At 32.9% G+C, this 144,179-nt stretch overlaps 5 protein-coding genes across 7 annotated transcripts in view; 1 reads left to right on the top strand and 4 right to left on the bottom strand.

The window, feature by feature from the left end:
• Positions 1–22,094, bottom strand: part of LOC140447720 (lipid droplet localized protein-like) — a 33,517-nt gene extending 11,423 nt beyond the window's left edge. The window contains exons 1-4 of the mRNA XM_072540538.1: positions 21,939–22,094; positions 11,992–12,165; positions 5,157–5,393; positions 3,979–4,246 (exon numbers count right to left, since the gene is read on the bottom strand). Coding sequence (XP_072396639.1) covers positions 3,979–4,246; positions 5,157–5,393; positions 11,992–12,163 — 677 coding nt within the window. The 5' untranslated portion in view covers positions 12,164–12,165; positions 21,939–22,094. The remainder of the gene's footprint in view (positions 1–3,978; positions 4,247–5,156; positions 5,394–11,991; positions 12,166–21,938) is intronic.
• Positions 22,095–28,516: 6,422 nt separating this feature from the next.
• LOC140438519 (saccharopine dehydrogenase-like oxidoreductase) lies at positions 28,517–49,214 on the bottom strand. 2 transcript variants are annotated; one of them, XM_072528183.1, is made up of 7 exons: positions 48,963–49,214; positions 43,358–43,543; positions 40,295–40,531; positions 37,307–37,577; positions 31,350–31,587; positions 29,206–29,471; positions 28,517–28,658 (listed from the first exon to the last, which is right to left on the bottom strand). In XM_072528183.1, the coding sequence occupies exons 2-7, from the start codon at positions 43,536–43,538 to the stop codon at positions 28,550–28,552; spliced, it is 1,302 nt and encodes a 433-aa protein (XP_072384284.1). In that variant the 5' UTR covers positions 43,539–43,543; positions 48,963–49,214; the 3' UTR covers positions 28,517–28,549. The 2 variants fall into 2 exon arrangements, with proteins under 2 accessions (XP_072384284.1, XP_072384291.1); XM_072528190.1 differs by having other exon boundaries at positions 49,039–49,214.
• Positions 49,215–58,207: 8,993 nt separating this feature from the next.
• Positions 58,208–97,568, bottom strand: LOC140447695 (saccharopine dehydrogenase-like oxidoreductase). The gene is made up of 7 exons (XM_072540495.1): positions 97,341–97,568; positions 84,497–84,681; positions 76,439–76,675; positions 67,861–68,131; positions 61,768–62,005; positions 59,621–59,886; positions 58,208–59,036 (listed from the first exon to the last, which is right to left on the bottom strand). The coding sequence occupies exons 2-7, from the start codon at positions 84,672–84,674 to the stop codon at positions 58,931–58,933; spliced, it is 1,296 nt and encodes a 431-aa protein (XP_072396596.1). The 5' UTR covers positions 84,675–84,681; positions 97,341–97,568; the 3' UTR covers positions 58,208–58,930.
• A 7,796-nt stretch (positions 97,569–105,364) lies between these two features.
• Positions 105,365–125,164, bottom strand: LOC140447728 (G kinase-anchoring protein 1-like). 2 transcript variants are annotated; one of them, XM_072540556.1, is made up of 6 exons: positions 124,830–125,164; positions 124,034–124,322; positions 123,756–123,907; positions 114,216–114,342; positions 113,991–114,154; positions 105,365–105,465 (listed from the first exon to the last, which is right to left on the bottom strand). In XM_072540556.1, the coding sequence occupies exons 1-6, from the start codon at positions 124,989–124,991 to the stop codon at positions 105,454–105,456; spliced, it is 906 nt and encodes a 301-aa protein (XP_072396657.1). In that variant the 5' UTR covers positions 124,992–125,164; the 3' UTR covers positions 105,365–105,453. The 2 variants fall into 2 exon arrangements, with proteins under 2 accessions (XP_072396657.1, XP_072396649.1); XM_072540548.1 differs by having other exon boundaries at positions 105,365–105,619; positions 124,830–125,162.
• A 1,115-nt stretch (positions 125,165–126,279) lies between these two features.
• Positions 126,280–143,974, top strand: LOC140447687 (E3 ubiquitin-protein ligase UHRF1-like). The gene is made up of 5 exons (XM_072540485.1): positions 126,280–126,438; positions 131,178–131,382; positions 135,596–135,822; positions 139,151–139,427; positions 143,772–143,974. The coding sequence occupies exons 2-5, from the start codon at positions 131,275–131,277 to the stop codon at positions 143,811–143,813; spliced, it is 654 nt and encodes a 217-aa protein (XP_072396586.1). The 5' UTR covers positions 126,280–126,438; positions 131,178–131,274; the 3' UTR covers positions 143,814–143,974.
• The last annotated feature ends 205 nt before the right edge of the window (positions 143,975–144,179 follow it).

Raw genomic sequence — 144,179 nt, 5'->3', positions numbered from 1 at the left:
GTTACGTGAAACATGCGTTACAAGCGAAACAAGATTAGCTATAATGGTCAATAGAAAGTGCCTAAAGTTTGGAGTATTAGTGATTTGGAGGAAAGCAAGAAGCCATCATGATGGATTTTATTTTTGTATTATAAATATTAAACGCACTAATCGAAACAATAAAAAATGGACATATCCTTACCTAGATTCAGAAAAGAGACCAGTACAGCCTTCTGAAGAAATACCTTTTCCAACATTCAGTCGTCTACCTACACTCTAAAAAAATGACAAAGAAACATCCTCGTCTGATGACTATTTCTGAACAAGAACTGAATAAATAACTGTTAGCGACCGAAACTTATCCGAGCAAGCTTCGGAATTACTTGCCATCAGATTAAAAGAAAAGATTGGTACATCCAGGTACTAATATTACACATTTTTCGCTCAAGAAAATAACCTGGTCTAATATAACGACATAAGAAGTTGACTGCTTATAGTGCCTTATTAGACTTTTATAGTGACTTTTATAGTGCTTATAGTGACTAAGTGCCTTATTATCTACAGTTCAAATGTATTTTAAATGTGTCGTTTTATAGCATCCGCCTCCAAGCATCAAGCCTTTTCCAAGCCTTTTTCTCCGTCGTTCTTCTTCAACTATCCACTTTGAATATTTCTCCAGCATCGGTTTCCACTTCATATATCCACCTTGGTCTTCCTACTGGTCGACGTCTTGCCATAGTTCCACGTTCTACCAGATATTATGTTATTATTAATACTTATAAAGTCCCTGTCTAGTGCAATCTTTATCCATTTACCATTGCCGCAAATGGATTGTCGTTTTTTCTACAATGATCCCTGATTTCGAACCATATGTGGCTATTTGTCGTATAATGGATTTATATATTTTGAATTTTACTTCCCTATAAATTTCTTTGGATCGCAATACCTACGACAGGGAGAAGTATGCTCTGTTAGCAAGTATTATCATTCTCTGTGTTTCCTCCTCCTCTCTGCCGAACTTAGTTATCTGTAAACCCAGGTATTATACGTGAGCTGTCTTACAACTTTAATTTTTGTGTCGTTTACTGTTTAATTTTGCAAGAGTTGTTGGTTCTTTGTTTGTATTTGGGCTAAGTTTTATCTACGTTGATGGCTAAGACTATTTCTGTAGCATTTTTACTTAATGTTCTGTGATGTCTTTTATTCGGGATCAGCAGATCAGGTTTACATCGTCTACATCTACATAAGACACCCTTGTATTTTTTCTCTTTGGGCAATTTTTGACAAAAATGAAGCGTACGTCAATGATAAGGAACATATTTCGTTGTTTTTTTAAATAGATTTCATAGCTTATTGTAATTTTTACCTTTCAACAGTTCAGTATTCTAATTTGTAAATTTAATAGGAATGTGGTGGGAGCAGTGTACCACGATTTGATAGTTGTAATTCTGCACATTTCAACAAATGTACAACTGTAGCGCACAGTTAGAATCGTTAGTTATTAATGATTTTATTTATGTAATTAGCTGCATATAAACGTAAATAAATAATTAGTTCGTTCTTGTCCAATTATAGAAAACGAAACAAAGTTAATGTATTTTACTTATTTATTCCCTAAATTATAAAGAAAGTAAATCGTGTAAAATATACTTGGATATAATGGTTTTTAAAAGCACGGGCGTAGATAGGGGTAAAGGGGTTACAGAGCCCCCTCGGACCCCCGAAAAGTTAAAGTATTAACATTTATAGAACTAAAATAAGGATAGGCATGTGGCATATCACATCCATAATCATCATCATCACGGTGCTGCAGCTCTTAAAGGTTCGCGACCTTTCTGAGCCCTTCTGCTGTGTCCCTTGCTTGAATTTTCCAGTTAGAAACACTGATACACTGATCTTCTTAGCATCATATGTTTCCTTATCTATAAGTCTTTTCATGCTTTTTTAGTCAAGGAGCAGTTTTCTTCTGAAAGAAAGAGACAGCAACAGGAAATCCGAATGAAACTAATCCCTATCGTAAAATGAATAATGTTTTGCGGCAACCAGGATACTCTAAGAGGTAAAACTACTTTGGGACGGACCCACATTAGACCAGAGTCTTCATTACAACCACTTCAGAGTGATGGTAATTTTAGAGCACTCCTGCGGTACGCAACCAAATCTAGGGATAAAGATCTTTCTGAAAATTTGGTCACTTCTTAGAAAAATGCCCTTGATACGAGCCCACAAATCCAAAATAAAATAATTGACACTCGTGGAGAAACTATTCAACATAAAATCGTCGGTGAAGTAAAGGATGCTAAATTTTTTTTATTCTCGCTGACAAGACCACTGACATGAATTTTTTTATTAAACAATTCAGTAAGCTGTCATCGATGCAATGGAAATACGCAAATTCTCCGCCACCAAAGAAGTTTATAGTTCAACTTTCTGCAGGCAAGATCATGTTATTTTTTTTTGTTATGAAGGATCCTTGCTCAAAGAGTTTATATGACCTAGAGTGCATATCAATAAATACCATTATAATGAAACTTTGAATCGGCTCCATTAAGAAATAAGACGAAAACGCACAGGGAGCTCTTACCTGTGTTATTCTTCTGCACAACAATGCTTGACATCATATTGCTAAAGTAATAAGAGAATCTCTACAACGAAACATATGGAGGGCATTAAGGGATCCACTTTTTATTCCTGATTTATCGCCTTGTCATTTTCACATCCTTGGGCCACTGAAAAAGGCGAAAAGGCGTTACGTCTTCAGTCGGACGAAGAAGTACAAAATGCCATAATGTCGTACGGCCGTAGCGTCCTCCTGGTTTTCAGGGGTTTCTGGACGATCTACGACCGCCGCTCTTGAAGAGGATCTCAGGTTTCGAGAGTCCATCTTCGTTTCAAGGAGTTAAATTGAGATACCGGCCTCTACGGGCGAGAAGTTCCGCCGAGCCTTTATGGTAGGTGAGGGGCCACCGGCAATCAGAATTCTCTAATAGTTCGAGCTTTCTTACAGATAATATTTTTTACAATGACTTGATTTGTGTTAGAATTCTGATGCGTAGTGTATACCTCAAATTTCACAGAAATGTCGGCCTTCTCACTTCATGTAGCCGCGTTCCCTCTCCTCGAGAGAGGCACAAGAATGCCGGCAATGTCAACTCTTCCTGTTGCCAGTCGCTTCGTATTGCTACCTTTCGCCAGTTACTATTTGCATAAGGTTTCTGGAGACGAAGTGTTATTGCAACTCAACCTGATCTGAAAAGCAATTACAAGTCCCCGTCGGGGCTTTTATTCGCTCTTTACCGTGACAGGCCCAAATAACGCTGTGGTCAGTTCGACACAATTTGAAATAGTTCTAAGACCAATGTCTTTTCTATCTCAGAAAGTCGTGTTCTACTGCCAGGAAGCGTTTTGTAGTCGACACGCCGGGTCTTGCACACTTGATGATTTAACTTTAAATTGGATAGCTATTCTTGGATAATTATTCTTGAATTTCGACGTCTTCGACGATAGCAGAATATTGGTTAAATAATAAAACTCAAAGGTAGCGTGGTAGCACACCGAGCCAACAAGGTCTAACGGGGCTAGTAGTGTAAGACGACTGGATCCCGATCGGAAAATGTGCTGCTCTTTTATACACATCGTGAGCATTTGCAGCACATTTCCGCCGAGAGGCCAATGACGGCGCAGTTAATAACATGCGCTGTGGCCGGCCAAAGTAACAATCTTTGTCGTGATTGGTTACCTTGGCGACAATAAAAGAATTCTTCGAGCAGCAGCCACAAGAATTCTTTAAGAAGGATATACATTGGTTGGCAAAATAATGAGATATGTGCCTTAATTGTAGTGGTAATTATTTATAGATATATTTGCCAATAAATTTTTTCTGAACCAAAGTTGGGTTTTAATTTAACAAGCGTCATAATTTGAGAATATAAAACAATTTTCAGGGTTACATTAAAAAAAATTAGATATTCTGTTTAATAATTTTAATAAGAAACTTACTTTCTCGACGGTACCGGTTTAAACGCAGTATGGGTGGGTGGAAACAGCTTTCTCTTCAGTTCACTTATTGAACCCATTTTATGACATCCATGAATAAGACCTTGCCAAGTCCCATAGCCGCAGACAGATCCTTTATTTTTCCCTGTAGTCCATATTTCCACGTGACCAACCACTGAATTCAATACACCATTAAACTTTTGCTGCAGATAAGTCGAACCCAAATCTGTGGTTAGACAGTCAACACCACAGGCACTTACGATATAAATTCCTAAAAACTTTTTTGTGTTTTTATCTTTACTCAAGAGACTTATACACTTAAGTTATAGACTTATAAACTTATAGACAATAATAATAGTTGGAACAAACCATATTTAAATATTAAAAGAAAATGGTTTAAAATTTTTATTCAACACCTGAAGGGGTCTTGTCTACTTGTACATAGCCACATTTGCAGATGATACTGCTATTCTAGCAGTAGGTGACGAAAAGAAAGAAGATATCCGTTACAAAAAAATTTATTAGCTGCTGGGAAGAAACTCAGCATTATCCATACATAACAAACAACTGCTATGCAAATAAATACTGAGACCAGTATGAACGTATGGTTGCCAACTCTGGGGCTGTGCCAAGTCAAGTTCTATCCAGATCATCCAGAGATTCCAGAATACAGTGTTAAGGAACATCGTTGATACTCCTTGGTATAACAGTAATGTCAACCTCCACGAGGACCTTGAGATGGAATCTGTAGATAAAGTTATCAAGAAGATAGCAGATAGTCTCGATCAACGAATCCATAGTCATGTAAACATCGGGGCCATCCAGCTCTTCGGTAATACTGGCTTAGAAAAAAATCTCAAATGAAGAAAACCATTTGAGTTAGTATAAAGTGTAGTGTTTTCACGTTCAGAGCATCTGTAAATAGTCGCTCCGAAGATTCCTTTACTGTCTTTCCTTTTAAAATCTTGTTGTCGGTAACGAGGATTCAACTCGCGCATTCTGGCTTGATATGCCAGTATCTAAGACGCTAAGCTACGGCCGCCACCATTTAAAACAGTGTAGAAAACAAAATCTTCGTTGTGTTTTAATATACTACTAGTCTTCTGTAAATATTAGATATTTAATTTTGATAAATACGAGTACGAAAAAGTACTCAAAATACTTAAAAGTGATGAAAATACCTTTTTCTTTAGCAGCAGCATCGTATTTTTCTGGAAGTGAATCTATAAAGCTGGGTTCTCCACTTACATCTAAGTGATGAGTCCCAGCTTTAATACACGCTTCTACTACCTGAAAGCCCATCAATCTGTATGGTCCACAGCAATTTAGGATGACTTTTGCTTTTTGTGCCATTTCATTTAAAGATATCTGATCTCTCATATCGGCCAGTATGATTGGGGTTTTGGATAAATCTTCACCTAAAAAGTATAAAAAATTACAGTTTATAACTACAATCACAAATACTGAATCTATTTTCTATACTTTGTACACATTAGATATCTCATGCTCAAATCTAAAGGATTAAGCAATTTTAATAAATAGAACAATTGCCCAAGCGAGGGTACTAATAAAACCATCTTAAAGACTTACACTTTCAAATTTCATTGCGACTCTTCTATATGATATTTTTATACGAGAATTGGATAAACTAGAATTAAAATTAATTTCTCCCATCGCATTCCTCAGAAGTGGCTCAACAGACCCCGAAAAAAGTCACATTCTAAGCTTTAGACAACAAGTTTATTAATTGGTAATACAAAAACATTCTTCTAATAATTTAATTTTGTGTGGCTCATTCATCATGACAATTCAGATATTTATTTCTTTCTTTACTGAAAAATGTCCCAACATACAAAGCAATATTCCCAACTCCAATTGACAAAGCATCATTTACCTCACTATTCCTTTGTCCTAACTTAGTCCCTACTTTATCCAAACCAATATCACCACTAGCATGTCCTAATCCTAATAGCAATGAAATCCATATGCAATCACTGAAAACACAGTCATGCAGTCAACACCAACAACCATACACTTATGAAAACTTATATCACTGTTTCAGAAAAGACATCAGCTTTAAAACGAAAGATATCGCAAATCACAGCTCCAAAGAATACACCAAATCATAATAAAAGATATACAGGAGAAAGTAAATTACACAACCAAAGGTGCGAATCGAGTAAACTTAACTTCAACATAATACAAAACTCAAATTAATAGCCACCATTGCCTGGAAGTCTTCAGCATCTGTTATATAGAAACTATACAACAGGTATCCCATCCTTATCAAATTTGCTATAAAACGTGTACAAATAATCATTAATGATATAAAGAAACAATTTGCTTATATCTCACTCGGAGCATATGTTCACACTCATCTAAAAAAACTTCTGCAGTTGGTTTATCCATTGTGTAACATCCTCTAAATATAACCTAGAAAGCTTAAAAGAAGATTCAACGACATTTCTCTACAAATTACGACTGGCCACAAAATACAAAATGTGGATCGAGAAAATATATGAGCGGAAGGATTATACCAGCAACTTGAAAAATGCATTCATGAGGCTGCAAGTGAAGCTTTGGGGTATAAAGACAAACATGAAACAAAAAATCAAGAATGGTAGTCGGAGAATATGCAAACGTTAATAAACAAAAAGAAAACTGCTTATCAGAAACAGATGTCAACGAGAAAGGAGGAAGATTACAAGATATATAAAAAATTAAATCGAGATGTAAAAAGAGAAGTAGTGAAAAGTAAAAATGAGATCTGGGATCGAAGATAAGCAGAGGTGGATAGGTATATGGGTTCAATAAGAGTTGGGCAAGCGTGGAAGGTGATAAAGTCTCTCCGGAGGGGAGGAAAGGAAAAATCTTACTTACAGTTAATAAATCTAAAACAGTGGAAACACCATTATGAGTTCTTATTGACAGAGGATAGATGTAAATTCCAAGAGATCGAAATGGAAGAAATATTCGAACATATACAAATAATTGTGATAACAACCGGAGAGTTAAGCGATGCCCTCAAAAGATTGAAAAACGATACTTTTACTTTAATTTTCCGTGTCTGGATCCGACTACAGTTTTTCTGCCCAATATGGGGCTACGTCTACACCCTTGGTATTTGCGAGCCATAAATCATCGAGGGTGCACTGTGATGGGCAAAGTCTGCATACTCTTAGGTGCTCCACGTTCTGTATTTCCCTACATTCACAAAGTGCGTCTCTGTCTGTCTTGATGCCCCATTTAATGAGGTTCTGTTTTACAGGGGCAACACCTGTGCGTATGCGATTCAGTGTCCGCCAGGTTCTCCAGTCCAGGTTCATTCCATTAGGTCGTTCTGGATGTAGGGGGGAACAGTTCGGGTGGTTCGACGCTGACATTTCTCATAAACCTTTTCCTTGATTTAAGTCGGCTGATTCCTGGCGATTCGTCAAACCCGTATAATTGGTGCCTTTCATTGAAAGTTTGCCTGAACTTCTCCACATATTATGAGGCGCATCTACGGTCATCTGGTGATGAGAATCCAGCTACCCGGTACAGTAGGGGTAGGGGGTAGGCTTCATACAACCGGTAATTATTCTGCATGTTTCATTTAACGCCGTGGTGACTTGTTGGGCGTGTCTAGATCTATCCCAGACGGGTCAAGCATATTCCCCTGTTGAGAAACATAAGGCCTCAGCTGTTGTCTTCAAGACCCTGGGGGTTTGCACCCCACTTGCTCCTTACAAGTTTCCGGAGAAGGTTGTTTCTCGTAGAAACCTTTTGTCTTGTGCTCTGACAGTGGAATTTATACGTTAGTGACCGGTCTAGTACTACTTCAAGATATTTGGGCCTATCAGTATGTTTCAAGCGTTATCCCTCCCAAGAAACATTCAGCTTTACATGCGCCAGTTGGTTGTTGAGATGGAATGCACATACTTGGGTTTTAGTAGGGTTTGGCTTTAATGAGTTTTGTTTGTAGTAAGTTGACATCATGTTTAAAGCCTCTTCCATTGTCGACTCTACTTGTGTGAGTGTTTTCCCCTTTACGGCTATACCAAGGTCATCAGCGTAGACAAAACTCTCAGTCTGAGGGTGCATTGGTTGGTCGTTGGTGTAGATGTTAAACAAGGACGACGCCAGAACGCTTCCTTGTGGTAGGCCACTTTTTTGGGTTCTCCATCTGCTCTTCTTTCCATTTAGCAAAACGTAGAAACGTCTATTACACAGCAGTGATGTAATGATATTTACCAGGTCGTAGTCAAGCACAGTGTTATAGATCTTAGTTAGCAGGGTTCTGTGGTTTATCGTATCATAGGCCGCTGTGAGGTCTATCAAGGCTACTCCCACTATCTCTCTCTGCTCAAATCCCTCCTCTATGTATTCTGTTAGGTTCAGCACTTGGCCTGTGCATGATTTACCTGGTCTGAAGCCCGCTTGTTTTGGGATTAGTTTTGCATCTAATTTTTCCTGGATGCGGTTTAAAATGATACGTTCATACAATTTATACAAATGGCATAGCAGGGATATCGGACGGTAGCTACTCGGTAGTTCAGGGTCTTTCCCAGGTTTCAGAAGGGCTACTACTTTTGATTTACGCCACGGTTTTGGAATCTGGTAGGTAGAGCGACAGATGTTAAATAGATCGAGCACCCATTGTCTCGCTTTTTGCCCGAGGTGTTTTATCTGCTCTGTTAGGATTTCGTCCACTCCAGGTGATTTTCCATTTTTCATACAGTCAATACTATTTTTGAGCTCTTCGATGGTGAATGGGTTTCGCAAGAGAGTTGTTTCCTGGTCTTGAGTTCTTATAATCTTTGGCGTTTTGCAACGATTGTTTGTTTTGCCATTCAGAAGCAGTTGGTGGGCTATCTGATTTGGCGTTATTGCACATAGCTCTTTCATCTCTGTGGGATCACCATTAAGTTTTGAAACGGTAAAACGGGTTTTGAAAAACGGTAAAGCAGCAGGACCTGGAGACATCCGAATTGAGTTGGTAAAGTATGGACCAAAAATATTACATGAGATGTTGGTTCAACTATTTAACAAATGTTTAATAGGATAAAATAATATCCTTGATGATTGGAATGTTGGATACATCAGCTCAATATTCAAGAAAGGGCATAAACGCAAATGATCTAATTATAGGGGAATAACTGTTATCAGCTCAGTGGGGAGGTTGTACGGTCAAATAATAAAAGAAAGAATAGAACCAGAATACGAAGTCATAGAAGAACAAAATGGATTTTGTGCAGGAAGATCGTGCACTGATGGTATATTCGTTCTGCAGAAGGTAATCGAAAAACGAAAAGCAAGGAATCTATCTACCCACCTATTGTTTGTAGATTTAGAGAAAGCATACGATACGGTACCTTTGAATAAACTGTTTCAAACATTGACGAAAGTAGGTCTCAGTAGAGAGTATGTGAATGCTATCGGAAATATATACAAAAATGCAAGAAGTGTCGTTAAAGAAGGAGACTTTATATCTGAATAATTTCCAATAACAAAGGGGCTTAAACAAGGATGTTGTCTATCTTCGACCTTATTTAAAAAATATATTTAATCATCGCTAGAGTAGTGGAGAAAACAAGTATCCGTAACGGGAATAGACATAGGCGGTGGTAAATGTCTAACAACTTTATTTTTCGCAGATGATCAGGTAGTCGTAGCGAATGATGAGCAAGACATGGACTACATGTTTAGAAAACTAAAGAAAGAATATGAAAAGTGGGGCCTTCATATGAATATGTCAAATACAGAGTATCTTAAAATAGGAGATGATGAAAAAGATCCAGAGTTAGAAATTAGAAACACAAAAACATGTAATGAATATAAATATCTCGGATTTATAATATCTAAAGAAGGCACTACCAAAAAAAACATCGAAAACAGAACGCAGCAGGGGAAAAAAGCGGTAAACATTCTAAACTTCTACTATGGCCTAAAGATAAAGACAAAGATAAAGACAAGAAACGAAATTGACAATCTATCAAACCTTGGTAGAGCCTATTAAAACTTGGTAGACTTATGGGGCAGAAGTTTGGCAGATCACGAAAAAAGATAGAAAAAGAATAGAAGTAGATTTAGTAGAAATGGATTTTCTAAGAAGAGCGTGTGGTGTATCCAAAAAAAATCATATCAGGAATGAAGATATTAGAAGGAGGACAAATACTGTATATTCCAGTGTAAACAGAATTGAAACGAGACAACTAGTGTGGTATGGTCACGTAAAGCGAATGAATGACGGTAGATGGGCAAAGAAAGCTTTAAATTACATACCAAAAAAAAAAAAGAAGAAGGGGTAGGCCTTCAGTTGCCTGGGAAGAAAATGTAAAGCACATAATGAGAGATAGAGCCATCAAAGAAGACGAATGGATGGGCAGAAAACGATGGCGGTCGAAATGCGAGAAGTGGCAGAGGCTGTAGGAACCTCGCTTATATATATATATATATATATATATATATATATATATATATATATATATATATATATATAATTATATAACGACATACAGGTCTAGCCTGAGCATGTTATCAGAAAACGGATTATTTCTAGCTTTTAGCAATATATCTAGCTATTAGTCTCTGATGCGAAAGTTGGTGCTTTTTGTGTGGTATAATAAGGTGCACTGTCCATTACAACAGCACTGTTGGGAAGTAGTGTATTTAACAATTTTTCTTTCTAATCACTTTTTGGAAATGTAATTCATATCATTATGGTAATCACCCGATTTTGTTTGGAACTTCCATATCACATAAGATTCACCGAAAAAACCTGCTTCGTTCGTTATAGCCACACTGAACAAAAGTGAGTGCTTGGAGACGGATTTGTTGTGCCGATTGTTCATTCTTTATCAGTCCAACTTTTACTGCACTATGGCTTGAAAGTATGTACTTTTCATCAGTAAACAGAATAAATCTATTTTTAAATCTAAATCTGTTTTAAGTAGTGCAATCGTAGGTGTCTTATATCATGTTCTTCCTTTCAATTTTGCGGCCCTCCTTGGCAATATTTTTTATGCTACATACAGAAACTCATGAAAATCCTACCCAAAAAATCTTAGATCATTGGTTATTCTTCTTATAAGATTATTTATCAATTTATCCGTCATGCTAGCCACAAGCTCTTGCACTTCCATAAGTATTGTTACAATAAATTCCGACCCAAAACAGTAAACATGTTTATTACTAATATGCTTATTCATTCGAGTATTTTCTAGGTAATGCCTACCTGACACACGATGTTATAAAAACAACAATTCGAACCTTCTGGACGAGCCGATGTGAAAATACCAGTTTACCGCTAGTCGAGAGGGCTGTCGATGTTTCTAGCTTAACGGTACTGGCGTATAAAACAGGACATTTTATTTGGAAGGGACAGTTAATTCTGAAGATTTGCGTGTAAAATGTTACGTTCGTCAAATAAATTGTATTATTAGTTAAATAAATTGATATAAATTATCGTGCTTTTTAATAAATTAAAATAAGAACAATATAATAAATTAGTAAAGAATTAATAAATAAAATATAAATAATTATAAATAAATAAAAGATATTACAGTATTATAAGTCAATAATAGGTTTATCAGCAGCTGCTTCTCGTTGAGCGAATTTTAACACGAGTGTAGTATTTCACGAACTCGAGGATACAAAATGTTTAGCTTCCCTTGATACTTTTAGATTAAAATAAGATTTAAAATCACCATTATTAAAATTTAAGTTCTTGCTAACGTAAAGTAGCCTATTGTTTCTACAGTAAAACTATGTAACTGAACAGCTAAATGGTTCCCGATCAATTGACCGCTCTGTACCATAATTTGAAATTTACTAGTGCCCAGAGTATTTTCACTTCTGGGCACTAGTAAGATTACTGTATAGTATATAAATTATATTTTGTCTTTATAATATTATATCACTGTAGTATATTATTCCATAGCTAATAACGTTCATGGCTAATGCATTTACTTAAATAAACAAAAAATATACATAATTACTTATTTTAGCAAACACTATTTAAAAAAGATACCTTACCTATCTGTAGACCTACATTTTTTAAGACTGCTTTAAGTTTTGTCTCTGAGCGTCCAGAAATACCCCAGGTTAAATTTTGCTCCTTCGCAAATTTGTGAAGATATCGAATAGCATGTAGACCTGTGGTCCCTGTTGCTCCAAATAGGAGAAGATCTAGACGTTTATCAGCCATACCTTGAATAAAAAACTTTTATCATCTGTTACTCCAAAGTATTCACTTTTTTAGATGCGTGTTATAATGAGCAAACATATACAATATAGGTAACGTAATTAATTGTGCAAAATAATATCAAAAGTATCCTGTTTACGGTTCATAACAAGGATATTTCCTAAATAAAACACTGAAAATTACCGACTGTACTATTATTCATATTTTAACAAAATTTTCACAAAATGACTGTATACCCACTATATCCAGATTTGTATTGAAAATAAATATTTTGTTAGGTTAAAAAATGCAGCGTATACTAAGGTTTTAACCCCTAAGTATTAAAACGCAAAAGACTTATAAGATAACATAAACAATTTTGGTTTGTATATATTTAATATAAAATCTATTCACTTCAAGTATAAACTTAAACTCACAAGTTGAATAAACATTTCAGTCATCCAGCCTCTTAAGTACACTGATAAACATAGGCCTCTTCCTAGTGTTTCCAACCCCGTCTATTTCGCGCCACTCTCATCCAGTTTTTACCTTTTCTCTTTAAATCGTCAGCCCATCGTGTAGGTGGTCGATCGACTCGTCTCTTGTCTTCCCTTGGTCTCCATTCCAATAACCTCTTTGTTCATCGCCCATCCGTCATTCTAGCTATGTGTCCTGCCCATCTCCATTTTAGTCTGGATATTCTTTCGATGGCGCCAGTCACCTTGGTTCTTCTCCTAAACTCTTCGTTTTTTATTTTGTCTCACAGAGTTACTCCTAACATGCATCGCTCCATTCTTCTCTCTGTTCTTAGTTTGGTAGCCGGGGCTTTTGTTAGAGTAAGTGTTGCTGCAGGCATATTTGCAGCTTACATTTAAAAGTTTGTCTCAGTTTTCCATATGCTGCCCACCCAATACCGATTCTTTTCTTTAGTTCATGGGCCTGATTATCCCTGTCAATCATAATTTTAGTAACCTCAGGAAATCACAACTAGATACGTGGTATTGTAGTACGTGGATATTGTAGTACTATTGTTGTTATGGATATTAGAATAGCATTTCGTAAAGTTAGCGTATGTCGTTAGTTAATAGTTAGAGTTTATAATTACCGGACGATAATGTAAACAAAGCAATAACCTATTCGTACAGAAATAAATATAGTGTTAAAATGATAGTAGTGCCAAATATTTAATAAACCATCTAACATCCCTTGAATACCACATGTCGGTATTTTTATAATAAATGGTGATCCTTAAGTAAATTAGGTGAATCTTCTAATCCGATGCAAAAAAATGATACTCATCACAAGCTGGAAATGAAGGCGAAAAATTGACGAATTGGACATTTGGACGAATCCCGGACAACTCAATCGTCACCGAATGGACCTACCAAGTACCAGACCCACGAAGATGGAGAATACAAAGACAGTGCTAGTATGTAGGTAAGAATTTAATTTATTTTTATGAAAACCTTTTGAATTGTTGTTATTATTGAATATTTTATTATTTTTTTTTTATTATCGATATTATTATCAAAGTTTATTATACACACAACGCAAAAGTCTAGGGATATTTTTATAAATAGACGTATTTTGTTTATCTCTAATCAATTTAAAAAAAGTAATACAAAATTTGTAGTTTAAATTGTTGTTTAATATGTCAAAAACCATAAATTGCAAAAAAAAAACAGAAAATTGGAGCAAAAAAAATATATTGCAAATCACCCATGTTTCACATACCACCATAAAATGTCAAAAATACGACATAATTAAACTTAAAATAAAGTATGGCCACCACGTTCGTTTATCACAGTTCTACATCTACTGTTCATGCTCCGAATCACATTGTTAATGTCTGCTTGAGGTAATTGTGTCCATTTTTCTCTCAGAAGCTCTTTTCATTGAAACTCATTGTAGATATTGCCCATATGTGGAGTAATTTTGCGTTGGAGCATGTCTCATACATGCTCAATGGGATTCAAGTCCGGTGATTGTGCTGGCCACGGCAATACATCAATACCCTCGTTATCCAACCAGTTTGTTACAATATGCGCAACATGTGGTCGAGCGTTATCATACATAAAGTAAAAATTTTCTCCAACAGCAGCAGCAAACGGGCGCACAACAGGTTCAAGAATAGTCTCCAAATATTGCTGACTTGAGATGTCACGTGAGAAAGCCACGTGGAAAAATGAGGTCAGTTCTTCCGTCAATCATGATTCCGCCCCATAACATTAATGTACCACCTCTGTATGTATACACTTCTTGAAAATGTCGTAATCGTTTTCCATTTCCGGGTCGTCTCCAAACTCTTGTCCGACGGGAATCTGAATGAAATCAATATCTAGACTAGTCTCTAAGCAAAACTGTGGCCCAGTCATTGTCAGTCCAATTCTAAAACTCTTGACACCAGATTACTCTTGCAGCGCGATTGCCTTTAGATAGAGGTGGACATCTCAGTGGTCGCCGACTACGAAGATTGGCTTCATAGAGACGATTCCTAACAGTACTGCTGCTAATTGTTACATTATGTGCAAGCTGTAATTCATTAACCAGCTCGGGTGCTGTGATTGTTGGCTGCCTTCTGGCATTTAAAATTAAATATCGGTCTTGAGCGACGGTTGTAGAGCGACCACGTCCTGGATGTTGCTCGGCTGGACTCACAATGTCTCTAAACTGACGCCACAAACGACTTGCGACGCTTTGGGAGACACCCAGCTGGTCAGCAACTTGAGTTTGTCGCATACCAGCTTAAAGAAGGCCCACGGCTCTATTCATCTCGTCCAACGTTAAATGTTGCCGTTGCATGGCAAAAAGACAATATCTTTAACTCACCTATTAAGCAAGAATGGTATAAAGTGACTAAAATTAAAAATAAACAAAACATAAAAATGTCGATTTTTTTGTCCCTTATAAAAAACATTCTAAAATACGTATTGCTATCAGTTTTACAATTTTTTTTTGATAAGAAGTGACTATCTGTATCAACAATTATAGTACAAGCAAATTTATATGGCCATGAAATTTCTGTCATTGGTATTGTCAAATTATTAAAATATCCTTAGACTTTTGCGTTGTGTGTATATTACTATCAATTTTTATGTCAAATTGTTATATATGGACCTGAATATTACTATTTTTTGGAGAAATGAGATCTAAATGAATTTTTTTAATAATAATATAACGATTAATTATCACATTAAGAGCATTAAGTCAAACATTGCAATAAGCAAATTTACTGGATAATAAATTTTAAGAAGAAAGAATTATATAAATTAAGCTAAATTATAAGACAAACTAGGACAATGAAACATAGTCAGAAACTCACTGCTCTTGTCAAAAGAAGAAAGGTACAAAAAGAAGTTATAAAAGATTAGAAGCTTAGATTGCCCATTCTGGTTTTTGAAGGTTACAGTAGCTGGTTTATGTTCTATCTGTCGTTCTGATCTTTTGAGCTAACCATATCATGCTAACGTCTCTGCATATGGATCGAAACAGAAAAAAGGATTAAGATGTGCGGAAAATGAAATAAATAAAGATATATAATTGATAGATGAATATGATTATACTGAAGTTATATGTATGATATACGAAATATGAATATTATAAATGAATATTGTAAATGATGGTGAAGATATATGAATATAAATTATGCTCAAAAGTACACTGTAGAAGAAAGTACACAAGAAAATGAAGAAATATATATATTTGTGAAGTACCTAAGATAATAACAGACGAGGAAAAGCTAGAAGCAAATTTCGATGAAAGAATGTGAAAAAATGTAAGAAAATACATTAAAATTGTCATGAATGTCAAGTAAAAGAAGCACTCACGAGAATTATGAAAGTAATCATTAAAATAAACGTAAGAATCAGTTGAAATCTTTGAAATAACCGAATTTTATAAATTATAATTTGTAAATATGATCTAATGTAACTTGTAAATTTTAAACGTCATTTGAGATCTCTTGGGAGAAAGTAAATAACTAATCTAAGTATAATTCATAATATATTTATACAAGATAAACTGTAACAAGTAAAAGTGTAGTGATCGACAGAATAAAAAAAAGAGAACAAACACAGTGCATAGAATTTAGTTTTTGTAAAGTTAGTTTTAGGAAAATATTTGTATATATTTACGAAAAGAGAGTTAAGATTAATTTTTTTCTCCGTAAACGGGGAAGGGGTTTCTCTTAACCTCTTAATTATATTTTATTCTCTAAATGGGAAAAGTGTGCTAAGGTTTTAACCCCTAAGTGCTAAAACACAAAATAATTATAAGATAACATAAACAATTATGGTTTGTATACTTAATATACAATCTATTCACCCCAACTATGAACTTGAACTCACAAGTAGAATAAACATTTCAGTAACCTCAGGAAAACACGACTAGTTGACTATACATACTGTAGCCCAGTCTGGTTAAAAAAAAGGTGGAAAAATGTTTCGCAGATATCTGAAGCTTTTAAGACATAGGTGGGGGATACTAGATTATGAATAGATGAAAAGATACTGCTAGTTTTACCTTACGTTTTTTTAAGCAATAATTTATGGTCACAAATTGATTTTTTGTCTATAAATTGTTTCCCTTATATTTTAAATAAACAATATTTATGTCATTTTTTTTATGTCAAGAATATCTTTATTTTCCCGTTTTTTTAATTAAAATTGATAAATAATTTACAGAGATTTTTGCAAAAAAACAGTTTTTTTGCACTAATTTATAAATTTTATTAATTTTTTTATTAACAAAATAAAATGATATCAATACATTTAAACATCAAGGAATTACCATCTTTTAGATTTGTGCGAAATTTCCCCCCGATCAGTCAAATATTTTATAAGTTATTTAATTTGTTTATCAATGAGGCTAATTATTTAAACTATTGAGCTTGCTCTATGCATGATGCTAGACACATTCAGTAAATTCCATAGGATTCTTTAAGACTTAGACTATCTCAGAACTAAATGCATATTGAGTTTGCATCGAAATTATTTACAAAATAAATGTTTGAAAAAGGGGTATGTTTTTTACTTATAAACAATTGTAATAACTTCTATATTTTTCAAGTTACAGACTTGTATGTACAACATTGGATAGCTGGTAAAAAAGCTCACATTAAAAAATAAAAAACCTTCTATGACCAATAGGAACAAAGTTAGTGACTATTTTTAAAAAAAATCATATCTCCATTGTTTATAAACATTAAGAAGTAAAATTTGCACAAATTTTGAATGAAAATCCAAACTTTATATTAAAACTTATAGCTATAAAATTTATCTAATTTTTCGAAACGACGGTACTTTCAAAAGATCGACATAGGAAAATGGAGAGAATATCTGTTTCAGCTCCGTTTTTTTTTCGGCATCGGAACTTCAAATTGCAACACGTAGGAAAAATTTACATTATCTCTGCTTCCTTTGCAGCTGCAAGCCTCTTTTTTTATTCTGGGGTAGCTCGTCGAAATATGAATAACTACGTAGTTTTCACTTGCCGGAAAATATGGGAAAACTCGGAAAAATTGAGTCCATTTGAAATTCACCCTAAATACTTACTTTTTTTAATTTGCTCGAATAGTCTGTCGCAGTATTAATAATGATGACATAATTTTCACCCCCCATAAATCTCGGAAAATCCCGGAAAATCAACATATGTTTTTTCATTTTATATCAATGATGTAATAATACTTATATATTTTATAAATTAAATTTCAGGTAATTTTTTACACATTATATTATTATATTCCTTATATTAATTATAATTGTTTGTATTTTTATAATTAACAATATTGATTTTTATTCTATTTTTCTTACAAATATGATATACAATATTAATCTAATCTGCCTTACTGCTTTGATAAAATAAGTCGATTTTTTCATCACTTGCCTTACTAAATTTTGCAATGTTTATTGAACTATACTTTTTTTATTTTCTTTACATACATTGGTTTAAAAGTTAAAATTTGGTTCATTTATTCGAATTCACTGTCAGGTCTGAACCTTTTTGTTGCAGGTTGTATGTCTTCACTTATTAAGTCATTCTTTCCATACATTAACATATTAATGGGCGATCTTAATGCCAAGGTGGGTCAAGGTAAGGTAGGAGAACAAGTAGGAAAATATGGGCTTGGAAACAGAAATGACAGAGGAGATCGATTGATTCAATTTTGCCAAAGTGAAAACTTCGTAATAAAAAATACCTTTTTCAAATTACGTCCTCGACGGTTATATACATGGACATCATCACAACATACCAAAGAAAAAATAGTGAGAAATCAAATAGACTACATTATGATAGCAAGGAGGTATCATAATGCTGTTAAATGTACTAAGACGTACCCAGGAGCTGATATAGGCTCAGATCATAACCCGGTAGTTACTGTGATAGAGGCGAGACCAAAAAATATTAGAAGACCACACAGAAAGGCACTAGATTTAAATAAACTTAGAAACAAAAATATACGACAAGAAACAGGAGAAGAAATAAATGAAAACCTCCGTTCAGTGCAGCAACAAATTAACGATACAAACAACGTTAACCAAAAATTAAAGTACATAAATACAGTTATACAAACAGCAGGAAAGAAACATCTTACAAAAACAACAACAAAGAATAAGGAGTGGATGACACAAGATATACTAGACTTGATGGAACAAAGAAGAAATATGAAGAATTACCCAGACAAATACAAAGAAATAAATAAACACATAAAAAAGAGAATAAAAGAAGCCAAAGAGGAGTGGATTAAAGAACAATGTGAAGAAATGGAAACCTATGAGAAAAAGTACGATGCGTTCAATATGCACAAAAAAGTAAAAGAGATAACAAGAAGCATAAAGAAATGCCAAATAGGTTAACTTAAAGACAAAGATGAAAATCTTATTGTAGATCTAGAGAATAAAATAAAGAGATGGACAGAATACCTGAATGAATTATTTGAAGACGATAGAAACAACTTAACTCAGATAATCAATGCAACTGGGCCAGACATATTGAAAGAAGAAGTATAATACGCAATAAGAAACGCTAAAAATGGAAAAGCAAATGAACCTGATGAAATTCCTACAGAACTGTTGAAGCTTTTGAATGATAAATCCGTAACCATAATATTAAATTTTGCAGCGAGGAGCTAAAACAGTTTCCCCTCCACTTTCATATATGTCGATCTTTCGAAAGTAACTTCGTTTCGAAAGGTTTTAAGTTTCGAAAAATTGGATGAATTTTATAGTTATAAAATTCAATATAAAGTTTAGATTTTCATTCAAAATTTGTGCAAATTTTACTTCTTAATGTTTATAAACAATGGAGATATAATTAACAAAAAAATTGTCGCTAACTTCGTTACTATTGATCATAGAAGGTTTATTTTTTTTGTTAAATGTGAGTTTTTTTACCAGCTATCTAATGGTTGTACGTACAAGTCTGTAGCTTAAAAAATATAGAAGTTATTACAATTGTTTATAAGTAAAAAACATACCCCTTTTTCAAACGTTTATTTTGTAAATAATTTCAATGAAAACTCAATATTAATTTAACCTCCGAGATAGTATAAGTCTTAAAGAATCCTATAAAATTTGTTAAATGTGTCTAGCATCATTCATAGGGCAAGTTCAATGGTTTAAATAATTAGTCCCAGGGATAAACAAATTGAATAACTTTTAAACTATTTGACCGATCGGGGGGAAATTTCGCACAAATTTAAAGGACGGTTATTTCTCAATGTTGAAATGTATTAATAACAGTTTATTTTGTTAATAAAAAAATTAATAAAATTTATAAATTAGTGCATAAAAACTGCTTTTTTGCAAATATCTCCGTAAATTATCTATCAATTTTAATTGAAAAAAAACGGGAAAATAAAGATATTCTTGATATAAAAAAATGGTATAAATATTGTTTATTTAAATTATAAGGGAAAAAACTTATAGAAAAAAAAATCAAATTCTGACCATAAATTATTGTTTAAAAAAAACGCAAGGTAAAAATAGGAGTATCTTTTTATCTATTCGTCATCTAGTAACCCCCACCTATGTCTTAAAAGCTTCAGATATCTGCGAAACATTTTGCCGTGAAATCGATGATTTTTGTATAACCAGACTGGACTACTGGTACTTATTGATGTTAGTACAGTTATATTACATATAACAGAACGCATGAACAACATCTTTCCAAACTCTTCTAAAAACAAAATCAACGTAAGCTAACTAAATACTATTAAACATATTATTATCTAACTAAATCCATTACTCAAGTCCATTGGATTGAGCCGTTTTAAGCGACGCACTCACCTGTGGTTTCGTATAGCTCACGCACTAGCACATTTACCATGAGAACTGGCTTTATGTTTGTGTTAATCACTGTAACGTATTATTTCTGTAATTATGGGTAACATTTTCAAGTCTACAAGGAAACTAAGTTCCTGTGTTTGGCTGTATACCATATATTAAAAATTTTGAATAAAATCCTTTATAAAAAGGTATATAAAAAACCCAGTTGGGCTATGTTAAATTGGCAAAACGTTTTCGGAATAAGTATTCCATCATCAGTACCAAGTTCATACATGGATGTAGCCACTAAATATGGGGTTACAAACCCTTTAAAAATTGCTAATTGAAATTTAGTTTACATAATGTCTGTTTTACAATTTAGATGGTAAAGTTACCGTTGGATTGGTAACATGGTGACATATGACTCTGCAATAAGTTGCAAGTCCTGAGACGGTATGTCTACGAGGACTTAAATAAAGCAACTGACCCCATATTTAGTGGCTACATCCATGTATTAACTTGGTACTGATGATGGAATACTTATTCCGAAAACGTTTTGCCAATTTAACATAGCCCAACTGGGTTTTTTATATACCTTTTTATAAAGGATTTTATTCAAAATTTTCAAGTCTCTCTCGATTAGACGATTGGGCACGTACCACGGGGCAACTGTTTGTAAGTAACAGTGTACAGGTTTGTGTGTAAGATAACATAAACAATTATGGTTTGTATATTTAACATAGAATCTATACACCTCAAGTATGAACTTGAAGTCACAAGTAAAATAAACATTTAAGTAACCTTACTAGGCTATGGTCGCTACCTACATCTGCTGAGTTGAGGCATCTTCCGTCGATTATTTTCGATGGATGTATATCTTTGTTGGTTATAACATAATCTATCATAGATCTTTGTCCACAAGTGTTATTAAATGTATATTTGTGTTGGTCTTTGTGGCCAAAAAATGTGTTGTTTATTCTTGGTTCGTTATTCGTGCAGATGAGTATCTATGAGTATCTGGGATGAGTTAATTTTGAGTTGGGAGATAATGATAGGCACATGACTTAAATACAAATAAAGTATAATGACCAATAAGGAGAAAATGCACAACTTTTCTAGACAACATTATATCTTATTTCTTATTACAGTTATTAGTACATTAATAGAATCACATGCAGTTCTAATGAATTTGACCCAAAAAAATGTTGTGTACAATAATTTTAATAAAAACAATTATCTTCATAACAAAAGATTTGTATAACAATTATTATAACCTTTCGAAAAAATAAAAATTTTCATTGACAGTATGATACATCATATATGTATAAGGTTTAAACTCCCGTACGATCTGTTTTCATTCAAAATGTAAAAAATATTAATCAAAATGTTTTTGTTTATTTTAAATCCATTTACAAATGGATTTATATCCAGTTAGAAATTCCAAAACTTATTAAAACCTTAACCATAAAACCTTCAACGAAAATCGCATATTTGTAATATTTTAATAGTAATAAATAATAAGAATTACTACTTACCTTAAGAATTATTTACAAAACTATTACGTGAAGATTAAAGAGTTCTTACTCGCTACTCACTGTCATTGGTCTGATCAGTGGCCATTGATGGCCCCATCGAATATTGAATATTTGCTTGGGCAAGGTTAACTAATGTCGGCCACGATTAAAATTTTTATGACCGAAAACGGGTTTTTAAAAAAGAATTACAATAAATCAATTTGGTAGGAATGTTTATTTCAAGTACGGTAAGAAAAATATCTCAATATAATCTGGTAAACAAAAGTACCTATTTATAGTTTCTTAAAATATTGGCTTCTACTTAAGTTTAGAAAGATTTATATTTGCAAGTAAATTCGACTTTATATATTTCTTATATATTTCTTATATATTTCTTTACTGTTAAATTTTTTTACCACATAATTTCTACCCTTTTATTTATAAACCACCCCTTGCGAAGAAATTCGAACAGTTGTAGTAGTATTTGTTTTTTCATTGAAACTATAAATACAATCATTTTTAATCAAAATGCTATGAATTTATTTTATTTCAACTTAAAAAACAACCCGTGTTAGTTTGTAAGGATAGGTGAAAGTACGTCTGTGCTTTAATTCCCCATATACGCGTTCTGATATCTCCTAAAATGTGTGATTGGTTTTTTACTCATCGCTCGGTTGGGTTTTAAGATATTAAGTACTTAAAAAACCGTTTTGTAGATTTTTAAGGGCAATAAGATCATTTAATTTATTTTTTTAAACACTTATTTTTAATGTGTATGCAAACTTTGAACAGCAATATCTTAATCAATTTTTGTCTTACAGAAAAACAAAAACCCAAAATGTTCAGAAAAGCAAAACCTACATTTTTTTACTCTTCAAGACTTTTCGTATTATCAATAGTTTTTAAGGTATTTAAAACAAAAAGCATTTTTTCTTTTCTTTTACTTTAAAACCATTTTATTAATAATCGCTTTGAAACAGTTAAACTTACAGATCATGTAAACAATACATAAATAAAGTAAATTGTAAAGCGGTAACGATTAATTTTATTTGGTGTGCTAATTAGGGGTTGATTTTTATTAAATTTTTACCAAAACAATAGGGGTCAACTTTATTTTGAGCGTAACTCGCTTAGTTTTGATTCTAGAAACTTAAAAAAAACAAAAATAAAGCTTTTTTAAACACTTTGAAAGATTCCTAATGAGTTTTACCTGAAAACTGCTTCATTTGTTGGTTATTTCACGTTGAAATATTCGATTTGGAATTTAACAAATAAGACTCTAGTTTTCATGAGTTACAATATGTAGTACTAACATTGATAACTGATAACAAGAAAATTTTGACTATGAATCTGCAATCAATAATAATTAAAATTCATTCGATTTTAACAATAAACACAAACAAGTCTGGCTAATTGGCTCTGCCAAAGCCATTTTTCAGAAAAAAAAAAGTCTTTATAAGCACACCTTGTTTTTGATTTTTTTATAAGCTACATTTTTGCTAAGAATATTGTTTTCGACATATAATTACTTTTTAAATTATTTGTGAAAAACCGTCAGAAAACGTGGTTTTTATTTTGAAAAATGAACATTTTCACTCGCAATTAATTCAAAAAGGATTGACTTAAAAACTCTATGGAATAAAAGTTGCTTAGAATTAGTCAATTTATCCATTTCCTGACCTCCACCTTTTTTATTCTGACAGTTTAATATTAGTGTGATATTAGTCTGCCAATTATATATGTATATTATTTAAAAAACACAAATTATGTACCTCGATATGATATTGACTTACTAATAGTGGTATTTCCTTTTATTATCTTCCTCTTTTAATATGTGTAACTATAGAAAATGTCACACTGAGAGTGCAGTACGGGTAAGATACCGCAATGCTTTTCTTTTGGAGAATAAACGCGCAGGGTTGTCGGTTTTCTCCAGCTGTTGATTGCTCATTGTCTCACAGGACCGGCTTGGATAAAATTCATCTGCCGGCAGTACGAGTAAAATATTTTATATCATGTATACGTATACAGTAGAATAAAAAGACATTGATGAGTTATTGACAACGAAAACTATGAATTTTGCATATAAAACGTCAACATGAGATATACAATTAAATCATATTCATAAGAGTAACATTTGAACACCTCTTTACAAGAACAACATACAATAACTGTAGTTTTAATGTTTTACATAAATTAGAAAAAACCTACATAATTTCTAGGAAAGAATTTGGAAACTTGGAAATGATATTATTTATAGATATTATATATAATATTCAAATTTCCAATTCTTTCATAGAAATTAGATTTTTTCTATTGTATGTAAAATATTAAAAATACAGTTATGTTGTTTCTATAAATAGGTCTTCATTTCTTTTGTAAAACTTCTGCTATAAATTACCATCATTAATATATTCACCTAAATATGACCATAAACTTGTTTGTCATAATTAGTATTTGATAAACTCCAAGTTTTCCCTATTTAACCCCCTACCCATCCTTGGGGTGAAAGTGCTTTTGGAAAACGAAACTACACTTCAAAATTTAGTCCGAGTTTCAACAGAGAGCATGGAGTCCCATAAGTTTAAATCCGGTGAATTATTTAACGGTTGCGCTAAACTCGTAGTGTTAAATCTGTTGTGTTTTTTACAAAATACGGAACAACTTAATGTAAGTGCTGCTGTAAGACGTACTTCGTTAATGACTGGTGTTAGCGAAAGAAGCATTTACAATTTCAAAAAAGAAAAAGAACAGAGTGGAACGTTGAAATCGCCAAAAAAAACGTAAAAACGAGTGTGTCAATCAAATTCTAGAATATTCACATATGACGAGGGTGTAAGAAGTATTCTACGGAGAATTGTTCATTGTAAATTTTTCATAAAAAATTTGCCGCCATTATTAAAGCATATACATAACTTCATACAAGGTAATGAGAATATACAGCCGTTGTCTCTTTCTACTTTATACAGACTTCTGAAAGTTATTGGACTTGTTTATAAGAAACGTGGCCGAAGAAGCATCATGGTAGAGCGAGAGGATATTATTCATTGGCGCCATAATTATTTGAGAACTATACGACGTTTGCGAAAAGACCATTGCAATATCATATATTTGGAGACGAATCGTGGGTTAATGTTGGCCAATCTATAAATTACGAATGGTGCGATACTACGATACAAAACAGTCGTGATGCTTTTCTCAAAGGTTTAAGTACTGGCTTAAAAGCACCTACTAAACGAGGTCCACAAAATGTTTTATTGCATGCATGTTTTTCAGGAGGTTTCCTTCCTGGCACACAGCGTGTTTTTCTGGCAAAGAAAAATGATGGCGACTATCATGATGAAATGGATGCCGCATATTTTGAGTCGTGGTTTAAGGAGACATTAATATCAAATTTACCAAATAATGGTCGCAGGAATGTCATTCTAATGGACAATGCATCTTACCACTCCCGTAAAGAGAGATTCCCTAACAATTCCTGGAATAAAGCTGCAATCAAGGAATGGCTAGTGGAAAAAGACATTTTTTTCGAGGAGTTTTATTTGAAATCCGAGCTATTAGAAGCAGCGCGTGCTTTTAAAGATCAATACGATAAGTATCATCTTGATGAGTATGCTTCACAACATAATGTTTATATTTTAAGGCTTCCTCCATATCACTGCGAATTGAACTCTATAGAAATGGTGTGGAACCAAGTTAAGCGATATGTAGGTACCCATAATACCACTTTTAAAAACGACGAGGTACGCCAGTTGATCAACGACGGTTTCGCATGCGTCACAGAGCAAAATTGGCGCAATTATGTCACTCATGTTGTTGAGAAAACGGAAACTGAGATGTGGACTGCGGACAACCTGCAAGATGGCGTAGACTAATTGATAATACACGCGAACACAGGGGAGAGTAGCGAAAGCGAATCCAACATCTCGGATGTAGAGGACGACTTTAGTATAATTAACTGAATATCTGTGAGTAACCTCGATTATTTTACACTGTATAACCAATAAAATGCATTTACCAGTCCAATCAGAGTATGGGCTTTTCGGATATTGGGCTGGGTGCACGGAAATCGAGTTCCCGGAGGTTCCACCCTGTATATTTATAGCTATCAAGAAATGTAATTTAAAATATATTTGTTAGTTTAATAAAGTATAAATATAATATAATGTTAAATAACTTACACTATAAACCTTATACCTGCTCATCTGGTCAAGTGTGGGCAAGGAAAACCATTATCCCATATAACACAAGGTTTCGCTAAAAACTACCAGGTTGCTATGCCAAGGAACTAGGTAAACTTATGTTGTGTGTAAAAAATGCGAGACTGCATTATGTTTTAACAAGGACAAAAACTGCAGTTCAGATTTCCACAAAAAAAAATTTCATAGTAGGTGTTAAAATTTTGCAGTGATTCAAGTGCGCAACTTGTTTTTTTAATAACATCGCCGGGATTAAAAAATATGCAAAGCTTTTTCGATATTCCCGTTCCTGATAATTTTTCACATATTTACAAAAGAAAAAGTTTTTCTTGGATATTGGGCTGGGTGCACGGAAATCGAGTTACCGTAGGTTCCACCCGGTATATTTATAGCTATCAAGAAATGTAATTTAAAATACATTTGTTAGTTTAATAAAGTATACAGTTTTATAATAAAATTCTCGCTAAAAACGTAAGGTCTTTTTATTCAAATTCATGCCTCTTATTTGGCTACTTGAAGGCAATTATTTTATCAATATATTATTTTATAATAAATAACAGAGCCCGGCGTAGAGATCTGGGTACGGTTCTGTGACTACCACTTGGACCTGTTTGTATCGCCAAGCACAAAGCGTGAAATCCGGCAATTGTGCATTCCTATATTAGCCGTACTGCACTCTCGGTGTGACATTTTCTATAGATCATACTGCATTCCGCCGAGGAATTTGCGACACAATTGGTCTCATTTAGCATAATTAGAGCCCCTTCTTTGATTGTTCTATTTTTACCATCTGATTCTTTTAGGACTATACTTGAACCCTATGTCCATTTTCCTATGCATTTACATATTTGAGATCTATCAAATTCTTTATTTTCAATATAAGATTATTGTTCACTTATTCTAACATTTAATGGCCTTGATGTTTCTCCTAAATAAAACTGATCGCATTCACAAGGTATTTTATAAATACAATTCTTTGTTCTTTATTGTTCCGTGTTAGGTTTAGTTTTAGATAAAACATATCTCAATATGTTTGTTATTTTGAATGTTGTTGAAATGTTGAATTTATATTGTTCTGAAGTTATTTTCTTGTGGCATTTTAAAGTATCACTATTTAAATGAAAATAAGCCACAATTAAATGTTAAAGTAAGCTTATTGACGTTTCAATTTCCACTTCGGAAATCGTTCTCAAAATACAAACATTAGTAAATTGTGGCTTATTTCCATTTAAATAGTGATATATTGAATTTATTTCGTACCTTTTTAAGTTTTTCTTATAATCCTTTTATGTATGGTATTGTTATTTTCCTTGTATTATTCCTTGTGTATGCTGTAGGATCTTGTTCTAAGTTGTTCTGTTCTATTCAGTCGATTGTTGAAAAATTGCTTATTTATAAACGATAAAGGATAATAATTTTTTAATAAAACAGATGTTAAGAAATGTTTTTCCTCTAAGAACGAATTTTCGTTAGAACAAGTAATTTTGGCTCTATCATATAAGGATTTAATGATTTCCTTTTTAATATTGATATAGTGTGATTTGATTTGTAATTTAAATATTTGTTGGTGTGTGTAAACATCCAGGAAAGGTAGTGTGTTATTATATTCCTTTTCCATGGTAAATGTTTGTCCATGAGTCCAAATTGAGAAATATATCATCTACATATCTCCACCATACTGTGGGTTTTAAATTTTGTTTAGAAATAATATTTGTTTCAAAATATTTTATAAATATATCGCCTAATAATGGAGATAAACTAGAGCCCATTGCTAGACCAAAATTTTGTTTATATTCATTATAAACAAAATTCATTATTTAGTTGAAAATGGATATTATCAGTACATAATGTCAATAACTCCATTATAGCTGATATATTTATTCTTCTTCTAGTTGCCAATGTATCATCACTCTCTTAAAAACTTTAAGAAGGCCTCTGGCTGAGTACAAAATAAACAGCTGATCGAGTCCTAACATGCGACATAGAAAACGAAAGGGGAGGAAATAATGAATATATTAAGATAGAAAAAATCTTAGAGTACTGTTTTGTGCGTCTTAAAATGTTTTATTTTGCTTTTTTCATGTGGATTCATAATATCAAAATAAATCTGCATAGAAATCGTTTTAGTAGAACACCATATGTTCTAGAATCCCAATTCGGGCCACATTCTAGTAATATACAAGTATAGTAATAATTTAGGTTTTTGAAAATTCTCGCAGTTGTAAATACCATACACTAAAAGATTAGGTAATATCGGTGTTCCATAAATTGCAGATGTAACATCAGATTACAATATTACATATTACAAGATTACATATTTAAAATAGGTTAGGTTTAGATATAAAGTATACGTTTTTGTTAAATGGATAATTGATTAGATGAGGATAATAAAACTACTGCTTGATTTTAATAAATATTATTAATAAACAGAAATTACAGATCGTTAATACTTAAAATTTCAATAGTCAATGTTTTATAATCCATCAAAAGCTTCATTAAGGACGTCTTTCGGAAAGCAGCTCCTGGAGTATAGACCCCTCCACTAAAACAATAATTGCAGTTTAATTAAGACATTCAATTGTTAATTTTAAAACTTAAATTATAAAAAATCATTAACTGAATTGGTATATTAAACAGTGTGAAATTGTCTTGGATAATGTGAAACTAATGATATGATATGAATCAATGCCTCATAGAAAGAGGGTAACTTGGCAATATCTTGGAAGGCAGATATGGTTGTTCTGATCTTTGAATGAAAATCCTTTATAATATATACAGCACAAATGAAAAAATTTAAAAATAAAACATAAACTGTTGATTCCACACTGTAAATAGAAAAGGGCTCCTTAAAAAAGAACAAAGTTGTGGATCAGATACTTGAAGGACAGACAGTTAATACTAGCAATAGTTCATAAAGATAAAGGCACAAATGCTCAACATCCTAGATGGCAATAGCGTGAAAACAAGAAATGAAAATCGATTATGAGTAGCCCAAGATAGAAAAAAAAATAAAGGAAATTAAAAATATTTCTAATAATGTTCAATTTTAAGAAGCTTTTTGTTGTAGATATCAGTTTGACAGCGTTTACCTGGGTGGTAATTTTTCTCGCTCAGTTAAGATCATCACAGCTGAACCAACAATTCCAGCACAAGTAAGAGCATACCCAGGATTTTTCGCTTTAAGTTGTGCTACTATACTTTTGTTAGGAGGCGTACTATACTGAGCATCCTTATCCGGCAACTTCTCTTTCCATCCTTCACCATACCAAGTTATCTGGTACCAACAATTTTCTACGATTTTATCTTCGGGCAATTTGTCTTTGCTGAATAGACCGTATGTGAATGCTCGGGGATACTAAAAGAATAAAATATAGTTAATAAATTGGAAAAATAAAGAGGTGTGCTTGTTAGGTAAGAGGTACAAATTTTTTGGCAATTGAAGTGACTTAGCATAAACAATTACAGTTGATCTTTAATATTTACAAATTTAAAATGAGGCTGTGCATTGTTTCTTTGAACAGTATTTGTTTTTACGATTGGTAGGTTGCTAACCTTGCCAATCACCCTCCACATTTTATCCGGGCTTGGGACTGGCTGTGGTAACCGCATAGCTACTCAATCCACCTTGCAATCACCCCAGGCAGTATCTAGGCATCACATTATCTAACTACGGAAAGCTCGAAACTGAAGATCAAGTGAATAGAGCCAACAGAACCGCAGGCTACCTGAATGAAAAAATATGGAGAAATAAAAATATCGGGAAAGAAATAAAAGGCAGAATTTACAAAATAGTCATCAGACCAATAATGACATACGCGGCAGAAACACAGCCTGACACAGAGAGGACAAAAGGATGTTAGAAACAGCAAAGATGAAAAATTGATGACAAGACACTATGGGACAGAGCTAGAAGTACAGAAATACGACGTAGATCCAAAGTGAAGAACATCAAGAACTGGGTAAGAAATAAAAGAGAACTATCATATAAGCCGAATGACAAAAAAAAGAGTAGCATAGACGGCAAGAGACGGTTCCCCAATAGGAAGTCGATCAGTAGGAACACCACGAAAACGATGGAACGACAACTTACTGGAGGTACATTGAAAAACAGACAGAGTCATGACTACATAAAAAGAAGAAGGCGAAAAAGAAGAAGAAGAAGAAATTGAATATAATTAATAACGTCTACTCTACAGGATTGCTGTTTAATGTCCATATTCCGCATATGGAAATAATTCTCATTGTGACTTTAATTGACTAAAACATGATTGAAGATGACCTTTTTCTTCGACAATGGTTTAAACTTAACACTAAGAATTTACTATAATATGTAAACTTTTAATCTCACCAGTATTGAAAACTTCTACTCTCATTTAAAATTTTATGTAAAACAAATAATTCGTAGCAGATAATAATAGTGACTAAACTTTGTACAAAATAACAACAGGAAATTGTGGAAAAAATTGCAGGAATTGGACTCCGGATGGAATAATAGAAAATCTCTGCAAGAAATAATTTGTTCAAAGACGTGAGTTTCAAGACACCAAAAATTTACAGTTTGTAGTTACAGTGTTAACAGTGTTTACGATTACCACTTTACCATTGAGAGCTTAATGATAGAAAATAAAGCGATATGTTGCGACAAATAATACCACATTTAAAGTTGAAGCTACAGCGATAGGTAGTTGGTAAAAATCAGAGGAAGAAAAAATCTGGAACCCCGATATGATAATAAAAGAAACAGAAGCAATTATAACTTCTGTGACATATCTATTTAGATATGTAATAAGTGTTCGTGCTTATTGACATTTTTCTATTTTCTTGCACGTTTTAAAGTGCCTAGTTTTAATTGCTAACTATATGTGTTGTTAACTGATGATGGTCTGATAAGACCGAAGACATTCTGAAATTTATAAAAATATTTTTTGCTGACGCGTAAAATTCTGACTTAAATCCTTAAAGTATGTTCATTTCATTTTTATGTTGCATTGTTTTCGAAGTTTACCCGTTTACTACTAAATTTAATTGTGAGCTTTCTAAACCTAAATTTAAAGGTAAGCAAGTATAGGAGGGTCCATGATCTTTATTTTTAATAAAATACCCTGTATATTTTTATGTTTTTAAATACCTCAGATATCTCAGAATAATTTTATTCCATAAGGTAAAATCTTGATATTGTTATATGCTACTAGTCTGGCTACGAAAATTGTTCAAATATATCTGCTATACTTACATTAAGTAAAAGATATCTGCCACACCAAAACTGAGCAAACATCAACCATACCGAAAATCCGATAGAAATTCCTATTAAATGAAGTGTACTTTTAATATTTATAAGGGTTTCAACTTGAACCGGACGCTTATTCTCATGTTCGTATAGATAAGTTTGTGACTTTCTCATGACTTGCTTATCCACTGCAGGATAGACTAATGACCACCCGTCTACTACTTTGGCATGGTGAGGAAAATAGCTGAAAACGCAGAAAAAGCTATATTAGTTTGGTTGATTTATTTATTATGAAAACCTCTTTTTTCATCAGCTTTTTATATTACATTGAAATTTTGATCCGTTTATAGAAAGAGATGCAATCCAAAAAATAAACATACAAGAAATAAGTTTTGCAACAGCGCATACTGTAGTCACTACCACACATTTTTTTGATAGGTAGACCCATTTATTACCCATTCTTACTTGGGCAAATCGTGAGTTTAAACGAAAGGTGTAAGTCATTCTTCTCATAATAAAGTGTTATCATTTGCACCGGTCGGCTCCAACAAGCCTAGAGAAGTTTTATTTTCGATAAGCGATATCAAAATACAAGCATCGACGTCCATTTTGAACGAGTGCAGAATCCGAAATGATGTTTGCCAGGTAATCCGTGGGGATCACATCTTAGTAGGAAAACACTTCGGTGGTGCTGTCTCATAGGCATATTTATTTACACTATATCCAATCCGGGCGTTTAGACGGCTTTTCGCAATGGCAGAGCTTCTATCTAATATGAATAGTGTCATATAATTTGTACAATCACTTGCAAATCCGTCTGTTTAGACGGACCGAGAAAACAGACGGTTCGTCTAAGTGAGAACAAGCCCTTACTGTCGTGATATTATGACTATTGGAGAAGAGAGAAAGTTTAGTATTAATTGATAGTAGCGAACTATTATTTGATTTATAGAGAGTGTACTATGCATCTACTAGCTATGGATGCTATAAAAATAGTTATAACCTACGTTAAAAACTCTAGATATAGGGTAAGGAGGGGTAATAGCGCTCACTGTGTCGCGTGAAACACAAGGGAAGGGAACCTCTAACAGACAGCGATGCAAACATACAGTCAGCTCGTGTAATCCGTACGTGAAGTACATTTGCTTGTAGCTGATCTAATTTTTGGTTAGGTGTTTTTTGTCGATAAATAAATCGTCAAACGACCACCGCTAAAGCGGCTTGTACAGAAGAACATCTTTAATCTGCTTAAACTGCGACTAAAGGAATTTTGTCCAAAAAAAAACAATATAACATACCATCTATCACGCTAAGAATCGACAAAAAATGAAAACAACAAGAAATTGAAATTGCTGAACAAGTTAAGTTGCTGGGTTCTTTATATTATTAATACAAGCTTAAATAGAATGCCTGCTTTCAACAAATAAGAAATAACCCTTTTCTATGATAAACTTTGCGACTTAATGGAAAAACATAAGCTTATTCCAAACAAAATGTACAACGCTGACGACACTAATATCACCAGTGCGACAGTCCCCGGAAAAGTTTTCGCCGAAAAAAGACAAAAAAAAGTCAGATCTGTTACAAGCGGTGATCGGGGAAGCAACACAACAGTCGTGTGCACAACAAGTGCAGCCGGAAACTTCATACCGCCCATGTTTATTTTTGCCAGACAGAGAATCACGCCTTTATTAGAAAAAAATGGACCAGCCGGTGCATTATACACCACTTCTAAAAATGGCTGGAGAAATGAAGACTTATTTGTCACTTGGCTCAAACATTTCTTTCACAACAATACTTTCCATTCCACCACACAGTTCTCATAGAACACAGCAGCTGGATGTGTCGTTTTAGCCAAATTGAAGCCCATTGTATTTATAGATCAAGATTTTCTGGCAGCTTCGCTGATGGCTCAAAAAACAGAACAAATCGCTGAAAATCAAGATCCAAATGTCTAGAATTTTTAAGATGCGCAGTCTGGTGGTATAGGCATAGTTTCAAGACATACATCTCCTTTGGCAGATCCATCAAATAAGGATAAATGTTCTGAACCTGTTTTGGAAGTTGGTTGTAACCAAAAACTTGTGGATAAGCATAAAAGTTCAGTATTCTTTACTATTATAGCAATGACAATAACTATTGCATGATCTTCTAAATCAGGTGAAAGAAAGCGTAAACAACATGCCATCATATTGACTGCGACTTCTATGAAAATTATTTTAAAGGACAAAGAAAAGAACAAAATAGAGAAAACTTAGTAATACAAAAAAAAGATTCTAAATCGGTACAAAAAAAAGTTATTAAACAAAAATCTTATAAAAGAAAAATGTTTAAAGGAAGTTCATCAGACAGTAAAGATGAAAATAATCACCTTTGTGACAATGATAGCGATGATGCAAAGATGTGAATGGCGATTATAATAAATGCATTTTTTGCGAAGAGTTCGGAAAAAATTGTGATTGTGAGTTGTGTTATCGCTGTACCATCTGTGGATGTGGTCTTAAGCCATATGTTCAGAATGGGATTCACCGGATGGATACATATGTGATTTATGTATCCAAAATTATCAAAAAATATGTTTGTGCATCATTACCCTGTACCCTAAGCGGCATTATCCAAAGTCGGGAGTAATACCGCTCAAACATGATTTTTTTATAATGTGTTCCTACTACTAGTGGGTCAAAAATATACGCTGTTGTTGTTAAATTGTTGATCACTCGATAAATAAAAATTTTGTTACTTTTGAACGTCATTACAGTACACTTTTATCGTGTAATAAATTAGACTAAAAAATAAAAGACAATACATATATATAGTGTAAACGCAACAATTCTTTTATTTATAGCATATCTTAATTTAAATCTCTTAACACGTTCAAGTCCGACAACGCGACTGTCGCGTTCCGTGAATATAGCCTCAGAGGCCACCAACGCGAGTCGCGCGGTCTTTGACTATATGACAATATATGAACGTTATCTTAACGGATTTTTCACGAATTACAACAAATATCTGCTGGCCGCTTCGAAACACTGGCATATACTGGAGTTTGTGTTTGGTTTTCGAATTCTGATGTTAAACTTTATTCTGAGTATATGACAATGTATGAATGTTATCTAGGCGGATTTTTCAAAAATTATAACAAATATCTTCTGTCCCATTGATAAATTGGATAATAAAATAAAATGAAACCCTCAATTTCATTGCATACTTTTTAAATATTCAAACTAGACGCGCTCGAAAACGACAAAATTAGCTGTAGTAAAAGGTTGTAAAGTAATAAAATTAAAAGCATCGGTAAGCTTTGAAAGAATCACCAGATGTATTTAGATTATATTGCATTTGCAATAATTTGTTGTATTATCATAATCTAATCCCGTCGGTTTATTTTGCTATGCATTTAGTAATATTTTCTACGCCTTCGGTGTTAGATGTTTTTTGGTTTTACTGTTAGTCATTGCACGTGTTTTGCTAAATACTTCAATTTTAAATTATTTTTAAAATGAGTGATGAATATTGCCAACCTTCGACTTCTAAAGGAGGTAGGTGGGAAACTTCTCAGCCAATCTCAGATGATGAATTATTACACATATTAGAAGATTCACATGACGCTAGTGACGCAAGTGATGAAGATTTATATTGTGATCAAGATGATCGGACAGACGATCCTAATTTACAAGAAGAATCTGTAGATGATGATGGTGATGATGAGTCTCAAAATATTATTGAATGGTCTTCAGAGGTTCAACATCCTACAGTGCTACCATTTACAGCAATACCAGGATTAAAAATTAATGTGGGTTGCAGCAATCCTATTGATTACTTCAATTTATTGGCATGTGAATTATTTTATGACCTGATTATTCAAAATAGCAATTTATATGCCGTTGATATTCTTTCTCTAAGTAAATCTGAGAAAAGTAGAATTGCAGCTTGGAAGGATATAACTGTAGAAGAATTTAAAATTTTTCTTGGTTTGTTGTTTCACATGGGAACCATAAAAATTAATCGTATGAATGATTATTGGAAGAAAAATCATTTATTTAGTATTCCAGTGTTTGGACAATACATGAGCCGAAATCGTTTTATGTTAATTTTGCGTGCCTTACATTTTAACAATAATAATGACAATAACCAGTCCAGACTTGCCAAGATATCTCCATTATTAGATTTTTTTAATAACAAAAATGGAGAATCTTTATTATCCAGAAAGAAAATTAGCCCTGGATGAATCTATAATTTTATGTAGAGGAAGACTTAGTTTTCGTCAATTTTTCAAGGGCAAATGACACAAATATGGTGTCAAACTGTATACTTTGGTAGAATGTACCGGGATGATTTAACGCATATTAGTTTATAGTGGAGCTAGTGACCCTGTAGTTGCAGGACGTAATCATACGGAAAAAGTAGTGCTAAATTTGATGGATTCGAAACTAAATGTTGGTCACTCCTTATATATGGATAATTTTTATAATAGTGTTCCATTGTGTAAAAAACTACTTTCGGTTAAAACTTATCTTACAGGAACATTGAGAACAGGAAGAGCGGAAAATCCACACGAAGTTGTTTCTCAAAAATTAAAACAAAATGAACTGGTGAGTGCTTACAATAATAAAGGGATATGTGTGTGTAAATGGAAAGATCAGTGAGATATTTTAATGATCTCTTCCGAATTTGGTCATGAAATGGTTCCAACAATATCTAGGAAAGGAATCGATAAAGAAAAGCCCCGTTTAGTCGCTGAATATAACAAAAAGAAAGGTGGTATTGACTTAGGCGACCAGATGTTAAATTATTATAGTTGCGAACACAAAACTATGAGGTGGTACAAAAAAATAGGCATACATATTTTTCAAATTATGCTAATCAATGCATACTATTTCTATAATAATTCTAATACAAAAATGTCATTGTATGACTTTCGATTGTCGGTGATTGATAGTCTTTTGTTATTAAACCCAAAAATCCCTCAAGTCAAGAAAAATTTGACGTTTCATTTGCCATCCCATTGCCCTAAATCAGCTAATGGTATTACAAAACGACGACGGTGTAAATATTGCTGGCAAACTAAAAAAGAAAGAAAGGACTCATTGTTTCATTGTGCTGAGTGCCCTGAACATCCGGGATTGTGCTTAGAAAATTGTTTTAGACGTTTTCATGGAGAAATTCAAAATTAGATAATTAATTTGTTTTCTTGATATTGTTGCCATTTAATAATTACTTATGTTAGTTATCTAGGTTCATAATTATATCTTTTCTCAATCAGATTATTATTTTTTTTTAAGTTCAAGCGACACATTTTCTGCCCTGTGGCCACCAACGCGACTCACGCGGTGAGTTTTTTTTTGTGACCAAATTAATTTTTTTGTACCCATATTTATTAAAAATGACTTTTTAAAGTGTACCTTAAAAATTAATTAGTTTACACAAATACATCTCAGTGGCCCACTGTTTTACCTTAAAAAAAGAGACGGAGCTGAACGTGTAAGAGAGAATATCAATTATATAAAAATGCAATTAAAAGTCTTATACATAATAGGTGCAATAATAATATAACTATAAAGAAAAAAATATATCAATATAACTAGTCATGGACACAATTGTTAAATATAATTCTCCTCTATCGTTTCTCCTTCGTAAGGATGTAGTGGTGTCGTGTAATTCATTTGACTATTTCATCGTAATAGAAATCTTCCTCTGAATTTATTGCCCGCTACGTTGCCTTTAACTATCATTCGTCCCATGCCTTCTCTTCTTCGAGTTTTATGTCCCAAATATATAGCCATATTTATATTATATTGTTAAATATAGAAGTCAAAAATTATTAGACCAGTTCCAAAATCATAAGAATTGAAGTAATGCATAAAGCCTTAACGTATGCGAATACACTAACATAGTACATATCTATTAAATGTAAAAAAATATAAATAAAATATTTTACGTTCTACTTTCAAAAAATAACTTACTTTACTTTCAGCTCTGGTTGAAAGGGAGCAGGTTTTCTGCCAGGAAACATTCTTTCCTTTAACCTTCTGAATTGTGTACCATGCTTCATTCCATGTACAAGGCTGGCCCAAGTGCCATAACCTGCTCCCGGTCCTGAGCTTTTATCGTCCTGCCAGGCTTCCAAATATGCTACTAATGAATTAAGAACGCCGTCAAATTTTTCTTCGAGATAAGCCAAACCCAAATCGGTAGGAATGCAGTCCATTCCGCACGTTGTTACCACATAGACACCTAAAATGAATGTTATTTATTTTATAGTACTACAAGCAAAAAAATCACATCCAACAGTAGAAAGGAAAAGTGTCCTGATTTTTTAACGGTAGGCAGGAAAGAATTCATCCTGTTATTCATTTAGTTTGTTCTACATTTTGTCTGGATATATTTCGTCCATTGCCACATTATAGTGATATGACTAAATCTTCCATTCAGCGCTCTTCATGATCAGTTTTCTTCTAAATATTTTTCATAAGTTTCAGATTCTTAAATGAATCTGTGGACATGAATCTGTATTTTACTATTAGTATTTCGACTACTTTTTATTACATTTTATTACATAAGTATATTGAATTATATTGGTGCTTTTATTTTATGCAACGCGTTTATTGTCGCTGATGCTTAAATAAGAACTTATTTTGATAGCTTGCAGACGTGTGTGGATATATGAAGGCGTGTGTTGTTGACATGGAACATCTCGATGGTTAACTATTTATCGACGAAATTGAAAAACGACCATCTTTGTGGGATTCATCATCAAATGATAACAAAAACAATTATTTTAATTCTTCATGTAGTGTATATGCTCCTATGGATTCTTGCATTGGTGGTCACTGATATATTTAACAAAGTGTATCTGTAAACGATAAGTGCCAAAAACACGCTAAAAAAAGTTCCAGTTTGTTTCATTTGCAAAAACCGTGTTTTTTGTCGCCAGGAGACGAAAAAGGAGTGCATAAAAGTAGCCTAAGGATAGCTTTTAGGGTGTGGCTTGGGAATAAAGAAAATTATAGAAATAAATAAATTTCAGAATATGTGTGTTTAATTTTTTGGTCTTTTTGTGCTTTGGCGTTTTAATGTAATGAAAAACAGATAGTGAAATATACATTTACTTCCTTCCAACAAAAAAATAATATACATCTATTTGTATAAAAGGCTACAACGACAAGTCACACTGTTTGTCCTGAACGATAACTCCTAGCGCCACCTAGGAAAAAATCTTAACTACAAACTGACATTTAATCATATTTTGTTCTTGAAACGATACGATTGATTTATTACTAATTTATGCCACAAATTAATGATTCAAATATCCTTACTCGGAAATGTAACTACTTCATTAGTAAATAATTTGTTCGCAAAATCGCTAAAAATATAGGTAACTGTAATTGTAAGCTATAAGATTTATAATATTATAAGATTTAATTAGCAAACTATCTTTTGAACGTTTTGTGATGGGGCTATATAGAATGGTTCGTCGGATCGTGGCGTATGGTATATCATTGGAAAGAATAGGGGGTAGCAAATATGTTGAGATAGAAAAACACGCGATACGGCATTGCCAAAAGGGCATTATACTATATCTTCGTTGTTATTGGTCCGATTGCAGCGTGTGATGCGTTTAATGAAAGGGGAGGATATAAATATATATTAAGATACATAAAACAAACAAGGTAAATACCAAAAGGGGCTCTACACAGTATTTTCATTATAAATGAACGTATAGCGACATACGAGATATCAGAGGGCACTATGGATAAAAATAGATTAACTAAAAGACAAATTTTGATTTATTGGCTTAAAGAAGGCCTCTAGCTAAGCACAAAATAAACAACTGATCGAATTCTAACATACGACATGGCAAATGAAAGGGAGTATATAAAGAATATATGAAGATGGGGAAAGATATAAGAAACAAGGAGACTACCAAAAGGGCACTACCCAGCATCTTCCTTATTAATAAATGTATAGAGACATACGAGATATCATATGAAACTATGGATGATAATAGACACACTTAACCCTTTCAGACCTGACTTTTTCTAAAAAAAAGTGTGTGATTCAATATAAAAAAAAATATTTTTCTATCGAATCTTCTTAATGGAAGATAGGCTAAAATCATATTTTTGACATTTTTGTTTAAAGGTAAATTTGCTTTATTGACCTGAAGAAGGCTTGAACAACTAGCCGAATCCTAGCATATGACACATTAAATCAAACAACGTGAGACGTATAGTATATATAATGTATATACCGTGCTATCAAAAAATATATATTATAGTAAAAAACATGATGTTAGGTCAGAAGTGCTCTGGATCATACTTTATATTTACTGGGTTTACATGCAAGAAGTTTATTATTTTTAAAATTTAATGAGTGACTGTAGATGGCAATTGATTGAATCCCCCGTCGCATGTTACGGGCAAAATCACTAGTTTACGTATAAAAATTTATATATAAATGTATGTTATGGACAGAATTGAGTTTTTGGACAAACTATATTTTTTGACATAGGATAAGTTTTTATTGGTTATGTTATGGCTATATAGGTCTTTCATTGTTTTTAAATGAGTTCTTAATAGTGGTGATTATTCAGAACAGACGTTTTGAATTTACCGGCAAATATTTTAGTGTCTAGGCTCTATTATGTGCGGCTCTCTCCCTACTTACGTTCATAATAGGAGATTAAAATTTAGTAGAGTGTATCCTTAAATGTTTAAATTTTGAAAGACTTTATTTACAATGTGAATGAATTATTAACCCAACTTTGAGGCTGCGTAATTTACAAAAAAGTGTTGTAAAGTTTTTGTTTAAAAAAAATATAGTAAAAGTTATGTTCCTTTGTAAATTTTTGATACATTTACTATTGCTTGTATAAACTATAGAGACATCTAAAAATTATAGTTAATAGATGAGCATAAGAATAGATAAAGACTTTATAATCTTTTTCTTACCTTTTTCCTTAGCCGCTTCGTGGCAATCCGTAGAAAGCATATCTACAAATTCTGGTTCAGCCGTAACATCGACGTGATGAGTGCCAGCAGCTATACACGCTTCCACTACAGGTTTTCCTAGATATTTATATGGTCCACAACAGTTTATTAATACTCTAGTTTTCTTTACCATGTGTTTGATCGATTCTTGGTCTTTAACATCTGCCACTATTATCGGTATATTTGACAAATCGGCACCTGGAAAATTACAATAATATGGGTTTTGATTATAACGATAAATTTAAAAGATAAGATTCAAAAATTGTTCAAAAGTGTTTGGTTGTATCTTAGTATTACAAATGCTTTTGCAAACAATATTATATAATTATAAAGAAATATAAAAATTATTTCCAGAATATATTTTGAAACGAAGCTTCTATACTGGCGTTGTATTACTTTTTCTTTACAGTAAAATGCTAAGGCGAGCGTCACGGAACTAGCGACACAAGATGGCCTCGTCACGGGTAGCGTCATAGAATAGCGGTTCTTGGCATCGATTCTTGGCATTTTAGTCGTCATATATTTACTCTAACTGCATGAATAATAACTAACAAAGTATAGACATTAAATACGAAGCAAACAATTTGAAGAATATCTGTCACTAAAGATTTAATTCGTAGCGATTGTCAAAATTGAATGAAAGTCACAAATGCCATCAAATTAATAACAATATTGAATCATCTGTTTAAATGTTTATAAAAATTTTTTTATCATCTCATTTATATCTCATTTTAAAATAATTTTCTATAAATATAATTATTATTAGGTATTATCTTATTTACTTAAATTTATATAATAATTGAATTAACCATCAAATGATATTTATTTATATTTTAATATTAATTTAATATTGCGTGAATTTGACAGGTTTGTCAGAAGTAAACAACGTATGATTTGTTAATACGTAAGCACGTGGCGTTAGGAGCAAACATAATAATTTGTTGAATTATTTTGTTTTTATATAATTTGTTTAAAATATAAATAATAAATAAATAATAAAATTACATTATTTCAATTTTTAAAACAATATTTAAATTTTAAAAATACAGAAAACATGAAGCTTCGCGCTAATCTACTGTACCGCCCACTGTACCATCTTTTAAAGCAAAGCGTCTATAGTCGCGTTGTATTACTTTTTCTCTATAGTAAAATGCTGAGGAGAGCGTCACGGGACTAGCGCCACGAGAAGGCGTCACGGATAATGTTACGAAATGAAGGTTCTTCACATCGATTTAACTACTCTCGATCAATTCGTTTCTAGTGATCATATATTTATTCTAAGCAGGTTTAAATTAAAAACTGCATGAAAATAACTAACAAAATGCAGGGATTAAATGAGAAATTAAAAAATTAAAAGAATATCTATCAACAAAAGATTCGACTCGTAACGAATATCAAAATTGAAGTCATAGATGTCATCTAATTAATAACAAAATTAAACCGTCTGTTTACATTTTCATGACATTTCTCATTTTAAAATAATTTCATATAAATAGAATTATTATTTTTAAACATCTTATTTAGTTTATATAATAATTATCATCATCAAATGATAATTATTTATATTTTAATATTAATTTAATCTCGTCTGAATTTGACAGGTCTATCAGATGTAAACCAGAGAACTAACGAACACAGTGTTCGTTAGTTCTCTGATGTAAACGCCGTATGCTCTTTCAATATGTTAACAGATGGCGTTAGTAGTATTTTATTATAATATAATTTATTCAAAATATAAATAATAAATATATAATACAATTATTTATTGTTTAAAAATATTATTTAAATTTTAAAAATATAGTATGAAACACCGCGCTAGTCTTCTGTAACGTCTACTGTATCATCTCTTTTTGTGCCTACTGTGGACCTACCTGTGTGCCTACCAGGAATAAAGGCGAACTCCTCGTCAAAAAAAAAAATCTTGCATAACACAGATTTCGTTAAGTAGGTACTCTTTTATTTATTATCTTCATGTTCAAAAAATATCAGTCAATCAATGTTTGTAATTTAAGAAAAAGTTCATAGCTTTTTATACAGGCAAATCTAAAAACATGTAACAAAAAGTTTAAAAAGTTCGGTATGTTTATGAACCCTGAAAAAACTATGATAGTATTAATAGTATCCACAGAACATAAATAAGAAGAAATTGTAATAGAGAAATGTAAAAAGCCAAATTGAAGATTTTAAGTATTTAGAATCTAAATTAAAACCACATAGAGGAATAGATACTGATAGCAATAAAAAAAAGTCTTCAAGGAAAAAGAGGTTAGTTTAGAAGTTTTAAAAGTCAAAATGAAAGTATTTAGAGCCGTTTATATACCAGTTTTACTCTAGACGAAAGAAATTTGAGTCTTAAGCAAACGGAATCTAAATAAACCTACACGCGTACGAGATGCGGTGTCTTCACGTGGCAATTGGAATGTCGAGATTAGAACGGATTAAAGATGCAATATTACACGAATGTGAAATAGGCATTGGCTAGAGTTAAATCTAAACAGTTAATATTGTTCAGACATATGGTACAAATGAAATGCAGCAGAACGGTGAAAAAAATCTGGAAGATGGATATTGACAAAAAACGTAAGGGGACAGGCCGAGCAGAATATGAAACAGCAAAGTTGGAAAAGTAGTCAACAGAAGAAGTATAGATTGAAGGCAGGCTGCAAGGACAGCGTCCTACGGAGAATTTCTGTTTCCCCAACTCTATGTTCAGAGATTATGTATACGCAGGTAAAGGTATAAGGTCCAAGAACAATATTTTATTTACAAGAGACTTCTTACTACAATATAAAAAGTGAGGCTATACAAACAAAAGCTAAATACTTACGGAATCGAATTATTAACGATCAAAGAAATAATATAAAGTTTGATAAAAAAGAGAAAAGAGGTTCGAAAAAATAAGCAGTGTAATTTTATTTATCTTTCTGAAATCATCTATAATTTGCTAAAATTTATGTGGTATGTGGTATATTTCCCTTTAAACGTGTAAAATTTATGGTACATTCTGATAAAACTAACACTTACCAATTTTCTGTCCCGTTGTTTCTAACCCTTTTCTTAACTTCTCCTCCGAGCGTCCACTAACTCCCCAAGTCAAGTTCCGTCCATTTTCCTTAGATATAGTATAAAGATACGGAATACACTTATTTCCCGTAAATCCACTTGCACCGAACAATAAAAGATCCAATCGTTGGTCACTCATCATGATAACTAAACAAAATTATATCAAGTTAAAATTATGTATTGAGGATTTCGGAAGATGCAGACAACGTCATTTCATTTTAGTATGCTGTTTGAGTATCAACTGGTTATAGACGTCGGTAACGGCGAGCGAGGCAATTATTTGCATTTAAATGAGATACCAGGTGATCAAGAAATTATTTTAAGTTTAAAATATAAACTTTTTCAATCAAATGTTAAGAGATCATCTAAGTGTTCTACTAAACAGTCGCAATCAGAACTTTAACACTTTCCTTACATTCCGTGACCTGTCCGGTGTAACCTTAGATTTTTTCTCTACATAACTCTAGAGCAGCGGTTCTTAACTGTGGTACATGTACCACTGGTGGTACATATCATTATTTGCGGTGGTATGCCAAACGCAAAAACACAACCAATATCAGCACCTCATAAAATGACACAAAATAAAATAAAAACAGTATTTTCCTTTTTTTTGTTTATAAATATTTAATTGTAAATCAAAAAGAAAGTACAAAGGCTTAAAACATTTCCAATATTAATACAGCATGCAAAACTGAATTAATCCAGTTCAAGCATTTAGCGGTTACTTATTTTAGGGAACACATATCACAAAACCATTTAACATTGCTTTTATTGCTCTCTAAAAACTCCAGTTGGGAAGTATTGTAATCGTTGCAGGTATAGTGAAGACTCTTGTTGCAATTACCATTGCATTTAAGAGATTTTTAATTAATTATTTAATTCTTTCATCGCACTTTACACATTTAAAGAAGTAGTTCAAATATTACTAGCTAAACAAAATCATGAGAGACAAGTTTACTAACGAAATTTCTTTTTCTTCTTCCTCTTTATAAACAATAATTCTGGTTGTTCATTGGCGGATTAATACCTCTATGGAAAATTGTCACTCCATGTTTTGCGCGGCCGTCCGATACTTCTTCTGCCGACTGGTGGTTTATCTCTTACTATTTTGACCACAAGGGTCTCCCCCATTATGCTTATGTGGTTATTCCATTTTTTTTTCTATTTAGTTATCGTTTATACACTGTACGATACATTTTCTTCTAATGTCTTCACTTCTCTTTCCATCTCTCAGCGTATTTCCTGTAATTCTATTTCCAGTAGCTTTTATGTTGTCAATATTGAGGCATATGTCATTATTGGTCTTACACTGGCTTTATAAATTCTTGACCTCATCTCAGTGTTAATGTGTTTCACCATATACTGTTATTAAGGCACCCTGTCAGTATATTTGCGTTTTGTACTTGATCTCTCACTTCTTTGTCCAGGTCTCCATAGCTGGACAGTGTAATTCCAAGGTATTTTATTTTCATTACTGACGCAATATTGCCATATTGGGCTATCAATATTGCGTCCTCTGCGTAACAGATTATTTTTACTTCTTTATTTCCCATTCTGTATCTTCTTCCTTTGGTGACACTTTTGCTGATTTCATCCATGATTAAATTGAAAGATTATGGGGCTCAATGAGTCTATCTGTCATATTCCGCTGCCTATTTTTATAGGTTTTGTAAGTTGTGTATATATTCTGAATTCCATTTTGTTGTTTTGGTAGATGTTTTCAATAGTTTTTATAATATTTAGGGTACCTTCTCTATTATACAGAAGATGGATTACATCTTTGAGTCTTAGGGCCGATTGTTCGAACGCTAATCAAAACTTGATTGTAATCAAATATTTAATTAAAATCAAATACGTCACATTTTGAGGTTATGCTGATTGATTTATTTTATTAAATTTTATTATTTTGCGTTTTAATTTGAAATAAACCATAACTAAACTCTTTCTGATGTTAATTTCATGTTTTTATTTACAAATCAATAATAATAATAATAATAATAGTAATAATAGTACTATAGTGATTTCTCAGTAATTTGCTTTATGACCAATATTGCATTTGTAGACGATCTTCCAGGACGAAAACCTTGTTGTTCATCTGCTAAACTTATCCTCTGATTCATTAGTTCTTGTAAAATTTTAATTGTAAGTTTTAGCGTAGCATTTAACAAGTTTATACCTCTGTAGTTTTCTGGCTGTGTTTTTTTTCTTCTTTCTTGAATAGTAGAATTAGTTCGCTCGTTCTCCATTCTTCCGAATTTTATTGTGTTTTGTAATTTTGTTAAGTAATGTTAAATTTGGTCATTGCTGCTCCATAATATTTCAATAATTATTTTGATATTCCGTCTTTACCTGCTGCTTTTCTGCTCTTCAGTTATTTTACGTATTAAGTTCTTCATTTGTGGTAATTTCTGGTGTTTTATAGAGCTTTTTTGGGTAGTCAATACATGTATCTTTTCTATGTGTTTTGTTTCTATTATTTTCTTTACCTTCGTTCTTTAGACCATAAAAATTTCTTCTTTTTGATTTTTATATTAATGGTCCTTTAAACTTCTCCGCATAATTGTGTATTGTTTTTCTTCTGCTATTCTCCAGTTCCAAAATGTCTTCCATCATCCATTGTTTCCGTTTCTTACTTTCTTAATTATTTGTTTACTCTTTTTATATCTGAAGTGGCCATGGCCAACACGACGAACTAATTTGTAATATAGTCGAAGAAACAGATACCTAATTAAATAAAAAGGAGCGGATATATATACCTAATCAGAATTAAAGACGTTAAAAGCATTAGAAAATTTATGGAAGTAAGGCTAAAAGATGCAATAACCGTGTCCTAATGCTTGGAATGAAAAAAATTGTGAATGTTTGAAAATTATGATCTACAAAAAAAATTTATTTAGATTGTAAATAAATTTATTAGTAATTTGATATAAATATTATAAAGTGACATGATTATAAAATGACAAAATGGTAAATCATCGAATATTTTTAAACTTCTTAATAAAATGCAATGTTAAAAATGCACCAAAACTGATGCAAGACGTGCATACATGTACCTACGAGACGACGAGAATATACAGGTACCTGCCCCAAGTATGTCATATAACAAGGTCAACTCTCACTACCGATAAAATTTAAAGAATTCATAATTATCTTTTTGTAAGCTATTGACCCCGTTTTGATATCAATAAATATTTGGAACAAGTATTGTGATTATATTTGGAATTAGGATAATAAATAACAGATAAAACAGAAGACATAAATTGAAGACTGTTATCGATAGCTTTTAGATTAGCTGATATATTGAAGAATAAAAAATAGCTCTTTATTAGCGATCTAGGATTTTTATTTAATGCATCCTCCCGTTGTAAAAATGCAGAGATGGACACAATATACAGCATAGCTTTTTAAAGATAAAGAGAGAACAGAAGCACCAAAAGAATTTAAAGATGATACTGGGGCTGACATTATACGAGAAGAAATCGAATATGCAATGAAACAAGCTAAAAGTGGTAAATCTCCTGGGCCTGATAAAGTTTCCACCGAATTACTCAAAATTGTGAATATTGAAACTATTAACCTTCTTTTGGATATGTTCAATACCATATATAGGGTATATTACCTAAAAAATGGCACCAATCGACATTTTATACTTCTTTCCAAAAAAGCAAATGCAAAGGAGTGCAATGAACATCGCACCATAGCCTTAATGAGTCATGTTTTGAAATTATTTTTAAAACTAATTCACAATACATAATGACAGTATTAGATTTTTGTTTTGATACAGGGCAGCGCTAACCGCTAAAGTATTTCGACCTCTTTAGGTCTCGTCAGAACGGTATAGCCACTGCTCTGAACCATAACAAAATCTCTCCTGTCCTAGACAATAGTTATCAAAATAACTATATACGGACGTAACTACGCCACCTAAAAACAAAAAGAGAAATCAAACGATTTCTACCTAGCGAAACCGAATTCAAATTTTTACCACTGTGTTTCCTAAAACTTGCGAAACAAACAACTGGATAAATTACTCGGCAAGGGAATCTAAAATTGCATTCCACATGCCGTTCATCCTGGTCAAAATTCGTAGTGAATTCAGTTTCTGGTACTCCAAACGAAGTAAGTAATTCAAAATAGAATACATACATTAGAAATTAGACGAAGACATAAGTTATATACAAATTGGATTTTATTAAAGGTCTGGGAACACGGGATACACTGTTTGCAGTAAGTGTTTTTTCACAGAGATACCTAGATATGAATCAGGAAGCATATGCCTGTTTCATTGATTTGAGATCAATTGATCTCAATTTGAGAAAGAAATTGCGTTAAATAAAAACATAGACAGTAGAGATATTAAAATTATATGTATCCTCTATTGGAATCAAACAGCGAAAGTGAAAGTTGAAAATGAACTTGCTGAGATTATCCAGATTTGCCGTGGGATGCGCCAAGGGTGTATTTTATCACCATTGTTGTTTTATTTATACAGCGAAGTCATCTCAGAATTAGCGTTGGCAGAAGTCAATGAGGACTTAATAATAAACGGTGAGCCAGTTAATAACATATTCCTGATGATACTGTCCTTTTGGTGGGAACACTAGAAGAACTGCAACACCTTGCTCGAACGATTATGAACTATAAATTAATTTTGAGGAAAACCATGTTCATGGTATTTACAAAAGCACAAAATAACAAAGTTAAGCTAGTACTACATAATACAGAAATTGAGCAAATATTTTCGTAGAAATACTTTGGAGCATGGATCACAGAAGATACTGAAGAGACAAAAAAAATAAGGTGCCGCATTGAAATTGCACGGTCAACTTTTAACAGAATAAGAAAACTTTTCTGTAATTTAAATATCAATATAACGCTCTGGACAAGAATCATTCGATGTTATATTTTCTCCGTCCTTTTGTATGGGGTTGAGGTCTAGAAAACAACACAAACCGACATTAAACACCTGGAAACGTTCGAAACATCATGAGAGGTGAAAAATATTAACTATTAAGAAATATAATGCAGTTCAATTAAATTATTCAGGTGCGTAACCAACAAAATTATAACTGACAGAATGATCTCCAATCTTCGATAGGGGCGGAACGTGAAGAAGAAAATCTTCCCGTCATTAACGTACGAGTACTTTATGTTGCTCGCATCATAACGAAAAAATAGCATAAAGACTTCAAGAGACGTAAAGTGTAAAAGGTAAAGGAAAAAACGACTGAACAACAAACAAATTAAAATAAAAGAAATATTGCAAGTCGAAAGAATAACAAATGACAGTACAAAAATTATTAAATAAAGACCATGTCTAGGAAAAAGAAGTCGAGGAAGACTACAAGCAAGGTGGTTTGATGATCCAAAAAAAATACTGCTGGGCTAAATTGGATGAAGAAAACCCAGGATAGAATCAAGTGAAGTATAATAAAGGACGTTTATGTCTAACTCTGGTTCCACGGCGACTAAGAGAGTGCGAGGAAATATTTTTCTCCCTAATATCTTTAGGATAGTTATTTGAATAATAAAACTTAAATGCACAATCAAAACAGAAAGTTCTTACCTTTAAGTATATGGATAATCCCAACAATTATTAATATTAATCTTATATATTTTATGTGAATGAATACATTACCTACCCAAAATAAATAAACAACATTAACTATATTATTTATTTCTACACTTTTTAAACTGTTTAACTGAAATTGACATAACGTGTTTTTATCTTGACGCTCTTGACCGTTGTATCGACGATAACATTGAACAAGTCTTTGAATAACAGGCTATTACTTAATGCTTTAATTAACTTTCGTCTCCTGTTAAGGCGACCAACTTACTATTGACACTGGACACTGGTGAAATTGTTTTGCTGTTATATACGGTGTAATTGTTTTGTTTATTTTTCATTTTATTATACATAAATTTATATTATATACACACGATCTTACACCAGTAGCAAAAGACAGAAAGTTGACTATTAGATCATATATATAAAGAAAACAAAAATTAATTAAAAAAAACGAAGAACATTTTATTATATATATGTTACGGTTAAACTTCGAAAATAGTTCATCTCGACATTAACCGGTTAATCCTGACTTTAACCGAAATGTAATGTTAATGTCGTACGAAATTCAGATATATTTAACATCAACACTAACCATATCAACATTAATATAATAACACCAACTATATCAACATTAACCGAGGACTGAGTAAAGTGCCCTAATATCGGACACTTTTTTTTTAACCCTACTATTAGTTTTAATACGTCAATTAATTTATGAATATTTTAGAGCAAAACAAGTAATAGACTATGGAGAATCATTTATTGAATGAAAATAAATCATTTCTACGAAGTAAAAAATAAAATTTAAATTTTTATAAAAAACGATAAATTTAGACTGACAAAAAAAATGTTCCTAATACCGGATATTAGGATCTTCTTCTTCTTCTTCTTACGATGCCTATCCGTTCCGGATGTTGGCGATCAACATGGCTATCCTAACTTTGCTTGCTGCTATTCTGAATAGTCCGGTTGTCGATGTATTAAACCACTTTCTCAGGTTTTGAAGCCAAGATATTCTTCTTCTCCCTGGTCCTCTCTTTCCAAATACCTTGCCCTGAAGAATGAGTTGCAAAAAGCCGTATCTCTGTTCATTCCTCATAACATGGCCAAGATATTCTAATTTGCGCTCTTTGATGGTGTTAATAATCTCGCATTCCTTGCCTATTCTACGTAGGACCTCAACATTAGTCACACGATCCACCCATGAAATTCTTAAAATACGTCTGTAACACCACATCTCGAATGCCTCGAGTTTTCTTAAAGAAGCTTCGGAAAGTGTCCAGGCCTCTACTCCGTATAATAACGTAGAAAATACATAGCATCTAATGATAGAGATTTTGGTAGCAAGTGGTAAATCGTGACTTCTGAAAAGAGACTTCATCATTATGAACGCCGATCTCGCTTTTCCTATGCGTTGTTTTATTTCACTGGAGTGATCCCATTGGCTGTTAATGTTGGTACCAAGGTATGTGTAGCTGTCCACTCTGTCAATTGGATGTTGGTTAACCAAAAGCTGTGTATTTAATATTTCACGCTTACTGACTACCATGTACTGTGTTTTCTTCGTATTAAGATCAAGTCCGTGTTCTCTACTTATATCTGATATACGCGACATTATTCTTTGCAAACCGTCCAGACTATCTGCAAAAACTACTGCGTCGTCGGCATATCTAATGTTGTTTAGAAGTATTCCGTTGACTAATACGCCTTCTTGTAGTTCGCCTAGCGCTTACTCGAAGATATATTCAGAGTATATATTAAATAACACCGGAGACAGAATGCATCCTTGCCTCACTCCTCTATCTATGGAGACTGCCTCTGTCAATTGGTCATCCACTTTAATATTGGCTGTTTGGTTGTAATATAAATTATAGATGATTCTTAAGTCCCTATCATCTAACCCCACTTCTTTCAAGATGTTTATAAGTTTATCATGCTTTACTCTATCAAATGCCTTTTTGTAGTCGATAAAACAAGTATACACATCACAGTTAACATCCCTGCATCGTTACATAAGCACTTGGACAGCGAATAGAGCCTCTCGGGTGCCTAAGGAATCGCGGAATCCAAACTGCGTCCATGATACTTGTTCTTCGCATTTTTTTATATATTCTGCCGTGTATCACTTTCAAGAACGTTTAAATGTCTTCGCATGTCTTGGCATTTACTTTTTTTGGTATGGCCACGAAGGTCGACTTTAACCAGCTTTGGGGTATTTTTCCAGTTAGGTATATGTAGGATATTAGGATAGCGGGATAAAATTAGCCATCGAGGCAGAAATCACAAATATATGTGTCTTATTTGTCTACATTGGTGCAGTCGGTGAGAGCCCACTTAAAACTCTTTGAGCACTGAATCCACTGTTCGCCCGAGATATCTTCAGAGAAGAGTCCAGTACAAAACATACATTCTGCTTCCTCTTCCTCAATGTCATACTCCATGTGAGAATCATCATCTAAAATGAATTCTTCATCTTCTTCAGATGAACTAAAAGCTTTCTGTTTCTTAGCACTTTTCTTTTAACCTTGGTTGTCATTGTCTTCTTAGCAATAGATTTTCCTTTATTTTAATTTGTTTTCTTAAAAGACTCACATTTGTCTATTTTTAATTTCGGAATTCCGTTTGAAAAACTTTTATTTCCCTTCTGTTCTGACAAATTACTTTCTAAAGCATCTTTGTATGGGGTACCTGTAATCAAGGCAGCAGATCCTTTTCTCGACTTTCTTTCTTTAATACTAGACTTGTAAAATGAAGTGGTGGGTAAAGGCCTAATATCTTGTGGCTGCACTGTTAAATCTCTATTATTAGAAATGTTCTTAGATGATAAATCTTCCACACGTTTGGTTGCATCAATACTTCTTGGAGGAATTACATGCTTCGCAGTAGTTACTTGGTTTTCTTGTTCAGTCTCTAGTAGATTTGAAACTGGAACTCGGTCGCCTTCCGCTTGATGGTGATTGGCAAAGTCGTGTTCTCGAAAAATGTGTTTATTAAATGGGCAGATACCGCTCTTTCGAAAACCATTTATAGCGATTTCAATTGTAGCACATCTTACATAAGCTCTTCCAAGCAATTCGCAAACTTAATAGCAGGTGACTACTCTTCCAGGGTTGTTCCTTAGCCAATTTTCAATTTCCTGCGAGTAGTAGGTTTTAAGAGGCCCCAAGCAAGGTCCAGCGGCTGCATTCTGTGAGTAGAATGCGGCGGCAGACCAAGAATAGCCACATGTTTTTTAATACAACTGGATCAGCTTCACTTGGTTTATCGTGGCTAATAAAATGCTGTAACTAATTGGTGAAAATGTGACTCTGAATCCAGCCAGACACATGGCAGGCAGCTATTGTCCCTGGTGTAGCGCCGTTGAGCAATTCTGCCTTCATAATTTTTCGGGGAAATATGACCATAGGGGGCACAAAACCACCAGCCGCATTCATACAGATAACCACAGTCACTAGTGATCTTTTTTCTGCATAAGTAACGGCCCCTACCTGTTTTTTACCTTTTAAGGTGATTATTTTGATATGCTTTGATTGTACAGACGTTATACCTGTCTCATTTACATTATAGATTCGATAGGGATTAAATTTCACCTGCTCCATCGCAGGTTCCAAAATTTCAAAAAAATGATTTACGTTTTCTTCTGTGAATATCAGAATATCGTAGTCCGTAAAATCTTCTATCCATTTCTAGGCAATAATCGACCAAATCCGCTTCAATTTCTTTGGAAAACACTAGTCGACGTCCCATATTGGTCCCCCTTCAACTTCTGGATTAACTGGAGAAAGAAGATTTACAGATATATGATATTTTTGTTTTACGAATATTCCATTTATTTTTTTTTTTTTCTATGGATGCAAATATAACAGTGACGACCCTTTTTTGAAGAATTATTCTCTTTTCTGTTCTTTTTGTTGTTTTGTGTCCATCTTTCTTGTATTTCTCACATCTATGAACGGCCTCGCCTATAATCTACCAGGACTGCTCAACAGTGTCTTCGAGTCACATGGTGTATCAGCGCTGTAAGTTTACTTCTTCGTAATTTAGTTCACTATGTATGGTACAAAATTAAATAAATTTCCCGTCAAGACTCCTTCAAGATGTATTCAATTATCTTGACTAATATCGAATTATTGATTTTAAATTATCTTCGTTTTCCAATCCCATGAATCACCTGCCATTAGGGATATTTAACTTATAATTTCTTACCTATGTTTGATTTAAGAACTTTTAATTTTCCTCTTAAATTTATTTGGTTTGAATGGTCTACATGTAATTCTAGCATTTGAAACCATCTATAGTTAATAAGCTTATTTTTAGAATTACACAGAGAAGGAAAAATGATAATTGCAAACGTCACTGCTACGCTCGATGCATAAACAATAATAATGACCGAAAACTGTGTAAAATTTCGGAGTGAGAGAAAACTTATTGTGTGAGAAAGACGGGAGATCGTCTTCATTCTCATCCCTACTTCGTGCTGTTTACTGGGTGAGAAGTGAACCTGGTGGATCGGTACGGTATCGCTACAGTAAGAACGGTAAGTACGCTCCGCACATTTTTAGGGGGCTGTGCGACTGATTCGATCAGTACAGGGCGGACGGTCGGTAGGAACCGCTATCGTATTAGGAAAGTATTCCATATGAAGCAAATTGTACAGTTCAGGGTAGTTTTGCACCAACATAATTAGTTTACAGACATCCACCTTTATCAATCTCTTAAATTCAACTGAAACGGCAGAACTTCCGTACCCATCAGGCCCTAAAAATCTTTCTTTCGGAGTTTTCGAGGACGGCGGAGAGTGCAGATCGTCCTGTTCCGATCATGATGTCCAAGTGCGCGCATCACAAGGGAAATCAATGCTAATGTTTTTTTGAAAAATTCCGTGCGTACCGTCCGACCGTGCCGTCCCGAAGCAGTGCGTGTTAAGCTTAAAACTCTGTGACACTAATATGGGTAATAAAAAATAGGGGATTGTTGATAGGAGGGTGAACATTAAGGGTTATAAAAAACAAAAAAAATTTGCCGAATAAATAAAAAAAAATGTTTTGAAGTGAACCACCACGGTTTAGGGGATATATGAATTAAATATAATTAAACCTAATACAATACATTCTCTTCCTTTTTTTTAAAGGGTACTGGATGGCGCCTGATATTCTCATAAAATATCTAAAAATGCTCGTCATATAAATATATTTTGCAACTTTTTACTTTAAACAGGTATAAAATAATATGCAAAAATGTAGTAGTAGTCAACTATCCTACAGAGTTTTTGAATTCATTGGGATTGCCTGGACCCCCACCTAACATTTGAAATTAAAAGTGGGATCAGTTGTCATTATGCTGCGTAACATTAATTATCTTCGACTGTGCAATGGAGCGAGACTGGCTTGAAAAGGTTAAAATGTCACAATCAAGGCAAAGATCATCAAAGAAAAATACAAAGGAGATGATCTTGATCCCGCGTATAGGTACCGATGATTCCAACGAACGCGAACGTACCGTTTTATTTTAAACGTTTTATTAATAAAAAATATTGTTTATCACAAAGCATTAAGTTGATTGAACTTTTTTCATACATAATTGTTTGAGTATTTTTTTGGTATATGCTTGGTTGAGTCGAAGATAAGTTGTTTTTGCAGCCCATGGAACCCTTAGTACATCCTTTCTGTTGAGGCTCTATATTGTTTCGAGCAGTGTTGCGCTGAGATACACAGGATGTGACCAACTTATAAAAAGTTGGAAGACAAGTAATTGGAGGATACGTGGTTGGATCTTGGATGTTATTTTGATCTTTTGGTATTAAATAAGTTCTTCCCTGGGTTAAAAAAGGTGGTATTTCCTGTAGATTAGAAATAGTGCGATGAATTAATGCTGATAAGCACTCATTAACACTCCAGAACTCCAAGCCAGAAGTTTTGAACTCCGTCTAGTCCAGGAGATTTCCAGTTATGAAGCTCTTTGATAATATTTAAAACTTCTTCAGTAGTGATGGGTTCGTAGGGAGTCGTAACGTAGTATTGACAGTTGTGCGTCGTACCTTCGATCCATCCAGCATTGGTGTTAAGAGAAGCTAGTGTGAAAAGTTGATTTCCCCAAAACTCATGAATTTCTTCTTGACTTGGGTACGACTTTCTGCAGCAGAATTGAGTTTCCGATAGAACGCCTTAGCATTCTCAAAGAGCGTATTGTCGGATTTCCGTTTGTTACTAATTCTGTATCTCCTTGGTCGGTGCAATAAACGGAGAGTTTTTGTTTTAACAGGTTAAAACACCACGGCGGTCCCTAGGGACCGATCTTATACTATTGCCCCGGGCCGCTTTGTTTTGCTTTCAGTGTTTTTTTTCTGTGGGCCAAGGGACCGACAATTTCACTGATATTATCGAATCCAATGGACCTCTAGACGTATAGCTTAGGCTTAGGTATAAGAGTTTATCTGTTGTTTTGTTTTTTCTTTATCCAAACAATAAAACAATAATTTTTTATGCAAGTGTATGTATATTTAGAAAAACTACAGAAATAAACATTTAATTGTGAAACAAAATAATATAAAATAACTGAATTCATTTGTAACTGGAATTAAAACATTCAATGCACACACATTCGACTCAATCTTTACAAAATGTTTTTTTACGTTATTTTCTGATATTTTTCCATGTCTTTTTCCTGGTAACATCCTTTCCAATACTTTCTTGTTTTGTGTGAAAGCCCTTCTTTTTTGCTAAAAATATTTTCAGATTTTCGCTTTTTTTAGGTGTCTCATTTGCCACATTTTCTTTCGTCTTCTTTTTCATAAAACAACATTTCTTTGTACACTTTTTCGCGAAACTCAGTAATAGATATACGGGAATTATTATTAATTTTGAAAAGTTTTTGTTTGTACGAATTTACCATAGCAGTACCAAACAGTACTTCAATTGTAACTTTGCGATACAACTTTATACTCTTCCTCAAAGCTGAATTATAGGATGCCATTTGATCAAAAAGGTCTATGGAACTCTTTCCTTTGTTATACTCCAGAACAGCAGTTGGCTTATACTTTATTTGGTCTCTGACTCTTACTTCTTCCACTGAATCTGTATGTCTTGTCGACAAAAGTAAGACATCCCGCGTTCGATTTGATCGAAGTGTACCCAAGGGGTGTGTTTGTCTATCTAATAATTTGTTTGCTAGATCTAAACTTTATTATATTATTTACTAACTTTATTATACTATTTATTATTAAATAATAATTGTCGGTAACTACTGTCCTTCCTGTTTGTAGGAACACTAGCTCCTGAGTCTTGTTCTTTTTCTCAATAAATCTACATGTTCCATGTATACCCCCTCCAGAGCACAGTTTGAATACTTTTATTCCATATTTGTGGGTTTTAAGCGGTAAGTATTGCTTAAATATAAGGCGTCCTTGAAATGGAATAAGCGATTCATCTATGCAGAATGTATTTCCTGGCGTATACATTTCTTGATATTTTTTTTACAAGTTTATCAACAAGAGACTGAATTTTAAATGTGCCATCACCTGGTAGACACATTGTATTTTCTGTAAAATGCCAAACCTGCATCAATAACTCAAACCGATTTCGGCTCATCACTTTTGGTACAAAGCTACTATATAATGTATTTTGACTCCAGTAATGACGTATTGTGGGCATATTTACCAACCCCATGCATCCTATGAGGCCTAAAAACTTATACATTTCAGTAGTCGTAGTTGGAGTCCACTGATGTAATCTGGAACCTTCTGGCACATCCTCTCTAGAAGTTAGTACTTGAGTCACATAAAGATTTGATTGGTGAACCACGGTCTCGCTAATATCCTTATCTACAAATGTAAAAAAATAATCAAATGGAGTTTCATTGACCAAAGCTGCAGCAAATTCTAGTCACATTCCTTCCGACTCATGATAAGTAGGTAAAAAATTTGGGTGACTTCCTTGCAGAATGCTCCAAGCTGGCTGCCTGTAAACTTCATTTTCTGATTTCTCAGAAGCTGAATCGCTTTATTTTTTCAAATTTGAACGAATGTTATTTGTGTCTTCTACTGTTTCTACATAATCAGGATCATTTTCAACCACCGGGATCACCACATCTTCGGAATTCAAATATTCAGGAGAGTAGTTGGGATCCTCCATCGAATCAAACGAAAACCAATACAAGACAAGACAAGCATTTCAGCTGGACCGCGGAGTCTTTTTTTTACTTTCTTTCTTTTTTTTTATTTTGACTTTCAATTTTAATTACCATGATAGTTATAAATGATCAACTACTAACCAAAAACAAGTAAAAAAAAATCGGCTAAAACAGAAAAAAAAATAGTTTTCAAGTGGCGTTTAACCTGTTAATGTATCCAGGCATTATTGTGCTGTTGTTTTCTGGATCATATTGTGAGTGTCTTGCGGTGGTTAGCATTGTTTCTTCAGCTCTTCTGATTACTTTTCTACTTTTTGTTCCTAGAACATATTTCGTGATTTGACCAATGTCCCTACGTAATGATTCAATTTTCCTTAGCAGCCATTTTTCCCAAGGTGTAACTCAGTTATCTGTCCTTCCGATATTAGTACTCTGTCGTGTTCTTAACATTAGCAATTGCTGTTTCAATTGTAAATCAGTGTATGCATATATTCCAATGTATGGGCTTCTACGATATAATTGGGTAATACTTCAGTGTTCACAATTTGTAACAGCGCACCTAGTTTCATACAAGAGTTTACTCTTGGTAGCGGTGGTCTGCTAAGTGGGTTTGTTCCAAAACTCGTGTACGGCGCGTACCATGTCGTTAACCAGTCTATCGAGCAACTCGTTGTTGTCCTGCTGTGTATTATCTGGTTGAGTTCCTTGTATGACAACCTCAGGAATCGGTTCTTGTATTTCATTAGGGGCTCAATTTCCAACTACATCTTGAATATGAATCTCCCGTTCGACTTCGCTTCTGATGGTATTGCGTCTAGTCTCTGGGATGAGATTATTTCTGATAATTACCCGGTATTGATCTGCTATTCGTTGTTCAGATACTTGCATTTCTGGGGACTGTCTGCAAAATTCAGCATACAGATTTTGTCGATAGCCGATCGTTTGAATGGAAAGAAGAATGATGAGAATCGCTCGAGATAAATCGCTAACGGGACGGAGAAGTATATGCCGACCCCTAAAAAGGTGTAGCGACAATATGAACGTTGATGCAGGTGGATTAAATTTAAACAGGAAATTCGTCTAGAATAAAGAAGGAAGAACAAAAAAAATAGTAACACAGAAATACATGTTTTATTACTACTAACCAATTAGTTAAACGAATATAAATTAAACATTATAAATATTAATTTCTTAATATACATTATATATATATATATATATATATATATATATATATATATATATATATATATATATATAAGGTGACATTACCAGGCAAGGTTTAAAAAACCGTCGAGGTGTTACTTTTCTTAAATCTCAATATCAATCAAGATTTAAATACAATTAATTCATTGATAATTCACTGATCGTTACAAAAATAAACTGTTAAAATAATGATGTTCCAGTCACTAGCCGCCTGTAAGTACACTTATACTAAAATAAATAATACGGTATACAAGTATAATAAAAAAATACATATATTTATTAATATTAATGTCTAGAGATATGGCAAAGGAAGCAAAGATCGTGGAAACACAACTATTAAGTAAACTCATGTAAATGCATGGTTTCCACGACCTGTTTTGTTAGTACTACTCTATACTGTCATTAACAAGGCCAAAAAACTAGTAGAATGGCTAAATGCATAAGTATTATATAAAAATATATGTATGCCATGGTTTAATTGAATTTGTATATCTCTACCTCAATTTAAGTTGAAACAAATCAATATGCAAAACTAAGTCACAAAACATTACGTAAAAACAGATCATAATTAACATTAAATATTTATTTCAAGTTAATATCTTCTTTAAATAGATTGAGTAAATAATTATTTACAACACTTTTTCGCTCACAATCTCAAACGACACATCATTTTTGAAGAGGAGGTCCATCAATGAGGTTTTTCTAAAGGCCACTCCAGGAGTGTATACACCTCCACTGAAAAAGGAAAAAAGTTTAAGTAATTTTTGCAACAGTTTGCCATGATATAAAATACACATCGTTATTTATCCATAAGGACGAAAAGAGTGAAGAAAATGATAGGGGAGAGGAAAATGGGGAGGGAGATAGCTAAGATATAGTGATGGAAGGAAAGGGATGAAAAGAGGGAGACAAAGACGGCAAAATGAAAAAAGAAAGGCACAAAGTCAAGGTAACTCAAAAATAAAGGAAAATAACAAAGAAAGTAGAAAGAAGGAAAAATAAGGAACGACAAAGGAAAAGGATAAAGAGAACTACAAAGAAAAAAAAAGAGGAAAGGAGGCGGAAGACAAAAGCGGATATATAAATGTAAAAAACATTTTTAAAAAAAGTATCGAGGAAGCTTACACAAACATAGAAAACAAAGCGAAGGAGATGCAGGTAGGGAGAAAGCAAATTAAAGCGTATGAAATGAAAATGAAGATAATGAAAGGTAAACACAATAGTGATGAAAACTGTCTTGTTTGTCGTGAATAAAACCAAAAACATTTGCAATGTCGACATATTAAAAAATTTTAGTCAAATATTGTTAGAATGCTTACCTGGATGGTAATTTATCTTTCTCGGTAAGTATCATGAGAGCAGCTCCGACCACGCAGGCACAAGTAGTACCGTATCCTGGGTTTTTTCCTTTAACGTACGCAGTGACAATTTTATTAGGAGGAGTATCATACTGATCGTCCTTGTTGGCTAGTCTTTCTTTCCATCCTCTGGCATGGAAAGTTATCTTGAACCAACTAGAGTCGATCATCTCTTCTGACGGTGTAACGTCTTTTCTGAACATTCCGAAGGTAAATATGTGAGGATACTAAAAAAGAGTTTTTATGATAGCAGGCGATAAAGCTCGAAATTTTAAATATCTTAATTTGTATTTTTACGTAACTGTTAAATTAACCCTTTCACTATCACTTCCCTTTAGAGTGATTAAAAAATTCTAATTTTTGGTATACAAAGTATTGTTGCACAATAGATTATTTTTTTTACATAAAAAGAATTTAACTACCCCCACCCTTCCAGAACAGGATGTCCATCACAATGGACAAAAAAAGTTCATGGAAGTAAAAAAAAACCATTGAGTGTTAATTTTTTATTAGAAACTCTTATAAATCAGATCATTGTCAAAAGTAATATAAATTATAACATTTACTTTGTATGAAATGTGGAAAAACAATTCCTTTCCTTTTAAATACATAAATAAACTTTGCATGCTTGACAAAATATATGTGTCCTGCTCTTACACCCCTCATTTTTGCATCTTGAGGCTTCCTTTTTATCATCATACTGTGGAAGATGATGGTATCCATCAAATATAAGGTCTTTTAGAGGCCTTATTTCAGTTTTTTTCTTTTTGGAGGGACCTGGATCCTCGAAGCTTTTTGAAGGCCTGCCTCTTTTAGAAGCACGTCTACTGCAGATTAGATTTTCGGAAACTTCTTGGCGAAAAGCTAACAAATCAAGGATTTCCCTCTTGTTTACTCCCAAAAGAATAGTTTGAGTGAATTTACCAGGGCTAAATCAATGGCATGAGTGATCATTCTCACAGTCCATTTCTATGATCTGACATAGGATCGGTATAGACTTAGTAAGAAGTCCAACTTGTCGACGCCGCCCATGTTACTGTTGTATCGTCTTATAGCTTCAGGCCTGGGAATCTGCACATATTCTTTTCTTGTTTTGTCCCATCTTTCTCAAAATTTGTTTGGTTCCTTTTCAACTCATCTTTGTCATTTCCCCCCATATTTTCACCATTTACAATTAGCCCCAACCTTTCTTCTTCATCTGCCAAATCTATATCTTCAACGTCGCTGTTTTCAGGCTCATTTTCATTTCCATTATTTTTATCTATAGTTACATCTAGAATGTCATTATTTCTTTGTTCTCTAGATATTTCGTCTGACTCCCAACCATAATCATCATCTGACAGGTACTCAATATCTGAAACATCATCGTTCTCAAGATAATAAAGAAGTTCTTCTTGGGTTAGCTTTCTTTTTGAATTTTTTCTTGCGTTTGCCATTATCTAAAAAACAAAAACAAACGTATGAAGGATAAACATTAGTAAATATCCATATAAAACAAAAAAAATAAAACTTTTGAAAACTAAATTTAGTCAATTTTTAGGGGTGACCCTCCCTCAACAATTTATTGTCTCGCGTCTCCACCATACCGACACTACTAATACAAAATAGAAATAAAATGGTCTAATAATATATTGTCCACAAACTGCGTTTGTCCATGGTAATGTACATACTAATTCAAACTACATCTGTGGACTTTGTATTATATAAAGCATTATAAATTATTATGGAACTCCAACGTTGAGACATGTACTTACCAATAGCAAATCATAAAACTTCTAATTTTAGTAGATTTACAAGAAAACGTAAAATATATCACATAACCTAAAATGCACCTGTTTGCACAACACGCCACTCACGTTTTAAATGTTGACTAACGTCTATTGTCAAACTTTATCGCACTTACTACCAACCTAAAAACTTTAAAATAGTTTGTACTTTCTGATGTACAAATGTAGATTAGGAGATAAATAATTCTGAATTTCATATAAGGCAATAAAATTCAATGTACATGGTGATGTACAAAAATAGTGAAAGGGTTAAATGTAATAAAATAGTTATAATAAAATAATTACAAGGTAAAACCACATAAATACAAATACATTACTCACGTCCAGTAATAGCTGTTTGCCGAAGTTGAACTTTATCAACAATGTCCAAACCAAAAACATAATAATTGTCATGAATGTCTGTATAAAATTTGGTAATACAAAGAACGTGTCCACCTGTATTGGTCTCTTATCCTGGTTTTCGTACAGATATCGCTGAGTCCTCTTCATAACTGACTTGTCGGCACCTGGGAACGGTAGGACCCAGCCATCAACAATACTTGAACGGTGAGGTCTCGTTCTAAAATATTAGAAAATACATTAAGTTTTGTATCCGATTTAAGCAAGAGCATGCATGTACTATTTCATTTCCATTACACTTTACTACAAAGAATGTGTAAATACTTTTAAAATCATATTTATAATACAACATAATATGGTTCTTCTCAGAGCCTTCTTTTAGTCGAAAGCTATTGTAAACGTCTATTTCAGACGTGTTTAACACTTAACCGGGCAAACTGGGTCCAAAATATTCATTGTGCCCATCAAAGAGATGCTTACAATAGGTGTTATATCTATTCTAAATGAATTTTAAAAACTGATAATCATTGTTGGAATACAATAATATTGTTAGGTAGGTACCTATACATATTTTGAAATAAATAATGCATCTGTGACATAATAAAAAGCAAAGTGCACAAAGTAATGTGTAGATGATCCTGTTGATTCCTTTTGTTTGCAATTAGCAAAAACTAGAAAAACCTCCAGTTTTAACAAGGAAAAGATGTCACATGTGCCCAACAAAAAAGGACAGGAAACAAAAACAAATTTGTGAAATATGCATATGTGTGTAACAATCATTGTCTAATTAAAAAAGTTTGTAAGTATTGTAATAAAGAAAAATAAATGATTAATCTATGGTTTTTTTATTTATATTGTTTTTTTTTTTTCAACCTAATACTTAATAATAATTTAATTTGTCATATCAATTTCTATTTTAGTTGGGAATAAGCTAATCTTGTGGCTTAGTCCCAACTAAAATAGTAAATTGATATAACAAAGTATTAAATTGTAAATGTAAAATAATAATATTCTTCTGACTTATGCGTTTTATTCATTTTGTACAGATTGTTTTTGTCGGAACTTTATACATGAGCTGCTAATTACTATAATATTTTCTCAGAAGGGTTTTCACACAATAATGAAAGGCAACAACACCGTAGTCTTTTTCTAGGTTATGCGTAAACATTAACCCCTCTTTTCTAATAAAATGGCCTGGTAGATTTACAAAAGTTTTTATTTATTTACTAATTAAGTCTTTATTTGGTTCCAAATGTTTATTACTTGTGAATAAATATTTTTTCTACAAAAGTTTTCTTGCATTCATTATTTTGTACAAATCCTTCAGGTAGATCGCACCATCGAGGTAGACCGCATACTATAGTAGCACCTTTTTTTAATCTAGACAATTTAAGCTTAACTTTAATAAAAAAATAAAAAAAAAGAATATTGGAAATATTTGGGTAAATATGAATAGTACATTCAAGAACACAAGAACAGTGGTTGGCAAGGGTTAAGACATTTTCATTATTGCATACAATTTGAAAAAAAAAATTGACATCTATCAAGACTGTATTAGTCAAATGACCTATGCGAACTTTTATTATCACTATGAGCACTCCAAATGTAGGATGACTGTTTAATCGAACATTGCATAACTAGTAGTGATCTGCAATTTCATTCCCTGATATATCAATCATGAAAATTGGCAAGAACAACAATACAAACGAAATATTAATGGTAGGCGGCCAGCAGATTGAGAGAGTAAAAAGATATATTTACTTGGGAACGATAATCACAGAAAATAACGATTATACTGCAGAAATAAGAGTCAGAATTGAAAAAGCATGTGCCAACTTCGTAAAAATGAAAAAGATTTTATGCAGCAAAAATCTGACATTGGCCCTCAGAATAAGGCTAATTAAATGCTATGTACACAGTGTACTCTACTATGGAGTGGAATCATGGACATTAAACCTAACGCGTTTGAAATGTGGACATTTAGAAGATTGTTAAGGATTCCATGGGTAGGTAGATTCACAAATACAGAAGTGTTAAGGAGAATAGGCAGGGATAGGGAAATGGAAAATACAATCAAAGAAAGGGAAGAGAGAGTGGTTTGGTTGCAGCTCAAGGCAGTTGTTCAGAGCAGCTGCCTCGAAGGGAAGATGAGAAAAAAAGATGTAACATTTATTTGGGCAAAAAGTCACACCGGGATAAAAGGTAATGAAATAGTAGAGTAGTTTACTAAGGATTCTACTCATTCTGGTATACAAGAATATATTTACAGTAACAGATCTAATCATCATCAGAAAATAATCATTATTACAAGATTCATCTTATGTTACCATGCCTAACAGAATTATTATCACACATATTCCATTCAAGCAGCAACTATCACAAGATTAAAAACTAGTCACAGTGCGTTCCTGCTCACCTGGCTAGATTAAACATAGAATCAGGAAAGTTCTCATGCGATAATATTTCCCAGTGTAATATTAATCACTTCCTGTTTGGATGTATTAAAAAAAAGCACCTTTTTATAAAAACCTGGTTAAAAGTAATGTGCAACTTCCAGTAAACATAACCCACCTACTGTCACAGAATTAAATATACGAACTCGTATGTAATCACTTATACGCATCCGGATATATAATATAAATTTGTTACAATTAAGTTTCAATTCTAGCTATGGAGACTTGGACAAAGAAGTGAGAGATCAAGTACAAAAAGCAAATAGACTGGCAGGATGCCGTAATAATACTATATGGCGAAACAGACACCTTAACACTGAGATGAAATCAAGAATTTATAAAGCCAGTGTAAGACCAATAATGACATATGCCTCAGAAACAAGACCCGCCACAGCCACAACGCAAAGGCTACTGGAAACGGCAGAGATGAGAGTACTGAGAAGAATTACCGGAAATACGCTGAGAGATCGAAAGAGAAGTGAAGACATTAGAAGAAAATGTAACGTAGAGTGTATAAATGAATGGACACAAAATAGAAAAAAAAAAGAATGGAGTAGCAACATAAGCAGAATGGAGGAGACCCGTATCGTCAAAATAGCAAGAGATAAGAAGGCAGAAGAAGTATCGGACGATCGCGCAAAAGATGGAATGACTACCTTCCATAGAGGTATTAATCCGCCAATGAACAAACAGAATTGTTTATAAAGAGGAAGAAGAAGAAGTTTCAATTGATAAATATAACATAGATCATTCAAAAATATGTGGCAAATGGACTAGTTCCCATGCCATGTTGGTAAGAGTCTAGGATCTTTTTGATAATCGGATGATTGGTGGATATATTTTTAATTGATTAAATTGAGGTTAGTGAATCTGTGCATACAGTGATGTGCTTATTTGGAAGAGAGATGCATTTAACAGCTCTAGCATGATAACTAATTCGCCAGTGTGAACGCTGCAAAGAGGAGATATAAAGGATGACTTGATTAGTGTTTTTGATGTAACAGAGCAGCCTACTCCTGTATCATTTTTGGAAGCATCATTGTATAGTCTTCATTTGTAGATAGTCTATAGATAATCTTTATTTGTAGATAATAGTTCTTTAAATACTTTTTCTCTTCGACTTTTATCTTTATCGTACTTTGTGAATGTGACAAATTTAAGAGTGATGATGGTCCAAGGATGACACTTAAGAAGAGGTAGAGGTGGTGTTTGTGGAAGAGAAATGACATTCAGTATCTGTGCTAGTTATTAGTTTTATATAGTTAGTAAGTTTTATTGACTAAAAATTTTGGTGTTACCTAAAAAACATAAGAATACAATCAAGTGTTAGGGACAGGAAGATATTTGCAAATACAAAACATATTCTGTCCTTTTACTCAATTAAAAACATGCAATTAAAAGTAATTTTTAAGTAAAGTTAATTGGCTTTAAATTTATCTACAAAAAAATAAAATGATATAACCTTCAATCAACGAAACACTAATTTGTAATCAACAACCAACGTTTGAAATGAATGTCTCTCTAACCTACAAATGTTTCTTTTAATTAGCTAATTAGTAACAATTTTTAGCTTATGTTGCCATTTTTTTTGTGGACGTTAGGTATTAACACTGCGAGTCGTATTTTATTAGCTACTAGTCAGGCTCTACAGATGTCAGGTTAAACCACTTACATAGGTTTCGCATCTATGAGTTTCTTTTTTTCTTTGAACCTCTTCCGATATCCACCTTTCCTTGAAGGACAAAATGTTGGAGGCCGTATTTCTTATGTTTCATCAGATAGTCAAGGTATTTCAACTTTATCTTCTTCCCTGTAAAGGTAATTTCTTGTTGCTTGAAGGTTTTTCGTGACACTTCCTGATTAATAATGTGATATGTCTAGGATATTCGAAAAATTCGTTGATATAACCATATTTCAAAGGTAAATAGCTTTCAGTAATTGTCCTAGACACGACTCTATCTTTCCCACCACACAGTAAAACCGGAAATTTTACCAGCCTGATCTTTAGCAGTAGGGAATAGTCCTGTGGCCTTTAATTTCCTTCGTGTGACGGCTATATTTTGGACTTTTGAGGACTTATGGATAATCCTACCTCTCTGGACCATATGAATACTACACCCATAGCCTGTTGCATTTTATCCATGACTGTTATGTTAAACTAGCTTTGTACTAGTATAACAAAGTCATCAGCATAGCCCACTATTTGATGGTGTTTTCTGGTATTACTCTGAAGCTGGAACGAGAGATAAAATATTTCCGGGTTACAATTCAGGAGGGTAAAACTATTTTGGAATAGAAGAATATGGAAGCTCAATAAACTTAAAGACTGCAGTGTCACCGAAAAGTCCATAGGTGTAAGATCTGGAGATCGCGCAGGCCACTTAATATCGCCTGTTCCACTAATAACTCGATTCGGGAAAGTATTCTTTAAGTACCCCTAATTATTCGAGCGTTGTGAACTAAACGGCCGTCTTGATGAAACCAAACATTCTCCAGATTTACATAAGGAAGATTGAGAATAGTGGGAAGAACATAATTCTGTAACAAATCGAGGTATAAAAAATAGACCTATTATGTGGTCTCCTAAAATGCCAGTTCAGACGTTAACTTTTTGAGGACGTTGGGTTGAGTTGAGTGAAACAACACTTCTGTGCTGGTTTTTCCACGACCAATACATCGTAATGGAAGGATTGTGTTTTCCTACTAACGAAACAGAAGATTCATCAGTGAATAAAATGTTTTTTAATAAAAGTTGGTTCATCATTAGCCTTCGTAATTAGAGTTTCACAAAACTCCATTCTTCGAAAGTAGTCATCTGGAGAAAGCTGCTGCGTTTCCGAATATTTAAAATTTTTGTAACTGTGCTTTTTCCATATTTTCGTTACAGTAACATTGCTAACATCTAACCCTCTAGCAACGCTTCTACTTGAACATGTTGAATCTACGTCGATTGTTACATAGATTAGTGTATCCCGGTACAATATTATGAATTGACTGTACGCAAGGACTTGGTCTTTCCCCAAAAAACACAGAAAATAAATCTACACACTGTTGCACAGAATTACCAGATTCTGAAGGTGATGAAAATGAAATATGAGAAACGAAAAATATACATTTAAAATCTTGCAACAATATTATTTGAGCTGAATGATGTTTCATTCTTTAAATAATTTTACTGTTAACTATTACAACAACACACTGTAAATATTATTTTATATTTAGTTATATTTTTTTATAAATCGGTTTTTTATTTATTAATCACTAATGATATTAAAAAAATTTATTAAGCTACTTCAAATGTAGCTGTAATTCTGCACCAAAATTTTAAAGCAAAACTAACATTTTACATTCTATTTATTTGATAACGTCAAATTTTATAAATTAATCCGTGATTCAAGCAGTAGCCTCTTTCTGACATTTGCTGTTGAGTGGAGTAAATTTCCGACTTATTTCGTATGCTTTAGAGGATGACGCACGGGTAAAGAACCATGGACTCAACTGTACAAATTTTTGCCGCTACCTATTACACGTATTCTAAAAAATGGACCACTGAAACCAGGGTCTGAGAAGAATCATATTAATTGTTTTACATTTAAATACACATAATAAATATTACACTTACGTAGTTTCCAATTTAGGTTTAAAACTTGGCAATTTCGTAGGATACAATTTTCTTCTTATACTGGACAATTCCTTGGCATGTTTAAGTCCATAAACTAGGCTGTGCCATGTCCCATAATTGATAGCAGGACCGGAGGATTTGTTTCCTTCGTTCCAGGTATTTATGTAAGTTACAGCTGAGTTGATAACGCCATCAAATTTGTCTTCCAAGTGTATCAAACCGAGATCGCAGGGGATACTGTCCAAGCCACATGCACTTACGATGTAAATACCTAAAAGCAAAAGTTCCTACATGTCCGTTCTGGAAACAACGTTAGCAAATTATAAGATATTTATGTATCTAAAAGTACACTGTAATATTTATGTTTAATTTATTTACAGTTTCCTAAGACTAACACTAAAAACAATTCATTTATAACATGTATTTACTAAATCGTACAAATTTATATTTTAGACTAATTCGTACAATCTAATTTCCCTCTTCTTCTCTTTTCGCGCTCTGTTCGATTATCGAACGTTGACGATCATATTGGCAATTATAACTTTATTTACGGCAACTCGAAACAGATTAGTGGATGTCTCTTGATACAACTCTCGGAGATTTCGGAGCCAGGATGTTCTTCTTCGACCTGGGCCTCTTGTTCCGATGATCATACACTGTATTATGAGGTATAGAAGGTTATATCTCTCTGGATGTCTCATAATATGGCCGACATACTGTAACTTTAGAATTTTTATTTTTTTTGTTATTTCTGTGTACTGTTTTTCATTCGGTGTACTATTTTATTTCTTCAGCTCTCGGTGTTTCTGTCCAGCTCTCCATGCGACACAGCAAATATGTGAAAATGTAGAAGCGTATTAATCTGATTTTAATGTAATATTTCTATTAATGAGAATTTTCTTGAGTTTTTAGGAGGCGTCTGTGACTTTTGCAACGCGTATTCTTATTTCTTTACTCATATCCCAGTTATTTTTAACATGGGCGCCCAAATAGATGATATTGTGGATATTCTACAGTAGATGATCAAATTATTATGTCACAAAATTTTAAGTTTTTCACATTTGTTCGAAAGTTTTGTAGTAAAATCATATGCTGCTACACAATTAAGGTAGGTATGTAATATGTTTTGTTACTAATAACTTAACTTTTTTGACGTTGACAGGTCTAGAACTGTCATTTGTGTCAAATTATGTCACAACGTATACATTGTGGTGAATTGTGAATTTGAGGTTGGAGGTTCCTCTTCCCAATTACAGATATCAATGCAATCAAATCATAATTACTGGAATAAAAAAACTATTCCCCTCTTAGTTTCCATCATGAATAAATTCCAGCATACCCCAAATTTATTTTCTAGTGACTTATTTCCGTACCACAATTTTGAATTAGAATATCAATTAACTTCTATCCCTATTAGGAATGTGCAATCTAATAAGGTGATGAGCATGCATTAATTCAATTTCAAAGCATCTCACTTAACAATCCACTTCACACTATAATCTTTACAGATGGGTCAGTTGATAGTAAGGGCTCAGCAGGATTTGGTGTTTTTTGTCCTGACTTTGAATACTCATAGTCTAGTAAACTCCCTACGCCGACTCAAGTTTGCACTGCAGAGATTATTGCAATTAATCATGCGGTTCAATTTGTCTTGGAGAAGGATATCAAGAGGGCCTTAATCTTATCTGATTCTATCCAAAAGATAGGGAAAACATCTTACTCAATGGAAACTGAACATACCTCTATCATGACCAAAAGCGGCATTATAGAAGCCAATCTACAGAACATTAGTATTATTCTGGCATGGATTCCAGGGCATTCGGATATTAAGGGTAATTGTGTTGCAGACAAATTGGCAAACATAGGAAGATCACTAAAAATGCCAGCCAAAGTTAAATTGCATTATTTAAACTACTTATTTTATATTAAAAAGCTAATTTGGACTCGATGGGCACAAGAATGGAATTCAAACAGATCAAAAGGGTCGTTTTATAGTAAAATTGTCAATAAATGGAACAAATCACCATGGTTCAATCAATTTCCTTAGAATAAAGACGGAAGGCATATCACCACAGTAATTAGAATGAGAACAGGACATTGTTCCACTCCAGTTTATTTATTCCGCATAGGTATTCGGGACAACCCATACTGTGAATGTGGTCAAATTGGATATCTGAATCATATTATCCTAGAGTGTCCAATAAGCGTTTCTCCAAATTTTGACCTCTACAAAGAATTGGTTAAAACAAAACTATAAACTCCTATAGAGATTTGCTCTCTCCTATCCAATCTTAATCCTCAAAGACTAAATTGCAAAGCATGACAAGAATGTTATCGAAGCTAAGGGAGGTCACACGAAATATTAAAAAAAATGTTATTTAATGTCAAAGACAAAATATTTAAAAATTTTGTAAAACAACTTGTTCCTGATCTATTTTTATATATTATACTCACATCATTAGATGCTTATGTGCAGTTATATTCTTAATTAAACGCCAAAATACAAAGTTTTTGCATAAAATCATAATAATTTAATCAACCACTGTACTAAAAACACAATGAAGTAAAAACTTCCTTTTGTAAAATGGTATAAAAATTTTAAAATTATCCAAAATAGATTTATAAATTTTCAGAACGTTTTTGATCCTATCAGATCATCATCAGTGAAAAACGTCTATAAAATTGTTGAAACTAGCCACGTAATGAGGTCAGATGACACTTGAAATTACATAATTAGAGTGATGAACATTATAATTCTTAAGACACTAGATCGATAATAAGAGATTACATTTTTTAAGGGAACGTACAATTTCCCAGTTCGAAATAGGGACTGCACGTTCTGAGAGATAACAACCAACTGCTTGGTTGTTGGGCAAATAATCAGGTACTACAATGAGTGTCGAAAGTTCACATATCTGTGATGTATATTATTAAATGGAGAATGGGATCAATCTCAGGACATCAATACAGCAATACATGGACGAACAAAAAATCAAATAGACTACATCCTAATAAGATCAAGATGGAAGTCGTCGACCATCAACTGTAAAAGCAGTTGTTGGCCGACAACTGGCGCAGACTGTGGAAGCGATCATTGAAGCGAACTCCTGGTATTGAACGTTCGACTTCGTTTTAAAGTCCCCAAAAGGAGACCTCTAAGAAAAGTCATATCTCTAAATCCATCAAAAATCAATGACTTCCAACTAAATTTAGGAGAAGCTGTTTCTTTAGACCAAGTAGATAGTGAACCAGATAGAACTTGGATCTATCTGAAAGATAAGGGAAACGAAGCTGCAAAAGACTGTGAGGCAGCGGTTTCCACGGGCCGTAAGCCGTGGATATCCGATAATACGTAGACTGCAATTCAACGCAGAAAAGAACATAAAACTAGATACGGAACAAACGATGAATACAGAGCGTTATCAAAAGAAATCAGAAAACAGTGTTGCAAAGACAAAGCTGAGTACATCTCCCAAATACGCAGAGAGATAGAGGAACATGTCTGTCAAAATGAACCGAGGGATTTAAATCAGAAGATCAAATACCTTACCAGAGAATATAAATCCCAAACGTGGTCTGTAATAGATAAGGGAGGTAATCTAGAGACCGATACTGACGAAATATTGGAAATATGGCGAACCTACTCTGGCGAGCTATATAAAAATAGCGAGGTACCAGAAGAAAATCAGTGGCCCTCTGACTACCCTAGAGAACCTACTGTCTTACTCATGCAATTAAATCTCTAAATAGAAATAAATCCCCAGGCATTGATTCAATACCAGGTGAAATATTACAGTTACTAGGTAACAAAGGATTACATATTATCCATTCTATCTGTATCGCTGTTTGGAATTCAGGAAAATGGCCATCTGATTAGTGTACCTCAATTTATATCCCGCTACACAAAAAAGGAACTACTACCAGATATGAAAACTACCGCACACTATCACTAATAGCACATGCTAGTTACATCATCAAAAACAGATTAAAAACCTATCTACATTACCAAATACCTCAGGAATAAGTAGGGTTTGTAAAGGCTAAAGTTACACGGGAACAAATCCTGAACCTGGACAACTCATTGAAAAGTCTAGAGAATTTAAAGTACCTATGATTATATGCCTCATTGACTATCAAAAGGCATTTAATTGTGTAAGCTGGATAAACTGTACCAGTCCAATTTGGCAACAGTACAACTAGATCAGAAGTTCTCAAACCAATGCAAGACCGAAAGAGGTGTGACCGAAAGATCTGACTTATTCAACATTTATGGTGAACATGTCATGAGGATGGCTTTAGATGGATGGGCCGGTGGAGTAACAGTGGCTGGTAGGAAAATCTACCATTTAAGATGATGACACTACTCTTATAGCAGCAAATGAGCAAAAAATGTCTAGGTTCCTGCGAAGAGTTGAGTACGAAAGCAATAAAGTTGATCTGAAAATCAATAAAGCTAAGACAAAAATAATGGTGGTCGACAGATTCCACATTATTCAACTAACATGTTATAGGAATACCAGATACTGGATAGTTTTGTCTATCTCGGGTCTAATAGTATAACTAACGATGGTACCTATGAAGCAGAAGTTCGGAGACGTATTGATATAGCAAAAAATGGGATGAGTCGCCTAACTTAAGTTTGGAAAGACAGATCTATCTTTCAAAATATCAAGATGAGACTGATGAATGCCCTGTAGTCTCAATATTTCTATACGGGGCAGAGACTTGGACTCTTCGCGTACGCGAGTGCCAAAAAATTGATGTCTTTGAGATGTGGTGCTGGAGAAGAATGCTGCGCATACCTTGGACAGCTCATAGGAAAAATGTTTCCATTCTAAACCAACTCGAGATTAAAAAAAGGCTGTCCACAATATGTCTGCAGCGTATTCTGCAATTTTTCAGTCACGTGGTACGCACAGGTGACGATAGTTTGGTGAGATTAATTGTTTCTGGAATCGTTCCGGGGAGAACATGAAGAGGACGACCACCAACTAGATCAGTGGTTCCCAACGGGGGCGGTACCGCCCACCGGTGGGCGTTGAAGAGAGATAAGGGGGCTTTTTGGGTCCAACGAAAATTTGGGGGGCGTTGAGGAACAGCTGCCGCCCCCCTAAAGTAACTCATTGCTTCTTTGCTTCTAACAACTTCTAACAATCCGAAAATATAAACGAAATGCACAAAATGCATTTTGGCTATGCACCGTGCAATAATTTCGACGTTGCAGTCGAACGTAGAACGTTTCAGTTTGGTTAGTATAATTCCACTTCCAGTAGAACCTTTCTGCTTTAAGTGAATTTTGGCTCCTCCTTCGCGCAGCGGCATGATCAGGCATAACTTAATCATTCGAGATTGTTTCGCTAAAGCAGGGTGGTGAATTTTCTGTGTGTTATTTGCAGAAAGTTGCAGTGCATTTATTAGAAATATATTTTATTGTAATACATATTTGTCACAAAGGTAAGTATCTACGTGGCATTTATATCACTTACTATAATTCTTTATTATTTTTCCCTATCGTAATTTACGAGGTATTTGTAAAAATGTAATAAATCTAAATTTGTTTCCTTATATGTTATATGTATAGTTATTGTAAAATATTCAAAAAGTACCAACTTGTACAAACTGGATCAAAGTAAAAAGTTAATTAGGACCTACCTACACTGAGAGAAGAATTGGGGAAAAAGTACAAAAAATCTTAATAAAATTTACTATACTGATCATAGACCGCCAAAAATAAACTATTTACTGAATATAAAGTTATTTTTTTAATATGTGTACAGTATGGTAATTTTTAATAAGTTGTTTTGTAATTTTTCCTCAAATTCTTCTCTCAGTGTATATTTATTTACTTGTGGCATATTTTAAATTTCTCGACTACTTGCTTGGATATTCCGCCACTCTGAAATATTGATTTTGCTAACTAAAAAAAAATATTTAAAAGTTTATTATTTAAAATTATCAAAGCGGTGGCTACAGCATATTTATTTTTACAGATATACCTACAGTATGCATACTAAAGTGCAGACAATACAATGTCGAATATTTGAAGTATGGTTTTATTCAGTCGCCTTCTAATAAGGCATTACCAATGTGTTTAATTTGCCAGAGAGTTTTCTCAAATGAAGCCACGAAACCTTCACGATTACAAGAACATTTGACCAAAATAGATCCCGACAGAAAAGACAGAAATTTATCATATTTTGAAATGCTCAAAAAACAACATTTCAAACGTCCAACTTTAGCTAGTATCTTTTCAGCAGCATCAAAGCAAGACGATGATGGGCTACGTGCTTCTTATAACATTTCCTTACTTATAGCTAAATCAGGAAAACCCCATACTATTGGCGAAGAATTAATACTGCCAGCTGTAAGTGAAGTTTTGCGGACTGTACTGCACCAGCCGGCATCTGATATTATTAAAAAAATTCCACTAAGCAATAATACGGTACAGAGACGAATTGACGAAATGTCTGAGGATGTGGAGCGTTCTCTAATTGATTATTTAAAGACTACTGAGTTTTCTTTACAGCTTGATGAATCAACTCTGCCAAACAATAAGTCTTTACTTCTTGCGTACGTTCGCTTCATAAAAAGTGAAAAAATCTGTCAAGAACTGTTATTTGTAAGAACACTGGAAACAGATACTAAAGGCAAATCGATATTTGATGTTCTGGAACACTATTTTACAGATAAAGGTATACCTCTGGAAAATGTCATAACTGTTGCTACAGATGGTGCTCCGGCAATGGTTGGACGACACCGCGGACTGACAGCATATTTGAAAAAAGCGGTACCAAATATACTCGCCGTGCATTGTGTAATTCACAGACAGCATTTAGTTGCAAAAAATCTTAGTGATCCCTTCATTGTTCATTGCAATATGTAATTACTGCAGTTAACAAGATCAGAAGCAGTGCTCTCAATGATAGATTGTTTAGAAAACTGTGTGATGAAAACGACGAGAATTTTAATCGTTTATTGTTGCACACAGAAGTTCGACGGCTTTCGAAGGGTACCTGTCTAAAAAGATTTTATGATCTCTTTGACTCAGTTTTGGAGTTTTTTGAAAGCAAAGATGATTGTTTGAGAGACAATTTATTAAAATTTAAGAGTGATATTGCTTATTTAACTGATTTATACGATAAATTTAATGAAACAAACCTACAGCTACAAGGTGATAATTTGAATTTGATCAAAGCAAAAGGAACTATTTTCTCGTTCGTGTCAAAACTTAATTTGTATAGGCAAAATTTGGATCGGAGACAATTTCATCAGTTTCAAAATCTTTCCTCTGTGGAGACAAATGATGAAGACATTCTGGTATATTGCCAGCACTTGGAAGCACTTCAAGAACATTTTAGGAATAGATTTCAGGATATCCTTGGTCTGATTATTCCAGATTGGGTGCTAGAACCGTTCTCAAGTTTAGAAACAGCAGAATTATCACTACAGGAGGAATTGATAGAATTGTCAACAAATGAAGAGTTAAAAGTGAAATTTAAAAATGGATATCAAGAATTTTGGCTGCAATGTCAAATTTCAGTATTATATCCAGCTTTATGGGCTGCATCAAAGAAGTTTTTCATTGCCTTTCCTTCATCGTATTTAGCCTAAAGAGGATTTAGCATAGTCAGCAATTTATTAACAAAGAAGACAAATAGACTGTCCGTAGTGGAGCGCGGTGATTTAAGATTGCTGATGACAAGTATGGAACCAAATATTGACAGATTACTATCATTAGATCAAGCTCGGCCTTCTCATTAAAAATGTTATATTATTATTATATTGTTTTTTATGATATGTATTTAAATTAAAGTTTGATCAATACATGAATACTGTATTTTTGAATAAAACATTTTTTTTTTGTTGTTGCTTGGATTAGTTAAAGGGCCGTCGAATCATATTTAAGGTAGCCTTTGACCCAAAAAAGGTAAAACAATTGTGAATGAAAGTGTGTTACTAATTTTAAGAATGGAAGAGTTTTTTAAGGGGGGCGTTAAGTATTTTGTTTTTGGAAAATGGGCGGTAGGCCGAAAAAGGTTGGGAACCACTGAACTAGATGGTCCGACCAAATTAAGAATTCACCTCGAAACTCATTCTGCGAAGCTCTCAAAGCAGCTGAAGATAGAGACCAATGGAGAAAAATTGTTAGGAATATTGGAAGAAATCACGTTCCTCCCTAATGAGGAAACGATAAGAGAGAGATAAGTTTTATAATCTGTGTCTAAATATTATCGGAACCTGAAGCTTTCCTATTTTTCATGTTTCGAATTGCATATTTTATTTTTGTTAGTTAATATAGAGAAGTCAATTTGGTAAGATATATGTTGGTTTATATATTCTGTTTGATCTCTTTGATTTTTATTAATATTTTATTATCTTCACTTGTTATCAGAGCTACAGTATCAAACGTGAAAGTGGCCATAATGATTGTTAAAAATAAATAAAGTACTAATTAGTCAATCTGAACAGAAAACTAAAAATAAAAAAATAAAACTAGAAATGACAAAATCTCCAAAATGTAAATACATATTATTCAAGAAATCTCTACTTATTTTAGGGCAAAACTAAAATCTCTTACCTTTCTCACGAGCAAGTTCATTATACTCCAACTCAACAGTTTCAATAAACTGTGGCTCCCCACTTACATCCACATAGTGAGTACCAGCCTCTACACAAGCCTTCACAACAGGATATCCAAAGAATCTGTATGGACCACAACAGTTAATCACCACCTTCGCCCTTTTAGCCATCTTAACCAAAGAGTCATAATCCTTAACGTCTGCTACAATAATGGTAGTTTCTGATAGGTCAGCATCTAAAAATTGAAGAAAATGTTTGAAATAAATATACAAATTAATAGGATTATCTGTATTTTTCATTCGAAGTTTCATTTTAGTATGTGTCATTGTAGATAGTGGCATTATATCGTGAAAATTGCTTTTAACTTAAACAAGCAGAGATCACTTTTAAGGTGAATGATCTACATATTGGCATTTCTCCACTTTCCTTCCATTACAGGGTTTTATTTGGTTTTATTGTAAGACCTTTCTAGCACAAATATTTATATATGTTTTGACATCATAAAGTTAGTGTAGAAATAAATTTACATTTTCTTCCTCTAAAAGCATTTCAGATATATATCATCAGAAGGTTGAACGATAGGATATTTCGGTTGGCTATGCCAGCTGCCGTCAATCCCATCTATCATCCATTCGGTCATCGTCTTCTTGATGTGCCTATCCGTTACGAACGTTGGCGGTCATCAAGGCGAGTCACCGAGTCAGGGCTTGAACCCACATCCACTTAACCATTCGACAGTGAAGCGAATGAAATCGGCCGCCTGAAATTACCAGCCTTGCAAAAATCTTTGAAAAGGCCTTAGCCGAACGAGTAAATCAATATCTTACAAAATTTAACCGTCTACATTTAACTGTCTACAAACCAATTTGGTTTTAAGAAGGGATATTCCACTTCTAATGCTATAACGTCTGCTACTGATTATTTATATAAGATGCTGGATAATGGCTCTCCTACTTTAGGGATATTTTTGGATCTAGCTACGGTATTTTACACTGTTAGGTGTAACATCAGCAGTTGTTAGGTGCTTTGGATCATCTTGGCATAAGAGGCATACCATACTTACTATTTCAAAGTTATTTAAAAAATAGATCACAAATTGTCAAAATTAATAACAAAGTAAGCGCTGAAAAAATCATTAAGTATGGTGTGCCTTAAAGTACTGTTTTAGGTCCTTCACTAACTGTTTTCAATATATATAAATGATCTAGCAGCAATGAAAAGACATGGAAAGATTAGTTTTGCTGACGATACTGTCATAGTTTACACTAGTGATTCTTGGAATAAACTTAAAACTTTAACAGAAATAGAAACTGTAAAGGTTCTAGAATGACTAAATAGGAAATTACTGACAGTTAATACTGATAAAACTTATTTCATACCATTTTCAATATGGAAAAATAATTTATCCGACTTCTTGGAATTAAATCTAAGCTATATTAATGCGTACATTAAAATAAAAAAAAATACATAAAACAGTTAAGCGTTTCTCTTGATTGTCACATAAAGTGGGATGTACATATTGATATAGTATGTAAAACCCTAAGAATGTTACTATACACATTTAGATATCTCAGCAATATCCATAATTTGTCTTACGTAAAGATAGTATACTATTCTTTGATAGAGTCACATCTTAGATATGCCACTTTAACGTGGGGTAGAACACATGCTTCTCATTTGAATAAACTCGAAGGAGGTTTTTGAAAATAATACTAAAAAATCTCGCTTATATTCATTAGAACTTCTTTATCAGCAAACAGGTATTTTTAATATTAGACAGTTATATTTGTTTTTGTTGTTTCGGCTGTAATTAACCCGATTTATCGAGAGTTACAACGAGAAATAAACAATCAAAATTTGTTAGAGTGCAAAACAAAGTTAAAAACTAATCAGCAGTATAAAAAGTGGACTTCTAAAAGGTGAGTCAGTGAAATAATTATAAGCAATTAACCAAAATACACCGAAGAGGTTAACTGATAAGCGCGATAAAAAGCAAAGCATTCACTGAAGTCTTCACCAATTTTTATGCGACGTTGCCACTGTGAGCAAAATATCCCAGACGACAATATTTTAGCTGGTTGTAATAAATAAACGGTAGACACTGTTTTCTCTGAACCGTTGAGGTGGAAGATAGTGCCTGGCGCCGAATAATGAAAAAGTTTTTGGAGAAAGCAAAAGATTGGGAGAGCGATAGCTCAGTAACGGACGACGGAATAAAAAGAAAAATGAGGGAGGATGACATCGAAGATGAAGAAAGAGGAGAGCATACGAAGAATAGAAAGCTCTCAACAAACTCACCACGGAATAAGCATGAATCAAAACTAGATACCATAATTGAAATGATGAACAAGTTGGCAAAAGATGTCACAGAGATAAAGAACGACCAAAAGAGCAGTAAAGAAGCAATAGAACAGCTCATTGAAGATAATAAAAAGTTAAAGAAGGAAAACAAAGACCTAAAACAAGAAAACAAAGAAATCAAAGAGGAATTGAAAGAAATCAAGGAGAATATGGAATTTATGGAAAAACAAAGGAGGAAAAACAATGTAGTGTTGAATGGTATATTAATAGATACCTATGATCAAAGAGTAATAAAAAAGGCGATGCTGAATATATTCAAAACATATATGGGAATTGAGGTCAAAATTAAAGATGCATACAAGTTGGGAACAAAAACCTGTCTGATCGAACTAGAAGATCAGGAAGAAAAAATCAAAGTCATGAAGAACAAGTACAAGCTAAAAAACCACAAAAAAGAAAAAATATATATCAACAACGACACCACAATGAAAGAAAGAGAAATACAAAAAACTATAAGAATGATTGCACGAGAAGAGAGAGATAAAGGCAACGACGTAAAGATTGGCACAAATAAATTGTGGGTAAATAAGGAAGAATGGAAATGGAATAATAAAGAAAATAAGATAGACAAACCAAAAAACTAATAAAAAACGGCAATGGAAAAACGATGACGAAACAGGCAATGAACAAGGACATGAGTAGTAGTAAAGCACTATACAAAGACCAGTATGGAAACTTAAAAAAGAAGGAAGATCAGAAACGCTTACAAATACACAAAGCAACTGCAATCAATGAGATTAAAAGTGTGAAAACAACGGCAACTCAAAAAACCAGAATACCTGAAGGATGGAAAATAAGAACATGGAACGTAAGAGGTCTCAACGGCAAGGACGCTGAACTTGTAGAAGAATTTAATAAGGCTAAAATAGACATACTAGGAATCACAGAGACCAAAAGAAAAGGTAACAGCACACAGTATCTGGAAAATGGCCATTTTTTAATACTCAGTGGAGTACCCCCGTCAGAAAGAGCACGTGAAGGAGTTGGTTGTCTCATCAATAGAAACTTGACTAGTAGCATTAAAGATTGGGAATATATTACCGAAAGGATCCTAAAAATTAGAATGACAACCGAAGAGAAGAAACCAGTCAACATCTTTGTTATATATGGGCCAAACGATACCGAAAGAGCGAACACCAAGGACATTTTTTGGGAAAAGGCGACGGAGATCATAGATAGTGCAGAAAGTAACATAATAATAATTGGCGATCTCAATGGTAGAGTAGGCGTAAAAGACCAAGAATCCTCGGATGTACTAGGACAACACGGAGAACAAGTAAGAAACAATAATGGTCAACGAATTATAGACTTTTGTAGAGAGAATGACCTGATAATTATGAATTCGTCTTTTCAACACAAAGATGTGCACAAATATACCAGAGAAGTCAAGAGTAGAGGAGAAAAGTCCATTATTGACTATGTATTGGTAAACAGACCTTTAAGACAATGTATTAAAGATGTCAGAGTCAGAAGGGGAGCAGAAATATATAGCGACCATTATCTGGTAGTATCCCGAACTAATATTGGCGTGGAACAAAAACGCACGCAGAAGGTACCAAGAAAAAGAGACACAACCCCAAGAAATCGCACCAACGCAGTTATTAGGTCATACAAGTTAGCAGATAAGAAAATAGCACAGAAATACAAAAGCTATGTGAATAATAGTCTACAAAAGCACTTAAACCAGAACTATGGCTTAGAAGAAACTTGGCAAAAACTTAAAGAATCCCTCTTAGATGGGGGCAAGCAAATCTGCAGAATAGCTAAAATCAATAAAAACAGACAATGTACGAATTGGTGGAGTAATGAAATAAAAGAAGAGGTCAAATCCAAGAAGTTAGCGTGGAAGAAATATCTAGGGAATCAGAATGCAGAAAGCTATCAAAAATATAAGCAACACAGGGCAAAAGTAAAAGACATGGTGATTAAAGCAAAAAAGAAAAGCTGGGAGGATTTTGGGAATAAGCTGGAGAAGGACTACCACACTAACCAAAAACTATTTTACAAAACTCTGAGAAGCCTAAGAACAGAGAACAGACAACAAACACCAAAACAAATTAAAAACAAAGATGGCCACATCCTCTGCGAGAACGAAAATATTATGAACCGGTGGAGAGAATATTTCGAAGACCTTCTGACTCAAAAAGACTATAATAATGAAATAGACAACACTGAAGAAAACCCATATGAGAACCCAAACCAAAACGAAATAACAATAGAAGGAATAAGAGAAATAATACTCAGGCTCAAAAGAGGAAAGGCAGCTGGCTATGATAAGATAACTGCGGAAATTCTAAAAAATATGGGAGAAAATGGAAATGAAATGCTTAGAAAAGTTTGCAATAAAGCATGGAATGAGAACAAGATCCCAAAAGACTGGGAAGTGGGCGTTATTCTACCCATTTTCAAAAAAGGTGACAGACGAGAATGCAGCAACTACAGAGGTATAACTCTCCTGAGTATCCCTTCCAAAGTTTACGAACGAGTACTGGAGAAAAGACTACTACAAGAAGTAGACCATAAGCTGGAGCAGTCACAGAGCGGTTTCAGGAAGGGAAGAAGCATCCATGACCATGTTTTTACACTCAAGCATCTAATACAAAATGCACGAAATACAAGCACGGAACTATACCAAGCCTTCATAGACCTCGAAAAAGCATTTGATAGAACCCCGCGAACCGAAATAGACAAAAGCCTAAGAAACAGAGAAGTAGACAGCAAACTCAGAAAAGCTATTATGAGCCTATACAAGAACACAAGAAACAGAGTAAGAACAGATAATATGGAATCAGAAGAGTTTAGAGTCAATGATGGCTTACGACAAGGAGGTGTACTAGGCCCCATCCTGTTCAATATTGTACTAGATGATGTAATGAAAGAAACTAGAGAAGAAACATCGAGAATATTTGTTGGACATAGAAACCTGGAAATGATACAGATAGCGGAGTGCGCATTTGCAGATGACCTCGTCATATTTGGAAGAAACGAGGACGCACTTAAGAGAAACCTCCAGATATCGAGAGATAAACTCGAAAAACGTAACCTGAGAATTAATGAAAGTAAAACCAAGGTCATGGTATGTGGGAAAACAGACCAACATACAAACATTAAAATCAATAACTATACTTTAGAACAAGTCGAAACCTTTAAATACCTGGGAGTGCAACTAGAGAGAAGGGGTACACAAGAAGCAGAGATAAACAATCGAATAGCAAACGCTTCCCGGATATACCACGCAATTAAGAGCACATTCCTATCGAAAAAAGAAGTATCCCAAAAAGCAAAGATAGCTATCTACAACACAGTTTTTGTACCTATCTTAACATTTGGATGTGAAAGCTGGACGCTCACCACCAGACTAAAAAATAATATATATATTTAGGGATTCTACAGTATTCACTGCCTTCCCTCGCTCAACCGTTTCCATCTCTCTCTGTTGTTCCATTCTCCATCGTTTAGTCCTCTCTTATTCATGGCGTCGTCTACTTCGTTCCTCCAGGATTTTCGGGGTCGTCCTCTTTTCCTCCTTCCTATGGGGCTCCATTCGGTTATTCTCTTTATCCATCTGCTGTCGCTAGTTCTTCTTACATGTCCATACCACTTTAGTCTTTTTTGTTCTATATATGTTAGTATGTCTGTTTCTATTGATGTTCTTTGCTTTATTTCGTCATTACTTCTCCTATCCATTCTTGTTACTCTGCAGCATCTTCGCAGGCATTCCATCTCTGTTGCTACTATCTTACTGCTGTTTTTCTTGTTTATGATCCAATTTTCAGCCCCATATGTCATAATACTTCGCACTAATGTTTTATAAATCTGCGTTTTTGTCTTCATATTTAGGTGTCTATCCCACCATACTGAGTTAAGTTGTCGGATTGCTGTTCTTGTTTGTCCTAATCTTTGTGTAATTTCTTCCTCTGTTGTTGCCTTTTTCGTGATTATAAACCCCAGGTATTTGAATTTATCCTTTCCTTTGATTGTTACGTTGTCATCAATCTGTAGATCTTCTATGTCTTCTTCACTTGTAGATAGGTACTCTGTTTTCGCGAGGTTAATATCTAGGCCAGCCTTGGTATATTCTTCTTGTAGTTTCTTCATCATGTAGCTGAGGTCGTCTTGGTCTTGTGCAATCACTACTTGATCGTCTGCAAAACTTAATGTATATAGGTATTCGTTCCGTATCGGTACTCCCATGCCTTCGCATTTTCTTTTCCATGTTGTCAAGGCTTTCTCTAAGTATATTTTGAATAGGGTTGGAGATGTGGAACAACCCTGCAGGAGCCCTTTTGTTGTGGTGAAGTCTCCTATGATTCTTGTTCCCATTTTAATGGACACTTTATTTTCTTTATACAGAGCTTTTGTAGCTTCTATGAGTTCCGTCTGTATTTCTAATTTGTACATTGCCTCCCATAGTTCTGACCTTGGTACAGAGTCATACGCCTTTCTCAGGTCCACAAATGCCAAGTGTCATGCCTCTATTTTTTGCTTTTTTCTTTTCCAACAGTTGTTCCAGTGTGTATATGTGGTCTATGCATGATCTTCCTGCCGTGAAGCCTGCCTGATCCTCTCCGATTTTGCCTTTTATCGCTTGCTCTATCTTTTCTCGCAGTATCTTCCCATATAATCTTCCTATTGATGATATTACGCTTATTCCTCTGTAGTTTTCGCATCGTTTTCTATCTCCTTTCTTAAATATAGATGTCATATATGCCGCCGTCCATTCCTTTGGGAGCTGTTCTCCATTTATGGCTTTCTGAAATATCCACTGTCCAAAAAATAAACTGCAAAGTATTTCAATGAAGTATCTAAGAAGAGTACTAGGGGTGACCAGAATGGACAGGATACGGAACGATGAAATAAGAGAACGCCTTAAAGTCCAATCAATAGAGAAGAAAATCGAAGAAGCCCAACTGAGATGGTACGGCCACATGGTAAGGATGGATAAAAAAAGCCAAGTGAAACAAGTGTGGGAAGCGAGAAGAACCTTGAAAAGACCGAGGGGCAGACCCATGAAGACCTGGGACGATGAAATTGCCGCCATCCTAGAAGAAATTGGCAAGCAACAAGAAGAATTGGAGGAAGTTTGTATATGAAACCTAAAAAGAGACTTTACACCCAACACCTTAGGGTAGAAGGGTTATTGATTATATATATATATATATATATATATATATATATATATATATATATTTGTTAAACATAATTTTGCTTACATACAAAAATAAAAATGTATTAAAATCAATAGATCATACTTACAGCACTAGAAGAAAAGTTCAGGACTATGTCCAAATTGGAAAACACAATTTCACATACTTATTCCTAGAATATTTAACTATTTACCTGAGATTTATAAAACCCACATTCATCAGGGAACTTCTTCTTTCTTTATTTGCTAACAACTATTTGTTGTACAAAATAAATAACTTAGAATTAATTTGTAATTCTATTATATTGAACTATTATATTGTAACATTAGATAGATATAATTAAAACTGGAAATGAGAATGAGAAAAGGACACTAGTTATCCAACAAATGTCTTGAATGATGACATTAATATTAAAAGAATAAAAAAAAAATATTAAGAAAATTCAGAAAGTCAAGGCTCAATTTTGGTTAAAACTACATTGGAAAATGAAAAAATAAATGAATCATATATACAAAATATTTCTATACATTGCAAAATATTAAACTTACCAACTTTCTTGCCCATTTTTTCGAGAGCTTCCTTGAGTTTTTCCTCTGAACGTCCAGCAACACCCCAAGCCATATTTCTTCCATTATCTTTAGCGAATTTGTATACATAGGGAATACAGTGCAAACCAGTAAATCCAGTGGCCCCAAATATTAAAAAGTCTAATCTTCCTTCCGCCATCCTTTTACTACAAATAAATAGATGAATTTAAATAAAAATATTTGTAACACATATATTTTTTTATAAAATTGCTATATAAAATAGCGCCTTATTCCAAATGTCTTTTACCAAGAAATGCTTTAAAATAACCTTTACACCAATAGGAAAAACAAATTATTTATTCACATTTAAATTATCAGATAAGCAGCTGTTGTTAAAATATAATTATCACAATAAACAAATTTTAATTTATATACAGGATAAGTCAGAAAGAATTGATCAAATTGTAATTGTGTGTTGAGAAGCCAAAAACAGTAATACACCGTTTGTTTCTGATAAATTTGTAAAATTTATTAAAAATATTGATTCATGAAGTAGTCATTTTTCTATATGGTAGCCCAAAGTTTGTGGTGCAGCTATTTTTAACGATATAAAACAATATATGTGAGGAATGCGGTCATCATACCGGTAAATAAATCACTATATGAACCGTCCTGTTATAAATCTCTTTAAATGGTACCCACAATACATTTTAAAAATTGTGTTTTTAAATCTACTTAAATTTTACAGTGATATAAATAATATTAGAGCACATACAGTGGCTCACAGCTTAAATGATGCAGTCACTACTCAATAAAACTATTTAGTTTGGATTAGCGGCTCAATATTTAGTAGAAAAAAATTACATGCTGAAATTAAATTACTCTAGAGATGATTACTAGAGATTACTCTAAGATGTTTATTGTTAGCTACCAGAATCATGCCTTACTTGTGTAAGGATTGTGTACCTGGGATTATGAACGCCCTAAACCTAAACAATCGTGTCAGTGCGCTTGAAAACACTTTAAGTGAAGTAAAAACTGCTAGCACCCAGAATATTATTGAACTAGAGGAGGAAATTGGTAAGATAAGTGTGGAGATGAAAAGTTTAAAAACAAGTTTTCAAACAATCTATGATGATCTAAAAAATGATCTTAGGATTATCAAAGAATCTACCACTAGCAACCAGTCAGTAAGTAATGCTGGAAATGATAACATTCAAAATAGTGCAGATGTCAAAGGTACTGATGCAGTTTTTGGGGAAATACAGGACAGAACCCGGAGAGCCAAAAATATTATTATATATAATGTACCTGAAAATCATTCCAGTGAATCTAACATCCGTGCTGAACACAATAGAAATGAGGTCCATGAATTCTCAATAAAATAGGTGTAACGAACAACACCTTTAAAGCTTTTCGCCTTGGTCGACTAACTGATAAACCAAGACCTCTTAAAGTCGCATTTAATGATTCAGCAATAGTTATCTCATGTTTAAAACAACGTAGATCTTTAATGGGTTCTAATTTGCGCATTGGAGCTGATCTTACCCCTTTACAGCGTGAGAAAATAAAGGCCGTTTATCAGGAGTTAGAATTCAGAAAAACACAGGGTGAGAATGATTTGAAGATCAAGTACTTTAATGGGGTTCCCAAAATCATTGTCAGTAAATCCAATAATTCAAAAAACGATCATTGAGCTTATATTTTCAGAATGTTGGCGGTATGTGCACTAAACTTCAGAATTTCAGACATGCTGTGAGTCTCTCTAGTTATGATGTTATTGTTATTATTGAAACATGGCTTACACCTAGAATCTTAGATGCTGAATTGGGATTGAGTGACTTTAATGTGTATAGACATGACAGGGATCCTCAAACTAGTTCAAAGACTCGTGGTGGTGGTGTTCTTATTGCTGTCCATAAGAGCCTTAATTCAATGTTGGTTAGGCCTATGGATTCCTCTGTGGAACACGTTTTTACACAGGTAATGTGTGGCACAAAAAAGTTAGTCATTGGTGCAGTGTACTTTCCTCCACGTTCATCTGGGTCAGTATATGAGGAGCATTCCACCTGTATGTTGGACTTAGCGGATAGATTCAGTGATTGTGAATTCTGTATTTGTGGTGACTACAACCTACCTGAAGCATCCTGGGATAATCTTAGTAATGGTGTTACAGTTGAGTGTCCGCATCACTCTCCAGCACATATTATTTGTACTTGCTACAATTTTCAAAATATGTCACAAGTAAATGCTTTGCCTAACCTTAATAATAAATTTTTAGATCTAGTTTTCTGTACTCAGAGGGATGCAGTTGTGTCGATTTCAACTGATATTCTATTGAATACTTCGCAACATCATTCAGCTTATACTATATTGTTACATGCAGCCAATTTAAATTTGTTTCTTAAATATGATGTCTTCTATCATGATTTTAAAAAATGTAATTATCAAGTTTTAAATGAATATTTAGCTTCAATTCCTTGGAACAAGGTATTAGATGAATCAGATGTAAATTGCTGCTTAGAAAATTTTTACCATATTTTATATGATGCCATCAATATGTTTGTTCCTATCAAACGGTTTAAATCATTAAACTTTCCAGTTTGGTTTTCGCGAGAATTAATTGAGCTTGTCATACAGAAAAAAATAGCTCACAGGAATTTTAAAGCTTCAGGCAACTCTTATGAGGAGTTTTCGATGTTAAGGGAAAGATGTAAATCATTACAAGCAGTATGTTATAAGAACTATTTAGAGAATATTCAAGCAAATCTTTCAAGTAATCCCCACTCTTTTTGGAGATATGTTAGTACTACACGTGGGTCTAGTGCTTATCCTAATGTAATGTCTAATAAAGGTGGGGATGTAATAGCTCAGAATGGTGATGAAATAGTTAATCTTTTTGCCAGTTATTTTTCAGGTACATATAATGATGGTGAGTATAATGTACCTAATTTTAAATTGGACTATAGTGTGGATTTTCAGATTCTGAAGTTTAGTGTGACTGATGTTTTCGAGGGGATTATGAGTTTAAAAACTACATATTCTTCAGGACCTGATGGTATACCTGCAGCACTTATTAAGAACTGTATTTTTCCCTTTGTAAACCTTTACAACAAATTTTCAATTTATCATTATCATCATCTGTATTTCCACAATATTGGAAAAATAGTTTTCTTACACCCATCTATAAATCTGGCAATCGCGAGTGTGTTAACAACTATAGAGGTATAACTATTCAATCAGCAATCCCGAAACTTCTTGATAAATTGGTATCGATAAATCTCACCTGGGCTTGCAGAAACATAATTATTGATGAACAACATGGATTTTCTAACGGGAAGTCAACAGTAACAAACCTTGTCAATTACCAACAATACTTGGGTGCATTTGAGAATAAAATTCAGGTCGACAGCGTTTACACTGATTTCTCAAAGGCCTTTGACCAGGTTAATCATAATCTTTTGGTCCACAAACTTCATGCATCTGGCTTTGGTGACCTCATTGTTAATTGGATTAAAAGTTTTCTGATGGGACGTACACAGCAAGTACGGATTAACAATTATATTTCAAAAGAATTCCATTGTTATTCTGGTGTACCACAAGGGTCTCACTGTGGTCCTTTGTTTTTTAACTTGTTCATTAACGATATTGGTAAGGCTATCAAAAACTCACACTTCCTGCTATTTGCTGATGATCTTAAGCTATTTCCTTGTATACATAATAAATCGGATAGAGATCTCCTGCAAGATGATGTAAATAATATATTTTTATGGTCAAAACAAAATGGTTTAAGCTTAAATCCAACTAAATGTTCTTGTATTTCATTTGGTCGTATAAATAATCTAATAGCTAATAGATATGTTCTTAATGATGTACTCTTGGATTCAGTTACTGAGATAAGAGATTTGGGTGTATTATTGGATTGTGCATTGACATTTAGAAGCCATTTTCTTAAAATTAAGGAAACAGGATTTCGTAATCTTGGTTTTATTTATCGTAACAGTCATGATCTCTCACCTACTGTGTTTAAATTATTGTATTGCTCTCTGGTACGCTCAGGTCTTGAATACTGCTCTGTTGTTTGGTCCCCATTTCATCAAGTATACATTGATGGATTGGAGAGCGTTCAGAGGAAGTTTCTAAGATCTTTAGCTTTTAAAGCACATATTAATATAAAAAATACTGATAATTATTTCATAGATTATTCTATAATAATGTCTCAATTTAACATTACTACATTGAAGAACCGTAGGTTGAGAGCTGATATGTTATTTTTGTTTAAAATTATAAACAACTTTATTAATTGTCCTTCGTTATTAGCCAATGTACACTTAAACACAATACATAGAACTCGACACACTGCACTCTTTTATATTCCTTTTCATAGGACTGATTATGCTCGTCATTTTCCCTTGTCGAGAATGTTGAGCTCTTGCAATGACCTCCTATTGGATCCTTTCTGTACAAACATTAACGCTTTCAAAAGGCAACTTGAGAATGTAATTATCAATCTAGATATGTGATATTTTTTTATTTATATATATATTTTTTTAACTTTTGTGATTTGATATACTGTTTTAATGTACAAATTTTAACTGTTTACTTGTTTCTTTGTTATTGTTTGATGTTTCTTATTGTTCTATATTGTTCTAAAATTCTATATTGTTTGATTGTGTACATGATCTTTACTTTTTACCATTTGTTGTATTTTATTGTAAATGGTTCTACCGTTGAAATAAATAAATAAATAAATAAAAATACTCTAAGTCTTCCAAAATAGTATAATCTTTTTTTTTTGGGTTTTAAATATACCATACTTAAATAACAATAAATATTTAATTATTTTATGTATGATTTTGATGTCATAGCTAAAATGATGCAGGTAAGAGGAAGCATTACACAACTTATCAATTTGCAATTTGCGAAGGAGGCGTTGCATTAAATTCATATTGCAGTTATATTTTGACATTTCAAAGTATTTAATCGGCAACTAACAAAATTATTTAAGAATGGGTCGCCGAACTACGATTAGTGAAAGAAACTTAATTATTACTCGCCATAGAAATGGATATAGCCAAAGAGACATATCCAAAATGGTAAATAAATGTTCATCAACAGTTTAGCACATTATTGTACGTTTCAAAATAAAAATATGAGTTAAAAATGAATCAAGGTTAGCTCCAAATAAGATTATTACTGAACGTGAGGAAAGACGGATTGTCAGAAAAATAGCAAATAATTTTTAAAAAAAGTGCACCAAAATTACGAGATGAGGTGGAAAGACAGAAAAGATGCAACCTCAAAACAATTAGACGGATATTACGAAAGAATAACTTACATGGTCGAAATATTGTAAGACTCTCACTAGAGGTAACTGCTCCCTAGTGGAAGTCTTACGTTACCATGTAGGTTATCTGAGAAATACTCAAACATCACAACCTATTTTTAAATAAAATGTAAGACATATTAAATTGTGTACCATCTAAAGGGTTTTTACACACGTATTTAGTGGCTTGACTCATGTGCACCTAGTAACAAAACACTGATGATTGGCTTTTTAGCCCGGAAACGTTCTGTGATATAGCCCGAAAGGGATTTTAAGTTATATACCTTTTATAAAGGATTTATAAACGATTTTAAATAAACTTTGTGATTGATGGTATACAACCAACTACAGGGATTTAATTTTCCTTGTGGAGAAAACTATTGCTTGGGAAAACCATCATCCTTCGACGAGTTAAGTGGGGAGGGTGGTGTTATCGCGAGTAATAGCAATAATAATATGTATTCTAATGAATATCCGACGAATATCGGAAAAGAAATAGCTCAAAAGAAATGGAACAAATATTTTCTCAAAGTTAAAAAGTATCAAGAAATTTAGTCAAAAGTCACAAAGATGAAAGTAAAATAGACCAAATACTAAATATGACGACAAATTTAACAAAAGAATCGCAAAAATTAAAAACGGATGAGAAAGAAATCAAAGAGTAACAAAAACAACACAGCGAAGAAATGAGAGGACTCAGAATTGAATTGGCAGAACTAAGACTGTAACCGTTTCAAAAAATTTATCATTATAATTCCGAGTAAATATTCAAAATAATATTGCTCACGCCATCTATACGCCGAGTGCATTTAAATTACCTCAAGAACCCTACTGAAAACAAAACTACGGGTCTATAAAACAATATTCAGGCCCATAGTAAGTTATGGTTGTGAAACATGGGTGGTGACACAGAAATCTGCCAATGCATTAGATGTGTTTGAAAGAAAAATATTACGTAGGATACTGGACCCAATAAGTGAAAACAACAACTGGTGAATTAGGTATAATAGAGAAATATACGAGCAATATAGCGCACCAACTCTAGCACAATACACTAAACTGCAGAGATTACGGTGGGCAGGACACGTGGTCCGCATGCATGAGAATAGAATCCCCAGAAAATTACTAAATGCAAGAATGCAGGGAAAAAGACCTGTTGGAAGACCTAAAAAGAGATGGGAACTGCCTGGGAACGCGTTCATGGAAAAGAACAGCGGTAAATCGAAATGATTGGAGAAGCCTATTGAAGAAGGCCAAGGCTCGATTTGGGCTGTAGTGCCATTGGATGGATGGTTGGAAGAACCCTACTATAGTTCTTAACATCTCCGATAGATGGGAGCGTTCGTTAACTCGTCTCGAGTCCCGAGCTAAATTCATTTTCCTCCATTTTTATCTCCTTGAACGTGAACAGTCAAGACGTTATTTTGTTTGAGTGGTCTCTTGATGAGGAAAGACGAAAAATTCCTTTTCTCTTATACATTTTCAAATAAATATTTATTTTAGACCCTTACCGGGAGCCCTGATAGTTACTGTAATCATGTTTATTGGCCCAAGATTGTATAAATAGATATGGATTTATGGTATGTGTTCTGAAACACAATCCTATATATTTTTAATGGTGTATAGTATGTTCTTGCTAGATAGATCCAAGGTTTTTGTCAGCCAAGTACCTAGAGGGTAAAAAAAAAATATATCCTTTCTTCACGCCCACCAGCTTTTGAATAATTCAGGTTGTACACTTCCCGTCATATAAAACTGGTACACTTTTTTTTCCCAATGTAAACCTGTGTTCAGACTGGACACAATGGTTCGTGAATCAATTCGTTGTTGCCATCACAGATAACGGAATTTCAGTAAATTTAAATAAAACTTAAAACGTAACAAATAACGTTCAAAAATGTATAAAGTATTTAGATAGGTATTATTTTTATTATTAACAACAAAAAACCGTATCAAATAAATTTAATAACCAGAGAGAGGATTAAGTTAATGTCCAAAATGTTGAACGATATTTAAACGTAGGGTATTGGCACACGAAACATTGGAATGCATCTACTGTAATTTTATATTTTACTTAATTACTTACCGAACACAAACTGTTGACTGTATGTTATGTCAATAAGTTTAGTAACAGGCAAACTACTTAAATTAATTTATTATTTATTACATAAACGATAAATGTGAAATACTAACATTATACTTTATCCTACATAGAAAAATGCATATGCGTAATGCGTATTACATTACAATCCAATATCTCACTGTAATGTTCCTTATGGAGGTTGAATCTACACCCTAATTGTAATCCATTTTTATCTATAAATAGACTATTACTTTTTTACATTATGATGTATAAAATGTAAACAAAAAACATTTACCTACCCATTGACATGCATATTTTTTTCAAAATTAAATGATTTACGGTGTATAAATGATAATGAGAATAAAATTAAGCGGAGCAAGATATCATCGTCTGTCTTAAAAAATCCTCTTATAACAGAACTGAAAACTTCCCGAACATATCCGAACATAAAAAGTAAACATAAAAAATATTGCTTGCCATCAGTCACATTTGACAAGTTTGTCAAAATGAAATATTTTCACAAATTATAAGTAAACACGAATCAATGTATGGGTACTGAAATAATGGAAAATTTCAAAATTAATAGAATTTTTTGAGATGTATGTTTAAATAAATGTTTAAATATAAATGTGATTGACTGATCGAGAATGCTCGATATTGTTTTAGATTTTAATATACTAAAAACTTGCGACCTGTCGCACAGCCCTGCTTTTAGCTGGTTTGATATAATATTTTCGTTGAACTGGCAACGTTGCCTTCGAAATTAGAATGACACATGTGAAAAGCTCAATTTACACAACTTAAAAAACATGATTTTCGATTATAAGAGTTGTACCAGTTTTTTATGACGCGAACGGTACCTATTTTATATTTTTTATTGAGCAGTGAGCAGTGAAGAATATATATGAACTAAATAACAGTGAAGTAATTTATTATTGATCTTTTAATTATAATAGGTATTCTACCTAATAAACAAATGTATTTTTATGTGAACGAATTTCAAAATTTGGGATCAAGTAAATTTTATTTTCATATATTTCTCATTCATAATCTAATACCATGATATAAAATGTTTGTTTTCTTATGATAAGATATTAATTTTAGTTTCGTATAAACACTTCTCATGATAATTGAATACTGGAAACACAAATTGTTAATTTCTTTTCTGGGATGGCGTAACTTTTTAACTTTGAATCTTTTAATAACTTTTTGTTACTTATAAAATAATAAATATTAACTTCGTTTTAAATTTTTCTTTTCGATTCTTCAAACTCATTTCCTTATGAGAATATATATTACGATGGCGACTATTTCATTTTAATTTTAAAGATAATACAAACAGCTTCTACATGGTTTTTGAAAGAACTGCACCCAACTCTTCGACATGAGCAGAACGGCCTTGATTGCTTGTACACCATAGTAAATGGTTTGCTAGGGTTACAAGACAAGAGTATAGTGAAATTCGAAAGGAAAATGAACAGATTAAAAAGGAACTGGAAGATATAAAAGGACGCCTTGAAAGATAAAATAATGGCATCAATAATACGAAGAAGATTGCCAAATATCATGAAGAATAGAGTGGGACAATAAGAATAAGGATTCACAGCAGGAAAATCAACACTAGATGCTATATACACAATCAAACAAACGATGGAAAAAGCAAATGAATACAAATTAGAATGGGAAATGCTATTTATAGACTTTAAACAGGCATTTGATTCGATTAAATGAAAGAACTAATGATAGCACTGGAACAATTAGAAATTCAACACAAACTCAGAAAATTAATAAATATGGCAATGAGAACTAAGAAAATTAGAATAAAGCCAAAGTGGAAAGACAGATGTACTCATTATTATAAATAAAGGAGTGAAACACAGAGATACCTTATCCACAATACTGTTTCATCTAGGTTTAGAATATATACTACGAAATATAAACAAAGGGAACCTAAGAACAAAAGGCGGACAAATAATCACCTATGCAGATAATATTGTTATTATTGCAAAGAATAGTAATATAATGAAAAAAATGCTAGAAGAAATAAAAGAGAAAATCGAGGCGATGGGACTTCAAATACCTGTAAATAATGTAAATTTCTACATGAAGGGAGTTCTTAGATATTTTATGAAAAGTATCAGGCGCCCTCTAGAGTCCTCTGGATTAAAGGGACTAAGTATGTCATTTGTATGTTTGCTTATATTTAAACTTCAAATACCTGGAGCAGGTATTTTATTTCAATAAGCAAAACCGGAGAAAGAATGTCAGCAATAAAAGAAAAAATGTACGAATCTATATCGCGGTTTTAAAGAATGTTGGTTTTACTGATGCTGATAGACTAGTGTACAAAATAGTCATGTTTGAATGAGAGTTGAAGTAACATGTCTTGTTCGGAGTCTAAAGTTATGTGTTATCTCGCTATAGCACACTGTGAAATAATGAAAAAGAAGCGAAAACCCCCTAGAGTTTGGGTTGAAAATTGGATAGAAAAAAGACAAAAACTGTCTTGCATTGATTTAATTCAAAAATTGTTAGTAGAACCAATTGATTACAGTAATTATCTGAGAATATCTGGAGAACCATAGAATGAATTACTGTCTTTAGTGACACCTATATTACAAAACAAAACACCATGACGACCCGCTAGCCAGGCTCGTCAGTATATAAAACCGAGGTATTACAATCATACACTGGCCGAAGATGAGCATCATACAATAATAAAACCATTATTATTATATGCAGCAAAAACAATGACGATATTGACGAAAAAGATGAAGAAAACTTACGAATAGTGAAACGAAAAATCATAAGAACCATACTGGGACCAATCAAAACAGATCAAAATTAATATAGAAGCAGAACAAATGCAAAAATTAAGAAAATACTGAAAGAAGATATAGTGGCCAAAATAAAGCAATGTAGAACTAAATAGATACAGAAGACCAAGATCAAAGTGGCTGCAAGAACAACTTCTTAAATTTACTACTTAAATCTTCTTCTACAAAACACAGGAGTAAGAGAATGGCAGGGAAAACTAGAGACAGGAAACAAATGAAGAATCAGCCGCTAAGAATATAACATAAACAAAAGGAACTAAAGAAATAAGATCTAGAAAGCTTTTATGACTTACAACAACATTGCTTTTTGTTTCATGGTCATTTAACCTGATACTTAGTGGTCTTGCAATTTCTCATACATAAAAATTATTGCATTCCCATTGTATTTTATAGTTCATCACCATACTTTAGAACCATATCTAATCCAAGTTGTGCAGCTTAGTTTAGCTCATAATATTATTATTGACCTATTGGCCTATTATTGACCATGTCAAAATCTTTTAATAAATCAGCTAGTAGAGAGGCCACATCGAGTCTAGTTTCAAAGAAGATTCATACTCACTGTCAGAATATAAGTAATACTCTGTTGTTTTTAATTTTTTATTGTGTTGAATATTTTATATTAACACCTATCACTTCTTATCAAACACTTGCTGCAAGATCAAAACCAACAAAAGTATATATGAGATAGCTCACTTGACTTGAAAAGCTCTTGAAAAGCTTTTTAATGTAACTCCTCTATCTATGGTATATTTAAACACTGGGGTACTGTAATTATATTTTCATACATGTCTTGGGCAATGCCAATTTCACAATTTCTTATCTGTTGCTCCAAAAGGGCTTCTTTAGTCTTCGTCTCCTTTCCTTTCCATTAACTTTTACCTTAGTTATTCTTCATTTTGATGTTAACAATGCCCTATCCATTTTAACTTATGTTCACTCATTTTGGCACCAATTGGTGCCACCTCGAGTCTTCCCCTAATATAGCCATCCTAATTGTTATCCATTTTGTTACCCCACTCATTCACAAGCATGCTCATTTCTCACACATGCATTCTTTGTTCTTTCTCTTTAAGCTTTTCATTTCAGGAACCAGATGTAAAATAATTTTCTGTTTTTAGTAATAAATATATCTGACTTTTTTCTTTTCGGCATTTTCTAAGAAAAAGAGAGAAATCAGATAATGTGTATTGTTGCCAGATGTTATTTAAAAAGTCAACAGTCTTAAACATAATTTGTTATTTTTATTTTTAACAATTGGTGGATATCAGCACCAGGAACAACAGCTCTACTGAAACAACATTTTTATAAATACTAGCCAGAGCAAAAAGTTAACTTAGTCAACTCAGTGTTATATGTCTGTCTTTCAATTTCATTGGAATTTTTCTGTTACACAGCATTTGAAAGTGTTACATGATATTTAAGGTCATTTAGTAGGAACTGGGGTAACTTATCAGAAGATACTTTTTTTATATTTAAATAGTTGATCAGAAAATAATTGAAAATCTTTTTTGTGTCCACTTATGTTTTACTGCAAATGTGATTGATTTTTATTTAAAACTTCTTAATTCTTAATCTAGAAGACAAGTAAGGAGGAAAATTAAACTTTTATACATTTCAGTGACAAGAAAAGGCCAAGAATACCTATATAGAGAATATCACAAAATATGTTGTACATCATACATAAAAATACTTAATAGTTTTAAAGTCACAGTAAGAATGTTCTACACTGTCTTTAGTATGTAACACATAATAACTATCTCTTCAACATAATGGATGTTATGCATTACAGATAGGTCATTAGTATGCTGAAGTAGCAGTAGAATACAATAGTTCTCTCAAATTTTACATATTTTTCAGAATATTCTTGCAAGTAATAAGGAAAAATGTTAAAATCAAGTGTGCTACTTTTTGGTTTACTAGACAGACAAGATTCTTCCAGTCTTCTTCATTTTGTTATATCCTGTAGTAGAATAGTGAGAATTTTAATAATCTAATCTAATCAAGTAATATCACAGAATACTCCATCCCAAGTTGGGATGGAGTATTCTGTGGTAATATACTTTAGTTTACAGTCACCAATGAATCACCAAGGAATATAGATGCATAAAAACAAATAAGATTAAATTATTGTAGGTTTGGAGTTTACACATTTACATTATTGTGCTTGTCTTCTTGTGTACCAAGTGGTTAAATGAAGTGTATCCTTACAATTGTGTGCGTTCATCATAGTCATTGTTTTACGGGCAATAGGTATTCATAACTTCAAAAAAAAAGCAAAAATTTACACATAATAAAACTAGAAAATACACTGTATTTACAGAAGCTGCTTAAACTTATTTCATGTTTTTAGTATTTGTTGCAGATATATACTTTGTACTGTGACATATTCTAATTGAGATTAAAAATGAAATATAATTATCACTCCAATGTTCCATAGTTCTAGAAAATTAGTCACTGATATGGTTATATTTAATTACATGATAAATATGTTATCCACATATTTTTAAAAGTCTATTTTCGTAAGTAATATAAACACAGACATTTCTATGGAAAAAAACAGGAAACAATTTTATAATAAACATGACATGCCGGTCGATTAATAGATTTGTTATTTACCAATTTTCTGGATTTCCAGCACTTCGAGGAGATTCCAACTAGGAAAACTGCAATTACTGCACACCAATGACACTACAAATACTCAAAACTCACAACCCGACACGTCAGAATTTCTTTGCAATGTTTTTCAACCTCCCTCAAATAATCCAAATATGTAAAGTCAACCTCAACCTCAACGAACTTGAACGAAACCGGTACCGGTAACTATTCCGCTCATGCTCATCAGTCATGCATGTAGGAGAAACACCTGTAGCCGTGGCAACACTGATGTATTTTGCATTAGAAGAAAGTGCATAGGCGTCGTTGTGGGAGTGTGTTATGCGTTTTTAAATATTTTGTTTGCGATTTTTAAAAATGAGGTCACTCTTCTCTAACGATAACTTGAAATTTCAAGTTTTGAAACGCATGATTAAATGTTACATATGGTCAGTTGCCTTATGTGGCGTCGAAACTTGGGCCTTGAAAGTATCTACTCTTAACAGCTTTTGAAATTTTGTTGTATAGACGAACGCTAAAAATACCGTGGACAGTTAAGCCACAGAATAATAAACAATCAGAATGCCCACTCTCCTTGAAAAAATAAGTACGAGCATCTCGTTCGCGCAGACGGAATCAGCCATGTTTTAGTCGGAAACAGTGCTGTTCAGTGACATTTTATCTGGTGTGCATAGACAAATTAATCCCGTTTAATTTATTTACGGCAACACAATATGCACTATTTTATTCGTACTTTTAGTTGAAGAATAGATTAAATTATTTCAAATGTACTAAACTACTAATCTCTAAAAATTTAAATTACAGTTCTGTCGTAGCTTGTCATCAATTTCTCAATTCGAGTCTATGTTTTCGTCTAAAACATGGCATTCGCGTGCTGACAAACTTCAAAGGCGGCATCTGAGAGTGAGCATTCTGATTGTTATTTATTCTGTGGTTAAGCAGACAAATGCCGCAGTTCTCAACAGAGAAGAAACTACTCGTCAGCTGATTGATAGCATCAAATCCAGGAAAATAGCATATCTTGGACGTTTAATGCCAAAAAAAGTATAATATTTTTAGACAAATTATGATACGTTAAATTGAAGGACTCAGGTGAATTGGTAGGAACAAGTCTCGTGGTTGTGGAATGTCAGAAAATTGAGCGTGATACGGAGAGTTAAACAATTGTTCAGAATAGCTCAAGATAGTCAAGGGAACTTGTAAGGCACGTTAAGAAGAAGAATTTACCGATTGAAGAGTCTTACTTCATATCCGTTCATGTACTTCATATAATAGGAAATGTGATTAATATGTTACAGTCGGCATAGACATATAATACAAGACAGACGGATCGTTGCAATACCACCCCCCCCCCCCTCCCCCAGTACGGCAGAAAAAACTGACGCAAAGCAGTCCCTGTATATCTTTTTAATGGGCCGGGTTTATCGACCACGTGACATTCTCATTGGTCTTTTAGGTCACGTGGTCGATAAACTCGGTAAAATAGAAAGAGATGCAGATTGCAGAAATATTACCATAAAAACTCATGACCAATAATTATTAACAACAGAGGTGTGGAGTGGTACTTTCAATGTAGTTAGAGCAACTATTGAACACATATTCGATGGCAAAGTGATTCACAGATATTTAGATTTCGACTTACAAAATCTGTTTAGTTATCCTTCTGGATTATTTCTCTTTTAAAACTAAAAATTTACCAGCAAGGGTCGTTTCAAGAAGTTAATTATTTGAAGAGGATAATTGCAGAAACATGCCGGGAAATGTAACCAGATGCGATAAAGAAGGCATTACAAGTTACAGGAACGTAAATTATTATATTCATTGTCAATAAATTATTCAATGAGATTGTAAAAATATCGATGTTTTGGTGGAAAGATTGAAAATTAAATTTGTATTCGAAAAAGTAATATTCACTAATTTTCTTATTGTCTTCAAAATTTCTCTATTGTATCAGTTATTGTCCTTAAAAATTATACGAAATATTTTAAGTAAGTCTCATTTAGATCCGTTCTTTTTAACTACGCCTATGGTTAATACCTAATGAATTATTGCCACCATTTAATAATCATAGCTACTTTCACCAAAAGAATAATTGGATTTGAATATTCGGAATCGGAGGTCGATGGCTTCCACAAAATAGTTTTGAACTTTTGGGTCTGTTTATAGAAATACGAATTAAGGTCAATGAGTAGAGAGTAGTAAAATAATTTGATCATTCTTTGTATTTATTTAATAATATTATTGTTAGTTATAAATTTTTTTTTTGGAAAATTTTATGTGAGGCCTACGTTCAGCAGTGGACAAATATAGGCTAATTGATGATTGATGTTAGTTATAAAAAATGTGTGGGGATTATTTCTTTATCTAGCTTACACTTCGTTGTTCGCACCCTTAAAAATCGTAGGTAGCTGTGAGGGCCAAAAATAATTTTGAAAACGTCACGAATTTCTCATCCAATAAACTAACAACTTTCTTGACCTACTAGATTTTTGTCTTTGCGTTAATGACTATCGGAAGAATCATTCGCAGCCAAAATGAAACGTTTTATAAAGATTGTCTAAAATTGACTATACAATGTCCTCAAATGTCGACGTAAAACCTGAGACGCTATTGGAGGTGACGTAGACGCCACAAAACACCAAGAAATTATACAAAGCAGTAGAAATTTACATCTTTTAACAAGATGTAATTTTAGTTAAAAATAGTAAAGACTAAAAGAATACTTAACCAATCGAATGGTAAAGATTATAACTGCTGCGTGTCGTTTCCATGGTAACCGCATGCCTATATCAAGTGCTATGAAATCAGCCCCGTATATAATGCAAAGGCTTAAGGTTGATCTGCACCCTAAATTAGTTTGTTTCTAATCCTAAAGATGGCTTTATTGCGGCATGCGGCTGTGGTAAAATTTTTGACTTAATTGTAGATTTCAAATGTAATATTTGCAAACCCTAACATAAATTACAATTTTCTATTGTTACATCCATTGGCTGAGTTGCCAAATTGTGTAGACAGTAATTTAATAAATAAAGTTGAAGCCACGTACAAAGATCGCTTTGCCCTTTAATGCGGATAACTTTATTACTAGTAGAGCAAGTAAGCGAAGATATTTTTACATCCTTATATATAACTGCTCTGCTATGTCAATCGGAATCTAATAGATCGCAGTGAATTTATTAAAAAACATATTTTAATAACTTTTGTTTAATTTTTTGTCTAATGTAGGTTTACCAAATAATCAAAGTTATGCCTTTGCGAGAACATATTGTTATTAGAAAAATAAAATTTCATCCACATATTCATATAATCGAAAAATGATTCATGTTATCTAAACACTGTTATCGACAAAGAAATATGTAGGTACTGCGTCGGCGATATCTGTGAATATCGTATTATCATTAAATTTTTCATACTTGTCATCATATATTATATTTTTGTTGATCATTAAATGATAGTAGAAGTTGGTATTATTTAATATCTTGATGGGAATTACATTTAGGTAAAGGGTCAATGGTAAAAAATTTTATTTAAAACATGCGAACATGTCCTCCTTATGGTCTGTTTATTACTGGTTTCCGGTTTGTTCTCTTCCTAATTAGTGTCGTCTTCTTCTCCTCTTTATATGTGTCCAAACCACATCAGTCTTTGTGCATTAATAAATTTTACTATGTCTTCCCCTTCGGTTTTATATTCTCCTTGTTCTGTCTTTATTGGTACATGTATTTTCATAATTTTTCTTTCAATAATTCTTAGTTTGTTCTCATCTTTTTTTGTAAGACCCATTACTTCTACTCCGTATGCTATCACCAGTCTAATTGCTGCTCTATATATTTTTGTCTTTGTTTTTTACTCAGGTTTTTGTCTTTTAGTGAGTGATATTTCCAAAACACCCCGTGCCACGCTTTAAATACTTCGATAACATCCCCCATGACTTTTCAACCCTACGTGGGTCCTAGCCTCCTCGAGAAATTCTCTCCAGTCGCCCCTATCCATCGCCTATCTCCGCCAAGCACGTATTCACATATTTCTCATGTCTTTATCGATGTTATCAAGAATCCTTGTTCTAGGTCTTCCTCTTCTTCTCTGACCAATGGGTCAGAGATCAAAGAGCGTTTTTCTAGCTGGGTCATTTTGTTCCATCCGCATTACATGCCCTATCCACCTCAGACGTCCTATCTTAACATGTTTTACGATATCAGGTTCCTGGTATATTTTATAAAGTTTGAAGTTGTATCTCTTCTCCACACTCCATTGTCATTCACTGCTCCATAAGTTCTCCTTAGTACTTTTCTTTCGAAACATCCTAACATGTTTTCATTATTTTTTGTTAGAGTCCAGGTCTCCGAACCGTATGTTAGGACTGGGCGTATTATTGTTTTGTAGAGTTTTATTTTTGTATTTTTCGATCTAATTGTGGATTTAAGGAGGAGATTGAGCCCAAAATAGCATCTGTTGGCCGTGCAAATTCTGCGGTATATTATTTTCAGTGTTAAGGAGCGCTCCCAGGTATGCAAATTCGTTCACTGCTTCGATGACGTCGTTTTCTATAACAAGTGGTCGTAGTATTTGTGGTTGCGTGCTTATTTTCATATACTTCGTTTTGTTGGTGTTTATTATTAAACCCATTTTTATAGCTGATCTTTTAGTGCTACATACGCCTCTCGTACAGCGTTACCCGTTCTCCCAACAATATTGATATCATCAGCATAGGCCAGGATTTGCACTGATTTATTATTTATTGAACCAGTGGTTGTGATTTGTGACACACGTATTACTTTTTCCAGAGCCAGATTGAACATATACCTGGCGCAGCCCGTTATTTGTTTTAAAACGTTCAGACAGTTCTACCTGAATTCGTACTCTATATTCAACTTTTTCAAGAGTTAGTTTTGTTAAATTTACCAACTGATTTGGTATTCCAAGCTCTTTCATTGCTTTGAACATTTCTCTTCTATTCACTGAGTCGTAGGCTGCTTTGTAGTCTATAAATATGTGATGAGTATAAATGCCATATTCCAGTGTTTTTTCCAAATTTTGTTTCAGGATTGCAATCTGACGAATTGTCGATTTACCACCTCTGAAACCCGCCTGGTGTTTTCCTACTATCCGTTCTGCATATGGTGCCATACGATGACATAGTAATGTAGAAAATATTTTGTGCGCTGCATTTAGAAGCGTAATTCCTCTCTGGTTAGAGCATTCAAAGATATCTCCTTTTTTGTGTATGGTGCAAAATATTCCAATCATTGGGGAGGGATTGTGTCCATATTTCTTTTATAGGCTGCTCTGGAATTTGTTTTCACCCATTATTATTCCTGTTAATCAGTCTCTTGTTATATTCTGATTGAATACTAGTCCTCTGTTCTTTGCTTCTCTTATCAACGTTAGAACTGTTTCTTCCAGTTTTTGTTTGTCACGCGCTATCGTTAGATCGTCCGCGTATCCTATGATTTGTGTTGAACTTTGAATAATTGTCCTTTTTCTGGGTCTCTGCTTAATACTTATGGAATATTTAATAAGGCCCTTGGAAGGCTCTGGGTCTCTTAATCCTTATAGTATGATATTAAATAAGGCGGTTGACGGACTATCTCCTTCTCTTACGCTACGTTCTATATTGACGTCGTTATTGTTCTCTGTATATGCTGTCCAATGCCTGTTGGAAGTCGATGAAGAATATGTGTAGTTCTATGTCATGTTCGTAGCTTTTTTTTGATAGTTTGCGTTAGTACGTGTATCCACAAATGATTAATTTTTTTTCACTGCTACATTTTTCAATAAATTCACACATTAATTTGGTGAGAGTAAACGAAATGTTTTATTTATAGATGACAAGAAGGTGCATAACAATTTTATTAGGAGAGATAATTTTAAACATAAGAGTTTAAATAAATACCTTTCAGATTATGACATACAGTACTAAGCTATCTTAGATTTTTTAAAGAAGACATTATGAAAGTAAGCACATACATACTCCGTTTCCTAAAATTCGCATTATTTTGAGTCTAGTTTCCGTAGAACTCTTCTTGAAACAATTATCATTTTTTTCGCCAAACTTTACGCAATATTTTTGTTTACAATATTCATGATCTCCAAAGATATGATTGATCATAGTTAAAAGATCAGCCTTAAGATTTTCAACAGAAGGATTTCCTTTTTTTACATATATATGTAGGTTAGTTTTCTACAAAACTTTCCAATAAAATTTATAATTATGTATATTTTACTAAATTTTGTAACAAATACGAGGCGGTTTCATAGTTTATTTTCGTTCATTAATTGCACATATACCACAACACTGATTGCAAATTCCTATAAAAAGCAATTATTTTGTATGAACTCCAATAATACATGCTATGTCGTATTTTGACGTGTATTTATGTCGATACGAACGGTGAGTCACATTGACCAATTCCTCCTGGTGTCACGTTTTGGGTTTCTAAAGCTTTCTGGTATTCTTTCCGCTGCTGCTTGAATTGCATCTAACATTGCTGCCATGTTTCACTTTGTTCTTGTTGGTATTTATTAAATGTATGAAAACCCATTGGTGGAACATCCAACACTGATAAACATTCCTCTACTGAACGATCCACGTCCTTTTCCAATAGCCAAAGTACCCCACGTCGCTAGAAGATTCACAGTGTTTATCCCTGTTCGTATGAATAAATTTTTTCATGCCACACGCAGCACACTTAAAAACGAATTGGGAATTTAAACCCATGGCGACTTTTTTGTCAAATGCCAAGTATCCAGTTTTTTTACATTGCATTCATGACTCTCAAGGATTTTATTACTTCGGATATAAAATGGCTGATATCAATCTTTTTTTAGAAAGATTATTTAGTTTATCGTATGCACCCGGTACTTGCACTACTTCAATTCTTCTGTATTGAAATATAATATTGGGGTTATCTGACCACTGAATGATGCAATTTAACATTTAAAAAAAACGAAATATGACAATTTTCAAGGCTCAAAAACACAAGTAAGAATTATTATTTTATAATAACGGACATATCGTACTTCGACTAACTATTGTCGCACTTTGTATATACAATATATACATATGCACTTACAGATATAGTTTTTTTTATAGATATATTACTTCTAGATTGTAGATTTTATTACATCGTACTTTCAAAACAAAAGTTACAGTATCTACTATTCTGTAAGTTTCAGCATGGCCAGTTCAAAATTCAAACTCATAACATTCTTATTAAATTTTGTTGTAATTTGCCAAAGTGTTGTACAACGTAATTGATATGGCAACCCTGTTGGTATGACGTTTTGCTTGAAACGTTTCAAAGCCGAAACTAATGCTAACTATCGGTGATAAATATTACCGATGTTTCAGATGGAGCCACCTCTCTATAACACAATTTGAATTATTGTTTAACGAGATTTTTCATTTGTTTAGGAAAAACTATTCAACGTTTTATTGTAAATATTTTAAACTTTTACAGTATATATATATATATATATATATATATATATATATATATATATATATATATATATATATATATATATATATGATGTTATTAAAATTTTGTCCGGTTTCTTTTACTATAGCTTTATTATAAGCCGGGAACATATTATTTTTTCCTATTGTGACAAAACTGTACATTTAAAAATTTTCAAAAATTCATAAGTATTTCTTAGGATTATATATTTATAATGTAAGAAAATTATCAAAATTCTATGTTTGGTTTTCCCGCTATATACTTGGAAAAAAGTGATTTTTTGACTTTTTTCGAAACCGAAAACATGAAGTTGGCTCAAAATTTGTAAAGATACTTCTAATGATTACATATACATTCTCAAATGTTTAGTTCGTCTTTTGGGGATGCAGATCAACCTTATGTAATTATGTTTCAACAGAAAAATGTGAGTATGAAATACAATTAATTGCTTGTCCTAAACCCTTTTTTAACAGAGGACAGCGTCCCGTAGACGTTCCTCACCAGCCGCCACTGCTTATTAGTTTATTATTGGTCTTAACTATCCAGGAATAAATAAAACTGCACCTATTACACATACTGTTTAATATATCAAGTTACAAATATGAAAATACAAATTCTTAAAAGTAGTATCACGACAAAATAGTTACGCAGAAGTTTTACCTCTTACTCTGAAAAGAAAATTAAAGTAACATTTAAATTTTTGAAATAAAAAACAACTAAACTAAAACAAACTGTTGTTATAATACTTAAAAACATAAAACATGCAGTCTCATAAAAACATAGAGGCATTACGAATAAGCATTAGCCTTTCTTCTTTTTGTTCTGAAATGAAAAAATAAAAACTAAACAAAAAAAGTAAAATAAAAACTTTTATAATATATCAATGGTATCTCATGTTATTGATATAATCAATTGTGCGAACTACTCTCAAGCTTGTTTTTACACTGCATAACAATAACAATTCTAGATTTAATGGATTAGATGTAAAAATATAAACATAAGAATACCATTGAATATATAGTATCCTGATGTTCTTATGGTACGTTCAATTATTTAATCGCTGAATACAAGCGAGAAATGAGGGCAAATGTGAAACAAATCAAGAAAGACGGTTAACAAAAAAAAAATACAATGAAATAGAGTAGCTACAAGAAAATCATTATTATTTTAATAAGTAACAAAAAGTTTGGCACATATGCTGTATTTAATAAATGTCTAGAAGGAGAGGCTACACATAGAGAGTAGAAAAAAAGGAATTATTACATCTATATTCAAAAAAGAGACAGGCGTACCTGCATAAATTATCGAACATAAGTATCTTGAGTTCTGTATGGAAAAGTTCTAAAAACTTGAATATAATAACACTTCTTAGAATCAGAAGAGAAAAACGTTTTTAGTGCTAAACGCTCTAAGTTATGGACCAGTATGTTAAGTGGAGTATGATCCTAATTTATATCAGTTCCGGATATGTTTTGAATGCTATTATTGCGTTACGGAGTCGTTTTATTTCTTGTTATAAACTATCCTCTTCCCAGAACTAGTATAAACTAAAGTCTAGCCGGTGAAATGATAGAATTCAAGGACGCGTGATCTGTGAATGCGGGCACCGAACAACATGTAGGTACTGGCCAGTCGTACGATGCGACGCCTTCTAAGAACTGTTTAAAAGGTCATTATTTGTGTTTTGCATTCCCGCTGGTGAGTTTTGCTATGTATGCAGTTTTAGTATGTATATTAATTGTTTCTATGAGCTGTATGGTTTTAAAGTCTATCAGTAGGGTGCTAATCTGGCTGTAGATCCCCCTCCTTTTGTCTAAATATTATAAAAAACTATCGAAACTATCTACCAAAACAACAAAGTGGAAGTCAGAATAGATGGACAACTTACATAAGCTATAGAAATAGGCAGCGGAATAAGACAAGGGGACTCATTGAGCCCCATGCTCTTCAATTTAATCATGGATGAAATCATCAAAAGATTTAAAAAAGAAACACGATAAAGAATGGGAAACAAAGAAATAAAAATACTCTGTTGCACAGACGATGCAATATTGATGGCCCAAGATGAAGATAGCCTGTAAAGACTGGTCCACAGATTTAATATATGAGCAAAAGAATTTAATTTGACAATCTCATCTCAGAAAACTAAAACAATAGTAATCAGCGAAGAACCAACCAGATTTAAAATAGAAATTGATGGCATCAGTATTGAACAAGTAATGGAAATAAAATGCCTTGGAATTACACTGCCCAGCTATGGAGACCTGGACAAGAAGTGAGAGACCAAGTACAAAAAGCAAATAGACTGGTAGGATGCCTTAATAATACTATATGGCGAAATAGACACATTAACACTGAGATGAAGTCAAGAATTTATAAAGCCAGTGTAAGACCAACAATGACATAATTATGGCTGAGAGAACTGAGAAGAATTACGGGAAATACGCTGAGAGATCGAAAGAGAAGTGAAGACATAAGAAGAAAATGTACATAAATGAATGGACACAAAATAGAAAAAAGAATGGAATGACCACATAACCAGAATGGGGGAAACCCGTGTCGTCAACATAGCAAGAGATAAGTCACCAATCGGCAGAAGAAGTACCGGACGAACGTGTCGAAGAATGGTTACAAAGAGTTTTGCCAACTTTACCTGAAAATGCAGTCAATGTTATAGATAATGCATCATACCACAGTAGGAAATATGAAAAATTTCTAACCAGTGCCACGCGGAAGGCTCATATTTAAGCTTGGTTCCGACAAAAAAATATTCCATACACTAATGATATGGTCAAGGCAGAACTGTTAACATTGGTGAAAAATCATCCCATAGAACAAAAATATGTGGTAGATATAATGATTAAACTGACAGGTAAGTGTGTGCTGAAGTTGTCAAGGTACCATTGTGAGTTAAACCCCATCGAATTAATTTGGAAGCAAGTAAAGGGCGAAGTTGCGAAAAAAAAAATAGTATTTTTAAATTATGCGACGTAAAAATATTGTTCAACCAAGCCTGAAATATTGTTACAGCTAATAATTGGTAAAATGCTGTCGAATCATGTAGATGGTATTATATCCAAGATGTGGCAATTGGATTTTATTATGGAACGGCATTTAGAACCAATTAATATTAATTGTTACCTTAATAATATAATAACACGACCTGACGAAGCACTGTCGTTTGCAAAACTTGATCCCGGCGACAGTTTGTCGCGAAGATAAGATAACGAACGGTCCCGGCCACGGCTTATCGTGAAGATAACGAAACTGTCTGAAAAGGCGGTTTTTTGATATCTGGCCGAAATCAATCTTCCTGTCGGCAAAGACATTTCTGCTTCATGACTTCGAACAAACAACATGCCATTGTGTTAATATATTTGTAACATGCATTTTTATTTCATTATTGCAAACAATTAAGTTGTTTATATTTTTACATAGAAGTATTCAACAGTTTCATATAAGGTCTTGAGTTTTTAACTACAACCACGGAAAGTCCTAATATTTAAACAAACTGGAAGAATTCAACATTCCGTTTTCCACTGGACAGTTATCAACATTAATATAGGTAACGATAATTCCTAATCGGAATCATCGTTTTTTTTTGTTAATGATCTAAATATATCTCTAAAAATTAGAAGAATTTTTCACTAAGTAACAAAAAAAAACAAAATTTGTTTAATTTACTAATGTTTGTATTTTGAGAACGATTTCCGAAGTGGAAATTGAAACGTCAATATAACCTTTAATTGTGGCTTATTCCCATTTAAATAGTAATTAATTTAAAATGCCATAAGAACATAGCTTCAGAACAATATTAAGAAACACTGGAATATTGCATTGATACTCATCATATATTTATAGACCACAAAGCAGCCTACGACTCTGGGAATAGAAGAGAAATGTTCAAAGCAATGAAAGAGTTAGGAATACCAAATCAGTTGGTAAATTTAACAAAACTAACTCTTGAAAAAGTTGAACGTAGAGTACGAATTCTCAGAGGGAACTGTCTGAACCTTTTAAAACAAATAATGGGCTGCGCCAGGGACAACATCTCTCCTGTATACTGTTCAATCTGGCCCTGGAAAAAATAATACGTATGTTGTCACAAATCACAACCACTGGTTCAATATATAATAAATCAGTGCAAATCCTGGCCTATGCTGATGATATCAATATTATTGGGAAAACGGAAAACGCTGTACGAGAGGCGTATGTAGCAATAAAAGAATCAGCTACAAAAATGGGTTTAATAATAAACACCAACAAAACGAAGTGTATGAAAATAAGCACGCCAGCACAAATCCTACGACCACTCGTTATAGAAAACGACGTCATCGAAGCAGTGAACGAATCTGTATACCTGGGAGCGCCCCTTAATACTGAAAATAACTACCACAGAGATAAACCGCAGAATTTGCACGGCCAACAGATGCTATTTTGGGCTAAATCTCCTCCTTAAATCCACAATTATATCGAGAAATACAAAAATACAACTCTACAAAACAATATTACGTCCAGTCCTAACATATAGTTCAGAGACCTGGACTCTAACAAAAAATAATGAAAACATGTTAGGATGTTTCGAAAGAAAAGTACTAAGGCGAATCTATGCAGCAGTGAATGACAATGGAGTGTGGAGAAGACGATACAACTTCGAATTTTATAGAATATACCAGGAACCTGATATCGTAAAACATTAAAATACGCCGTCTGAGGTGGATACGACATGTAATGCAGATGGAACAAAATGACCCAGCTAGAAAAACTAGCTAGGTTCCTTGATAACATCGATGAAAACATGAGAAATATAGGAATACGTGCTCGGCGGAGAAAGGCGATGGATAGGGATGACTGGAGAGAAATTCTTGAGGAGGCTAGGACCCACGCATGGTTGTAAAGCCAGAATGATAATGGTGAGTACTCTTTTGTTGAGCGGCGTAAACGTAGAAAAGTTGTGATTTTGGAGAGAGGAACATTCAAAGAGTGCATGCCGTTCACGTGATCATTCTATGTATTCAGCGGCTGTAGCATAGAAATAGTACACTCTACAGTTTTATATGCGGTCCCAGTCTGGGAGAAAGTATTAAAGAAAAAAAAAGTACATGGAGATGATGATAAGGGCGCAAAAAATCACTACTAAGGGCAAATAGGACAACTTCAACAATTGTACAAGTGACAGCAGGAGTTGTACCAATACAGTTAATGCAAAGGAAAGGGTCACTATGTACGAGGCGTGTTTTTTAAGTAAGTACCGTTTTGGAATTAAAAAAAGACGTGCAAAAATATGGCAATAATTTTATTTTTACATGAAAGCCTGTACCTTAATCTACTTTTCTACATAATTTCCGTGAATTTTGAGGCACTTGTCATAACGTGGCACCAGTATTTGAATACCCTCCTGAAAAAATTGTGCCGCCTGACTTGTTAACCACTGCATCACAAATGTTTTGACTTCGTTATCGTCTTGAAGACGCTGACCGCCCAGGTGTTTCTTCAAGTGCTGGAACAAATTGTAGTCGCTGGGCGCCAGATCAGGGCTGTATGGAGGATGATCTAGAGTTTCCCATTTAAATGATTTGATGAGATCTTTGGTCTGATTAGCCACATGTGGACGGCATTGTCATGCAGCAAAACGATACCCTTACTTAACTTGCCACGTCTTTTGTTCTGGATTGCACGACGCAGATTTTTCAATGTCTCACAAATAAGACGCTGCATTGATTGTCTCATTAAGAGGCAGAAACTCCACTAGCAATACTCCTTTTCTGTCCCAAAAAAGTGTGCACATGATTTTCCGGGAAGAAATTGTTTGCTTAAACTTCACTCTTTTGGGTGATGATGAATGTCGCCATTCCATGGATTGTTGTTTCGATTCTGGTGTGACGTAGGCCACCCACGTTTCGTCACCAGTAACAATTTGGTCTAAAAAATCTTCACCTTCACTGTGGTACCGCTCAAGGAAAGTCAATGCACTGCCTAAACGTTGGGTTTTGTGCAAATCCGTCAACATTCTTGGAACCCAACGTGAACTCAATTTCCGGTAATTTAAGTTCTCGGTAACAATGCGATACAAAACACTACGAGAATACTGAGGAAAGCAGTCGGACAATGATGAAATTGTAAAGCGTCTATTTTCTCTCACCTTTTCGTCCACTTTCTGCAATCTACAGTTTTATATGCGGTCCCAATCTGGGAGAAACTATTAAAGAAAAAAAAAGTACATTGAAATGATCAGGGCGCAAAAAACCTCTACTAAGGGCATATATGACAACCTCAACAATTGCTGTACAAGTGATTACAAGAGTTGTACCAATCCAGTTAATGTAAAGGAGATGATCACTATGTATAATAAAAAAGAAGAGGGAATATAAAGAAGATCGGTAAGTAAAACAGAAAAATAGTGTGAGACAGTGACAGAGAGCGGTCCAAATAAAGAACTAAAGCAAATGGAACGAGGGCGCTCATTGCCAACATACAGTCCTGGATAAACTGCAAATTTAATAAATTATTATGTTTGTTCATAACGCCACCTGTAACGTATTAACAAAGCATACGTTGTTTACTTCTGAGAAACTGGTCAAATTCAGACGAAAATATTAAATTACTAAAAAAATATCAATAAATATCATTTGATAGTAAATTTAATCATTATATAAACTAAATAAGATGTTTAAGCATAATAATTGTATTTATATGAAATTATTTTAAAATGAGAAATTTCATAAAAATTTAAACAGATGATTCTATAAACAAATATCATTTGGTAATAAATTTAATTATTATATAAACTAAATAATATGTTTAGAAGTAATAAATGTATTTATATGAAATTATTTTAATTGTTTTAAAACGAGAACAAAAAAAATGTGTGTTAAAAATTTAAACAGATGATTCAATATTGTTATTCATTGGATGAAATTTATGACTTTTAAAATTTAAACACATGATTCAAAATGCTATTAATTTTGATCGTTTAATATTCGTTACAAATCCTATTCTATTAATAGATATTTTATTTTTCTGTTTGTCTTAACATCTTTTATTGATAGATATTCTTTTAATTTTTTACTTTTAATGTCTGTCTATATACATATATATATATATATATATATATATATATATATATATATATATATATATATATATATATATATATATAAAACCTGGCCAAATTATTAGGCCGAGCATTAAAAATTTGCATTTTTTAAAATTAATAATTCTTATCAACAGGAATGTTATTATTTTTTCGTAGTAACATTTAATATAGTATGGTAACATTATTGTACTATTTTAACGTTGGCAACACCGCTTTATCCGCCATTTCTAGACAGCATTGCGTCCTGTCAACTATGTGCATTTTATAACCTCAAATACTGTCTGTGAACATTTGAATTCTAAACGGTTTTGACGTGAAATTTTATTGCAGAGGTGAGTGATTTATCATTTTTTAGATTATAAACATATGCAGTGAAATTATTGGTATAATTGGGGAAATTAAACATTTTTAGATGGGGAAAAACGCTAATCTGTCACCAAAACGAGCAATACGAGTAGGCCAGGTATTTGGACTCCTAAAAGCTGGACAAATGTCTCAAAATGAAATAGCAGCAGTGGTAGGAGTATCAAGAAGTTCTTTAAGGAATATAAAACAGAAAATTGCGTCTGGAGTCAGTTTGGATCCAAAGCGTAAGAGTCACAGCGGAAGATATCGTGTGATTACTCCTAGGATGATCGCAAAATAAAGAGATATTTGCCTAGTAAACAGAAAGAAACCACTGCGAACGCTTACCCAGGAGATAAGATATGAAGGAATTTGTGTTTCAGATAGAAGAGTTCGTAGGACACTTGTCGAAAACAAACTGGTAGCTAGGAGACCAGCTCGAAAGCCAATGCTTACTCCGGCTATGATAATGAAATGTTTCGAATGGGTACAAAAATACAAAAACTGGACTGTGGTATCCGCAAAGGTACAGTTCATCTCTTGTCATCGAATCCGATAGTCTGTGGACTAGTACGCATTTCAATGCGCATCGCCTCGCCTCGAATTTTTCCAGTTCCTCACGGGCTCTCCGAGAGCTTAGTGCTCTCGGGGCTCTGCTTCCTTCATTTTTTTCCATACTCTGTGGCTGAGAACTGTTTCAACTTAACTTGGTGTTTTATTTCGACGAAGAAATTGTCATGTAAGAAATATCTTGCCTTTTTCAAGGCAAGACACCGAAGATAAATATTTTCCAAGTCCATAACCCGAAAATGGACTTAAGTAGAGGAGCTCTCTACAGAGCACCCGGGGATATCAGAAGGTGGTTAGACCTTTATTTGTTCCCCCGAGGTGACACTCTACGTGGTGGAAAACACGATGAGACAAGACCAGTACCGGAAAGTACTCGAGACGAGACTTTTGGCACAGCTGCAGGAATGGTTTCCTGGAGAAGAGGAACCCATATTTATGTACGAGGGTGCTCCTTGCCACAAGGCAAGAGTATTTGAACTAATTTAAAACAAAAAAAAATTAAAGTTCTTGACTGACCACGCAACTCGGCTGATATGAACGCTATTGAGAATGGGTGGGAACTACTGAAAAGGAAGATTGCGAAAAAAATAATTACTAATAAAAGGCAGTTACTTGAAAGGCTCATATATGAGTGGAATCATAATCCTCACCTTCAGGAAACTATTCAAGCCTGTATAGAGCATGCCTCGACGTGTTCAAGTTTTTGGCAGCCAAAGGCGAACATACAAAATATTAAATTTATCCCTACTTTGTAAAAATTACACATTTTTAATAAATAAAAATTTTTTGTTAACTTTTTTAGTACAGTATAATTACCTAAGAGTTAATATTCACAAAACAGTATTTTTTTCAGATATATTCATAATCATGAGAGAAAAAACTTCATAGTAAATTTTTTCTTGCTTAGCCTAATAATTTGGCCAGGTACTGTTTATGTATATATATATATATATATATATATATATATATATATATATATATATATATATATATATATATATATATATATATATATAACAATGCCTTTTATTTTCAGCAGCTTTTTCATTGTTTACTAAATAGTGCAACTACAATTTTATTAAAAACCACGTGATACCAGTGATATACTAATGAAAAGAAAAACAAATAACACTCATGTAACACAACAACAAATTCAAACCGTACATTCAAAACTCCTCTTACCTTTTGCTTATTATCAGATTCAGGCAAAGAGTTCGATGAAACAGCACTAGATTTTGATCTTTCTTGTTCTAGCAACTTGTGGAGTCTTGCTAATTCCTCAGTCAATTCTTCTTTGACAGTCGTCATTTTTTCCAGATCTAATAACAGTGTAGCTTTATCCTTCACTAAAATCAAAAGCGGAAAGAATTATTAAACATTTTGATAGGATTAAAAGTAATGACCTACTTTCTCCTTGGCTAAGCATGCTACACAAAGTCTTGTTTCTCTTTTTGACAGAAGTAATCTCCTTTTTGGATTCCTCTAATTCTTTTTTAAGCTGTTCATTTTTCTCTTTCTCTTTTTGAAGCTTATCCTAAAAATGATGTTGAATTTTAGTAAATTATAAATTCAGCATTTGAGAAGATATATACAGAAATGAGGAGAGGTATGTTTTAATTTTTAAAGTTATATCTATTCCTTCTATTTTAGAACAGAAAAGATAAATTACAAAAAAAATCCAGCATTGTTTTGTTCAAGTAACTGTCTAGCAATGTATTTTTTTTTTTAATTTCTCCTAAAATTTTTTTAGGCGTATCTCATCGAAATAAATACTTTTTCTATCTTAATAACTTTTCGAAAAATGCTTCCTTTTCGAGTTATTTGCAATTTTTTGTTGAAAAATGCCTTAATTAGTAATTTGCAATGCAATGAATTGCAATTCTATAAAAAGCTTTATAATCTTTAAATCTTCAACTATTAAGTAAGAATATTTTGACACGAATAAATGGTTCATATCTTGCTGAAAATGGGACGCAAATATTTCGAATATGCATTTCAAGCAATCTATCGCTGTATATAAGCCTAGAATAACAGAGACACATAGAAGCGACATAGCGGTCCAAAAGCGGGTACCATTTTTGTATACGCATGCCTGATTCTGGTTGTATAACTGTCAAAAACACGTGCTTATTCTTTAATTCTGGTTGTTTTCGATAGTCCGTAGGCGTCTATGGTAAATACTCGACACAACAAGTGCATTTGACCATTTATATAATTTATTTATAGTTAAAAGGTTATAGTTATAGTTTATAGTTAAATATATAAGTTTATAGTTATAGTTTATAGTTAAAAGTTTAATTTATATTTAAAATGTCTGGATATATTTGTGCGATTCGCGGATGTTCATCTGTGACAGGAAAAGGAATAAGTTTATTTAGATTTCCTAAGAATAATAACAGGTAATTACTATTGCTTTGTAATTATTATTAGTTATTACTAATTACATAATAGTATTGGTTTGACTTTCGAACAGTAAGCCGACGCCGACGTGTCTGTCCGAGCTATAAAAAAATAAACTTTGGTCTGCCAAGGGATACCTAGTTCAAAATGAAAACATTAAATTTGGTGTCAGTGCTATTTCTTTTATTGAAAGACGCAAGTCTCCGAAGGCTCAGGTCAAAAAATCAACAGATGGTGGCCAAATGTCGGCGCGCTCGAAGACAACAATACGAATATAGTATTTTTAAAAAATAAAAATATATAGAGGGTTTTATACACGAGAATATTTGATTTAAGAGCGTAGGCGCAAAATTTGGGGCAAATGTTTTTTAAATGTATTCATTTTTTTCGAATCCTGAAAAAACTAATACTTAAGTATTTTTGAAAAATTTAAACGCAGAATAAAAGACCACATTATTACTGAGGGCCAAAAGTCCCCGAAAACTTTTATAATGTTTATTTTAATAAGTTACAGGGGTGAAAAAAAAGAGAAAATTTAGTGTGATTTTTAATTTCAAATATCTCATTCAAATCTAAGGGACTTTCGGCCCTCGGTAATAATGTAATCTTTCATTCTGTGTTTAAATTTTACAAAAATATTTGTTAGTTTTCTCAGGATTCCAAAAAAATGTTAAAAAGCATTGGCCCGAAATTTTGCGTCTACGCTCTTAAACGAAACAAAGAAATTACTAAAATGCTCAAACTAAAAATTGTTGGAAACATAATTAGACCGATAATTGGGAAAATCTTAAAATTCCAACAGAACAAGACTTCAAAATTGCAAAAACATGGTTGCAAATAAACAAACTTACATTAAATTATGAAAAAACTAAATAGGTACTCATCTACTTTTTGCTATATACAAAAGTTGTCTGCCAATTTTTAATTCGTTAAATATAAATAAAAAAGATCAAATATATGGATCGAAATACATAAAATATTTAGGAGTTTTAAATGGGAATTACAAATAAAAAATATTAAAACTTTATTTGTTGTATATCTCAATATTTAGTGACACTTTTGTGACTTCATCAGGAGAAAACTGAAAATTTATTAAGATTAGATATTGACAAAAGTTAAATATTTCATTACTTACAATATACTTAGAATATACTAATACCATAGAATAACAGTGCTAATACTCTTATAATTGTAAGTAATAAAGTATTATTTATAAATACAGAAAAAGTTCTTTGTTTAAAATTTGTTCTGTTAAAAATTTGTAGTGCCAAAGTGTGGATAGAAGCTTGCAGACGAGAAGATTTGTTATTCAAAATGGATTCACTTTATAATAATTATAGGATTTGTGAACTGCATTTTGAAGATAATGTTATTGTAAAAGGAAATAGAAGAAAAACATTGGCGCATGACGCAGTACCTTCAATGGTCTTTGTTATTTATATTTAACGAATTAAAAATTGGCAGACAACTTTTGTATATAGCAAAAAGTAGATGAGTACCTATTTAGTTTTTTTATAATTTAATGTAAGTTTTTTTATAATTTAATGTAAGTTTGTTTATTTGCAACCATGTTTTTGAAATTTTGAAGTCTTGTTCTTTTGTAATTTTAAGATTTTTAGTAATTTCTTTGTTTCGCTTAAGAGCGTAGGCGCAAAATTTCGGGCCAATTCTTTTTAAATGCAATCATTTTTTTTTCGAATCCTGAGAAAACTAACAAATATTTTTGAAAAATTTAAATACAGAATGAAAGATTACATTATTACCGAGGGCCGAAAGTCCCTTAGAATAAACAAAAAGTTTTTTTGAATGAGATATTTCAAATTAAAAATCACACTAAATTTTCTCTTTTTTTTTTACCCCTGTAACTTATTAAAATAAACATTATAGAAGTTTTCAGGGACTTTCGGCCCTCAGTAATAATGTAGTCTTTCACTCTGCGTTTAAATTTTTCAAAAATACTTATTAGTTTTTTCAGGATTCGAAAAAAATGAATGCATTTAAAAAACATTGGCCCGAAATTTTGCGCCTACGCTCTTAAGAATTTATATTGTGTGATATGCCCACTGACTATTAATTTTCTGGTTGTTAGCTGTCATTGGCGGCTTGGCCACGTAACTTCAAAGGACTGTCGCTTCTCTGTGTTGGGTTGTTCTCTGATATAAGCGTGTACTGTTGCCGGGATACAGGCGCGCGGCGCTTAGAAATCTATGTTTAAATTTAAAACTATGTTTTTAACAAGAAAAGAACCACTTATTCCAGTCAAAATATTCCTACTTGTACGCTTGGTTTAAGGTTGACCTGCACCCTCAATTAGTTTGTTTCTAATCCTAGAGATGGCTGTACTGCGGCATGCTGCTGTGGTAAAATTTTCAACTTAAACCCTATTCATTCTACAAATTCCCAATCGTCAACATAACCACGTGTAAGCCAAACAGGGTCGTACTGATGTACGACCTATGTATCATATGATTTTTAAAAATATTTACTTTTGAAACTGTTAGTGTAAGAATTTCTTGAAATTTAATCATTATATCACAATTAAACTAAACTCTAAAAAATAACACGACCAGTAAATAACTTAACAATAACTATAACATAAATATAACACAATATAATTAACTTAAAAATCAACACGATACAATTTGAATTTAAAATGATGGCAAGTTAGGATCTGTAACATGAGAATATGTCTCGCTTACGGTAATAAATTAATTTTTATAGCCTCTTGACGAATGAGACGGCGAATATCAACACGTGCTCATGTTTACTGATGGGAATTTGGTAAACGAATATACTTTTTAATTGTAGATTTCTACATGATGACTCTGTAATATTTACAAACCCTAACTTAAATTACAATTTTCTATAACATCCATTTATGGTTATGTTACCAAATTATGTAGACAGTAATTTTATTGCCATTTAATGCTGATAACTTTATTACTAGTAGACCAAGTAAGCGAAGATATCTTTTACAACATCTTTATGCATAATATTTTACTGCTCTGCCGTGTCAATCGGAATATAATATATCGCACAGTGAATTTATTAAAAAACATGTTTCAAGTCAAAACAAATCAAAGTTATGACTTTGGTTTATAAGTTTCCATCCACACATATCATTGAAAAATTTTTCATGTTATCTAAACACTGTTATCGACAAAGAAATATGTAGGTATTGCGACGGCACTATCTGTGAAGATCGTATTACTATAAAATTATTCATACTCATCATCATATATTACATTTTTGTTGATAATTAAAAATTAAATGATCTGATATCAGTATTTGTTCATTAATAAAGTTTACTATGTCTTTCCCTTCAGTTATATTTCTTATTTCATGATTCATTAGTGTTCTGTATTCTCCTTGTTCTGTCTTTATTGGGCCGTGTATTCTCATAACTTTTCTTTCAATAATTCTTAGTGATCACTCATCTCTTTGGAGATCATGAATATTGTAAACAAGAATATTGGGTAACGTTTGGAGAAAAAAAAAATATAATTGCTTCAAGAAGAGTTCTACAGAAACTAGGCTCAGAATAATGCGAACTTTAGGAAACTAGGAGTATGTGTTTAGTTTCATAATGTTTTCTTTAAAAAATCTAAGATAAGTACTGTAGGCCATAATCTGGAAGGTATTGAATCTCTTATGTTTAAAATTATCTTTCCTAATAAAGTTGTTATGCACCTTCTTGTCATCTATAAACCAAGCATTTTTTTACTCTCACCAAATCAATGTGTGAATTTATTGAAAAATGTAGTGTTGAAAAAGAAAATTTAAACATTTGTGGATACACGTACTAACGCAAACTATCTAAAAAAGCTACGAACATGAGATAACACATATTGTTCATTGAATTTCAACATCCATTCGACAGAATATACAGTTGTTAAAAGAAATGAAAAGGATGGAGATGCAAAGTTATTAAGACTGACTAGGATGACAACGAAGGACTCATCAGCAAGAGTTAAAACAACCGAGAGAGATACAAACGACATCAATATAGAACGTGACATAAGACAAGGAGATAGTCTGCCAACGGCCTTAATTAATATCATACTATAAGGATTAATCAGAGACACATAGCTGTAAAAAAAGGACAATTATTCAAAGTTCAACACAAATAATAGGATACGCGGACGATCTAGCATTGATAGCGCGTGACAAACAAAAACTAGAAGAAACAGTCCTAACGTAGATAAGAGAAGCAAAAAACAGAGGACTAATAATTAATCAGAATATAACAAAATACTTAATAAGTACAAGAGACTGACCAACAAAAATAATAGGTGAAAATAAATTCCAGAGTCAATTTCTTTAAATACTTGGGGGTGTTAGTGAAACATGTTTATTGGTGAGCTGAGTCGTGGGCCAAGATCAAATCTTCAACTTTGGAAAAATGCTGGAACAAATTTTTTGATAAGATTTTGATTGACGATCCTGAAGAAGAAAAGGTAAAGATTGGTAAGGAAACGACAGAAGAAATTAAACCTTTCATTAAAAATTTGCCGGGACATGACGAAATTAACTAAGAAGAGATACGTGACTGGTTAGCAGCTGATGACTCAGAACGTGAATTCATCGACCAGGACATCATTGATATGGTTCTTTATCAAGACAACCTGAGCATATCAGATGACGAAGATGACGACCCAAGAGGCAACAGGCAGCACAAGACCGTCGACGAGATTTTCAATGCTTTAGAGGAAAGAATTTTATACAGTAGGCCTAATTAGTTAGAGACACGACTAGATTCTTAATTTTTGTTGTCATTGCATAAAGTTTTGTCCTTTTCAGATTGCTTTACGTTTCGTCGAACAATCGAATGAGGCAAACTCATGACTTTCTGCAAATTAACGATGGAGGGAGAGAGAAACATCGTTGTCAAACGAAAACGCAAAAAAATAGCAGATTTCTTTAAAAAAGCATGTTAAACTTGTTCATTTTCCTTAATTTTATTACTTTATTTTGGATTTACTTATTAGAAAACATTACGAAATCAACTCATAGTATTTTTTAATACCAATACTTTGATCAAGAATATTATAAAAAACAATGTTATTTTTAACCGAAATTCTTGTTATCCGAAACGGCCTCCCCCCCAGTTATTTCGGTTAAGGGAGGTTTTACTGTATATACTAATATTGTTACGATAAATATTATGACTCATAAAACTGTAAACATATTATTTCTAATTCTATTCTATTCTAGTAAGTTCGCCGCTCAGCTGAAAAACCCGCCTGCCTTCCATCCTTTTCGATGTGGGTCGCCGTCCGAATTCGAAGGGATTCTCGATTAACGGTATTTTATATTTAAAGAGGGAATTTTGTTGAAAACAGTTAGTTCTAGTTTTGAATATCCAGTTTAAATTGTAAGCCGGAAATAAATATAAATAAATATTGTGAAATTAATTAGTGAATATTGTAATAAAGACGTTAATAAACTTATAAGTGTTGTAAATGTAGAACCTTTGATAATAAATAAAGACAATAAATTAGATTAATAACAATATAACAGATTAATAACAAATTAAATATGGTCATAAAGTTCTTCGACTTCCGCCCTACCATTGTCACTACAATGCAGTTGGTTTGGGGTATTGCAAAAAATTACTATGATAGCTTGCATCCAAAACAACAGGTGATGCTAGCATTCTTAGTTTATGGTAAGAATAGCTAGAACAGATAAAGGCAGAACACTGGCAAAATTGTATTAGACACACAGAAGATCTAATCGTTCAGTCCTTTCAAAGTGAGCAAGTTGTGGATGAGGCACAGCCTCTAATTATTCGCATTGATAATTCAACTAGTGACAGTATTTTCATTACGTGGCCTTATACGGTAAATAATAGGTATTATTATGCAATTTACACCAATGTGCAAATTCAAAAATCAACAGAAATTTAATTCAATAAAATTGATTAAATTATGTGTAAGCTTATTTAGTATTCAATTTTTAGTTTATTTAGTAATCTTAATTAGTAATTAGTATATTATATAGTATATCAAAAGGGGGAGTTCAAAGGAGTAGTGATGCGCAAATACAGGGTGTTACTTCCTGATAACACCTGTAGCCATTCCTACTCAATTCCTATCCTCACCTCCAAGAAGTGTGGCCTAATCACACAGGTGAACCCCGGCAAACCTGAGCAACCTTACCGAAGATTGGGTTAGCAACCCCAGTGGAAGGTAGGGTCAGGGCCGACGAGGAAGGAAGAAATAACAGTGGAGCTTAAAGAAAATGCCAAATAATCCATAGGGAAGTAAAGTTCAAAATATTAAAACCAGGCCAGGTCCTGATGTGGGCTGTAGTGCAATAAGAGAGATTATAATATATAGAGAGTTATAGTATAGTATAACTCTCGGATCTGGTCATGACCTATGGGGCGGAAACTATGACTCTAACCAAAACTACTGTTTTGAAATTGAGAGTGGCAAGGGAGTGACATTGTGGGACTGAATAAAAAACGAAGATCTGCAAAGAAGGACGAGTATTGCTAATGTTGTGGAACACATAGCAGAACTGAAATGGAACTGGGCAGGCCATTTAGCGAGAATGCATGACTCATGATGGATGAGCAAAATTACAAATTGGAGGCCAAGAGCAGACAAACGTAGTATAGGAAGACCACCTACACGTTGGGCTGAGGACATAAAAGAGCACAAAATCGTAAAGCGTGGAGGAGTTTAAGGGAGGCATATGTCCAACAGTGGATGTGATAAATGAAGGCTGGATGATGATGAGTATAGTATAGTACACTGAATGATTACTATATTTAAAATATCATTAATAAAATAAATTTTATTGTGTGTAATAAATTATATATAAATATTACATTCCTTTCATTTTCTTTTACCAGAACAAAATCCAACAGTCTTAGTGAATATAAAATATATGAAATTAAATAATTTACTTTTCAAGTGATTGGAATTAAATTTGAAATTTTAAAAATTGTTTGAGGTTCACTGATCTTCGCGTAATTACTAACCAGTCATTATACATGGTCTTTCTTTATTGTTATTTAGAAGTATTTTATATGTTATAACTGTAAGATAAAAGTAATATAATTCTTTTAAAGCTAAAATAAAGTATATTTATATTTCCATAAACATTTTCTTTTTTTATTTAGTATTAATTTCATTTATATTAGCTTAGTATATAATATATGTTACATAGTATTGAAACTTTGCTTTTTTATATGATTATCTGACACTTTAAATAATGCTGCTCTCTGGTAGAAAAACAAAAAATTATATTTATAATTAAATATTAATAGCAACAAATTGAAATACACTAAACGATAGTAGGTAAAAAGAAATAAAATAAGACTTACTCACAATCAATTTCATTTTACTACCAAAACAGCTGGTTTCATAATTATTAGTTAATGATTCAGGAAACATAGTTCAAACTATCCTATATTGCTAATGATGGGTGATCTTCGGTTTTTATTGTAACTGTTTAATAATTAGCGGGAAAGTTTCTTGAGGGGAGAGATGTTAACAAATGAAATAGGAATAAGGTATTATGTGATTGTTTGTTAAATGAAAGTGATGTTTTATATTATTTAAATTATTAAAAGTTAAGTATTTATATTTATTCAAAATATATATTTTAGAAATGTGTGTTAATTTATTGAAATTTTTTAATAAAAGGACAGTTGTATGACAATTAATGAAATTAGATGTACAATTTTGTGGGTGTGCAATTTCTATAACTTGTAATTATCAAATTTTTTTGATAAAGTGAATTTGTTTTCTGTTTTGGCAGAAAATTGTGATGTCAGATATGTTAAAATTATTAAAACTAAAACAATTAAAGACACAAGTGCTTCCCTGTTAAATTTAATGTCTGTTTTGTCCTTTTAATTGTGTTTTGTTTGTCTCTAAGTGTCCTTAATTGTTGTAGTTTTAATAATTTTAACATACCTGACATCACAATTTTCTGCCAAAACAGAAATCAAATTCACTTTATCAAAAAAATTTGATAACTACAAGTTAAAGAAATTGCACATCCACAAAATTGTACATCTAATTTCATTCTTTGTCATACAACTGTCCTTTTATTAAAAAATTTCAATAAATTAACGCCCATTTCTAAAATATATCTTTTGAATAAATATAAATAACTTTTAATAATATAAAACATTACTTTCATTTAACAAAAAATCACATAATACCTTATTCCTATTTCATTTGTTAACATCTCTCCCCTCAAGAAACTTTCCCGCTAATTATCAAACAGTTACAATAAAAACCAAAGATCATCAGAAATACAGGATAGTTTGAACTATGTTTCCCGAATCATTAACTAATAATTCTTGTATCTGCATCATTTAATTTACTTTGTACTGTTTGACCTGAAAATGCTTTACAAAGTGTAAAAAGCGAAACTGGTAGTTTTGGTAGTAAAATTAAATTTATTGTGAGTAAGTCTTATTTTATTTCTTTTTACCTATTTAAAATGAACTCACACAGGCAAAACATTCATGATTTTAAAAGATAGTAGTTTATGTATGTTCTCTTATCTGTTTAAGATATTTACCTGAGCTTGGGCAAGGGAAATGACTTCCTCGATGTTATTAGACCTCTCTTTTCTGTTCTGTTCCACTTTTTCTCTTCTGAGTTCTTCTTTGGCTGAGTTTATTACTGATTCGAAAAACTTTTCATCATTCTCAGGTATTTTATTTTTAACCTCTGCAAATGATACATTTTTAAGATTATCAAACCAAGAATGTATTATTATTTAATTTAATAAAATTGTCAACCACAGAGTTCTGGTTATTTTAGTATCATTTAATATAGCCAGTAGCATAAACAAACCTTTTTTAGATGTGGGACTCTTATCTTTTTCTAGGAACTGATCCAGAGACATAGTTTTTGTTTTCTTTTTCTTGGTTGGCTTTTCTTGTCCTTTGGAAGTGATGTCTGGGGCATAATTCTTCTTGTGGTTTTCATAATCCAGTCTTGATTGCATTATGGCACTTTGAAGATCTTGTTCAAAATTCTCATTAATATATTCATCATCTTTTTTTTGCCATTCTTCCCACTGTTTGCTATCATTTTTTGCCTTTGACTTAGACTTCCTGGAAGCACCATTTGAAGATATTTCCTATAACAAAATTTTATTTCACTATGGCCTATAAATGTTGTAGTCAAAATTCTTAAAGAATATTCAAAACATGGAAGAATTTTATGTAATTTATTCTAATCCTGTTATTGTCTGTATTATCCATACTTGTTTCCATACTAACAGGATGTGATTCAGAGGGATGTACCAAAATTTTTAAGTAATTATTTTATTATACACCTTATCCTGGAAATGTATTCTTCCCTTCTCCTTATATGAGTGAATATTAACAACAAATGCTAAGAACTTCACCCAATATTTAATTATCTCTAATGAGTATTATGTAATTATGTTATGTGGGTGATTCCCCCAAACTTAGTATATTTATTTATTGGTCTAACTTGTATTTGTGCGTTAGAACAAAACTACATGAACATATTTGGAAGGGTCGCTTTAGAAGGACTAAATAAAGGATTAACACTATGCATCAACTCATATATAGTTAATAAAGTAGAACTTGTAATACATAGGTATAAGAAGAAAACATACCTGTTTATCTAGAGGTTTTCTGTTACTAGCATTTCCGATAGCTCTCTTTACCGGCTGCTTATTATCAGCTTTTTTCTTTGTTTGTCTATTAACAACTGGCTGAAAATCGTCATCTTCGATTTTAAGACAAGAAAAGCGGGAAGGTACGATATTGTTTTCCATTTTGGAAATGTTACAAAGTTGCGTATACGCACTTGGTAGGCTGAATAAATACAAAAGATACTGCTTTTGCTTTTTTGCACAGTAATCGTTTTCCGGCTCCGACTAAACTAAAAGTAAATTTTTGATTACAACTTACAACAGAAAGTATATCATGACATATGATTGACATGAAAAGAAATGACAGATTTCTTCTCTTTCCACAAAGAGTTCTTGGTTATCACAGACCATACATACTCAATACGTACACAGTATACATACTCAGTACGTAAACCCATGGAGTTAGATTCTACCTCGATGACGTAAACCATACACAGAGTACGGTATGGTTTGTGTTGATTATAGAACGTTATGGTCTGCTGCTTTGTCTGTGACACAAATCTAGGATCTATACCAGGGGCTCCCAAACTTTTGTCTCACTTAGGGTGGCCGCACACAGAAAGAGCAAAACTGTGTTAGTCAAAAACGTTTTTGTTTGAAACGAAAACGTTTTTGTTTCCACAAGAAACATTTTGTTTTCAAGAGAAACAAAATGTTGGCACAAACCATACTGCAATCAGTTTTATTAAAGATGTCGACAGATAACGACGAAATTGCACTAGTTTTCTGGCAGTGGTTCCTCCTACAGGACGAAAAAACGCAAAATAAAAGACAATTTTGGGTGCATCCTATAAATGAGAAAAGAATCTGGTCTCAATCAGTACAATTAATTTTTCTGAGTCCACTTCCATGATACTTACACACAATATAAACAAGCAAAATATCGCTGTTTTCACATGTGCTTCTTGTTGACTACTCGAGCGGTTTCAAGAAGGGAATTCCAAAAACACGTTGAGCCTGAGTACATTTAAATGTTTCGACACAAAACGACGATCCGGTAATCAACATCAAACAGACTGACTGAAACTAAATGAGCCTAAACATGCTTTAGACACACGACTAATCAGTGTGCGTCAGCTCATTTCATTTATATGGAAACATCAGCATCAGACTCGTTTAGTCAAAAACGTTCTTGACTAAAACAGTTTTCCTCTTTCTGTGTGCGGCCACCCTTAGACCCCTTGTCATGTTTTTCAATTTTAGACAGACCCTTAAATGTGGAAAATGTCCTCTTTTTGTAATTTTTAATGTCAAAATTATATCAATTACACTGATTTTTACATTTTTTGAAATTTCTTGCCATTGACATTGCATGTTTCGTTGATCCCTTTGGATAGGCCACTTTGGGAATCACTGATCTACATGCTGTTATATGTAGAATCGTATGTAGTTTGGACAAAATTTGGCAACTTCGCATTCGCATTTCGCACAGACGCCAGACGGCCTGACGTTCCCAGACCAGAACCCCAGAGGGAGGCCATATTATAAACAAATATAAATTCGAAATTTGATGCAAATTTTCAAATCTAAAGACAGCGTAGTATTTATTGGCAAAATTATTATTATTTTGGTAAGTATTCAAATAAAAATATTAAAAATTCCGCAGTAATATGATATTAAGAGATTAGTAGAAATAGTTTCTTTTATAAAAATGTCTCAAATTAGTATGGCGTATGGCTAATAATTTACCACTTACCAGCACCCATATCCTACCTAAGCATCTCCCCCATGCCTTCCTCTTCTACTCCTCCCAAGAACTTGCAAATCAGAAATTTTTTGTATTTGGGTGATTAGCGTCTCGACATTGAAAATGCCGAAACCATCTTAATCTATGCTCTCGCACTTGGTATCAATTGGTGCTACCTCTAGACTTCTCTACACTTTCTGTAATAGTCTCATTCTTAATTTTATCCTTTTTTGCCACACTAAAGTTGTGTGGCTATGCCACATCCTTGCCCTTTTAGTCCTCCATAATATATTCTTTTTGGAATCTTTCACTCAAAACACTTAAGCACCTCTTGCTCACTTTGTGTGAGTGACCACAATTTAGGTCTGTATTCTGTATGTTATGCTATTCAAAGATGCAATTTATTTTAATCAAATAAACTAAAAATACTGTATTGTTTAATATTATATAAAAATCTTAATAATAGTAAAATCATTCAGTAATAATACAATCAGTTAATTCTTTTTCTTATCATGCTGTGTACCTATAGTGTGTTGCGAATTATCTCAAGGCCAGATATCTGTCTTTTGTGGCATGCAAAAGCTCGCCAGTGTTATTAATGCCTGTTCAGTTCTTTATATTTCGTAGCCACGACATTTGTTTGTGACCTACTCCTCTCTTGCCTTCAATCTTTCCATGTGTTGTGTCTGTGAGAGAGAATGTGGCTTGGAAGCAGGTCCGTTAGCCACAGATTTTTATTTTTTAATTTTGTAGCATGATGTTTTGATTTTGTTTTTTATATATATCACTTTTGCATTTAAATGGCAATATTTAATTCTTTCAAATAGTCAATCAGTAATTTAATTATTCTCATATCATGTAATCTTGGTAAATACTCTATACTAATTGGAAAACATACTTTAGTATGTTCTAAATGTAGACTAGTTGTTGTAGACTAATATAATTAATTGGTCTATATATCTTTCATTAATTTTGCAATCCAGGAAAATATGATTCAAATCTCTAATAGAAACATTATTGCAAACTGGTGAATTCACTATTTCTAATTTATGCAGAAGTGTTACATATTTTCCTTGTCAAGTTTTTAATCTTACAATAGTAGAAATATCCTGTTTTGGTAGATTATTTTTAAATATATATTCATGTGGAAAATCTTTCCTTGGGTAATTAGTTGAGGGATTGCATATTTTTTTTCCTCTCAGGATATGGCCCTAGATATCCAATTTTTCATACCTTGGTCAAGTTTCCAGTTAATTACACATTTATTAATGTGACTATTTATTTAATGTGACTTAATGTAAATGACAGAACAAAGAATTTACAGAACCAAATGCTATATTGATTTTAAACTTCTGATAATACACCATTTTTATGGATATTTATTAGTGATTGAGTATTCAATAAATTTAATTCACTTCATTTTACTTAGTTTTTTTACCATGTCAAATTAAATTTCTCAGTTTTTGTGGCAATGTTTTCTATTGCTTCCTTAAAATAATCTTTTATATTTTTGTTTCTAGTTTTTTATAGGGTATCAAATTAGGTTATTTGATTTAACTCACAAGGATGTGGTTGAAGTTTAAAAATAATTCTGTAGGTTTGGTCATTTTTGTCATATTTAATTTGTTATAATTATAATCCTGTTTAACCATGAACTATCATCTAATCTAATCATAACTAATCATCAATGTTGATATTTGTACTTCAATCAGTTAAGAATATTAGAATTTTCAAAATATGGGTTTGCAATATTTTAGTTCATCTTAATAAGGTGGTTGCAATTTTTTCTGGCCTGCTAGTAACCATTTCCATTTTCCAAATAACTTACCAACAATTTCTTCATGAGTCACATGTTTTTAGCATTGACTGACAGGGACATATATAGTAATCTTAGTAACCAATAGGATTAATGTCTTTCTTTTTCCATGATGGATTTTTCTTTGTATTTATCTTTGAGATTGTTAACTTCTAACAAGTTATCTGTTTCTCCATAGCTCTGTATGTGTCCATCCAATACTTGTTGAATATAGTCCCCCCACTGTTTCATAATAACACCTACATAACAGTGTTCCTTCCGCTGGTTGTATATAACTATTTTTTCATTCATTCTTATTTTGTCAGTATTCTTCTATTACTTATATTTTATCTTCATGTTTTTTATCTTTTTGTTTCCCGATTTGGTTTTAAGTTTGTTCCTTATTTCTTAATTTTTTTTGCTTACTGTCACTGTTATTTGCCAATACTTATCAAATTTTCTTTTTTGTTGGAGACAAGACCTAATTGATCTGAATTCCTCCTTCTGGTTAATATCATGATTGTATGGCTTGTGGGGTCATATGTTAGCCCTGAATTTACTCTGCATTAAATGCATTCTCTAATTGCAGTCAGTTCTCTAATCAGTTTAGATGTGTAGAATTCAGCCTCAGAGCACCTAGCTATCTATCTATCTAAAGCCCTATTTATATTCAAGTTCATATATAGGCCACCCCTCCTGTGATTTTCATCAATCTTCACGATCTGCCCACCACACTTGTGGTCTTTTGGATTATTTTGATTTTCAAAGTCTCCAGTGAAGCACTTGTTTGTTCCATCTATATTCTGATTCCATCTTTTGCTTGATATTATGATCTACAAATTTCCACTTTGTCTGTTGCTTTTCTATGACATCTTTCACCTTCCTAACTTTCTGTATCCATTAGTTAAGTTTTTTGTCTTTCAGCCTATTCCCAACATTCTCCTTTCCATCACTGTCTGGGTCTTCTCTAATTTATCTGTGTTCTACCTTGTCATTGTCCATGTTTGGTCAAAACAGTTTTATTTTATTGCAGATAAGGTCCATTCGTTTAGCTGAGGTATATTTTGACAGATTCATATCTAATCTGGATTCATAATCTGGAAACCTACAACACAAAAGTTCCTAGCTCACAGTATTAACGTGGCATTAACAGCTTAAATAAACTTTTATTCCACAGAGTGTCAAATTCGAGAGCAGGATACAGACTGTTAGGGTGTTGTCGGGAGAGAGTGCTGTTAATATTGGTGTTCCTCAGGGCTACATCCTTGGATCCATACTATTTCTAATATATATTAATGACTTTACTTCAATCAAACGTCACATACACTCTTCGCTGATGACACCAAAGTCTCTCCTTCGCAGCTAACACATTTGTGGACTCTCTTAGGGGTTCTAGGTCTACACAGTCGAGCACCAAAGGGTCGTTCTGTCCCAACAGGCTCCTGCTTAATGAAGCAAAGACCAACAGGACTGTTTTTGCTCTTAGGGACACCCGGGCTGAAAACGCGGATGTGACATGTGTGAAGTTGCTTGTAGTACAACTGGACCTCGAGCTTTAATGCGGTCAACACATTGACTAACTGAGTAAAAACCTATCACATATTCTAATTATGTGCTCAGAAATCTAGCATCGGGCGTTTCACACAGGGTCTAAGAACAGCTTATGCCACGTTTCACTTTCATCTGACATATGCAATCTTGGTCTGGGGGCATTCCTTGGGGATGCCGAGAGTCTTTGGTTTGCAACGTAAGGCTATGAGAATTCTTGCAGGCCTTAAGCTTAGGGACGATTGCAGATTGGCTTATGCGACTCTGGGAATTCTTACTATGCGCTCGTTGTATATCTGAGAGAACCTTATGTTTGTTAAGAGGAGCGAGACGTGCTCTTGTGATCTTGTTCCAGTCTACTGGAGGCTAAAGAGGTGTCAAACTGGACCAGGGGATTGGACAATAAAATTTTATAACAAATTGCCTGATACGTTAAAGGATCTTTCCACAACTTAATTTAAAAGTAAACTTAAGCAAATTTTCAATTTTAAACTATTTTAAGTCAAATTGTTATGCTGTTTTTTATTTTTGACGTGGGTTAGGAAAACTTACATCAATAAATAAATTTGAATTTATCAAAGTGAAACCAGTTTTACGTAGTCGGGATCTTAGCACGCCGCTACGAACTCGGGTGCTGCGCTGCTATATATTGAGCATTTTCTATTATCGTGGGAAAGCTTGGACTCTTTATTAGTACCATTTGTAAAAAAACTGGTAGCATCTGAGATGTAGTGCTACCGTAGGGGCAGAGTGCTTGACGAAGAAGTCCTATGATCGAATAAGAAACATGAAATTTTATTTAGGTACTATAAAAAAACGCAAGGTCGAATATTTTGGCCACATCTTAAAAAGTTTAAGTACGACCTGCTAAAATTAATAATAGAAGAGAGAATATCGAAGTAAAACGAGTTCCAAGTCGTAGGCATACTTGCTGGCTAAAGAACCTTAGACAATGGTATGGAGTCACCACAACGGCTCTCAAAAGAGCTGATTGCGCTTATGATAGCCAACGTTTGATGTGAAGATGGTACTTAACGGCGAACTTAGACTTACATTCTCTGACCGAAACGGTTGAAAGCGTGTACAGTTTTATTCCTCTGAGCAGTTCGGTATATTTTAGAGAAAGTTTTATTTTAGACAACCTATGGGATCAAACCTTGTCCTCATTTTTTTTATATAATTGTCTTATCTTCTCAAATTATTATCTGTTTGGTATAATTTTCTGATATGTCTCTTTCTATTTCTAAACATTCTCTGTACATTATACTAAAATTTTCAGGTGTTGTGAGGATTGCAAGCTTCTACAGTCTAGACATTTATTCAAGTCTCCAGAACTATTGTAAAGTGGATTTACTAGCCAAACTTACTTATTCACGATGAGTTCGGAAGAAACGGAAGTGAATCTCGCAGAGACACTACCTTTCAACCATTTAGGACCAATTCCCGGTGTAGCAGTTGGTATGAGATGGAAATTTCGCTACCAGGTAAGTGAAAATTAATCAGCTTTTGTTTTATATTCGTATAAAATGTCATCACACTCTAATAGTCTTTATATTTTATCACCTATTTATTTTTATCTATCAAATTTCTGAATTTTTCTCTTACCTTTCTGTCAAATAAAAATTTTTTTTTGTAAATGTTTTTTATGATGTAATTTATAGTAGTAGTAGATAAGTAGTCGGGTTGCTTGTTCCTGTGAAAAGATTTACTTCTAATAAGTTTCCTGGCTGGGCTTCTTCACATTTAAAACATCGTATATTCAGTACCTAAATAAAAAAGCTGCTTACAAAAAATTCAGTCTCCTTCAAATTAGATTGAATTTTCATGTCTGTGATCACTGTATTTATTAAACATATTGGAAAGATACAACAAAAATGTCTTCATTATACAGGTTAATCAACTTTTGTGGCAAAGTCCGTTATATCTTTTATTTTAGTAGATACCAAAAAAATTGATTTTAGAAATTAGGGGCCTCACGTTTTAAAACTAGGCACAAATATACAGTATCTTCCATAAACACAAATCTAACACATATTCTCAAATATACTGCACCAAAGGTATGTTTTTTTTTAATGAAACACCGCCTGAAATTTAAAATCCGCCTCACAAATCCGTATTTAAAAATTGATAACCAAATTTCAATGGAAATCTAATCAGGTTATGTCAAAACATAAGTTCATTATTTGCTCAGTGTTTTTAAATGCATCACCATGTATTTTGTATCTCCATCATACACTTAGTTCAATGTAGTTTAATTTGTTCTAAGCATTTTCTATTTCTATATCGGAGATATTTTAAATTGTTGCTGTGGTGATTCTATGATAATATATTTCACAAATTGAAAATTGAGTTTTAAATCAAATTATTTTGACATTGACAAACAATGAATTTTGAATGCGAAGAACTGGTAGACATGGTATGGATATTAGGTGAATACTCTTAGCAACCGTCTATCATGAGCGATATTCAGATCGTCGGCAACCGATTAAGAGAACACATTACATTTCAAAATGTAATGGATAGATTCAATCACAATGGTTTAGTGTTAGGTATATATATATATATATATATATATATATATATATATATATATATATATATATATATATATATGTAAAAGATAAAATCTTTTAGCGAAAGCCGCTATCGCTTTATTAAATTAAATGGCCAAAAATATGGCCTAGGAGGACAAATTCGTTAAACTTCCCGTGCTCGAATCGGTATCAATAAAGTGTTATGATCATTTCGGCCTATCCCAGCCTCATCAGACACTTGGGCTGATACAAATTCAAACTCGGAAAGTCCAACGAATGTCTCCCAAAACTTCACTACAACAGTAGTTAGCTTACAAAGGTGCCACTCGCTAAAAGATTTTATCTTTTACACATTTCGCATAGCGCAAAGGATACAGAAAACGATATTATTATATCGTTTTAGTTCACGGCCGCCAAAGCAGGTGGCGCCTTTGTAAGCTAACTACTGTTGTAGTGAAGTTTTGGGAGACATTCGTTGGACTTTCCGAGTTTGAATTTGTATCAGCCCAAGTGTCTGATGAGGCTGGGATAGGCCGAAATGATCATAACACTTTATTGATACCGATTCGAGCACGGGAAGTTTAACGAATTTGTCCTCCTAGGCCATATTTTTGGCCATTTAATATATATATATATATATATATATATATATATATATATATATATACAGGGTGATCCTTAAGTAATTGTACAAACAGAAACCGTAGATTCTGCACTTTAAAATATTACGATTTAAGCCAACTTGCTTTAATAAAATGTTGATATTAAGAAAGATACAGGGTGTTAAAGTGGAAATTTAAAATTTTATTTTTCGCTATAACTTTTACGTTTGTAAATATTTTTGGACAAAAATTTATAGTTGGATGCTTTTGAGTAGGATAAATTATAATTTTATACTTACTTTAATGTAACTAATAGAGGGCGCCACATATGCTATATGTGTGGCATAAATTTGCGCTTAACTTTTTTGTTCTTTAAGTTAGCTCTATTTGTGTTAAAAAACATTAAAGATACATTATTTTTACAAAGAAAAGGTATACTTGTTAGTAACCTGAAAATTCAACCGTTTTCGAAATAAATGCATGTTATAAATCAGCTGCACAATAAATCTTAATTTGATATCTGTGCGGTAAAGCACTGAATACCTGTAGATAAGCATAATTCATAGTTTATTCTTATTAAAACAACTTAAAGATGATAATGTAACATCACAAAATGCTTTGTTATATGTGCTAAATGTCTTATTGGAGAAAAGATATTTCATCTTCTTCTTTAGGTGCCGTGTCCATATTCAGACGTTGGCCGTCATCATGTTTACAATTTCCCTTTGCTATCGCTTCTTAAGTTTCTATAATGGCGTTGTATTACTTTTTCTCTATTATAAAATGCTAAAAACCCAAAATATGTGGTTTATGCAAGATGGTACACAACCAGATTCTAGAGAGAAGGCAGTTAGAACATACTTAAATACAACTTTTCTGAACGTTGGATTGGTCGTGATAGTCATATTCCTTGGCAATGTGGTGAGATATTGATATAATTATTTAATTCATAAAAAATCCGAAAAGAATACTTATTGTTCATTACGTAAATTTTTTACTCATTTTTATTAGGACAACTAGAAACTAGAGCACAGGTATTGAATAACACATATGTGTCCTGTTTCATAATACTTTTGCAACAAATCTAACCTGAAAGACTCAACATTTTTACAAAAACATGATCGTTGTCCTAATAACCGATATTGTTATATATATAGTAAACACACAGGTAACTTAGTTCAGCATAATATTAGTTCGTTAGTAAATCATAATAGTCCATTTGTTCGGGATGTAATTATAGTTACTCGTAAGCTGTAACGTAATCATATAAATAAGTAATGTCATCGATATATTCATCCATTATACATTATAGCCACCACGTAGCCCCGAATTTAATCCGCTTGATTTTGGTGTATGGGGCGCATTAAAACAACGTGTCTATAAGAATCCCATAAACATTCGCAACCAACTATGGGAAGAAATAACTACTGCAGCAGTTTCTTTAGAACCAATGATGCTATTTAATATAAGACGATCTTTTATGGAATATAATAACAAATGAATTAAAGAAAATGGTGGACATATCGAACACTTACTTTGATAAAAAGTTATGTTATTTAGTTTAACTATTTCTTAATTTGGTTTGTAGACAAAATGTTTTGATTATGACTTTAATTTAACATAAAACGTAAAATGTTTGATGTAGAATACTATTATTCTGTTATTTTGTCAAATCCTATTATTAATTATCCTGCTGATATATTTATTTTATTTAATATTTCGTGAACTATTAACTTCAGTTAAAGGTATTTTATACCAAAATTCAGAAGTATTAATGTTTTTGTCTATTTTTCTTCGTTGCCTGGAGTAATTGCCTTAGATCAGAATTATGCAGCTGATTTTAAAAATGCGATTATCTCGAAAACTGTTGAGTTTTGAAGTTATTAACAATTATACCTTTTTTTTGTTAAAATAATGTATCTTTAATATTTTTTATCCCAAATACTAAAAGAACAATTCTCGTTTTAAAATAATTTCATATAAATATAATTATTATTTTTAAACATTATTTAGTTTATATAATAATTAAACTTACTATCAAATAATATTTATATTTTATTATTAATATTTGGTCTGAATTTGACAGGTTTGTCATAAAGTTAACAACATAATGCTTTGTTAATACATTACCAGGTCTACACCACCTGTGTATGCATGTATGTGGGCAAACATAATAATTGTTTGAATTTGTTTAAAATATAAAAAATAAATAAATAATAAAATTACTTTATATAATTTTAAATATAATATTTAAATTTTAAAAATACAGAAAGTTCATTTGTGTATCTAACGAGGCGGTGGCCGTTAGGTATACAAAATGTCAAAACTGACCATAATTTGTTATTTTGATTTTTGAAATGTTTGATATTTTTTTTTAATTTAAAAATACAGACACATATGAAGCTTAGCGCCTACTGTACCACTTTTTTTTCTTTCCCTATGATATTCTCAAAGTTCTCCTGTGCACCCACATTTCAAAAGAGAACTACCATTATGTTGGATAACAATAACCACTTAACTGTCAATATTTCTTATTATGATACATGTTTCTTGTATTTCAGCTATCAGTGGCTGGTGTACATAGACCTTTACTTGGCTATGTACATGCTGCTAGAGATGAATCAGCATTTTGTATCATTGTACACGGCAAAAACACATTGGATGGAGGTAATGAAATTGCTTATGTCTGTGACGACATGCGTGTCAAAGCCAGAACTATGATGGAATGTATTGCAGCGGGCAAAGAAGATGTATTTAAACCTGACCACTGGCTGAGAGACAATAATCTGTAAGTATTTTTAAAATCAATTGAATTTCATAATTTGTACAAAATAATATCTTACATCCCTTAAAACAATTGTTTTGCGTGCGTTCTAACAGATAATCGTCTTTAAATATTTATTTATAGTCTAGAAAAATAACATTTTACATTTTAAATTAATAGTCCACGCGGGATCTGTTTTGAATTGGACATTTTCTTGTAATGACTTGAAATGTTTTGAAATGACATCTTAAATTTATTACAAGCTCAACAAATAGACCAACAGATAATAAGGACAATTAATGAAATTAACAAGAACAACTAGACCAGAGTTATAATGCCAACAGGGGAAACAGAATGCATAGAACTAAAAGGAGGAATCCGCCAAGGAGACTCGCTCAGCCCATTGTTACTCAATATGGTGATGAATCAAATAATTCACGAAGTAAGAAAACGACACGGATACCACACGGGAGAGCATAAAATCACGATACTATGCTATTCCGATGATGCAGTACTCATTGCTGATAACTAAGATGACCTACAAAGGCAGCTCCACACCTTCAATATCACAGCAAACAAACCTAATATAAGAATATCAGTAGAAAAAACTAAATGTATAGTGATCAGTAAAGAGCCACGTAGATGCAAACTAGAAATAGACGACAAAATTGTAGAACAAGTAATGAAATTCAATTTCCTAGGAGTAGAGATCACTAGTAACAGGGATATAAGACCAGAGACCAAAAGGAAGCATCAAAAGCGCCAAGAGTAAGTGAGAAACCGAGAAACCATATGGAGAAACAAATATCTGACCACGGAAAGCAAAATGAAAGTATTCAAGACAACAGTAAGACCAATCCTAGCATATGCAGCGGAGACAAGGGCTGATACAAGAATGACGAAACAACAAATCAACAATATCGAAATGAAAGTATTAAGATCAATAGAGGGCATATCATTAAGAGACAGACAAACCAACAGAAGTATACGCGAACAATGCAAAATTTAAAATATTAACAGGTGGATAAAAACAAGAAAAAAAAACTGAAACGAACATGTAAACCGAATGGGACCAGATAGATTAGCGAACATCTGTAAAAACAACAAGCCATATAGCAGAAGACCCGTTGGAAGGCCGCCAAAAAGGTGGAAAGATAATGTACAGTCAACAACGACTAAAACAGAATAAGAGGTAGACAAACAGGAGTAATCCTAGTCGCGCGAAGAAGAAGAAGAAGACAAATGCAAGGACCAGTGGTATGTTGTAATCGATACATTTTCAATTAATATCTTTATGGTATGCAAATTGTCGTTTGTGCCATGTCCTGAAGGCTGCCTGTTCTTTTTCATAAAAAGTTTGCACGTATGTATCAAGAGGCAGATGGGTCTATAATTTTCTAATTTAGTATTATCACAATTTTTATGTCGCAAAATAATCACTGAATTACCCTTATGTAAGCATTAATTTATTAAATAATTCGCTTACTGATTTTAGTAGAATTTCTCCTCCCGCTTTTATTGTCTCGATAACGAGTCCATCATCACCATGCGATTTTGTTTAAAGTTATCTTACTTGTGATACAGTAAGGGGTAAAAGTACTTCAGATCGCTGATTTATGAGACTCCTTACTCGTGTCTTGAAATTGTCTTGTGGTCTTTGGCTGGTATAGAGGTCTAAAACTCCAGTTATTTTCAGAATGTCCTGTTTATCTGTTGTTGTTATTCCGTCTTTGTCTCTCAGCTTGTATATTTATATTTGTTTTTTACTTTGTTCAGTTTTTCACATGCGAAAAATCATGTCATTTTTCGCTGTATTAACTACTATCATTCTATCACAATTATAGCAAACCAAAAAAGACTCTCTTCCCTGTTGACTATCGCTAGCGACAGACATCCTTTCTCTTCCCTGTTGACTATCGTTAGCAACGTACGTACGCTCTCTCGCCTTTTGACTATCGCTAGCAACAGACATTCTTTCTCTCTCCCGCTTATGGTTACGCGAAAATACCGCGAATTCTATTTTAAATCGTATACAGACGCAAGTGTGCTTTATCTCGTGATCTCAGTGTTAGTACCGCGAGACAGGTATTGAAAAACCGGTAAAGACAGCTTCCCCGTACGAAGAGCAACCGCAAGTGAAAGCTTGTAAATACTGCGGTATATGGTAAATAATATTGGTAAAATTTTTCTGACTGCTCTTTCTTTTTGTAGGTTTGTCGTTACTCCTTCCGTAGGTTCTTCTTAATGTTCCTATATATACCTTCAATGTAACATAATTATTATGTACGTAAGTTATATGTACCATAAAACAACTAAAGCCTAAGAAAACATAACCTAAATAATCTTTAACAAATTCTCTCTCCTAAAAACACCTAATAACGAGTATTTTTGCCTCCATTTCTAATTACTTCGTCACAGCAACTACGCATACTTAAAATCAAGCATTGTATTTGGTCTGGATCAATTGCATCCAAAACTTCTCTCCCCATAATTACATATCTCGGCTGAAAACTAACGTTTTTGAAACATCTTTATCATCAAATACATCTTTATCAACGTCTGTTTTGCCTTGCAATTCTTAGAAGGCACAGATTAAAACAAAAATCTGGATTTTGGTTTAGTGAATTAGAAATCTTCGGATTTCTAGTTTTGTGATTTATTATCAGATTGCGTCTATTGCGTCTATACCGAAGCCATTTTAGCGTTGTTTAGCGAACCGCTCTTTATTTTCTGCTATGATCACCGTGTCATCTATGTTGTTTATCACAATGCCATTAATTCTTGCTCCCTCCAGATGTTCTTCTATCAAAGATCGGATTATATATGCAGCATATACATTAAAAAGAATTGGAGACAGAACACACCCTTGACGTACTCCTCGTTCAATGTTTACCAATTTAATATTACCATTTTTTGTTCGAATGCAGAGTTTGTCATTCCAATAGGTGTTACAAATGGTATTGATTTCACGTTCATTCAACCTCAATTGTGAGAGAAGTTCTATTAATTTTTGATATTTTATTCAATCAACAGATTTTTTGTAATCAACAAAGCAGCTGTAGAGGTTTCTTTTTACTTCCAAATATCTCTCGGTGATTAATCTTAGTTCCAGGATTGCATATCTTCTTCCCGTACTCTTTCTGAAACCATATTGTAAGCGATATATGATATTGTTCTGTAATCATTACATTTTCTAGTCTTATGGGCAGTGGTATATCTGTGGGTGTAAGCCAGTCTTGATGTAGTGTTCCAGTTTCATATACACGATTAAAGAAGCGTGTCAGATATTTGGTGGTAGCAATACTTGAAGTTTTTGAAGTGTTTTTTCGATAACAAAAGACAATTATTTTAGAGCCCTAGCCAGATGTTGCAACGCCGAAATAGACCCAGAAGGAGCTGAATCAGACGACTGGCAGGCTGGACTACCAGTTCGAGTGGTTAGATGCTCGCTTCATAGAAAAAAACATTCATTTTGTCCAACCGACGGTTATCGTTATGATGGAATTTATAAAGTTGCTAGCTACGCAGTAGAAGATTATGAGGGATACGACCAATACCATTTCCGTTTATTTAGAGATGATCCCGAACCCGCACCGTGGGAAGAAAACGCGAAGAAATACGAACTTCTTGTAAGTATTTTAAATTTCCAATAATTAACTATAGTTCTTCTCGTGGCCTTTTTCAGTTCCAAATTTCTTTTTTACACGTGCACTAGAGAGCGACAAAAAAATTGTATAACAGTAAAAACTGCAACTGAAAAACATACTGCATTATCTAAATATGTTCATATAATCATAAAGAATATGTATGTATGTTTGTTCTGACAAAATTCTTATGTAAACGTATCCCATATTTTGAAATACTTTTCCCAGTCTTCTGGTTTTATGCTCTGTATTACTTCTTAATTCTTTTCTTTTCTCAATTTTTTTATCACTTTTCAACTTTCTGTGCTTCTGGTTCCTCCTAGCTAAGTATTTATTCGTTGGCAGTTTCTTTCCCAAGACTTGTTCTTCTTCTTAGAGATTTTCCTTCGTACTTCTGCTTGTTTTTCTTTATATTTTATTTTGTCTTGTAATGCTTTGGAGCTTAAATATTGTTGGTACAGTTGTTTTTTACATTTTATTTCTTCCTCCATTTCGTTATCCCACCAGTATGGTTTGTTTACCTTGTGTTTTATGTAGTATCCCATTGCTTCAAATGCTGCTTCGTGTAAACATTTTTTTATATGTTATGTAAATATTTTTTTTTATATGTTCATATAACTGATCGATATTCTGAGGGGCGGGAATTTGTAGTTTCTCATCCAATCTATTTTTCAATAAGTCTTGGGTACTTTCTTCATCTAGGCTTTTGATGTTGTATTTTCGTTCCTGTATCTTTTCTGCCTTGTTTATGTCTATATGTGTTTCTCTCTGTTGTCTTCGGATTGGGAAGTGTATTTTTGAACGTAATAAATAGTGATCGCTACCGCATTCTGAGTTGATTCTGGTTACGTGAATCTATGAATCTTTCACCATTGTTGTTCGTGGTGTCTTCTCCGTATTTTCCTACTATTTTATCCTCATCTTTTCTTCCTACTCTACTGTTAATATCTCCCATTAATATTATTTTCCGCGATTGACTTATTTTCGATATTTCCTCGTGAAGCTGTTCAAAAAATGCGTTTTCATAATTGTTGGTTTATATCCGTAAAGACACATTTACTTTAATTAATCTTTCATTTATGGCTTCCCAGGTTGTTATGAACTTTCTTGTCTTCTGTGAATCATGAAAGAAATTCCCTGTTGAGCTCTACATTCTTTTGCTACTCCGCTATAGAAATGGTCATATTTTCCTAGATTTTCAGAGCCGGTTCCCTTCTTTTTTTTTTTCGGTAATGACTGCTATGTCTATTTTTAGTTCTGTTAATTCATGTAAGACTTCATTGAGTTTTTTTGATATACCTTGAACGTTCCATGTACCAAAAAATCGTATCCTTTTTGAAGCTTTCTAAAAGCAATAAAAAATTTTAATGCTCTTATTAGCATAAAGGAACCTCTAGCATTAAATTATAATCCAAAAATAGACGAGAAATTTAAAAAGGAACCACCAAATAAAAAGATTCCTACACAATTAACTTTTTTTTTGACAAAACAAATCTCTTAAATCCAAATATAAGAAGGCCACTCAAATTGACACTAATAATATCACGAAAATGTTAAGTGGTAAAAAGGCGGAGTTTATATCCGAATCTGTTTACTGATTAGAAATTTGAGAACACGGAGGAATGGGTTGTAACATTTAACCGCTCCTCTTTTTTTATGTAGGCAACCAACCACTCTCTAGTAGATTGTTTTAGTCTAGATCTTGCATTCACACTCTAGTGTCCACTATGTTTGCCTCGAAACTAACATCTCCAGTTATTGTTGACAGGTGTGAGTGTGGGAGCTGGATTATACAGTCTACATAAATTAATTAACATATTTTCATAATTTCATGTTTTATCTATTTGATTCTCCCATACTACCGGTCGGTTGTACTTGTGGTCAATGTTCAGTTTGCCATAGAGTTTTTAAGTGTGTAGTTCACTTTAATGGTGACTATCCATAATGTAAGACAAAGTCATCTTAGTTGTCCTATTGTCAGCTACCATTTTGAACATTTCCGTTAACTTTAAACGACCAGGAGGTATTCTGTCTCAAGCCATTGCCCATAATGTTGCTTCCTGAACATTAATTTTAAACTGTATGTCCTTTTATCTGGTGTTTGTTATTTATATAAGTCTATTTAAGTGTTTATGACATTCCTAAATGTGCTTTTTTGATGAAGTAAGTCTAAAACTATATATATATATATATATATATATATATATATATATATATATATATATATATATATATATATATATATATAAGAATTACTGGATATTAGTGACTGTCAATATAAACAAACAACACAGTTTATTAGGGTTGCAGTCAGAAAATTGGCCGGGATGTTAATGAAACACTCTTATGACTTTTTGTCTAGCTTTCGAAATGGTTTTATTCCTTTTTCAAGACACTGTAATAAGAAAAAAATGTAAATATTTATAAAATATCACAAATCTTCAGTGCAACTTACTAGTCGCTGAGATTATTTGTAAAAGCATGGACACAACATTAATAACACACACATAAAATATAAAATTTATACTTATTCTGACTTTGCATCAATAAAAAGTCAGACATAGATAAACTGAGCAACATTTATTGTTACTTACTGGAAAAACATCCAAAATAAAATTAATATCTACCTGTACCCACACAAAGTACACTTCTATGCATAACATGTTGCATACCATTAAGACAGGTTTAAAAATTAAAATCACCTAAGATGGGCCTCTAGTAGTTCTTAAACAGAAATATAATATTAAGTACACCTAATTACTTTTTAATCATAGGATTTTTTCTTTTTGTTCTCTATGTGCCAGAGTTAAAACACACCAGCAATAGATGACAAACAAAATTTTTACTATCTGTACCTAAATTTTAAAGAATTTTAAAATGTATTTTGTCCACTATTTTATATGTGTGTTATTAATGTTGAGTGTCTATGCTTTTACAAATAATCTCAACGACTAGTAAGTTGCACTGAAGATTTGTGATATTTTATAAATATTTACATTTTTTTTCTTATTAGTGTCTTGAAAAAGGAATAAAACCATTCCGAAAGCTAGACAAAAAGTCATAAGAGTGTTTCATTAACATCCCGGCCAATTTTCTGACTGCAACCCTAATAAACTGTGTTGTTTGTATATATATATATATATATATATATATATATATATATATATATATATATATATATATATATATATATATATATATTTTCGAAGTTTTGCTACTTTTTCTTTTATTTGACAAAGGTTTTTTGGCTTATTTCAGATGCCCCTGAAGATGCTCTGAGAGCGAAAGTACTTAGGCAAGATTTAATTAAAGAACTGTGCTCGATAACTGCCTTTTATTTGTAAAATTCAGATACTTTATTGATTGGTGTATAACCACAGCCAATTCAAAATCAATCGAATATATAGTTTCTATAATAAATTTTCCCGTGCAATCGATAATTTTTTCATTTCTAGACTGTGCTATATGAATTTGTTGTATTTCTATTATTTTATTTCTTCGATGTCGTTTTACATGAGACATGCCTAAAACACGTGAGGCGTGCCTATAATATATGTCTAGTAGTACAGTAGACTCCCTCTATAACGAACACGGTTATTACGAGGTTTCGCTTATAACGAGGTACATTAGATGTCCCGTGAAATTTCTATTGAACTATAATCCTCTATAGCGAGGCAAATTTGGTTATAACGAGATAAAATAAAATCGAAAAACGTGTTTTTTTACGGTTTTGACCCAGCCGTGGTCATAAATAAATACACTTTTTAACTGCACCGCAATAAACTTAACTGCCGCTTGCAATAAACTTCTTTACAATAAATACAACTGTTTCACATCTTTAGAAAATATGATAGATACAATGATACTAACAATTTAAAGCAGTCAAAAATGACAAACTTCTTCCAATTGCAGAAGCAATAGTTTATTATTATCCTTTCTTTAAAATACGCTTTATACATTACGTAGTTGGAAAAAAATGTAGGTACAGATTTTTTGTTTTAACGTATATCATTGACAATAAAAATAAACAACTCTTTTTTGTTTTAACGTGTTTCATTGACAATAAAAGTAAACAACTTTTTTTCAAAAATGCCATTCAAACAATATTTATTAGCATCTTATATTGCTCCGAATGGCTTCGCTATAGGAAGTTATTGTTTTAGAAAACTACATATTCATATATATTCACAGTATTATTGTTGTCTGATATAACGAGATCGGCTTATAACGAGGTAATTAGTCTGCCATTTCAGTTCTCGTTATAGAGGGAGTCCTTGTAGTACCATATTTATAACTCGAGCTATATTTTATATTACTTTTTTATTTTAGTTTCCTGACGATTATGACGATTCTATTAAGATTGAAAAGTAAACTGGGGATAAACCTAGGAGGAGCAGTAAAGCTATCAATTGTACTAGCAGATGTACATGTTGCTACGAGAATTAAATGTAGTGATATTTAGAAAAAATAGTTTAATCTAGTTTTGTACTTAACAAATGTATTTTTCTAACAAATAAATGTATTTTTCTATAGTTTGCTTATTTTTATCTTTACACAACCAATGGTTTTGTATGTCATAAATCAGTCCTCTAAATTCAAAACTCGATATATCCACTAAAACGAATTTTAAGTAAATCCGGAAGAACTTATAGAAACTTAATTTTTGTTTGAAATAACCCGAATAAAAGTATACTATGTTTGTTTGGCTAGTTCTACACCTACTAAATGGTGCAAATA

This window comes from Diabrotica undecimpunctata, chromosome 1 (genome assembly GCF_040954645.1).
Source record: "Diabrotica undecimpunctata isolate CICGRU chromosome 1, icDiaUnde3, whole genome shotgun sequence".
NCBI lineage: Eukaryota > Metazoa > Arthropoda > Insecta > Coleoptera > Chrysomelidae > Diabrotica > Diabrotica undecimpunctata.
This window is presented reverse-complemented; position numbering and strand designations above follow the sequence as displayed.

Coding starts and splice junctions, on each gene's coding strand:
- LOC140447695 (XM_072540495.1), bottom strand. CDS start 84,674: ATGGCGGAAGGAAGATTAGACTTTTTAATATTTGGGGCCACTGGATTT. Junction 68,132..76,438: donor TGAACTTGCTCGTGAGAAAG/GTAAGAGATTTT, acceptor TTTTGCTTTTAG/GTATTTACATCGTAAGTGCA. Junction 62,006..67,860: donor AAACCTAAATTGGAAACTAC/GTAAGTGTAATA, acceptor CTAATATTTTAG/AACGAGACCTCACCGTTCAA.
- LOC140438519 (XM_072528183.1), bottom strand. CDS start 43,538: ATGATGAGTGACCAACGATTGGATCTTTTATTGTTCGGTGCAAGTGGA. Junction 40,532..43,357: donor AACAACGGGACAGAAAATTG/GTAAGTGTTAGT, acceptor GTAATTTTCCAG/GTGCCGATTTGTCAAATATA. Junction 31,588..37,306: donor CAACCAGAGCTGAAAGTAAA/GTAAGTTATTTT, acceptor CTGCGTTTTCAG/CTATTTTCCTCACCATGCCA.
- LOC140447728 (XM_072540548.1), bottom strand. CDS start 124,991: ATGGAAAACAATATCGTACCTTCCCGCTTTTCTTGTCTTAAAATCGAA. Junction 124,323..124,829: donor GAAAACCTCTAGATAAACAG/GTATGTTTTCTT, acceptor ATTTTGTTATAG/GAAATATCTTCAAATGGTGC. Junction 114,155..114,215: donor CATGCTTAGCCAAGGAGAAA/GTAGGTCATTAC, acceptor TTTTGATTTTAG/TGAAGGATAAAGCTACACTG.
- LOC140447687 (XM_072540485.1), top strand. CDS start 131,275: ATGAGTTCGGAAGAAACGGAAGTGAATCTCGCAGAGACACTACCTTTC. Junction 131,383..135,595: donor GATGGAAATTTCGCTACCAG/GTAAGTGAAAAT, acceptor CTTGTATTTCAG/CTATCAGTGGCTGGTGTACA. Junction 135,823..139,150: donor TGGCTGAGAGACAATAATCT/GTAAGTATTTTT, acceptor CAATTATTTTAG/AGCCCTAGCCAGATGTTGCA.